General features: G+C 38.7%; 1 protein-coding gene and 1 long non-coding RNA gene across 2 annotated transcripts; one reads left to right on the forward strand and one right to left on the reverse strand.

The window, feature by feature from the left end:
* The first annotated feature begins 17,650 nt into the window (after positions 1-17,650).
* On the forward strand, positions 17,651-102,315 carry vstm2a (V-set and transmembrane domain containing 2A). The gene is made up of 5 exons (XM_044339847.1): positions 17,651-20,138; positions 21,453-21,619; positions 81,420-81,470; positions 83,721-84,054; positions 101,534-102,315. The coding sequence occupies exons 1-5, from the start codon at positions 20,060-20,062 to the stop codon at positions 101,608-101,610; spliced, it is 708 nt and encodes a 235-aa protein (XP_044195782.1). The 5' UTR covers positions 17,651-20,059; the 3' UTR covers positions 101,611-102,315.
* LOC122972611 lies at positions 86,943-114,981 on the reverse strand. The gene is made up of 3 exons (XR_006399786.1): positions 114,542-114,981; positions 89,351-89,515; positions 86,943-87,956 (listed from the first exon to the last, which is right to left on the reverse strand). It is a non-coding gene; the product is annotated as an uncharacterized LOC122972611 (long non-coding RNA).
* Between the last annotated feature and the right edge of the window lie 29,198 nt (positions 114,982-144,179).

Raw genomic sequence — 144,179 nt, forward strand, 5'->3', positions numbered from 1 at the left:
ATGACAAAATATGTCCTTTCACTCCAGAATGACATACAGGCATTTTCTTATCTGATGTACCATCTGCAGTAATCAGCAGGACAACATCATTTGTCTGTGCCTTCCAAACCGTTACAAATCACAGAGGCTTATTACCTCTGCTAAACAATCTCTAAGGGAAATGCCCTCATAATACAAACAGAGGGGGGTGTTAAGGGCGCACATCTCCTTTTTTTGCCCTCAGAGCCTCCTAATTTATTATTCCAACACCGACAGACAAAAGTCATAAAGCACACGGCTGTTTGGAGTCACCTGGTAATTTTTAGGCATTCATTTAACTCTTGTGTGGTGTTCGGGTCTGTGGGACCCGTTTTCAATGTTTAGGTGGAAGTGATGTGGTAAAAATGCCGGTTTCCATATATGGTATGCAACCATAAAACATTAAAACCAAATGGAAAGAAACAACTATGGACAGTTTTGATAGAAAATGTAAATAGTTCTGTTTTTCTGTGTAATAGAGACTTTAGGACTTTTCGTCTGAGGCCTTGGGCTACAAATGTGGAGTAAATATTAGCACATTAGCACACAGCTGTTTGTTGCAAAAAACAAAAACAAAACAAACAAACAAAAAACCCAGAAATGAATGTGGACAGTTGTGATAAAAATGTAAAATAGTTCTGTTTAATAGAGACTTTTTTTTTTGTTTGTTTGCTTTTCACCTGAGGCCTCATGCTACAAATGTGAAGACAGTAATCACTTGCACATTATTTTTTGTGGAAAATGGATAAAGTGTTGAAAAATTCATATTCCATTTTATCAAATTCTTGGTCTTACATGATATCACTGCAGCATACATATTCAAATTGCTCATGTTGAGCTGAAACAAAAATGTTACTTGCTTGTAACTCATGAAGCAGGGGGGCCATGGTGTGGGCAACTTTTCGAATGATTCAGGTAAACAGCGGCATTAGAGAAACTAACACACATGCATGATTACACGTCATAAAAATGCAGAGGCGGAATCAGAAACCTATATCTGAGTTTTTTTTTAAAATAAGCAGACTAAAAGTGATGAGCATGCCACTAATTCAGAATCTGCGTGTACCTCCACTGTGGTGGAGCTTCGATCTCAAAGTGTTGCTAGTCCACCACCAGTCATGTGCCAAGCTGTGGCTAGCTGTTCTCCTCCCCCTTCAAGTCACATTACTGAGTCTGAGAGCCAATGTTCAAGTGAGTGCTGCAGGGATCTAACAAAGCCTCATCAACCAAAAAACCCTGCTGTGCTGAAGGAAACCAAAAAGATACAGTGGACTGGGTCCTCACAATGAGCAATATCAGTGCAATATCAGTGGTTTAAAGGTTTTAACTGACTAACATTGTGTGAAACAAGGGGAAACTTTACTGCACGCAATATCTCTGCTGCACAAACAAAGGCCTGGGGATTAGTAAAAAACTGGAACTTGCTTTCACAGTTTTCAAAACTGGAAACCTGCTTTACTGACATTAAAGGAGCATACAAGTAGCAAACATCACAGGGTGTGTGGCTCAGTTTCAGATGTTTGTGTCACAGCAACCTACTTTGGCTACCCAGGTGGACGCGCAGTTACAAGCGAACCAGAGGGTTAGTAGATGCTAATAAGACAGCTATCCTCTCTTAGTTTTCTGATGGGCCAAGGTGTTGCAATAGATGGTAACGACTCCCAGTGCAGTAACCTTTGTATGCTGATGCATATAATGGACTGTCCCCTGAGGACTGTCCCGATATCAAACGGTGGCTCAACAAGAAGAATTACATGTCTCATGACATAGTTAATGAGATGATTCGCCTGATTTCACTTGACGTTTTACGAAAGGTTCTGTCACCTATTCAAGATGGATATTATGCAATACTTGTGGAAAGAACAAAGAGCAGCTTGTTACTGTGCTTCACTGGGTGGATGACACATACGCTATTCATGGAGATTTTATTGGTCTTTTTGATTTGCCTAAAAAAGATGCTCACACAATTTTCACTGTGCTAAATGACATTTTGACACAGTGCTTGGTTGTGCAGAGGGTAGGCATCTGAATGTGCTGCCAACATGTTAGGCCACTTGAAGCGAGTTGCTGCAAGCTTTAAAGTGCACAATCATGCAGCTATATTTGTGCATCGTTTGGTACATTTATGCCTTCAAGACGCTGGGAAAAAATGCAAAGTGATTCAAGATGCACTGGACATTGTGCAAGAGGTAACACACCTGATCAAGCAATCCCCCAAACAAAACAATGCATTTCAGTCACTAAAAAATGAAACTAAATTTGAAACACAAAACCTGCGAACCTTCTGTCCAACACGATGGACAGTGAGAACTGACGCTTTAAAGTCAGTCACTGACAACTCCTCTATGCTTGCCACTGTGATAGAAGAATTTTTGGAAGAATCCCTTGATGAACGCTGTCAAGAAAGCTGGGGGCATTCTAGCCATGCTTGAAAAATTCAACACCTATTTTGATCTGCACCTTGCCTATGTGATTTTCTCTCCAACTGAACAGTTGTCCAAGACATTACAAACCACTGACACAACGCTACAAGACGCCCAGAGTGCCAACGCTGTAATGCAAACTTTTATTCAGCAGCAGAGGTCAGATGATGCATTTGACAACTTTTTCAATTCAGTAATTGAGGCCTCCAAGGATTTGACAGAAAGGGTTAGGGTTACCCAAATGCTTAGAAGTGGAGATACTGAGCATGCATTTCAGAACCAATCAGAGTATGGCAGGAAACAATACTTTGAGGTGTTGGACTTGCTGAGTAGTGAACTGAGTCATTGTTTTGATCAGAATGACTTTGGGGTGGTGGTGGACACGGAAAAGCTGCTGGTCACAGCTGCCTCCAGGAAAGAGGTGACCCCCCCGTCTTCTATAATGTCCTTATACTCAGAGGATTTTGACTTTGACAATCTGCGTGCACAGTTGAGCATGTTGCCAGACACCATTAAGACATCAGCAATTCAAGCCAAGCCTGAAAAAAACATCAGTAAGGCTCATAAGTGAAGCAACGATGCAATACTGTCCCTGTGGCCACAGAACTGCAGTCAGAGGTGCACAAATTCTAGAAACTATTTTTCACGATCCCAGTCGCTACAGCATCAGCTGTAAGATCTTCCTCAACACTGTTAAAACATACCTACATTCAACTATGACACAGAGAAGAGTTAATGACTTGATGTGCAGCCATATACGCGGGGAACTTCCTGTCCACAAGTGGACATGACTGCTCTCGTAAAAGAATTAGTCCAGCAAAATGAGCGGTGCAGACTGGTCTTTGGGAGGTTCAAGGAACACTAGTAAGTAAGTCAGTTGTTTTTTTTTTTTTTTTTTTTTTTTTTCGCACATCCAAATCAAAGTGGGCAGGTGCTGAGCCGAACAGCAACAAGTCTAAAAACAAAAAAATAGCTTGCACACTGCAGGGCTCCAATGTCCACTACAATTTATTGTACCAAAGTGACATTTCGAGTACGCCTGTTCTTCATCAGACTCAAGTGACAGTAGCAAAACGCCATCTTACATATACATGAATACAAGTCACATGATGTGGTCATGTGACCCTTAACCCCAATGTGACCCAAATACATCCAAGTGGTAACAATATATACATACAAAAATACACACAAGAATATACAGAAAAATAAATAGTCAATATGTATATGATGATACACATAATACTGGTAGTGTACATAGTACTGTATACACAAAGTTCAGGATTCAACGATGTGTGATAACACAGTAAATAGTACTGTATACAAAAAGTTCAGAAATCAATGGTGTTTGACAACACTCAATTCATCTCAAGGAAAAAACTTGTCTTATACAATAATATATACACAGATATAAATATAAGAATCCTCTGGTAGGGTAAGGTAACAATAAATAGACCACTGCCAGAAAACACTATGTGCAAATATATACAAAAATATGTGTACACAGGAAAACCTAAAGTAGGATATCCTAGTCCAACATCGGGCTTGCAAGCCGTCATCAAGTAAGGAAACTACTAGAGAGGTGCCTCTATTTGTCCTATGATCGGTGCAATATGGTTAACCAGGGAGCAACAGCGTCAAGATTAAAAAAGAAAAGGGAACCGATAAAGACAAAATATAATGAGACAGAACTGAGATAAATCACACTACAGAGGATATGATATAACACAATGAAAAGTTTCAGGATTCACAAGAAGGGGCGAATGTCTGTTTTCTTATTGACACCCTTGGGTGGCATAGTGTCAAGAGTCTAAATCCAAAATAGTTCACATTGTAGAAGAAGGGTGTTAACACAGCACTCCTAGGACTCCAGCCACAGCAGACACAACAACAGATACAACATGGCAGCAGAGGCAACAGAAGACTTATCTAAAACGTTTGAATTCACAGAGGAAGACTTTTCCTGTATGCTTAAAGACTCTTTGCTCCAAGATATCACGACAAGGTCTACCAACAACACGACCATCAACACTCTTTATAAAGTACAAGAAAAAGAGCTACGTTAATATCTACATTTGGTAACACTCGGTGAATACTTGAGAGTCAAAAAAATCCCCCGTGGACTACGACTTGTTGAAAGTCAAATTATTGACAGAGACAATGAAACTTTAGTCAACCGCTGGTGTGAGATACTGAATAAATGCTCATTTGACCATTTGTCATTGACGATAGAGGAGATATCCTTCCAACTGGAAAGGACAAAAGACGAAGTGAACAAACTAAAACAACTCCTCATGGACTCTCCGAATACAGACGAGATGACCATGCAGCTTAATGAGTGCGAACAAAAAAAAGCGGAACTACAACACGAAATAACATTGTCGAAAAAGAAAAAAGTCACAAGAGACTATGAACAAGGAATGGTCTATAAGTGGAAAGTTAACCCACACAAACAGACACAGAACAACAAAGACAACAGAGGAGGACACAATGCTACAGACACTTCAGGCAGTCTGCATAAACTTTTTCACATGGATTCGAGATCTAGCACCTCTCAATGGGCATCTTTTTTAGAGAAAACCCACCACAAATCAGAGTACTCTCTCCCTATCCAAGCCCACCGAGGAGGATAAAATGCAGGAAAACACAACAAGAGAGCCATACAACACCCGCAAACTGTGGAGGGAGTGAATGTAATCAATCTGTAAAGTAAACCTATCTTCAGTACTTGCATCTCTGCTCTCAATAAAGGACTGTCATTTTGTCCTACCACTCACTGCAAAGATTTCAACGTGTATGTTGATTTACAAAAGCTTTTTTTTTTTTTTGCAACTTACGCCTCAAGCAGTTCTTTAAAGATAACCTCTGATCTCACAATATCTCCAACAGAGCTATTGCTCAGGAGACCCAGAGGACTGCCTCCAGGAACACAGGGACCGACATACACCAAGACACTCCCCTGGACACCTCTATGAGACCTATAACTATAACTCCTTATAGAGATAAATCCACCTTCATTACCCCCAAACACAGAAATTCATCCACTGACACATATTGCAGATTGGTGGAAAGAGACATTTCTAATTTACTTGGCAATAAGAGACAAAATAACACATAACTTGACAAAGCCTCAACAATCTGAACTGGAAACCCTCAAAAGTGACAACTCCATTGTCTTTCAGAGTGCAGATAAAGGAAGGACACTGGTGATCCTGGACAGAGATGCCTATAACCAAGAAGCCATTCTTCTGGATATGACTTCCAGAAGTCTTTATGTTAAGACACTTTGAGTTAACTTTTCTTTTTTACCTTTTTATTGTTTTTTTGATGTTGATATACCTACTTTTGGGATTAGTCTGTGAATCTCCGGTGAGTTGACATACTAAGTTAGCATGGTAAGCTAGCGATTAACCAAGTGTAAATGTCAATATTGTGCTACCTTTTTAGACCACTGCATTATTTTGTGTTACGTTTCTTTACCTTATGCATACCATAAACCAATTGGAGATATCTACATGACAGAGTAGAAATGGTTTTCTGAGTTTTAATTTCTGCTTCACTATACAGAAGGATGTAAACATGAGCAGTCTTTGTAACACTGCAAACTCCAATTTGTTTTCTCCCTTGTGCAGCTTTCTGACATTTTAGTGAGAAACAAGTTTTACTGTGGCTAGTGTTCACCAAAGTTGAACAGTCTGAATTTAAGATGTGAATGCATTTAAATTCATACATGATTATGCATGTGTTTAAACACAGTTGATTCAATGTACTAATTATTTGAATTAAATCAATTTTACAGACATAGAGTAAGAGAAATATGGCTTCTAATGGTGACAAAATTATTGTACAGTAGTAATGAGAGATATTTCCCCTGCTGTGTGCAGGTTTTTTTTCTTTCTTTTTTTTTTTTTTTTTTTTAAGTCTTTAAGTGTTTCTGAGACAAGTTTTGGTGAGCCAGGATCCACAATGGGCACAGGAGTACCCGGCCTACTTTGTCAACATACCTGGAGTGACAACAACCTTACTTCTAGACAGATAAGCATATGAGATCTCAACAAACACTCTTCCTGGGTAGCAACAATAATATTAACACACCTGAACTGAGGAGAACTGATAAGAACTGTGAACCGTGGAGGACTGAGCTGTTTCTACGGACTGACAAACAAAGAAAAGAAAACTAAGAAAACAGCATCTTTGCTGTAGAAGACAATTGGGTTTAAATGTGTATTTTCATGTTTTGTAATAAATCAAGTTGTTTTCTTTAACCCCTTATTAGCTGTGTAAGTCACTCCTGAGTGTAAACCTAGAGGAGAAAGGGCCACATATCATAAAAGATCTTAGCTCACTGACTACACAGTGTTACACTTGCTTACATGTGTGTGTAGCACTTTAATGTTGTAGCTGGGGGAAGAGGAACACATACTGTTGGTTAGTTTAATCTATAACAATGCATCAGAAAGATACACAATGCAACATCACCTGAAAACTACTTTTGAGTTGTGTGCATTTGTATAAAGGCCCATCTAAGTGCAGTAAGAGGGAAATTCTGAGGGAAAGAAAAATGATAAGCCACTACATTTTGGAAACAATACTGTACAACTTGTCACATGTACATCAGAACAATGTAGTTAAGACTATGCATAACACAAACATGAAAGAAGTCAGGAAAAAAGATCTATTGTACATCCAGTATAGATCTTCATTAGACCAAAATTTTGAGCCGAGTCTGAAACAGACCAATGGAAAATAAACCCAAAAAAACAAAAAGCAAAAGAGGGATTCCTGGGGCATGTACCACTAAGCAAGTTCAACTTAGTCTGGCTTCATTGAGCCTAACATTGTTGATCCTAGATAACTGGTATCTAGTTAACTCTGGGTTTTCCAGCTATGAGCGTGTTCATGTAAAAGAGGCAAAGCAATATCATCAGAACCATGAATGAAGTAATTAATATGTAATGGGATGAAACAGTGGTTTCAGTCACAGCATTAAGTGATATTCAACAAAGTGAAATGTAAACAATATAATCTCATAATTATAATAGAAGCTGTAAGCTCTAGAAGCGCTAGAAATTGTTTTCAAATATTAAAAGTAAGGCTAAGGCTTAAAGTAAGTCTGGGAATTATTATACATGCCTTATATTGTCTTATAGAGTGAATATGTTTTGCTTTTTTGATTAACAAAATATTCTGAATATGTGATGTACATAAAAAGAAGTTAAATGTAATGTCAGACTGTTTCTGCTGCCTGAGCAGAGAGGAAATGAAAATTAATGACTGATGAGGTCTGTCTGACCAAAATATTGCATTCATGGGAGATAATGGGGGGATTATTTCTAACAAAACACAACAGAAGGTTTAGTTTTTATTTTCAATTATTATCACACACTTGTCCCATATTATTCAGAGCTGCAGTTATGGAAGTGTAAAAGCATAAAAACTTTCAGCTATCTCTTTAGGAATGAAAAAAAAAACCTGTCACAATTAAAATGTAACTACAATCATTTCAAACAGGAGTGACAAGTGAATGAAGCAAAGATAATTGTTTATTGTACAGATGATATTGATAATTAGTCAAATGTCTTTGGCACTTAGACTCTACAGGGAGATTTTGTAATCGAGGGACATCAGTCCTGAACAGCAGCAAAATAAATCCCCCCTGGAGTCCAGACACTGGTGGTGGTGGTGGCTGATGACTTCTGCTGAGACTGATAAGGCTGATGAGGTTGATGAACTGATGAATATGTGAATGGGCGGTGATGGGGAGGTGGTGGGGTCCGCATAACAACAGCCTGAAAGCACTAAAGCTAGAGGCAGAACAACATATTTAAAAAGACAGCCACAAGATGATAGGCTGACAAGGGAGGTGTGTCGCCATAGATGTGATCAGCTGATGTGAACAACTGATAGCTCAATTGACAGCCATGGATAAAGACAGCAAAGGGAATTATGAGTGAGCGTCCACACTTACAGATTCACAGACTTTGAGGGCTTGGGGCTGTCCCACTCTCTAATTGTCAAGTGCATGAGGGCTAACCGGCAGACATTTTGAGCCCTTTATGCACACTTTCTGTAAGTCTGCATCTCTGCAGAATTTACCTGAGGGAAATACCCACAGTTCATAGCATTGTGATGTTAAATAAGTGTTAAATACAGGGTTACCAGGGGAAGCCCGCAAGGTTAAAGAAAAAAAAAAAGAAGTGGTAATCAAATTGGCACATGGGTGTTCATCCGGGCATAGTGGGTGTGCAGGTATGCCTAAATTTACAAACACTAACACAATTTACAACACTATATTAACAAGGATTTAAGATGGTGCATAAAAACACGGGCAAGTGCAAACATAAGTTATATTACAACTAGTTTATTCATCAACCATTTCTTTTAATTTTTGCTTAATGATGCTGTTTTGACAAAAAAGAGTAAATTGATTATTCAACAGTTTCCTCCCGTCTACTCTGTCAGGCAACCTGGAGACCTACCCTAACCCTAACCATAACGACTGACCAAAACCAACCAAAAATCAAAGTTTTATCAATTTGGGACACAGCTTTTGTCCCCAATTGGACAGGCTGTCCCCAGTTAACTGGTAACTAGTCTGAAATTTGTTCCTGAAAGTAGCCTACGACATACACACACACAAACACACACACGGCAATAATGTTACATTTCAAGCATAGGAACCTGTCTGCTCCACTGACTGTATATAAATATGGATGACGTGTCTCCTCTTCCTACCGCTATGCAAAAGTGAAGCCAGAATATCTCCTTTCCAGGAGCTGCCATCTTGCTTGTATGATGCCATTTGGAACCAGAGTCTGCACAGTAGAGTTGGGCAGCGGGATGACGGCCCATGGGACACGCCCCCTCAGCTATCCTGCCACCTGACAGAGGTTTGAGAGCGGCCATCACAGCTGTCAATCATGACGTCACACCCCCTTTTTATTTTGTCAAATAACTAATTAAAAACAAGCGTATCAGAAAAATGAGCACAAGCATCATCGTGATAAGAACTACATAAAATGACCTTTGGGAAAAATGTATTTGATGTGTACTTTGATTTTGTAGTTTGGCTCATGTCCCATCCACTAACATGGAGGGGGCGGGAATTATGATCTATACTGCAGCCAGCCACCAGGGGGCGATCGAGACGTGAAGTAAGCCAGTGAGGTGAAAAACATTAGTGAGCTGCTGCCTGATATTTATAAGTGATGTTGATGTGATTGATATTATAAATTTATAGTTACAGAAACATCCAGTACCTAGGTTGTCCCATGATGTTACTACACTGCTGAGTGTTTTTGGTGCATCACACCGAGTCGTCACCATCAGTCCATGGCTGCATGTCAGGATAATAACCAATCCCCTCCATCCCCGTCGTGGAGAAGGTGCGTTCTGTTTCTCCAGCCCGCCCTGAACAGCTCTCCTCTCTCCTCTCATTCCTCTCCTCTGTCTGCCTTCCTGCTCCAGCATATGTCATTCTGCCTGCACAGGGGTGTGTTACACAACCAGCCCACCATGCATCTCTATCCCAGCCTTGCAAACTCTTGGCTAGTTGGTTTGTTTACAACACACAGAGCTGACCGTAAACAGGCAAGAGGCTGTGTGTCGCAAACTGCAGTAAAAACCCAACTGAGATGCATATTCTGAATGCACTGCATACATGTCCAAAGAATGCACCTAAAACTCAAATAGTATCAGCGTATCCCACGTCTTAATCAGAAAATGCTACATTCGGAATAAGGCCTAATTTGGAATATCCAAACAGAATATGCTGTTTACATGACCCATATCCAATTCCGAACATTGTCATATTCGGAATAATGCATGTTGCAACATGCATAGTGCATGTTAACATAGACATTTTCTCACAGGGTACACACAAGAAAGGGACACAACAAATAAATAACCTTGTGTGTTGCTTCTTATCACAATTAATGAGTATGGCAAGATGCACGGCAAAATGATTCAGACAAGCTGGTGACAGGCTACAGATGAAAAACAAGAAGCCTAATTGGCCAGTTGTGATATTCTACATCATCTTGAACATCTTGGTGTACAACGCATTGGTTATGGATGGCACTGAATCCAGATTGGATGAGAGGGAAGCAGCACAAGAGGTGGCCCTTTGGTGAGACCTCAAATCCAGAGGAGAGAACATTCCAAGGACCCCAGCCTCTGCTGCCACTGCAGCCCAATCTCACATCAAAATGTGTAACAGCTATGTTGGTCCACAGTGCAATACATATTAGTTTCACAATAATGGTCTTAATATTAATTATTATTATTATTATTGTTATTGATAATTATTTTTGGGGGTAGTCACGCCGAGCCATGACTGGAGTGGAGCTGGCACACTGTGAGTGTCTTTCCATTACATAGCAGGGCAAAGTAAAATAAGTAGTTTACCTGTTGGAGGTGTGCTGGTCGTCTGCAGCTCTTCATCAAACATCATCATCACTGTGGCTGTTTCTGCTTGTACTATTCCTCCCTGCATTATTTCTAACTGATCTGTTGAACAAAGAGCTCCAAATATCTCCATATGTTGTTGCTTCAACTGGTTTTGAGTGCAGTTAATGAAGCTCTGCTATTTCGGGGAGGGACACATTTCATTTCCTGTAAATTCTTCACAGTAAAAGTCTCCCATTATCTAGTCATTAAAAAGCTTTTAATATGAAGCGGTAAAGCAGGAAATGTTGGGTTTGCATCAGTGGTATCTTAACACAAATCTGATATGGCTGCCCCTGGGCAGGCTTCTAGAAAGCTGGCCAATCAGAACAGAGTGGGCTCATCGGGAGGAGGGCCTTAAAGAGACAGGAGCTTAGAGTGCCTGTTAGAGAGAGAGGCTGAAATGAGGGGCTGCATAAAGGGCCAGTGTAAGGTAAATAAGGAGTTTTTTGAACTGTGAATCATACAAAGCTACTCTAGTGGAGTCCCAGAATAAAAACATAGAGCTGGAAGTGAGCATAGTAGGTCCCCTTTAATGACTGTCCTCCCAAACGACAGCATCTGTCCTTTGACCCTTGTGTGGTGTTCCCAATGTTTGTGGGTCTGATGGACCCTCAACATTATTGGGTCTTGAAAACAATACAACCATAAGAATGTATGTAAAACGCTGAACAGATGTTGACCTTATCTCAGTTACAAGCAATATAGACAGCATCCTGGTTAATATTCACCATTTGCCTGTTTTAGATCACATTTATCAATGAAAGCACCATTTATTTTTTGTGGTAAAATGTAATATTTGTAAATAAAAAAAAAAAATTAAAAATCAAGACATGATGGGGAAAAAAAGCATCTTTTGTACTCAGGTTTAGTTCATTGTCTTGAACAGACAAAAAATGTAAAGCTATGCATATTGACTTATACTTTTTTTTTTACAAAAAACTGTTGAACACAAAAATAATATATCAAATATAAAAAAAAAATACGCTGCTTAACACACAGCATAAGGAACAGAGTATGACAGTATGTGTGTTGGAAGTTTATTTGAAGCAAATGACACAACTATACTGTGTTTTTCTGTCCTTGGGTTCACATAGTTCACAGTGCTTCCTCTTGTTGCCTACAACCTAGAATGATGAAAATAGTTCAGGAATTTTGATAACAACTCACTCACACACACATATAGTTATATCCAAGGCAAGACAGAATCACAGCATCCTCCTGGTGCTTTTTGCTCACACTGCTTACTTCTATATATGTTTATCCCATTATTTGACACTTTGACCATGAATAATATGAACATCCAACATTTTAACATAACATATATATATATATATATATATATATATATATATATATATATATATATATGTGTGTGTGTGTGTGTGTGTGTGTGTAGGACCGAAAATAAGGAAAAGCGTAATATGTCTCCTTTAAAAAAGAGAGAGAAACAAGATTGAAACAGCACAATCAATATCAGGAACAGTAACAAAATCCTGTTCTTTATCTGGAGCACAGTGGCATTAATCTGGTGTAATGGTTTGTTTGCTCATAACCCAACACTGAGCCAATCCTTTATTCAAACAAGTACAACATGATATATCAGAGTAGTGGGTTACAAAACCAGATATACATGTGTTGGTTCAGAGGAGCAGCAGTCACTGCACTGCCCCCAGATTGTTATTCATTAAGAATTTCTCAGATGTTTCTCAAATCATAATATTTTTCATATTACATCATAGTAAACAATTTTCCTAAAGGACTTTTATAGCTAATGAAATGAAATGAATAAAGTGTTTGTACTGATGTAATTTAATTTCTCTTCAGAAATCCTGATACTTCTACAATATGTCTTCTAAATAAATAAAGACTCGGAGAAACAAAATCAGCCACACTGTTGATTATCAGGCATTGTTGGCCAGACCATAAATAATAATTAAATAATGAAAGATATATTTTATGTGCTATGCAGTTTCATTGGTTCAACATATCCTCTCACTAATAGGGTGATCAAATAATCTGTTGATTGTTCTGAACCATATTGTTTATAAGGTAAACAAGGGATCATATACAAAAGTCACATAGACTCAAATAGCTTGTTTTAGTAGCCAAAATTCAAATGAAATATTGTTAACAGTATTTTTTTCACCAAACACTGTGGACCTCAGCTTGAACATGTCAGTATTATTGTGCATTTCCTGCCCAACTGTTGAGGAATCACTTGACTCCAAGGTGACTCTTCAAAGTAGCCTCATTAGACTTTGTTGCTCCAGGCTTCCACACACAAGGAACCACTGGCTATCAGATGTCAACACCTGATTTCTCAGCTCGGATGACTTGCAGCAGCATCCTTCAGTGGGAGCTGGGTCATTGTTTCCTAATGAGGGGGGTGTCAGTGCTCAGCTGACCACAGCACTGACTTCACTGACACACGCAGCTCACAACTTGACAAAGATAATTTAGGAGGAAATGAAAGGATAAATTAATGGATTGTGATGTATTAGGCTATTTTAATGGGTTATCTACACTGTTTAAAAATCCATCCCTTAATTTATACCTTAATTTGGCCTTAATTTGTCAATTGAAAACTCCAGGGTAGCTTTAATGCTATTTGGTCAGTTGCTTAATAAAACCTTAAACTGATAATTAGCAGGCTATGGGCCCTATTTAACCATGCAAGCAATGAGAAATTCGAGGCAGTAGGTCTCTTGGCGCATGGACTATGTGGGAATCTACCTGCTATTTTGACAAACCCTCCAAGCCAACCCTCCATTTGCACATTCACGTGGAGGTTCGCCATATTAAGGGCCCTTGAAACTCTTAAATAGTGAGTCTGCATCGGTGCAGGCTTACAATCATGACAGGAAGTGCACGTGCAACAGGAGAATGGAGGAAACAACATACAAATGTAAGAGTTCCATCTTTCTACATTGTTATGTATTTTAGATCAAGCACATGCACCTTTGCTTTCCTCAAGTTAACTTTACAGTCTCAAACAAAATCTCAGAATGGTGTGGTGTGAAAAGATAAGACAAAAATGAGGAGAATATCACTTTGTCCCTAAGGTCACCTTACTTGTAGCAAACCGGCAAATACCTGTATGCATGCATAGCTTACATAATAATAAATTAACTCATATCTCATTCTTATTCTTTTAAACTGTGAAACAGCATAACAGCCGTGCAAGCACAGTGTCTATCCATTGCCACAGTGACGGCTGCTTCCTTGTTCCGGTAGAGCGGCAAGGGCATCTCATAATTTGGGTATTCATTGATTACTCCCCCTTCATTAGAAGTGCCCTCTACAGCTGCGAGTGTAACTTGATGTGGAGTGACACATGGTGGTGAAGTGGTACTGGGTAGGGACTGGTTTGGGATTGCGCCTCATTTTCATCGCACATCCCACTTAAAGCAGGTATGGATACTGTCACATGTTTCTCCAAGTTGTTTAAGTGAGTTATAAAGTTGTGAAAAAGATAAGGAGGATATGATGCACGTAAGAAATACAATGAAATTAAGGATGTTTACTCCCTTCTGCAACAAGTAGCCAATGAGGTGCATTCAGTGTCAGCTAAATTAATCTGAGTTTCGAGCGTCAAATTAATCTGCATGAACTACAGTCAGCAGTGATGTTGTCGTTGTGTTTGTTTTTAATGTCAGACATTAAAGTCACGTCTAATGTAAGATTACTACAGTAAGCATACATATTTCCTTTCTTTGTATCTTATGTGTTATGTTTGCTCAACAGGTGAATATGTGTATAAGGACAGTGAATGCAGCTACATTTATATGAATGTTGAATGTCAACTGTTTACTAAATGTCATTATATATTTAGGCAAACAGTTAAGTTCAATCACTTCTTTCTGTATTTTTTTGATGTTAACTGTTAAAATCTTTTATAAATCAGTGTCTTATACACCTTATCTAAAGTGTTGCTTTTTAGTATTGTGGCTTAAATGCATGATGTCTTCCAAATCTCAGTATTATGATATGATATATTAATTATATTAAAGTAATTTCTTGGCACATAGTAATAGTATCTTAGCCATACAATATCAGCATCTTCTTATTGCCTGTAATTACTGAAGCAATTATGTTTTCTATGAAGAGGTGCTAAGAGAGGAATATGGAGGCGAGAGAGGCGGCCATGCAGCCAGAGGAAGTGCATCTTTGTCAGCAGTATTAAGCTGAGTGATCCAAGCTGATCCAAGTGAGGATGCTTTGATTATATCGGACCAACGCTATTTCAGCAATAATTCTCACCTCGTACATGGTCACATAGTTTAGTAATTAATGTTATACAACAGCGTTTGCACCTCAGTGTGTTTCAAGGACAAAACACAAGGCGCTACTTTTGCTAAAAAGAAAGTTGGAAAAGAGGCTGATGAGCTCTGCTAACCCTACGTCTCCTTCATAAAAAAGCAGAATATGGTGTTATAAGCGACCAGTCTGATGTGTGTAGAGGCGTGTGTGGTTATACTGTAGCAGCCTGGTGTCGTTTTCAAGTGATTTAATGAAGGTAAACAAAGTGAACAGCTGTGCGTAACAGCACTGCGCTCTGGCGCAGCACTTCTCAGAGAATGTGGGTTTATCAACATATCAGTCCTGCTGCCTTCAGATGCTGCAGGGATTTAATGAACTATGGGAAGCTTTTCGTACAGTATAAACAGCTGTGGACAACAGACACTGTACGAATCACCCACATTCATTTACAAATCGATACAGATGCTTTATCCACATTAAATGTTATTTTCTGTGCCGATTTTGGTTGGGGAGTGTTTAATTGTAATATTTTAAGCATTAATCCATTGTTGCAGCACATCTGCAGCGAGTATTTAGTTTGACCATGATGATAAATAACCAGAGCAGCAGCAGATTGATGTTGCGGCAGAAGCAGATGTGGTTCTGAGACGACAATGAACCTCCCACCTGTCTGCACTTCTCCTCCCACCTGTGTACCGTGCGCATTGCTCTGGTCACCAAAATACCACACAGATGCACAAAGAGAGTTTCAAGGTCAAATAATAAAAAATACCAAACAGTGCTGCTTGTGTTGGTTATTATACCTTCATGAAAATATGGTCCTATATTTCAAGTTAATGAAAAATTGACATAATTTGTAGGGATTTTGGTATTAGAGTGTTTAAAGAGATTATTTTTGAGAACTATATACCTCAATTAACTTTAAATCGACAGTTAATGTTTTTTCATATCTTTTAAACTCATGTGTATATTAAACAGAAAATGAAGTGCTTGTTCAAATCTTCATAATTTATTTTAAAAAAGGCTTGTATTAACATCAATAGTAATATTAACGTTATATGTTTTTTTTTTTTCAAACAAATGGACAAATGAAGGTATCTCTGGTAGGGTATACATTAAGGGTATTTTAAGGGACAGTTTTTTTCAATGTGCGTCCATGGGATAATGTTTTGTGAACACACATATAATGTATTATCTAGTTCTATGAACATATCTGTATATTGTCTTTTTTGGTAAAATACGATTTCTTGACATGCTTAACATTTTTGTTTGTTTGTTTTTTTTGTGTTGTCCGCAGCTGCATAGCAACTCCTATTGTCTCTTCCACAGTGCACCACTGCAACAAATGAGAGGCAATATGGTGCTGATGGCTGTTTGGGAAACCATAATGTTTATGTGTCACTGCTTCATTCAGTGACCCCCACCAAACAGGAGCACACACATCTCCAAGTCAGAACAGATGGGAGGAAACATGTTTCTGCCAGAGACATGCTTCATATCAGAGCAAAATGTTTTCATACTGAACAACTCAAGCTGTAGTTCGTAAATGGCAGCTTGCTAATCAAGTGTTGTTTCTACCTGAGGGTGGACGAGACAGGTCACAGGAGATGTGTCCCAGTTCACTATTGTAGTCATGACAAGTTATTAATGGCCAACCCAGCAGTTTCTTATTCCCACTGCGTATGTTCCCAAAGGAATATGTGTAATGGATTACAATAGGTAGATTATAAAAATTATTTTAAAAATCTACATAAACAATATTGGACACAGCTGTCCCACAACACGAAATTGAAGAGTAACTCAAAGTAGGAAAGAGAAAAATGTTAGACACAAGGCTCAACAACTTTGCCAACAGCTCAGAAATAGAAAATATACTGAAAATACAATAAATTCTCAGAATATTATATTTTTCTGAGATTTAATTGTTATCAATTTTTAAAGTATTGATAGTTTATGTGTGCTTTTGGTGCATCATGTCTTCCTTTCCTGTTTCTTACAAAAGCAACACACCATCAACACAATGTCTAATTTCCACGCATGAGCCCATTATACTTGAAGTCATTTTCAGGTGTACCTATAAAATGTAAAAAGTACAGAAATATAGGTTGATCACTGATGAAACAATGATATAGAGTCTGCAAAAAAAAAAAAGTCTTACATCAGCCAATTTGGAAGGGGGCAGATTTCAGCACCATGGACAGCTGCTATGGTCTGTTTGCTCTGCTTCATATGACTGAGATCACCTCTCTCTCTTCCTTCATATAAAAATCTGAAAAATATAGTAATGTGTCCATGAAAAATATATGAAAGTGCCCAGCATGGGCTTTAAAGACTTACATACATTATATACAGTACAGTGGCAAGAGAAAACATAGCAGAGCAAACAGATAGTTGGTATTGCATCCATATGTGTCAAAATATCAGTATATCATTTTTTTGTTTGTATGTTTTTTTTATTTTCAATTGTTTTTATTTTTCAGTTTAAAATTGGTGATAGTGTTCTGAAATCCTAGCTTAGTTTGTGGAGTTGCTGCATTATCCTCTGACCATTCAAAACATATTACATTAAATACTGAAAAAAATATAACAATGCTGTTGTTCATTCAGTGTACATTTTGTGTTTGTATATGAAAAGAGAAATACAGCACACTGTCCTTTTACTTGTAATAAAATGTATTAGGTAAAACTGATGTTTTAACTAATGAAGGTCTAAGGACTGAAACATTGTATTTCTAATAAAGTTTATTGCAAGTAAAAGGACAGTGTGCAGGAATTCCTTCTTCTCTTGCCTATAGACATTTATTCCTATGCACGTCTACAAGAAACTGAAGGTGTTTTAGAGCATTGAATTAGATTAAATTGCAATTCTTATTGGAGTCTATCTAAAATTACTCATGAGTTTATATTGTAGCACCTTGAGGAAGGTAGAAAGGAAACCTCTTAGCATGTACTTGTGTTCTACAACCACTGTTTCCACAGTACCACTCTAGTTATAAAGTTACTTGTTTAGACTGAATACTCCCCAATGTGAGTGCATCTAGTAGAGTGACCTTAAGGTTGTATAAGGCCATCATTACCAGAGTTAGGGGCAGAAAAATCCCTTTAGTCTTCAGTTAGGAAACTCTGGCTGTTGGACTTGCAAATTTATCCGCAAATTGTGAGTGACAATTATTTGTGAAACTGGACGCTGGCACTATTGCAATGTGCATGTAAGCAGTGATTGCAAATTGCTTTCATAAAAAAGGCCTCAGATCAGATAATGTGAGACACAATATGTGATCACATCTAGAATAAGGAAGTGGTCTGTTACAGTTTAAATAAATGACCCAACTCTGGTAAAAAGGTTGGCTTTGACTTAAAAAAAAAATGAGATGAGTGGAATTATGTTGATGAAACCTTTAGTGTAATTCATTCCTTTAATTTTTTAACATTTAGTTTTTTATTTCTATAACATCAGCATGAATTACTGTGTCTGATTTAGATTAATAAATGCATTTTCCTTGTAGCTGAAGGTCAGAGTTGCCATTTGTTGCTTATTTTTTAAGATCTTTTTTTTTCATATTTCAGAAAATAGGCTGATTATTAAAGAAGCAATGTCAAAATCTTTTAAAAGGCTCCTCCAATGAAAAGTGACCAATGACCCATTATTGGAATGTCTGTGGACAGCAGCTGTCCATGGTCCTGAAAGTCAGTTTCTTCTTCCTAAACACCTCAACCTCCAGCATAAAAATTAAATGTAGCCGTTCATTTTGACCAATAAACTCACTGTATTATTTACAGTAAGTGTTACCAAGTGTACTGTAAAGTACAGCTTTGGGTCTGCTGTGAACCACATGACAACAGGGAGCAGTGATTATCCAGCTGACTTTACACCTGTCACTTTAATACCTCTGCCAACAGACACTTTTGTTGAAGGGAGAGAAAAGTGCTTGTCCCAAAAGGATGATCTCTGAATGGTCTCAGAATCAATTAAGAGCAAATATTAGGAGTGGTACAATTTGTGCCTATTGCAACAAAGGGCAGAGTGTTCTCAGTCTGCCCATGAGACTAATAATATTCCAGCAGGATCTCTTCTATCTTAATGACTCAGGACAGCTGTGCTTGCCCTGTACTTGCAGGGTCACTGGTTCAACCTCTATCCCCCTCCCTGTTTGCTCCTATCTAATGTTACAATATGGCTTTATAGCCTCTTAGACTGGCTGTCAGACTATCTCGTGACTGCATAAGCACTCAACAGGGTTGGACACACCCACACCAAACACACACGCTTCTTTATGATATAGAATTGCTCGATTATTGTATTGCTTTCAGGGAGGGAAGTTTTCTATTCTACTCGTTTCCGATTTGTTAATAAACAGGTTCGGTGAAGGCCCTATAAAGCATCTGTCATTTAAAAAGTACAGCACAAGAGACAGAAAACTCTACATCATTTGGCGCTCAATATACAAAAAAAATGTAAAATAAAAATCCCTCATAAAGATGCAGCTATTTGCGTTCGATGTCGAAGTGTGCGGCGCGTTTTTAAATCAAGCGGTCAAGGTGACAGTAAGGGGCCGGATGAGGACTAGATTTGCAGAGGTGTAGAGTGTGTGGATGCCACAGTGATCCACTAGACTGACGTCTCTCCGGTAGCGCAGACGAAGACCGCAGCCCGGTTATTTTACAGACTTCAGTACAGCCAAGCAGTCGACATTCTCTTCTGCAGAGACACAGAGGAGGAGGAAGAAAAAAAAGAACTTCAGCAACGACAAGCTGTAGTTTTGCAGCATGTTCCACCTTCTACAATCTCCGTTTAAACACACTCGCCCAGCAACTGTTTGATTTTGCTGGTGTGTAGGCTATTTTTTTTTTGGAAAGATTCGTCTTTTTCCTCCCTTCGGCTGATGTAAAAAAATCTCCCCTTCTATACTGGAATGATGTGGACCTCTCATGATACTATTGGATTTGTTTTCTTAGCTAGTTTTTGTGTGCAATTCGGATTCTCTTTTGAAGGTAAGACTTGGATTGTATATTTTCTCACCAAACAGTCGATCTCAGTGTGTGTCATCGTGTCGGGCTCGCTGCCCTGCATGGTGGAAGCTGTACGGTCGGAGAAAGTGTTAAAAGTGCGCAGCCCTTCCGAAAAGGCAAAGGGCTCTTGGAGGAAAACAGGAAATGTTTTAAGTGAGATGGATTGTGAATAAGCCTCAGAAAAGGAAAAGTAACATCACGATGAAATATGAGGAGGTTGCGGGGTTTTTTTTTTCGCCCGTGATGACGAAAAAAAAAATGCAACTGGTGATTGTTTGAAATGAAGTCCTTTCACATAGCGTGGATGATATAGGGCGGCTGTTTTCTATTTTCTGTTCATGCCAGGAAATTGGCTGACGGTTAAAGAAACCAAACTTCTTTTTAAGAGCCGCTTTGTAGGAAAAGTCAGCGATCCGCTGGTGATTTCAGCACCACGGACAGCTGCTGTATGCGGCTGTCCATGGTCCTAAAAGCGACGGTCCACAGCCTGTCTGCCCTGCTTCATGTGACTGAGATTCCCACTTTCCAAAAGCCTCTGTGCTCTTCTTCTGCAAATTACTGATTGACGACGGAAAAAACGCGCAAAAGCCTTTGAATAGTCTAAAGTCAGCGGTAGTTTCTTAAAAAAAAAAATCTAAATTAAGGTTTGGTTTGAAAGTTTGCATGCACATCGAATATCCTGACTCTTTTTTTTTTTTTTTTGTTCTATTGTCCCCACCACTCTCCTTTAGGCTGTATTCCTCTGTAAGCCTCCCTCAAACCAAACTCCTTTATCATTTCTTGTGTTTATTTCCCATAAGATCTCTTATATATTGTCCACTATAGTCAAGTTTATGCAGTATTTAATCACGACTACAAATAACACATTACCGGACACCTAGTGATACGAAATATGGAGTAGAAATTTTAAAAGAAAAAAAACCCTCACTCTGCGTGTAATTAACTGTCTGAATAATGTAGCCATGGTGCGACTGTACATTATGTAAATTCCCGATGAAGACGCGTCAGTATGTGACAAGGGGGGGTGGGGGGGGGCATCTCCTTCAATTAAAACAAGAACGCACATTTTTCAATTCGCTCGGTTCCAATAACACAGCTGCTGTGACCGCGTCACATTCATCCCCGCAGCCAAAAGCAGACCAAACACTGCGCGATGGATTCATGGGTATTTATTCGCATGCACAATTCACACAAATGTCCCCACTTCTTTCTCTCTCTCTCTCTCTCTCTCTCTCTCCCTCTCCCTCTCTCTATCATTATCACCCCCCCTCCGCCTCCTCCTTCTCTCATCTGCAGGTCGCTTCACGGATCTGCCCTCCAACATGACGGTTAAAGAGGGACAAAACATAGAAATGGCGTGTGCGTTCCAGAGCGTAACCGCGTCGGTGTATTTGGAGATCCAGTGGTGGTTCGTGAAAGCACCGGAACCCACTGACAGCGAGGAGGACATCGATGCTGAAGAGGTACAAGTGACCTTTTCCCCCTCTTTTTAAGCTGTGCGAGTTATGTTTTAAGCACACCCACTCATAAAGGGAATAAGGGCATCCAACATGTTTCCGCGCTATTACGCACACGCACCTTATGTCATCAGCGTGCTTCAGGTGTAGCAGCCATGGTAGAACTTTTTTTTTTTTGTTACTGACCTATTTTTTTTTTTTTTTTCTGGACAAGGAACGACGTGTCATGACCTTCAAATGACTTAAGCTGCTGCCTCGAAGTGATTAAAAAGTTCTTTTCCTTCATCTTAAACTGATCTGAACGTTAAAATAATCACATATGATGTTCATCTACACGCAGAGACAGACACATTCCAACAACAACAACAACAATCACTATTTAGGCATTTAATATCCACAGACCCTCTTTTAAATTTTGTATACATCCTAAATTTTTGCACATTTGATTTGATGTTTTGGGCTTAAATGTCCTTTCTTTCCCTCAAACAGCTAAAATAATCCCTCCACACACTGAGCAGGGAGCAGTGGTTAAACCCATTAAGAAAGCAAAAAAGAACATTTATCAAGGAGTACTGTGGCAAAAAAAAGAGAAAAGAATGAGCTCTTTCTGGATATTAATTACATGATAATGAAGTAAATGTGTCTGAGTATTCATGAATGGTTACAGCAAAAGCATATTCTTGTAGACTGCCTCATTAAACAGTGCATTTGAAACCGCTTTGGCATTTTGTTATGTATTGCTGTTGCATTACTGCTGGTTATGACAGCTTCCATCGTCCAAATAATGATCCGCTGCTTAGTGGATGAGAGTGTCTAAATATGTTTACTGCATTTAAATGGATGGGAATAACTGCTTACATATTGTATGGCAGGTAGCTGCATGTCAAGATTTGGAAGGGTTGATGTATTGTCATGACAAACATCAAACGCCACTCTTTCTATTTCTGTGACAAAGAGGGAGAGAGATACAGTATGTGTGTGACAGTGGGGTGGTTGGATATCCATGTGGCTTTAATTATTGTTCCATTGTTGCTCGGCTCTCATAGTGGCATCGGCCAGGCTTTGATGTGGGTTTGATCCCACGTGACTCTTGGATGTTGGGCTGAAGTGGCCTATTGATGCAGACATCACATTGTTACCCATTTCTTATCATGGATGGCTGTTTGAAATGAAAGCCGCTCTGTGTTTGTCCTGCAGTGTTGCAGTTTAAATGGGAACAGAGTCAAGGCTGTGTGAGAGATGCTGCTTGGGAACTAGCTGGTCTCTAGGAAATTTAACGGAATGACAGCAATGTCTCAGAATGCAAATGTGTATGAAAATATAAGACCCATGCATGGGAAGCAAGAGTCCTTGGATCAGACATATGCTCATATACATTCACATATCCCCTCATGTACTTATTTCATTTATTTATTCATAAGGACAGTGCACATTAATCAACACTGCTGTGCCAGCGATAGCCAATACTGGCAAGTTTTCTCTGTAGTCCTTTGACAAGATATTGCAACCCAAAAAAAAAAAAAAAAAAACAATCAAGAGACGAGTTAAAGAATACAAACACTGGAAAAAACTCAGTGCAACAGGAGGCAGCAAAGCACTGAAGCAATGATATAATAACATTCACTGTTCACTATATATCACCATGCAAAGCAACAAATCACAAACGATCAATATTGTTTGCATATTCTCCTCAGATATTAATATTCTAATAACTATAATATGACTAAAATAAACTATAAAATAAATAAATGGGAACAAAATGCCTCTCTTTGCTTGACCCAGGCCACGTCTCCCATGAACCTTTTCTAAGAGCGATTCAACTAAAGCTCTTAATATTTTACACACATTTTTCAAAGCAGCGCATGAAAGCGGGTGTATGTGCATGCTATTAAGAGTTACTTAAAGGGAAACTGGTATTTTTCAACCTGGACCCTATTTTCCCATCATTTTGTGTCTAAGTGAATAATGGGAACAGTAGTTTTTGAAATTGGTCAAGTATTGAGCGAGAGCGCTTCAGCCTGCAGCTGTGAAATAGGCTGTAATGTAATCCAATGGGGCAATACAGCCCCGTCAATGTAAGTCCACTAAAAGTGCTTGTTTTTGCAACTGACAGGCTCAGATTGTTATTATTAAGTGTCTGACAACATTATGAAAAGGATCATACGGAGAAATAAAACTTTTTTCTTTGCTTGATCTGGTCTGTTTGTTATTGTGTCTAACATAGTCTCGCTCAATGAGAAATCTTGCTCAGCTAAATAAATCATCAGCTAAATATTCAGCCATGACAGAGTTGGAGAGAGGAGTGCCGGGAGGAGGTTGTTATGCTGGAATATAGAAAGCGTAGCTTAGTGTTATCTAAAAGATTTTCAAAGTCATGGCTGAATATTTAGCTGATTTCAACAACAACTTAACTCCCGCAAGATTTTAGAGCTAGACTTCTCCTTGAACGAGACTTGATTAGACACATTAAAAACCAGACTGGATAAAGCGAAGGATAAAGCAAAAAGTTTTATTTCTCTGTAAGGCCTTTTCCAGAATCTTGTCAGACACTTAAAATAACAACAAACACGCACTTTTAGTGGACATATATTGACGGGAAGCAATTGCTCCAAAGGATTACATTGCAGCCTGTTTCGCGGCTGGCGGCTGAAGTGCTCTCGCTCAATACTGGACCAATGTCAAAAATCATTGTCCCCATTAGTCACTTATATGGAAATAAGTTGAAAAATGTTGAAGTTTCCCTTCGACTGTCTGTGGTGTTGAGCAGAATGCTGAATACATTTGAAAGTACAGTAACTCAGCATGTTTAAACCGTGCTATATTTTACAAGCACATGGATTGCAAAGTGTAAATGTCGCAAACAACACAAAGAAATGATTTATACTTAAAATCGTTCAGAATCTTTTATTGCTGCCCTTTATGATTCATGTTATTGGGTGGAAGTAAGTTTAAGAAAATACGCTTTGAACGATTTAACTGCTGCTGGATGCGTATGTTACCCTTAAACCTAAAATGAAGCAGTGACGGTTTCATGAATACGGACGTCATCTGTTGTGGTTGTCATTCTGATGTTATGTAGCTTATCTGTTCTTGATTTCTAATTTAAACGTCATTTCATATCAAATGTCACTTAAGAGAGAATCAGTGAGGTCATGAAAGAAGTATGAACTTAAAATGAGTAATAACAATAAAAAAACTGCAGTAATACAAGTTTCCAGTTCCTCCTGCAGTTCCTCTTCTACAGCGGGTCAGAGGTTCTTCTTCATTTTAGAACATTTCCAAGAGCGTCTTAACATTACAATGCTTTGGGAAAAGCTGATGAAAATAGATTCTTTTAGAAAACAGAGCCCGGGTCATTCCCCATATCCAGGCAGAGAATGCCATTAGGAATTATATTAATGTGATTTATAGAAAATAGACTGAAACAAACAAAAAACTGTGTGTTATGTAATGTAACCATGGCCACAGTGTTTGTGCTCATCTCATAAAATTCTGTGAGACTACACCGGACATGGTTTAGAGAAAGAAAAAAACAAACAAACATGTCAATAGAGGATGCTGTTGTTTGGCTTCGGCTTCCACAACAAGTGGTAAATGATTCTCCTCTCAGATTATAAGTGACACGCTGCCAGTTCATAATTATGCATAAAGAGACAGGCAGAAACAAAAATATTCACACCTCTACGACAAAAAGAAGTTATGTTGCTGATGGGATTTGCTACACTTGTGATGTTGTTGATTCAAGTTAAAGAGTAAAAGATACACGAGAGAGGAGAGTGATGCACGAGCAGGAGTGTGAGCGAAACATTTGCTGTTACAGAACATGAGCAGATTGCAGTGGAAGCGCCGGGTCATCACTCTGTATGGTATGTTGGCTGCAGCTTTAAATACAAGCTGAACCAGTGTGGGCTGTGATTACACATAAATACATGCTGATGTCTAATATCCTGCTGCATGCCCTCGATCTGTTTTTGGCATATTGAATTATTACCTATGAAGGTAAAAGGTACAAAATTATACTCACTCTGTCACACAATTATTGTATGGATCTGAGATGGATTAACAGGGGAAGTAGTTTGGTGGAAGGCTGTGGCAACATCTGCCATTTAAAAAGTCATGTTCAACTCTACATATTGGCTGCTTGTTATTGAACTGTCACAACTAAGCCATATTTGTTTAATTCTGGTCAATATTTAAATCAATTGTCCTTGATGACTTCATTTGTTCTGCCAATTATGTTTTCAGGGAGACTTAAATGCTGCCTGGATTATGTTCTAATGCTTTTTTTTTATAATTTTGAGTGAAGGAAGTGCTTCATGTCTGTACTGCATGGAAGTCGTGGGGAGGTGGTTGGGTGCACGGATTTGAAATTGGAGGCTGGGGTTTGCATCATGCATCCCATGTGGTTAGGTTCAGGAAACAAATGCATTTGTTCAAGGTAAAGATTGCGGTTTCGGTTCAATTTTGATTATGTAAATAAGTAAATAAAACATAACCGTGAATAGATAAATCCTGCTTTAGTTACTACAAGCAGATATTGTATGAAAACTAGTTGAAATATCTCATCAGTGAACATGTTTCTCATACATTCAGTATCAGCATTTTACCGCTTGCCAGATTTGAGCATTTTAAATGGTGTGACTACAAGGCTAACAGCGGGGGGTAACCGTACGGGAATGATGAATGAACATTCCCAAGTCAGAAGAACAGGAGGTTTTCTCATTCTGCCAAATGTACAAAACATTACAATTATCTTTTAAAAAATGCTATTCACTATTAGCAGATATATAAAATTACAAGATTCCAAAGGTAAATTCATATAAATGGCCATAATAGATATCACACAGTGTCACAATCAAACTAAACTAAATACAATATTTCATCTTAACCCATCAATGCATAAAAAAGTGGAATCTCTTTTTTCCATACAAAGCTGCAAATTCTATACTCATTCATCCCCATTTTTCAAAACACAGAATACTCTAATGCCATCATCTCTTATATACTTATTATTATTATTACCTATTCAATACAGTTGACCTCAACAAATCTCCACTTCAAAATTAAATGTTTGCATGAATAGCATTGATGTTCGCCACCTCATCACTCCCCTAAAGGAAATACCAAGCTCAGCACAGCTGGGAATGGGGAGTGATGGTTATAACTTCTCCCCTATGGAATGCAGATTTAGAGCCTACAGGTGGATGCCGGGGTGAAGTAGGGGCTTATGAAATGCAGCAGTAGCAGCATGTGACAGCCCGATGATGTGTTTGGTTATAATTTGACTTCCGGGTTTGATTTTCTGTCCAAATAGCACATGAGAGCAGTGCTGTTTTGTGGTCATCTTGAAAGCCGGCGATGATAAACTGAATAGTAATGACCAAAAATGATGTAATGATGGAGATCGTAGATCCAGATCACACCCTGTTCAGTCCATCCTCAGGCTACTGGCTACTCCGGTGATATCATACATAAAAGTCAGAGGTGAAAACATAATGCACTTTCACTGGTGGACGTAATAAATATACCAACACAAAATAAGTATATCCTCAGGCTGTGAAATTTTTGCTTTGCTGCCTTGATCTCCATCGTAGAATCAGAAAGCATTGAAAGAACACAAACTCCTGGGTAGTCTACGTCACACATGCTGGACAAAGAGCCTCATTTCCATGTATTTCAATTTAAAACACATTAAAAACCAATAAAACCCTAAATCCCTCTTATTCTGAAGAGGTGGATTCAATTCTTCTCAGGGTTTGATCTCTCTTTTTTATCCAGCTAATCCGGCCTCTGTTGTTTGCCATAAGATCAATTTATTGAGTAAATCTTTACAACCCTGTCCACTGGTAATTCTATTTGGTGTGGGATTATGTTTGGATATAAGGGGGGAAAAAAGGAGAAAAGCTGAGTTATATCTGTGAAGGTAACTATCCTGATCCTTTCAGCCACTGCTTGGTGAGTGTGAACTCCCATATTTATATTCTGGTCTAGTTTGACTAGAAATACATCAAAAATAAAAACAGCTTAGAATCAAATTAATGTTTTTTTGTGCCGGAAAACAATATTTGCATATCTGGAGTATAGAAAGGCTACACCTTGGTGGTATGAATTTCGTTTCTGGATCAAGAAAAGGCACAATGAATCAGAGATGATGCCAGAGACTCGGCACAGATGTGTGCTGTTTAAAAATTCATATTGCATTTTATTCCTCAAATACCGCCTGGAGTGCATGAATGGTGAGGCTGCTGCTGGATTCAAACCTGGATTTACCTGACCTGGGATATGTTAAAAGGCTCTGTGATGTTTCTGTAAAAGTGAGATGAATTAAAAAAAAGCTAAGAGGACATGATGTGAGGCTGCCCAGCAGCCAAACTAGGGATCAGCTGAGGCCTGCAGTCAGAATACAAACGACTATTACATAAAACATCAACCAGCGCACTTTGACCAGAATGCACTCAAACCACAGCAAGCTTTACCTCTCTTAACAAGTGAGTTTATAAATCCAGTGGGTGTAACAGCAAGGAAGCATAAAATCCATTGGCTACCGTGCTCTCAGAGTGACCTTAGTGTCTGCTTCTCCGCCTCTCCATCACTGCCTGACTGCAGCATGTGCAGCCCCCACCGACACTCTCACTGAGATAACTGCACTGGGAGTCAATATGATGCGCCAGGCGTCGTCCCGGTAACTGCTCTCATCAGCCCCGTTGCCCCACTAAGCACACACACGTCTGTAATGATTGTAATGGTTTCCAAATGCTTTGCGGTGAACATGAGTTCTCCACAGGAGAGCTGCTGTTCTGTTTGAGCATGCACAGACACAAAGAGCCTGCTGCTTTCATTTTAGACTAGCGGGCTGACTGTCAGGCTCCAGTACAGTCATCAGTCATTGAGGGAATGCATCCTTCTGAAATCACTGAAAGCTGCTGCATTATTGCATTGTGCTGCTGATGCACTGGCCTTGTGTCTCCAGGATGGATAATGTTGATATGGGTGGTGTAATGACTATATATATATATATAGTGATTTAATAATGGACTTCCATGAAGTTTGGGGACTCACAAATTTGGGGACTCGAAATTGAAGGACAAGAGGCCAAGATATTCTGACGTTTAGTCCTTAGTATGGCTCGAGATGCAAAACCACTGGATCCTACACTTCCCACAATGCAAATCTCTTTTGATAAGACCCTTCCTGCTTGTTCAAAATCACTCCCTTGTTCACTCATTCATTGCTCCCTATATAATAGACACTCAATAGTTTAGTCAGTAGTGAGTATGAAATCATTAATTATCATTTTGCATCATTACCTTCATCTGTAGAGTCACACATCTCTAATTTTTGCATCTACAAAAAAATGGGACACATTGCATTGTAGGACCATGCAATGAACACTACTTTTTTCATTCCATTGTGTAATTTTTGAGGACACTATACAGCAGATAAATTTACACACTCCTACGCTCAGTAAATATAGTGCACTATACTGAATAGGGAATGATTTGGGACACAGCCCATGTATTTCAAACTCCCTACCACCAGTTTGTAACACAAGCTCTCCGTTAGAAATGTCTCCAAACCCAAGCCAAGATCATTGGGGTTGTTTTCTTCAGGTTTTATAAGCTGCTCCAGAGGCACAGCATACATTACACAACTGTTTTCATATGCCAAATACTACTAATCAGTGAACTGATCTTCAATGTAAAATCATAGACATTATTCTATTTTTCTCCTTGATGTCATTAAATCCTGTGAAAGATATATTTGTCTTTCCATACTCTCTGACTTCCCTCCCCTGTCTTTGGCACTGTAAGTGTCAAGCCAATTAGTTCCTCTTGAGAATATTAAGCTTCAAAAGACAAGTGAAAAATTTGAAGTTTCATTAAAAAAAAAAAAAAAAAAAAAAAAAAAAGGTTTAGTAAATTACTAAAACAGCTGGTTACTGTAGTTTTTAGCAAACGTTACTCAAACAGGAGGAAATAGCGCATTTGTTGGAGACTATTTCCAGCGGCAGAATAATCCACCTTTGGTGCTCTAGTGAACATTTCTGGCAGCAGGACGGTGTGTGTGGGATTGAGTCAAAATAAATTTCATTGTGTGTGTTCATGGTAATGAGTGAACATGTCAGCGGTGCAACTGTGGCTAATTGTTTGGCAAAGTGTTTTTAATAGTATTTGGACAACAATGGCGCTCTATGGCACAGAGAGATTCCAGGTTTTGGACAATATTTGTTAGTTTAACGGTTAGTTAGTCAGTAATCAGTTAGTTTGTTTATTTTCATAGTCAATAATTGATGAATTGCTTTATGAATGGTGAACAGTGAATAATGGAGAAAGGCATCACTGGAGAAAGGTTATGCCAAGGATTTCTAGTTAGAGGGCATTTATCCTCTCATGATGACAGTGGAGTGAGCGTTATGGAATATGATCGACTGTTCTGATGCCTGAAACAATGACAGACAGAGCGCTGTCAGCTGACTGCGATATATTGACGCCACGGCTGTAGTTCTCCATATTGATAAATTGGATCCAGATGCCTTAGGCCGTATTCAGACCAAAACAGGCGTCGTGGTGCACCGCCGCAGGGTTGAGCAGAGGTGTGGAGGGGGGTGTGGGAGTGTTTGTGCTCTACAATGTTACCGCGGTGCAACAATCAGAAAATAACATTTTATTGATCTGATTCACCAGCTGTCTCGCTACCACCACTCCCTCTCTTCATTCACTCTCTAGCTTGCTCGACCACAGCTGCTTTCTCTCTCGCTCACTGGTGCTCTCAGCTCTCTCTCTCTCTCTTTTTTACCAAACAAAGAGAAATGTCCTCCCCTCCTCCTAATAACGTCTTTGTACTCTCTAATGGAATGGCAGGGTTTTACAGCTCTGATCAGTCTGATTGCCAGCTGTAATTGGCCACCGCAGTGTGACGTCCAGTTGTGTTTCTCTAGAAGTTGACTCTGGGTCAACTTTCTCGCCGCAGGCGGGTGTGTCACCGCTGCGGCCAAAACCCCTGCAGCCTAAACACACTACCTCCATTCAAATGAACGGGAGGGCTGGCGTTTTCGCCGCACCACCTGATTTGATCTGAATACGACCTTACTGCTTTTCTGCTCTTTGAAAGTCAAAGCAGCGGGATGTCTCATTGGGCTGTCATGCAATACAAACATAATGCTTTTTGAGTTTTGAAGGTTACAAAGATTTTTACCCTTTAAAGCATGTTAACTGTGTTTGAATTTTTAATTTGATATCCTTTTGAAGCACTCTGTCAGCCCTGAAATTCTGGGATTTCTGGTCTGCAACATTGCCAGATTTAAATGTTGTTAAATGTTATATAAATACAGCTTCTTAAGAAAAACATATGCACACATTGAGATAATGAATGAGGTTAATAAGTACGCCTTCTATTAGTTATTTTGCACACCATACCTCCTCTGAATCCTCCTTTCCAACATGCCAGCAAACCCTGATGTGGAACTTTAAATGGCTTGGTTGTTGGAGCCAGGCCTTCAGCCATGTCGAGTCCATTCATCTCCTGTGGAGGAATGAGATGATAGAGAGAGGAGGGGTTGGATGAAGGGACGGGCAGATGGAAAAAACATATGGGAGGTGTGATGCAATAAGGATACGGGAAGCCTCTGGGGAAATATCTGGAAAAGATTCATACATGCATGCAAAACAAATTCTCATTTACTGTCCCATGTGAATCTTCACAGCTCTGTATATCGGCCAGACTCTATGACATGAACACAGTAGACTCGCAAAGCAAGGACTTGATGTTTCATTGAAGCAAGCTGTCAGTGCTTCCTTCCCATGATGAGAGAAAGAGAGCTAACGGTGGCTAGTTAGCTTGGTGACTCATTTCAAACTACCATTTTGGGGGCTCACATGAGTGTACAAAGATCTGTTCTGGCAAAATGATTCATCGTAACACTAAACTCAAATCCACTGAGCTTTTTAGGCCATGAACAGACATTTTTAAATGCTGGACTACTGCTTTGTTGGTATGATAGTAGTGTCCTTATGTTTCAGGAAAAAAAAAAACATGATTACAAGTATCATTTGCTCAAATCTGCAATAAGAGATTATATGCTTTAACTGACACAGCAAATGTTGCAATGCACCATCACCACTGCTGTTTACACTTCTGCTGTGAGCATCCAGCTCAATTTGATCAGCCTCCAAAGCACTGACAGGACTGTCCACTTTGTGCTCAACATATTTCTATTATATTTTTCCTCCTCTGGTCCAAAATTGCATCTCGCTATGTAATATACCGTATCTCATGTGGCCTGTTTGGCTGCCATGATTTAATCTATCTATGCCAAATAGATTTTTCAGCTAAATGATTTTTTTTAATTTAGAGTAAGACATGTTCAGCCTGCATGTTTAGCTTATATATATGTATATATAGGGCAGTCTTAGGTGTAAGGCAGTGACCTCATTTAGAAGCTAGTGGCCTGAGGGTAGAAGCTGAGCCTCTCCCTGTATCCAGTACCTTCTTCCCGACCGCAGCAGGGAGAAAAGGCCGTTATCCAGGTGGTTGGGATCCTTAATGATTCTCCTAGCCTCATGGTAATAATGGTGAATGGACTGCATTTATACTGTGCTTTTATCCAAAGTGCTTTACAATTTGCCTCTCATTCACCCATTCACACACACACTCAAAAACCAATGGTAGTGAGTTACCATGCTGACCATTTGGAGCAATTGGGATTCAGTGTCTTGCTCCAGGACACTTGAGCAATTAATGGATGACCAGCTCTACCTCTGCCGCCAGGCCTGTGTGTAACAGTGCTCACTGAATAACTGCACTATAAGGCTCCTGTGGGGTATGCCACCATATCTGCTTTTTATCATCTCAAAAATATTGCTTAAGCGCGACCATTTCTCACTCTGAGCAACACTGTAATACTCTCCTATTGAAAGTCCTTACACTGGTTGCCTGTCTGTTTCAGTATTGATTTTAAAATTCTTTTACTTGTTTTTAAAGCACTTCATGGTCTTGCACCAGCCTACTCATCTGACATGCTTGTAATGTATGAATCAGTATGGTCTCTCAGGTCCTCTGGCACAAGTCTTTTAGTTGTTCCAAAATTCAGGACAAAACGTTTGGTGAAGCAGCTTTTAGCGTCTATGCTCCAGGCAGTTGGAACAGTTTGCCTGAAGAACTGTGAGCAGTTTGAAGTGTTGATATCTTTAAACAAAAACTTGAATCCCACCTCTTTAGCCTGGCTGCTGACTTTTAAAATACTTTCAATTACTCCCTCTTATTTTTTAAATTTGTTATTGTTTGTTATCTATTTTACTGTTTTTATCTGACATTTTCATTATGTTTATATTTTCTCATGTGCATTTGTCTCAAATGATTTTACTGCTTACATTTATTGTCTTATAATCAATTTGTTGGGGATTTGCAAAACTTTTTGAATTGCACTAATCTTTATGAAAGGTACTATACAAATATAATTAGACTTGTAACAGTAGCACAACTAGTATGTATTACATACTGTACACAGTATTTAGTGTAGAATTGGGACAGCTTTGGTTTATGTGGTATCGATGGTGAATTGTGAACTGGTTTATGTTGAATCAAATACTAATGTCATTGCAGAAGATAAGTTTACATTTGAACTCTAAATGAAACTGTTTTTGGGTGATATATTTCCTGGAAACAAGCTAGAATCAGTAAAATAATCCTGATTTGACCACTAACCTCCCTCTTTTATCTATTAGTATTTTTAAGTAGGTTATGACCACTGACCTACTGAGACTGAACCTATAGCAACCACATCCATCAATAAAATATATCATTTAACCAGGCCTGCATCAGGCCTCTAAGACAGTAGTCACCAAATATTGTTGCCTGTGGCTCTTTCAAATGAAGCAGTTTATGCTCACAACCCCCCAATATGTCTATGAGATACAAACCTTCCAACCAAAGAGTGATTTTCATCTCTAAACTGCTCTGATTGTTTCATCTTTATAAGTGTTAGAGGCCTGAAGAGGTAAAACATTTTAGTATTTTTAGAAATAAACAAAGAGAAAAGTCTGAGAAAAAAAAGATTCTAAATTTGAGAAGCTGAACAATATTTTTCTTCTTTCCTGTTACACTGATCATCTTGTGACTCCTTGGAGGTGTTCTGACTCCCAGGTTACCAAACACTGCCTTTAGATCATCTAGTTTTGTGACATGTCCTCCAAATTAAATGGTTTTCTGATTTGACACCCTATCAGCGTGACATCATTGTATCTATGTCTTCCAAATCTGTTACCAAATCACAGAAAAAATGATGTCACAACACTATGGTCAAGGTTTAAGGAAATATCATTTTTTGGGTTTGTTACTTACAAAGTTACTACTTTGTTAAGCTTAGAGAACTTTCTTTATGGTTACAATAATAAACACTGTTAAGGTTAGGGGACAATTGTAGTCATGGTTATGGTTTCCTCTTCTTTTTATTTCACACACTCAAAATTAAAAAATGAATAATGTCATGTATTTTCACTAGGGAAAACCTGCCAAACACCAGTTTAAAACATCAAATATAAAAGCTTTTCTGAGTACAGGCAAAGCTGTAACATCAACCAGTGACAATATGAACCAATATGGGCATTTATTTGGGTGAAAATATTACAAATGATTACTTTAAACACACATAAACTCATGCCCATCAATCACTGCTGCTCTCACATGTCTATACATTAACCTCAGTCAATATATTTACCAACAGCTTCTCCGTAATCCATCATATTCCTTTTGGTGCTTTAATCAGCAGCAGATAATGACCAGCGATGGCAGAAAAAGGGCTTATATATATCACAGTGGGGCAGGAAATTAAACATGGATTAGGGAGATGGTTTATCCTTGTTGTTTGATAGCAGAGGCAGATTATAATACATGTGTAATGATGGAGGTGTGAAGGTTGGCTGTGACTTTAACACCATGGAAATGAGCACTGTTTTATTTCATGTTGATCGGAGTACACAAGCTCTATCTTATATATTTTATTGCTGATATTGCAGTGAAAATATGACCTGCTGCCGCCTGATCTGATGCTTGTATTCATTCAGAATATCAGAGCTTCACTTTTACACTGGTGCTTTCAGCCTCCACCCAGGCTCAAAAGCTAACCATGGACCTCCATCATATTCATTAATAGAAAAATTAATAATTTAAAAATGCTCTTTCTCTCTTGCTAGTGGGAAATCTGAACATCCTGAGCTACACACACACACTCACATATCTATTCTTGTAAATTGGTCACAGACTCGTTTTGAAGCCAAAGCACAGCATTATATTTGTTCCTCTTGCACGCAAGGGTGGAGAATCCACTGTCACAGATACGTGGTCGTAAACACAGCGCTTTATTGCTTTTGATGTCAGCCCTGGTAACTGCCCAGCAGCCGATCTACCACTAGACAAGGAGGGCCGGATCTCATATCTGCCTTTTTCCAACAGCGGCAGCAGATAATTCAATCAACGGATCCTTTGCTGTCACTGTTAGTCTTGACCCCTCTGTTACACTGTCACCAAAAGGAAACTGAATCCATTTGGTGTCACAACAGCAGTTGTCAGACTCAGAGAGGCACTTTTCAAATTGAATAAGAGGCTTCTTGAAATGCCTACAGATGATGCCTTTGATGTCGGCTCCCTTGAGTTATGCCTCCATGCTTGTAAATGTTGCCAAGTTGAAGCCCTTCACATGCTCTGTCATTCTGTACTGTCTTTTATAACACTGGGATGTATTTTTTTGTTTATTCATAGTTGAATAATCGATTAGTTGATGGAGAGAAAAATAACTATTGAAGCAACTATTTTGATCATCATTTAAGCCGTTTTTTAAATCAGTTACAGCTTGTCATTTGTGATGATTTGGTGCTATTCCTTTTTTGGCAGATTGAATCAAAAATTTCTGTTAGTTGCAGCACTAATTTATGCAATTTTTATTGGTTATGCTTTTGCACATGTCCATTGGGTCTGGAATAAGGCCATTAATTATGTATCTGGATACGTAATAGATACTATCTGGCACAAAAACAAAACAGTAAATTTGCCATTCAGATGGGATTTACAGTAATATTGATTCAGCTTAGATTCAATAGGATTTGGTATTTTTATGTTTTCAAAAGAAATCCTTGAGTTCGGCATTTCATAATTTTATTTTCATTCATTCGTTCATTATTTATTTGTTTGGCTCATGGTGATGCACAGATCCAAAAAAGAAATACAAAGCAAGCATGCTCAAAGCACAACTCAATTTACACATCCCTTGGCTGAAAGGGAGCAGAGAGAAGAAAATTTTATTTTGCCTGCCCTTCACCTAAAACATAAATAAACAATAGAAATAGATGCTTTAGTTCACCATCAACTAAGGAAACCCATTAAATGACAACTTCATACAGTCTAATTATTCTTTCTTTATACATTTTCTTGAATTGAAAGATACAGACAGGTGACAAATTAAAGGAAAAACTGGTACACGCCTGAATGCTTGACCCCTACAGTGAGGTGATCTGGTGGCTCTGTTATGCTGTGGGGGGCATTTTGCTGGCATGGTTTGGGTCCACTTGTCCCCTTAGAGGGAAGGGTCACTGCAAATCAATACAAAGCTGTTCTGAGTCATCACCTTTATCCTATGATGAAACATTTCTATCCTGATGGGAGTGGTCTCTTCTAGGATGACAATGCCCCAATTCACAGGGCACGAGGGGTCACTGAATACTTTGATGAATAAGAAAATGATGTGAATCATATGTTATTGCCTTCGCAATCACCAGATCTCAACTAAACTGAACACTTATGGCTGTTCAATCTTTTGGACTGACGTGTAAGACATAGCTCTCCACCACCATCATCAAAACACCAAATAAGGGAATATCTTTTTGAACATATTCCCATAGGTGTTGAATTGGGTTGAGATCTGGTGACTGTGAAGGCCATAGCATGTGATTCACATCATTTTCTTATTCATCAAAGCATTCAGTGACCCCTCGTGTCCTGTGAATTATCGCATTGTCATCCTTGAACTCTTTGAGTTTCATTAATCCTGACTTAATAAACAGTCTGTTGGTGTGATCTCTTGACTGCGCTTATGAATAATTTTTACTGCTCTTTTCTGTAATGTAAATAATGACTTTATTTTGCTCATGTACATGTTGCCCCACACTTCCACACAGTAACTAAAATATGGCAAAATAAGTGAACAGTACAGAATTAATATTGTCTTGTAGTCTAACACATATTTTGCTTTATTCAAAACAAAAATATTCTAAGACACTTTTGTTTTTGCATGTGCTATGTGAGGTTTACATGTCAGTTTCTCATCTATTATTACACCCAAAAATCTAAATTCATACTCTTTGAATATCAACTCCATCTACAGACAGTGAAACTTTTTCATCCTTTTTTTTGATTAGCAAAAACCATAAACTCAGTTTTGTTCAAATTCAATGATAACTTATTTTCATCAAACCGTCTTTTAATTTTAACCATTTAATGTACAATGCTTTCTGCTAAAGCTTTTAATTCATTTCCTGAATTAATAAAAAAATGAGTGTCATCTGCAAACAAAACAAATCGCAATATCTTTGACATGTCATTGATGTACAAAATAAAAAGTTTAGGTCCCAAGACCGAGCCTTGTGGGACTCCACATTCAATCTTCATACACTCAGATGTTTTACCAGCAAACTGTACATATTGTTGTCAGTTATCTGAATAGCTTCTTAACCACTTTAACCAGAACTACTCCTCTCACACCATATGTATGTAATTTAGAAATTAAAATTATATGATTTAAAGTATGAAATGCTTTTATAATCAATAAATACCCTTATTGTGTACTTACTGATTTAAATTGTAAGTGCTAAATCAGAATTATCACTGAAAGTAACATCTGCAGTCATACCAACCAATAACAGTAAATATAGACAGCAATACTTTAAGTAACTTTTTTAGCCAGTACCCAAGGAATTTTCACTAAAATGCTGCACACTGATTTTTTTTTTTTTTTTTTTACTTTGGCCTTAGGTCAGTGTCATTCATCTAAAACAACTTAGAGTATGACTTCAATTATTGCCTTCAACAAGGTGGAGTTCTGGGCAAGTTTGCTTTGAAAGTTACATTAGATGCCAACATCAGCATTACTTGCTGTGGGTGACTGCTCCAGCAGGTAACTTTACAGGCAGCGCACATGTTTTCTTCATAAATTAATAAAGACGTTTGTTGTGCCACTGGCATATTTTATGATAGTGCTTCATGTTTCTCAGACTGCAAGAACTATGTAAATATTTCAAGCAGCACTGAAAATGTTGAGTCTAACATTTTTCTCTGTGTCAAAATAGTTTCAGAAAGCATATTGCTCGAAGACGGTATGTGATTGGAGAATGTGGCTCCTAACCAGAACGGAAGGGGGCAGGTTGCACACAGAGAGAAAGGGTAACTTGGAAACATTTATCATTTTTATAGAATTTTACACAGAATTCAGGTGGGTGTATCTGCATAGCTGTATCTTTGGCTGTGTCAGTTTTCAGATATAGATCGGCTAATCTTCACCCCCCTTAGCTCCATGCCATGTTGTGTCAAAGATATCATACACAGCACTGACTCTTCTGCATAATCTGTGGTAAATATAAATTCACATACACCACACTTGGTATTCTTCAAAGGCTCCATCAACTAGGACTAATCAGGTCTAAATGTGTGTAAGCCAGTACAATATCAATTTTGAGGGAGGTTAGATTGTACAAATGTAGCACTACATTGAAAAAAGACAAAAAAAAAAACCCAAAAAAACAACAGAATGCAAGCAGAGATACATCATCAACTGCATCTGCATCACTCTCATGTTTTAAAAAATCCAGTTGTCTGGCTCTGCCCACAATCATACAGTGGATGGGGGCCTTTAGAAAGTTGAGGGTATTTGGTCTATTGTTCTGAGGATCCATTAGTCTGCATTCCATTCATATTGAGCTTTTAAAGTCCATTTTTAGATGGTTTTCCATCTTCATGGAATCATTAATAACAGCTCTTGAAACTTGAAACTCATTAAAGGATAGGTTTATATTTTTTTCAAGTCCCCATATGTACATTGACAGGGTTATTGGTTGCTCTAAATGATCCTCCTGTTCATACTGGCCACAAACAGATCCCTTTCTAACGTGAATTTAATATAAGTGATGGGGAACAAAGACCGCTCTTCTCATTCTGTGCAAAGATGTATTTCAAAGTACAACTGAAACCAATGTGGGACATCACCAGTCTGAGTTAAATAAATCATCCTCAAAGCTTTTTATGATGAAATTCTGTCGTTGTGTTTCTGTCCTTGCTGAGCCTTGACAGAGGGACAGTAACACAATGTGGTAATTTGGTACTAAATAGACTGTAACTATGACCCCCACTTGATTTGTCTAACTAAGACTGCTGCGGCCTCATATTAACTTCCACTGGACTTTAGGATACACACATAAAAACCTACACAACATTAAATTTCAACAAAGAGAGCCAAATTGATGAAATTGAAAAAGGCAAAGTGTATATGATATGTAGTTACAAAGCTATAACTGCTTAAAAGAAAGAAAAAAAACATGTTTATATTTTCTGATGGTGACAAATGTGCTTCCTGCCACTTGCAGTCATACAGAATATTATGCTTGAAATAAGTAACAACCAGATCCTACATGCAGCATAGCAGCTTCGGTTAATTCAAATCAGTGGGGTTACATGAGCTCAGTTATGGTTTCTTCACAAAAAATGAGTAAAGCAACAATATAAGAACAAACAAAATGAAATGAAAAGTAGCCAGTATTACAGAAAAGTCTTCTATATATTCCACACATGATCCTTTTTGTCCAAGATCCTGTTGGCTCTCTATTTTTTTTAAGATGAATAATGGATAAACCTACGGCATAAATTGTGCGGAAAATTATCATATAGGAGAATTATGTGGAAATTAAAAGAATAACTTCATGAATTACTTACAAAGATTGTTTGTTCTTGAGGTTATGAAACTCTGAGTGTGAGTTGGAGGGCAGGACAGCTGTACCATATACAAGGAGGAGAGTATTGCTTTCTAGTTCTACTCTAAATCATAATGGTAGTGGGCTATTGCCAGAGGAAGAGCGGTGGATGATTTGTTTCAGCTTACAAGACTCATGGCCCATAATGCTTTCCCTGAGGAGCTTAGATCTAATGTAGTGGACTTTTATTGGCTATCATGATTAATTCCTCTAATGGCCTGCAGTCCCCTTATTCACCTTCATCTTCACTGAGGTATAGATAATTATAAGCCCACTGCCAGATTTTAAAAATGTACTGTATTGTTTCTTATTCAGTAGAAATAATTACTTTTAACTATTTCCACTCCACCCACCCATATGTTTAAACAAAAATGATATAGCTGAAATAAAATGGCTATGGCTGCCATATCAATAATAATATCGCACATTTGTAGTGAGTAGCATAAAGTATGATTATTGTACTCTCCAGGAATATGTCTAGTTGGCTCTCCAAAAACCAATTACAAGTCCTTTACACTAACTGGACCAAATGAATGCACTACGGGGGCCAGAAGTAAGTTTTGGGCCCCAGTTGAGCCCCCCACATAATTCCTCCTACTCTTTGTGCATTGTGTTTGTCTTAGTTAGTAATGAATCATTAGTTTGCTGTGAAACAGTATTAATTATGAAATGAAACAATATATATCGAAATAATAAAGGCATCAGAAGCATGTTAAATGAGGGTCTCTCTACAAAATAAGGATCTCAGTACTTTCTGACTGCACTCTTACTGTGGCACTCCCATTGCCCCAAGCTGATTGGTTCTGACAGAAGGCATAAATCTTTAAAAAGAGCTGAGATTTTTTTCTTTTTTTTCATTCTGAAAAAGAAAGGTCTCTAATTTCCTAAACAACTGGTAACTGTAATTTTCAGCAAGTCCTATTCAAACAGGAGGAAATAGTGCATTTGTTGGGGACTATTTTCAGTGGCGGATTAATCCACATTTGGTGCTCTAGTGAGTATTTCTGTCAGCAGGAAGGTGTGTGTGGGATTGAGTCAAAATAAACTACAGTGTGTGTGTTCATGGTAATGAAGGATCATGTCACCCAGTGCATTAGTGTGGCTCACTGATGTGTTTGGACAACAATGGGGCTCTATAGCACAGAGGAATAAGATATATCAGGCTCCTTGTTATTAGATCAGTTAATCGTTGGTTTGAGTCTTTTAATTGGATTCTTTAACAGAAAGAAAAATGTAGACTTATTCTTTGAAGCCCCTATCATTTTAGTTTAGTGAGATTTAGTGGTGCGCACAATATTGACAAACAAATTATCAACTAATTAAGATTCCACAAATTAATTGCCATACAATGAGCCTGGATATTTGGTACCTAGGGGCACTTTGCTTGGTTGCTGACCCAGCTTTAACAGCAGAGTAGTTTTTTTTTTTTCAACCTACTGCATTAGTTACAGCTGCTTTTACAACAGTAGAGTGTTGTTGTTTTAATTCCAATAGGTGCAGCACATTTCAGTTTCATTTTGATGAAGTAACAAGCTGCCCAATGACTTTACAGATTGCTGTGAAGGACTGTAAGTAACATGTGAAGAGCATGAATCATAGTTTTTGGGTTGACAACAGAACAAAAGTACAAAATATTCAGCTAATTATTTTCTGTGTGTAGAGTTTACACATGTGGCAGAAGTAGTCCAGAGAATAAAAGTGCTTGTAAGATAAAGGCTGCTAAAAAAATATGAAAGTCTGTAAAAAGTGAATGTAATCTATTGAGTCGTTTTATTCCATGAAAAGTCTGAATGAAAGCTCCATCAGAGTAAAAAAGGCCCTGTGAAACACCTCAATCAGAATGTTACATAATAATACATAATTATATGTTACATAATTATGTTTAAACCTTTGAGAAATGGTCCAAAAGTTTGAAAATTTGAAAGTTTGTAATTAGTTTTGGAAAATCTGTACTCTTTCTGCACATGATGGCTCATCCACATGATGGCTAATTTTCAAGAGTTAACAAACTCTGGTGCATCTCAGCTTCTCCTGCAGCGGGAGGAATAAAATAAATTGGTCATTAGAGAACACTTGAAAAAAACACAGCTGTGTATTTGTCAAAGGTTTTCTAGAGGTGAGGTGCTAGATCTACTCTTGCATGGAGACAGGATACCATAGGCCATCATTTTACCATTGTGAATGTACGGAATGTTACGAATGTCAAGCAGCTGAGCTTGGTTTACAGTACATTCCCAAGATAAATAAAGCACCAGATTCACTACAGATGCTTGTCAAGTAACAATGCTAACATGAGCCTGTGATGCCAGCAGGCTTCAGGATCTGCTACAGTTCATTAAGACAACCTACTGACAGTGAAGTGACAAAAAACATGTAGGTACTCTGCATGAAGTGTGACTTCCTCAGGCAGTGTCCTCATCAGTCAGCACTGTCTGTCTGCAAGCATTAAACTTACTAACCACCATGCTGCCTGGGAGGGCTGATGGACTGTTTAGACAAAGCAGCACAGGTGAACAGGAAGGATATATGGTAGGTGTTTATTCTTTCAAACTGAAATGTTACATTACTCGTATCTTGTTATTGGACATATGTGAAATCACTAGTTTTTCATTGAGAAACATGAATGTATGTACATTTTTTTCAGTGGCTGCAGAGTGGATTTTCCCTTCATTTTCATAAATAAATAGCAGAGAACTTACAGAGGGATTTGTATGGATTTTCTTATATCATTCATGTAAAAGACCTTATAAAATAGATATGTCAAAAGATATTAAAGACTCAGTAAAGTAACTACAGAAAAATTACCAAGACTCAACATGTCAAATTGGACCGTTTTTACAAGATAATATCAGACTCTGACACATAAACCGACATAAAATGACTGGGCTATTGCTGAGTGTGCGTAGCTTTTGCAGCGGGTTCTATGTTGGCTGCTGGCTGTAGTCAGACCTTATCAGTGGTTGTCTGGCCAACTGAACATGTTGAATCAGTAGCCCATGAGAGAGAATTGTCTGACTGGCTGTTTAGCCTGGAGAATTTCTGCCCAGTGTCCCTAGGAATGATATTTATACTGGATGACTCTGCAGCACATATTAACATCCGATGCCAACTTCAGTAACAATGCAGGAAATAGAGTGCTGTTTAAGTAGAAAGAGTGTGGAAGTTGGGGTGTTGGATGGGACTGTAGCACATCATGTCCTGTCACTGTCCAACAGTTATTGGCAGCTTTTTTTTATACCATAATCTATGTAAAATGTTAAAAAAGATGTTGCATGAACAGACAAACCCTATTTAAATAAATGGAAAAACATAATAATCATTTGATATGAGTAGGCAAATGATGTAAATAATATGCTATGGCCTTCACAGCCACCAGATCTCAACCCAGCTGAATACCAATGAGAGATTATGGAGTGATGTGTTAGACAGCCTTTTCCTTTCATTAGTTACCCACCTAAATTTTCACTGCCGTCACCAACTTTTTCTTATCTTCTTCCATAAGCAACACCCCATGAGCTCACGGTGTCAGTGTGAAGCTGAGCACAAATTCACAGTGCCAGTTGCAACTTTTTATCAGACATATTCTAAATTAATATTCCAAGAACATGACAAGAGTGCCAACAGATTTAGAGTAGTAGGTGTTTGCTAAATTATGCTGCATTCATGCCATATCAGAGTTACTGTAGTGATCAATTTCCTATTTTTAAATACTGTTCAAGTCATTACTTAAGTCATAATTATGGTTGTTATGATACATGTATATCTAGCTTGGCGCTTAATTGTATGGAAGTGCCTGAAAACCAAACATGCATATCTCATAATATCCAATTCATGGATATACTGGTATATATGCACAGTATTTTTAACCCTCACACAACCAACTCTGCAATAATATAACCATCTTGAGTTGTTTGCATGCTATTTGTAATCATGGAAACCTTTCCATCTCTACCATCCATTCCATATGACGTGAATGTGGCATTTGGAGCACAGAGGAGTTACTTCAGATTTGTCTGTAGCTTCTGCAGCTTTTTTGTCTTTAGCTAATTCAGGGTTAAAGACATCAGTCATCACTTGTTCAATTCCAGAGCTAAACTCAGGATTTTAGAAATACTGAGGTCATGAGTCAATCCAGGAAACATCCAAGAAAATTACTCCAAATGCTGTTTCAAAGCCTTCATGCTGCCAGGATTAACATTCTGATGGAGAAATACTGAATCCTGATGGAACATTTCTGGATTTGAAAATACTGTAATTAGTCTAAAAATATATATCTTTTTAACAGCAGATTGTAAACTCCTTCCAGGTTGGTAAAACCTCAGAATTCCCACAAAATATACCAAGGATATGACCTTGCTGTCTTCAGTTATAGCTACGGCTTTGGCTGGTTTGTTAAGCACACCAAGGTAAGCGTTAAGCTTCAAAAGAATGGGAGAAATGTAATTTTGAAAGATTTATCTTAGATAATTTAAGCCTGTAGCTACAGTGGTCAATGAAGCAAAGTATTATATGTCAAAATGAACAAATGCAGGCAAAAATCATTTTCACCTGTGGTTCCTCGGAGGACTAGAAGAGTCTGAGCACATTAAAGAGATTAGATGAAAGTGCTGTCAGTGCTGATGTGCGGCTGACATTGATGGGGTGGATTTCAGCAGCAGAAGACTGATGCTGACAGACAGTGAGACAGAACAGGGAGAGGCAGGTAATGAAGGAAAAAGTAAGAAAATACCAGAAGGGATTATTTTAGAATGAAAGACGGCGAGAATGTTCCTGTGAAAAAAAAAAAAAAAAAGACAGAAAATGGCTGAAAATGTGAAAGGTCGGTGTATTATGTGTGTGATAGTGCGGTGGTGTATCTACTCCACTGCAGATAGTTAAAGACGGATGAGAGAGAGAGAGAGAGAGAGAGAGAGAGAGAGAGAGAGAGAGAGAGAGAGTATATGTGTGGGCGAGCACCAGACAACAGGAAGAGAGAGAAGCAGAGAAATGGGACTCCACTAGGCCTCCTATATCCAGGGATAATAGAGCTGTCACAGTGTTTTGACTCAGGGCATTGATTCTGCCTTTAATTGCTTTAGGCCTCCGCTGGCTGGATAGCAGTCCGAGGATATTAAATGTAATGTATTGTTGCACTGGAACAGTTATGACACTGATCACACACTGATATGTACTCATGTGTTGTCAGTGCCAATAATCCTTTTATCGATTGGGTCCGCTTCCAAACAATTACCATGATTGTTTAGGGGCACAACTTAGAGCAAGAGCAAGACTGCGTTTCCATCCAGCATGGATATTTTATTGAGCCAAACTAATGATTTCTTGTATCCCTGCCCTCCTCTCTTTTCAATGTGTTTCTTTGTCCTCAATGTTTTTCAGAGAAATTAATCATAGGACAAGATCAAATACCAGTGCTGCATTAAACCAAGGTGTTCTCATTTGATCAAAAGACTTTTCGACTTTTTTCCCCAGGCAGCTCTTACTATACTACTGTTTTACAAGGATCCATTTGTACATTTCCTGTATAATGTTTTGTCCGACCACGTCGAAAGGCAAAAAGTGTTTCTACCTGTTCCAAACCTCCATGCATGAAAGCAATTCCTAAAGCCCACACAGCTCGAATAACTGTATTAGACACAAATCCATCTAAAAGGTCTCCTAACCAATTTTCCCAAGCACTTGAAAAGAACCAAAACACTAACTAATCAACATTAACAAGTGGCAATATCAATACTCACGCGTTGCAACTCAATTCATCTCACCACATCAGACCAAGGACTAAAGTTACACAATCTGATGAAGGAAACCCTGCTCACAACCCTAACACTAACATTACCAGGAAATTCACACAGCTCTTATTATTGGAGCCACCACACCACTTGGAGATCCTTCCACACAAACAACTGTTTTAGCAAGAGCTCCGGTACAGTGCAACTATTTTGCACCAAGGCCATAGCCCCTTTGACAAAGTGAATACAACTCCAGTAGAACCCCTATTCAGCGAACTAGACCCTTTAATTAAATTAGCTTGTCTAGGTGAGATTATGGTAGTATTCAGTGTATGGGATTTTGACTGGACTAAATGGAGAAGCTGGGATGCATCTCTTTATGTCCAGTCTGAGTAAGTTTCACCTGCCATTATAAACAGGTGCAAGATGCAGTAATTGCTAAAAAAAAAAAAAAAAAAAAAAAAAAAAAAAAAAAAAGGAAGAACCATGCACATTTTCATAAAGTCTCTCCTCAAAAGCTGCGTGTAGAATTTTAAAAAAGGGGGAGTTGAGAGAGAAATTCAAATCCTGCCTACAATACAGTGAACAGTTATATGAATAATGTGTACACTTGGTAACTCAATATGAGGTTTTTTAAAATGTTGCATGCAGTCACTGCAGCCAAAAATACAATGTATTGATTTCACATTTATATTTCTACATGTCAATAAAAGGTGCAAAAAGGACAACTTAAGACTTGCAGGAGATGCATTTTTTTTATGTTTCCCTTTTGCTGCAGCTATGATAACATTTCCCCTCTGCTTACAGTCATTGTGATAAACTAGGTTAAAAAGAAAAAAAGAAAAAAAAAATTATATTGATCTTCTCATCTGACTCTGGGTAAGATGGCAATCAATGCGAGTTTCCCAAAATGTCAGACTGTTTATTTTAAAGCTGTGCCAGGCCATGTCTCACTTTAGCAGCCCTAAATGACAGCAAGGGATAGCAGCTGGTGTTTTAACAGTTTGATGGATTTTATTACCTGGGACTTCTGTCGGGTTATTAAATGTTGTATTTAACAATATTCACTCCCTCCTTAACTGTTTGCTCTGCACCAACCACAGAGAAAAAATACCTTGCTCTAGCTTGAGGTAGCATAAGGCAACGTACGTTCAAGCTTATTTGCTGGAAATAGCTGCCTATGATATTAACGCAGCTTGTCTTTTGCAGCGTTTGGTTGAAGTGCCCTTCTGGACTAACATAAATAAATAATTATCATTACAAGCTTTAAATGGATCTCATTAATCAATTATTGAAGGTGCAGTGTACACTTTCATTAGTGTTTGGTTATGTGGTCTATGTGCTGTCACTCTTTGCCTTGAATCCTTGTGTAGGAACTGGGGATTTTAGAGTTTTAATAATGTCAGTAGAAGTGTTCCTTCCTTTTCTAAATTGTTCAGTACTGTTTTCATCATGCTGCATTGGATATACTGGAGCTCATAATCGCTTATTGCTGTTATAGGCTAATTGTTGACTGTAGTCAGCTAAGGTTAATGTAGCTTTCTAAATGAAGCTTCATATTGGTTGTTGCACATTGCTTACAGTGACAGTGGCTTCTTCAGAGAGGACGCAGAGAGGAGCTGAGGGAAGCAAGTGAAGGAAGGTTTTGAGCATGAATAGTGTTTACATTGGAAAATTGATGAGATTAAGTATACTAAAAATTATGGACATTATATTCTAATGCACAACAGAATTTGATAAGATGCGACAGCTAGAAAAAATTAAACCAAATTGTGGAGGAGGGCGATGGCTGGAGAAAGCTTTTCCGGGCTCCTCGTTGGTCAAAAATTGAGTTACATGTTCATGTTCATACATGAATTATTTATTTCATGTGTTTTCCTGTATTTTCTCTGCATACATCCATAGAGATATTTATATGTATCTTCAACTAACTATAATTCCAACCTGAAATGGTTTAGGAAATATGTAAGGGAACAGCACAAAAAAGAGGATTAAATCTTTTGGAATTCATGCACATGGGTTAGGCAGAGGTGAAGTTCACGTCCACCATTACGAGCACCCTGAGTTCAATGGCTGTGCTTTCCAACAAGCACGATTGTCCATGTTTGCATTTGGCAAAGGTTCTTGTCCTTGTTGCTGCACGCTTTCGACTCCTGCTGGTTGGTTGGCAGCACAAAGGGAACAACTGGACATTCCAAAAATAGGGACAAAAGTACTAAGAGTTATAGAAAGTAGGGCACTTTTTCAAATAGACTGAGTTAGAATGAATTAAAACTAACATATAAGTCATTTGAAGGAATGCAAAAGCAACACACATAGCTCAGTACTTAACCATACGTTATGGAACTGAACTGTTCAGCACCTCTGCTGCCTCACTTGAGTGACAAGCTAACATTCATGTAAGGCTGTTGCATTTTAAAAAGTCAACGGTTCTTCTAAAAAGCTTACTTTTAGTACTTTTCAGATGGTGTAATGTTTATCTGCTCAGCATGGCTTGCTAGTGTTCTTCGTTTTGTGATATCTAAGACAACAACAGTTATCTAGTGTAATGATGGGGCTTGTAGGGCAGGATAGAGAGCTCAGAATGACAGATCATTTTAGGAATGTTTGAATGGCAGCTGTAATTTCAGTTCAAGAAGTGACAACCTTAACAGATAGAATTAAAAAATGTCAGCAATGTCATGGTTCACTCTCTGTGAATACATTAACTTATTGTATACCAAAGCACACAACTATACATATGTGTGTGTTGGTGAGGGTTGATTGCGTATTATTTGAAACAGATTGTAGGACCTTCTTACTTTCTACTTTTTTTTAGCCATATTTGCTCTTACCTGAGCCATTTCCCCTCACAATGTCTGTGCAGACGGTCTGTACGGGCCCGAAACCGACAAACAATGAGATTAAATTGGCTAAAAGCTGCATAGAGCTGCAGAGTTGGGTGGTTATTTCCCAGTGGGTTAGAAGTACTAGCTGCCCTTTCATATTACACAGTCATTTGTAGGGTTGGGTATCATTTGAATTTTATCGATTCCAATTCCAATTCTGCTTATCGATTCCCAGTTTCAGTTCCAATATGATCCAATGTTTAGATAACAAAATATCTTTATTCTTTAGGCATTTACTTTGACTTTTATTATTTCATTAAAATAGGGTTAGGGTTAGGGTTAGGGTTAAATTCAAATTCTTTTTAACTGAACATTCTGCTATTTTTTGAGTACTTTTCATCTCATCTTTCCCTCAATGACATAGCATGCTGTCACTGTAAAAGCCATTTCATGGTTTCTGCATTTTGTGGATTTGCACATGAACCAATGACGCGCACGCCATTCCACTGATACTTTTTTTGGACGTCCGCTGACATAGACACATTCCACATGTATGCACTAGTAAACAATGTTGCAGTGTGAGTATTACAAACCGCTGTGCAGTGTTTTTCTGATCAGCCTTTAAAAGCAATAATCTGTTACTTCAACCGGACTTGTTGGATGGTATTTCATTGTCTCACCGACACTTAAAACAACACGCCCACACTGACACAGATCCTTGCATTATTTTACACAGAACTGTTTTTACTCTGAATGCAGCTGAGGAGTTGCTGTATGTTGCTGAACAACAAGAAAAAGTCAAATAAGAAAAGCTATAGCTTCATGATAACAGGAAAACAGTACATGCATACACAGTGTGTGGTGGTTAGGTATCCCTGGCTCTACCAGAGATGCTAACGAGGTTAGATTGATGCCGTGCTCCCTTAAATGTTTGGTCAAATTTGATGTGCAACCTGACTTACAGCTTATTAGCTTCCCACATGCATTGCACTTTGCCTTGTCCTTTTCTTTAACAAAGTGCAGCTGCACTTTTGAGTGTTTACCGTGGTCCATCTTTCATTCACTACTCATGTGATGTTAGCGATGCATGCTCGTATATAAACGAATCGACAAGCTGTTGCGTTGATGCATGACATAGACAGGTCCTAGCAGATAGCCACCTCCTTGCAAATATGTAGCATTTTTTTGCAATAATAAAGGGTTATCGTGTTTAGGAATCAATAAGCAGAACTGAAATTCACATTTTTTTAATGGGTACTTGGTTCCTGGCATTTTGGATTCAGTTCTAATTTGGAACTGTTTTTTGCTTCCCAACCCTAGTCATTTGATTTAACATTAATATCAAAAGATTTCACTTAATGATGCTTTAATGTTAACTGAATGAACATTCACCCAACGGGCCAAGGTCACCTCAAACACAGAGCCTGACACAAATCTCTGCTTTTTATATTACGAGTCATTATGTTTGGTCTTCCATTCCAGCAAGCTGGGATGAGCTCATTTAAAACCTGCCTCATCCTTCCTGTGTCATCACTTGAGACTTCACACTCATTCCACTCAAATTCCTCACACCTAATTTAAATGGCCACTTAAATCTTGACTCATCCTGTGGGTTTTTGTTTGAATTACTTTCAGCGTTGGATTTTTCTTTTCTATTTTCCTTTTTTTTTTTTTTGCCTCTCTGTCTGGAACAGTAATATTACCATGGTGAATGGAGTGACTGTCTAGTAAAAACACAGAGAGAAAACAAAAAGAAGAGGATTTCTGCAACAGTTTTGCATTCAGGGCTTGAAATTACCCTCCCAGCTATGCTTTATGTGAGTATTATGTGCGGCCTCCACTTGCGTAACCCCCGAGGAGATGCCACAACACTGACATGTGCTGTCAAGGTGCTAGTGTGGCAGTGAATATGACTGTAAATTAAACAAACTAAATGGCATTGCTCTCTGTGTCTATGCAGGGAAAGCAGAAAATCGAAGGAATATTTCAACACAATGATACAGGATAATACAATCCTGTCCTCCAGACCTGTTTTATTTAACAACACAATCGCGGCGAATGAGTCATGGCTGGGTTAGAGACACTGAATACTCCCACACTGCAGAGATTCTATTTGCCTTATTTTCAATGGAAATACGGACACAGCCAGATTACGATTGTTTGTGCAAGACGTCCGGTCTAACTAACGGCTAACATAACTCTTTAGACAACCATGACTTTGAGGAAAACCAAAGTCATGGTTGTTAGAGGTTGCTATAATAACTTGTACAAACAAAAGGTTTACTTGGAGCAGGAGTGTTTTCATCAACGACCACGCATGAGAGCTAAATGTGGATGCGAGGCACCCTACAAACTTCATCCCCTCCAAAGAATGAGGGATCCCTTAAGCCGTGGTTAAATGTTTTAAATTTGAAGAACCCACCAAAGCGACTGTATCTTTGTTCTTTTCACTTCGTTGACACAAGACCAACAGAAGACCACCTGATACCAGAGAAGTGACTGGACTATGAAACCCCAATTAAAAATCCAAGGCAACGTCTTTTCAAGAGATAAGCAGCCGCAGGTAACGGGCATTTGAATGGCTACCTAAGCTAGCTAATGTTAACTATTGTTAGTAGTCTCAGTTGGTGTCCCTAATAACAGTTAATATATGCTCTCACGTCGCGCTTGTCCAATCAACTGTCCTTTGGTCCTCCCACGTCACTGTATATTGCTTATCACTGCTTGTAGAGGGCATTTGTAGAATTTGGGACAAATATATGCAGTATGATTATTTGAATGACTGCTACACTTGTGAGTAGTCTGGGTATGTTTTATGTTGTATGCTAAACTGGTCGTGGTCTTATGTGGTCTAATGTTTGGCAGATGACAGGCACTGTGATGCAGAGGTTGACCAGACTGTTCCACTGTCAGTTTCACTAAAGCATAAAGATTCTGACACTCAGTGGGTGGTTCACGCATTGATGGATCACAGGTACATATTAGGAGAAAAGAGGAAGCTTGTATTCGACAGAGAAACACAATGTGGTGGTGAAGAACACTTAACCCATGCCATCCTGAAGAATGACACTAGCTCTGTATCGTACACAGGCCTTTCTCTCAGCGTCTTCTTCGATCACATTAAATATCTGCAGCAGTTTTACAAAAGCAAACTTTAAGAAGCATATAATGGATCAAATATTGATGACAACGATGAAGCTTAGGTTGAATCTATTCCAGGGTGATCTTGCAGAATGCTTTGCAATGTCCCAGGGGGTAGTGGGCCTGATCCTCTCCTATTAGATAGACACAGTGGAGGAGCACATAAGGATCTACATTCCTTGGCTGCCATGGCAGACAATCCAGAGCACGATGCCTCAGTGCTTCAGGGAGAAGTCCCCAATACCACCTACATCATTAACTGCACTGAGACCACCCTGCAGAAACCACACACAGTCTTGACTCCAGAGGCGAGTCATACAGCCATTATTAATCCAGCAATACTCTTGAGTATTTAGTTTCTATTACCCCATGTGGGCTTATTACATTCATACCTTGGTCCTGGCTATGAAGTGATGGCAGACAGAGGCTTTACCATCAGAGATCTGCTGTTGGAGAGAAGGGTTAATTATGTCTTGCCAGTGTTCACTCAGAAAGGAGGGCTGTCGTCTGATGAGGATTTTACCGGCATAAGGAGGACTGCGGATGTGTGCATACATGTGGAAAGAATTATCAGGCTCAAGGTGTTCAAAATAATCTCCCAGACCATACCTATCAACCAGGCACACAACATGGACCGAATCTGTGCAGCACTTGTGAACATAAAGGGTGTGATCATCTATGAGGACGCTGATTGATGACGGCGGCTGATTTCCAATGAACCTGAATATTTGTAAATATTTACTTATATTCCCTGCTGAGTGGACCTGATTAGACAGACCGCAGTGCCTTGATTGTACTATAATTTGTACTTATGAATTGCCTCTAACATTATATTTTTCAGGTATCTCAGTGCTGCACTGCTGATTGTGTCTATTTTAAAGAGAGCTATAAACCATTACAATTATAATGCACGAGAAAGAGGGTGTGTCGTGGATGGTCTCTGGTTTTATACTTAACAGTTCTTGTGTTTGGCACCTTGATGTTTTTACTTCTGTAATGACTTCTCAAGTACTGAATGATATCGAATGATTTAACTTGCGTCCAACTAAAATATGTCTGTTTATCATTATTTGATTTTTCACCCTGTTTTCTGTTTTAATTTAAATTGCTAATGTAATTTGTTGTATTTACTCATACAGGTTATGGAGCTAGTGGATGTGCTCATAACCTGAACCACATTTAAGGAAAGAAAAGGAAAGCTTATTAAAAACTGGCAAAAAGATATATTTCACTCATGGAATTTATCAAAATCAAGGAATTTGTTTATATAGAAAGTGATTACAATTATTCACCATTAAAATGGCAAAACATCACTAAATTCAAACATTTAACTCATATGCCATTTATTTAAACCATGGAAGTTATATGTAGAAATTCATTACAATTATTAAATGTCAAACACCACTTAATGCATATATACAACTGAACCACAAGCAATAGAAAAAAAAAACAACAAAAAACAAACAAACATAAAAAAAAAACCCACAAAGGACCTAGCAATACACTGGGTCAGCTAACACTTAGTCAAGTTACCATTACATAGACACAGGAAAGATGGTGTCTGACAATATGCAGTGGTGCACGGTTGACCTAGAGGTGCATTTTACATCAACCACACAATTTCTACTGGAACTGTATAATTTAAATTAATAGCATGGCTACCTTTACCTATTACCTTGCCTGACAATCCCATGACTCTAAGTTGTTGTTTTTTTTTCCATGTCAAGACTGAAAGACTGAAATTCCCCTGTGACCTGGGAGCATATTTTTCAAGTAGCATATGATTTACCACAACAAGAGGGAGACAAAATGTACAAAGGTGGAGAGTTCCATACAGCAGGTTTAAGACTAGAACCTAAGCCTAGTAACACATATGCACATATTTATGGCACAGAGTGAGTCTGCCTGAAAGAAACTCATCTACAATCCTTGGCAGCGTCTCAGTAAAATAGAAAGACTTGAGTTTAGGTAGAAATTGTGAACCAATCAAACAGTACATCAATGATGACTTTCTAAGATGGAGCAAAACATACCTAGTTGGAGGTAGTAACCATGGGATCCATCTGGTTGAAGCTGTGGAATTATGTCCACCAGTTTCACATGTGTGAGCTTGCTGGAAAACAGTTCAGTCAGAGATGTACAATTCTTGCTTGAAACAGGACATTTAATCTCCAGCAGCGCTGTGGAGTTCAACACTCCATCTGGGGCTTGCAGAAAGCCACGGTTCAGTGACATTAACTACTGTGCTTCTCCTCTCAACCTGTAAACCCGCAGCTATAGGCAGCGCTAATAAGAGGCTAGGGAAGGCTAAGCCTCCCTTAAATGGAAATATTACGCTGAAGCTTTTTTGTAAATTACTTGGCTCGCTGATCGTTATTTGGATGCAATAGCTAACAGGTTATTTTGGTGAGAAAGAGAAACAGCTGAGAGACCAAATGGTGGATCAAGTGAGACAGAAGCCTCTAGTTACGGATTATAACCACCAATGCAAGCAGAGCTGCTATGGTTTCCTGAAGTTGTTTTGCCTGTCTGTGTATTTTGGAGCCAAGTGCAGCACACACGGTGCACAGGTGGCTGTGCTGAGAACAGATGTCTCAGAACCACGTCTGTTTCTGAAGCAATGTCACTCCACTGGCGCTTCAGTGATTTTATCAGAAAGAGCGAAATTCTTTCAGAATAATCCTTAAAATATAAATAAACGACATTTGATCAAACACTCCCCAGCCAATAGATGTGTTTGAATCAACATAAAGAAATATAAAGTTTAATATGGTTAAAGCAGTAAAGTAGTCTGCATTGATTTATATATTAATATGATTGATTCTGACAGTATCTGTTGTCCACAGCTGCTTTAAACTGTACGAAAAGCTTCTCCTTCAGGTCATTAAATCCCTGCAGCCATCTGAAGGCAGCAGGACAGATATGTTAATTAATCTTCAGCCTCTATACACTTCAGACTGGTCAGTTAGAACTCAGCATTCTGGCTGATATGCGAGAGACATGGGATTATCCAAGCTCTTTAATCCTGTGCATCATGAAACTTCTTTCCAACTTTGTTTGCAGTTTTTCAGCAGTTCATGTTTTATTGTTGAAATATATCTCAATGCTAATACTGTTGCATCACATTTTGTAATATGATGTGACTATTTACAACATGAGATAGTGTCATCAAAGTATTTTTTTTTTCATTATTTTTTTCTTTAATTAATTCTTTACATTTATTCTCATTTAATTTGAATGAATATTGTATTGTATATTGAATATTGTAAAATGACAATGCCATGTTCACTATGTGGCTGTTGGGGATGTGTGGGGGCTGCTGGAATTGGGTTTGGTTCAGCAGAGATGCATTTGTGCAGAAGGCTGCCCACTGGAACATTGGCCACTACTAAGCTCATCTTCAATGCTTCATGTGAGCTGTAGGCAGGGGTTGGCAGTAGAGATGGAAAAATGGGCAGTATGTTCTCAGATATGTCAGCACTTGCTTTGTGGTGCTTGAAATATATATCGCTCAACCTTTTTGGGACTTAATTGCGCTGCGTCTGTGAGTTCCAGTAGCGCTGCTTGTCCATGTAGGACAATCCAGTTAGACCTTTAGACACCGCAAACTGCATCTTTACAAAACTTAAATAGAACAGATATGCATTTTTAAGGTATTACCATCATTGGCTTTACAATACTTAGATAGAAAAGATGGACAGCTCCATTTATATTGATAATTTTCTTTTTAAACTTACTTTGATGATGTCCTTAACCAAATTGTCATTTGAAATTAGACCGGTATACTTATACATAACAAGGAGGCAACAGCTGTTCTGTTATGGCTCTGAATAGACCATTCATTGACCCACCTTCCATAGGATTGCCACAGCATGGCTGCAGGACTTCCCCTGCCCCACCACACTGGAGCACCCAGCCGTCTCAATAGTGTCAGTTGGTGTGGTAAGAACCCAGGCAAAGTGAACATCAGCTTTGTTTTGACTGGGTTGGACAACAGCCTTCATAAATACCAGGTCCACGATGTTGTGCATTAATTGATAAGCCTCTGTGCTCTAGTAGTTGTGCATTGTGGACTCATCCACTCTAAGAGACAACACAAAAATGTGTCCTCGTATGTTATGAGGCCATATCTTCATGTCATCCTGCCACTTGTTAATAGTTTGAGGGTGGGGCACCAACCTGCTGTTCCCATTTTTTATTGGTTTCTGGAAGTTCTCCCACAACATCGTTAAATAAGCTAATTAAGCCAGGTAGCTCAGGTGAGTGAAGCAATCAAACAGAAGTGTGGCACAAAAACGTAAGTTCAACCAACTGTTTACCTCTGCATTCCAAAATAAGGTGAAGTGACAGGGTTCTATCACTGACAGGCTGAAGGCCAGCATACACTTTACAGGAAGAAAGGAAGAAATTCTTCATATCACACGGTGTGTGTGTGTGTGTTTGAGAAAAGGAAGGGAGGGGGGCAGCAGGAATGATTGATTCAATATCCTCAGGTGGAGGCAGACAGAAAACACTTTGAGTGAGTAAAGAAAGTCATTTCAAACTGTCAATCAAGGAGAATCGCTGATATCTGCTTGAAGACGGAGGTATCAGTCACCCAGAGTGCAGTGGGGTTTATCCTGGTAATGCAGTGACATTAGCCCAAACTGAGGACTGGTAACTGGAGATCACTCCATGTCCATGAATGCAGGCAGGAGTAGTGACCGGCTGAGGTCTGTGTATTAGGGTACTTGATTTAACTCACTCAAAATGAAGAGTTTAACATACAAAAACTCTAAGCTGCTAATCAGGACTGTGTGGGTGTGGTCTGATCGAACTACCAACTGCCATCAAATCCTGATTGGTGCACAGGAGTTCAAGACGTCACTTTGTTCAAACTGAGACATTATTACTCATAATAAGAAACTGATTGAGAAATTATGTTTTCACTCCTTTACTGACATCTATGTAACAAGATCATCATCATGATCCGAAAGCATAAGGTTTGCACGCATAGAAATTAAAAGTGTACATCCTAATAGTAGATCAGTAATTAAATCCTAACACAGTGCTGAGCATCTCTCCTGCATGGCTCCTGACAGAGCTGTCAGTCAAAGAGACGATTACACTGGACGGCAGTAGAGGAAGCGGTGCCAGGTTCTGCTCTGGCTCAGGAGTAAATCAGCCAATCTGGCTAGCATTCAGTATCAAAGAGGCAGAAATGAAGGCAAACATACTGTACCATTAAACGTTTCTCTGTTTGCATTGCATTTAGGTTTTCAGTTACATCATTTTGAGACAAGACTTGGTTTGTAAAACATTACAGCCTACTATGCTGCCACTGAAAAGGGAGCTTACTGTAGTATTGTCTGTCCATTCATTTGCATTTATCTATTTGACATATTCATGGTGATAAAGTAAATATACCTTGATAAAGTTGATTTAATTTTTTTTTTTTTTTTTTTTTTTTTAAACTGGCCAAAAGCTGTATTCAGTTAAAGCAACAAATAGAAAATAAAAGCACATGAAAACACATATCATTGTTATGGTATTTGATCATTTGCATATTACATTTAAAGAATGTCACCAGCACTGTGGTGCCAAAATATTTACTATATTATTTCCTACATTTTCCACTTTTGTTCAACACCACATCAGCAGTCCCAACAGTATCAAACAGACACTGCCTTCAAATACTGGTTGAAATCTTGTAATGAGATGCGTAATTCTGTGTGCATGCACTTGAATAATCCAAAGAAGCGGTAAATACAAATGGGAAAGTTGGATTTTACTGTTCCCAGGATGTCAATGTACAAAATTATAGCCATTGATAGACATAGTGATTAACATAGATGCTAATATTTCAGCACTACATAGGCATCCTATTGTTTTAAACAAAGTCACCATCAAAGGTGCTATTTGCAGACTATTGTATTATTCTGACTCAAAAGTATTTTAGATTGATGATTTCTATTTATGCCTTTCAAACTCAGAAGAAGCAGCCACAACACAGACTGAATGGGCAGTACAAGAAAGGTGTACCATGCAGCTTAGAATCAAATCAAAAATGGCAAGGTTGACTATGAGAGCATGATTAAGAGAAAAAATGTTATTTTGCTGTCAAAGAAGCAAGCCTTACAAGCCTGTATCATGCGTCTGTCTTAGATTACTTGGTTGTCTGTGTTTGAGTAATAGAGGTTTTTATTCTGAATTTTATTCTGAAAAAAAAACAAAAAATCACAGTGTTACCAGAACATATGATGAAGCAAACAAACAGGCATAGTTGGGAGATACAAAACTGCTGTTTCTTATTCTGCTGAAGTGAGTGTTAGTTAATAAGACTGTTTGCTGTTGATTGGCAGTTGAGAGATTAAGGTTCAGTTTTGTTAAGATAAGAGCAGAGAAGCCGATGACTGCTGACAGCATCACCGTGCTGTTTCCCAGGACAGTGTGAGGCAGGCTGAACAACAGCAACAAAAACCACAGAGCATTTCAATAGAGCTTTCTTGTCATTGTCTGCTACATCGAAATTGCATTTGTGTAACACCTTTGTCAAATCATTTCAGTTGCCATTGTTATCCTTTGTTAATTTAGTAAAGGTGAAGGGTAAGAAAAACTATTTGAAATAAAAGGGAAGGTCATATGAAAATATTAGTACATGTACCAGCAAGAGTATAGCTTTTCCAACCTTAATGCCCACTTAGCAGCCAACATGACTTCTTAGGGCTCTACTTTCTTTGCCCCAACCGTTGTACGCAGAACCGTGACCATTACTTTCCAGACCTTGTTTCCCCATGGATGGAGAGGTTCTAACAAGTAGGAGTTTCAATCAAATGTGGCAGCACAAGGCGAGATGTTGGATTTTGGTGGAAGATGGGTTTTAGAAGTGGTACTAAGAATAGCATGACTTGCACAGGTGTTTTGGAAGTATAAGACATGTAATGTGACTGGCTGAGAGGGTAGTAGCTTATCATTTATATTCCACTTTCTATTCTGTTCTACAGTGTGAGTATTTCTTACAGCAGGATGCTGTTTGTGGGGCCGACCTAAAAATAAACTACAGCGTGTGTGTTCATCATAATGAAGGTAGCTGCACCCAGTGCAATAATGTGGCTCGCTAATGTGTTTTTTTTTTAAAGTTTTTGGAAAACAATGGAGCTCTATGGCACAGAGGAAGCAGATATATAAAACTTTGGATACACACACAGTTAATTGTGGGTTTTGGTCTTCACATGGGATTTATTGGCAATTGTTGGCTGTGGGTGGAGCATTAGTAGGAGGATTTTGGCCTTATGGTAGGACTAGAGGCTCACCAAAAAACATCAGAATTCAACCTCTGGGGATCAAGAACATCCACAGCAAATTTCATGGAAATCAGTCATTTTGTTTTCGAGTTACCTTTGCATGGACCAAAGTGTGGAAATCTGGCCTGTAGTTGTTAAGATATCTTGCTCCGGACCTAAGTGTTGTAACAAGCCAACAGGGACTGCTGGTACTTATCAGATAAAATCCTTTCTTTAAAAATTCAAAGAGAGGTACTCAGGCTGCTGCACTGGGATACTACAATTAATCAATACTGCTCACCATCATATCATTAAAGTCAAACCTTTCCTGTCATAACTGCAAACATCTGCAATATAGTTAATTTTTTCACAATTTATTTCCCTCCATCTGCTTCCCCCAACACCCACACCTCCGACATCTCCACCGTGATCGTTTACCTCATAAAATTGATTAAGACACTAATGCCTGCCGGTGAGAGTTGAAGAAGTTGTCCAAGGTTGTGCCTCAAACTGAAACACTATTCATTATCTACCAGCAACATGCAATTAAACTTTACAGATAGAATGGCTGTGTGTCAGGTTGATGGGCACATGATTTGTGGCTTTGGACTGGCGGGGCTCATCCCCTGCGATAGCTGAACTGAATGAAAGCTTTAATACTGTCAGTACAGGAGTGGATGCTCTGATTTATGAAAATGTTTTACACATAATGTCTTAATGATGTAATGCAAGCCTAATATATTATATTCATGGAGTTAATTCTTGCATGAGAAATCAAGCTCGGTTTTTCACAGTTTCACAGTCTCTTTAAAGGAATGTGACATCTAACTGCAATTTCTTCCCTTCCGTGCTTTCATTTCTTCCTTTTAACTTCGGGAAATTTAGTGATAACTATTTCATTACCTTCTGAAGTCAAGCATCTGAACTTCAAAGCTGATATGGATTCATGGCAAAATATTCTGAAGGGAATCTCTCTCTCTCACACTTGCAAACTTTTTATCTGCTTAAAGAGGTCTATTGCTTATAGAATCAAAGCACCACTGAAGCACAGTCTCTCAATAATGCAGCACACACATACCTTCCTTGGGTATGGTTCACTGGAAGAAAAAGTGAAAAGGCTCAACTCCAAACCCCAAAGCAATGGTTAAGGAACATTGATCTGAAGCATCTGTGGTATCATTGTGTCCATTTCCAGTGCGTTTCACAAAACACACCTTTTGACACGTCTCTCCATAACTCCAAGCTTGTCAAGATATTAATATGTGACTCTCCCTGTCACCTTGTGTTAATCTTGTGATAAAATCCACTCTGTTTGGAATCATAATTAAAACTGTGATTGAATATAGCATTTATTAATGCTGCTGACATGGAAACAACAAACTGGAACTCCTGATTTTTTGATTGATGTGCCAATTAATTTCCATCAAGTAAGATAATATCTTAGACTGTTATTATTCTCTGCATAAGCAATAGCTATCGCATAATTATAGCAATTATTCAACATGAATGTGACCGTGTGTCTTAATGAGCACGAGATCCCGACATGATTGATGATGCAAACATCTTCAAGTTTTACAGAACTGTTAGAATTAAGTCCCCCCCATACAAATCTAACGGACAGAGGTTCACTGCAGTCAGAATTCCCTGCTTGTGCCTGCACCCACTGTGAGTCAGCATTAATGTGCAGACTGAATATAAATACACTGTGTTAAATAGCAAGTCATAGATGTTGGCAGATGGATCAAAAAGTCAAGCAATGTAACAGATGTTTCCTTGTCCCTGATAATGATGATAAGTTAAAGGACCAGTGCGTTGGATTTAGTGGCATCTAGCTGTAAGGTTGTAACCAATTGAATACCCCCTCCTTCTCCCCTTCCAAGCATGTAGGAGACCTACGGTGGCCGTGAAACTCACGAAAAACATGAAAGGTCTTCTCTAGAGCCAGTGTTTGGTTTGTCTATTCTGGGCTACGGTAGAAACGGTGCAACATGGCGGAAGAGGACCCACTCCCTCTCCCTATATAGATATAAAGGGCTCATTCTAAGGTCACGAAAACACAACAATACTTATTTTCAGCTGGTTATACACTAATTAAAACATACTTATGAACATTATATTCCATTTCTGGCAAGTCTGTTCTGCTGGATGCCAATAAATTCTACAAACTGCACCTTTAAGTCCTGAAGTAATGCCCTAGCTCCTGTTAGCCAATGCCATCATCATAACATCATCACATAGTAATCTTTTATTAGCTTTTGTTTCAAACATTGAATGAGAACATTTGTTTGAAACTGTCAGAAATTATACTAAATTGTAGGGGTGACTCCGAATAGTCGACTATTCTACGATTTGACCTAAGGAACCTGATTCAACAGCCGATCTCACAGTCGAGTCATTGCAAAATGGTATCAGGCATGCAGTGTATGCAAAATACACATCCACAAGGGCAGTGATTTACAAAGTAATAAAGAAATGTGAGGCAATTGGCCCACGACCCATCATGGGGAAACATGGAAGGAGTCCGTTGCGCAGGTTAGCTACAGCTGTGCATTAACACTGTCCTAAAGCAAGATCCCGTGTGTTGCATTGTTGCTGTGTCAAGGCGCCTCGTTTCTCACTTCAAAAAAGGCTCAAAGGCCACCACAGCGCTTGCAGAAAAACAGTGAGAACATAATGTGGCTGAGCATAAACTAATACAAGATGTTGCAAAAGGGGCCAGTTTGAGCTGTTCTGACAGATTCAAGTGTCAGCAAACGGTCCGACCAAGATCTAGAGCTCACTACATCCCAGTGGAGAACAGCATAGTCAATGTTCTCAAGCTAGTAATCACCCTGACAGAGCTTTTGTCACAGGATATGAACACATCGCTGTCTGCCACTGTTCCAATGCTCATGAACATTAAGAAATGACACTTGGTGGTGTGTGATGATGATAGCACAGTCATTAAAGCCCTTAAGACTACACTGACCGAGGAAATTGACAGACAATGGGAGCTCAAAGAGTGACTCCTGGAGAGAAGCATTTATATCAAAGCTGCTGTTGTTATTTATTAGGTTTATCTCATTCTATTTCATCCAAAATATTGTACATTTTATTTTACTTTGAGTTGACGTTGTTCTGCACTTGACATTAAAATGTTCATTTTATGTTAATGTTTAATACAGGGGACACCCTAGGGACACCCCTATTAAATTGCATTCAAGAGCTGTACATATGTCAGTGGACAAACCATCCATCCACCATCCATCCTCTGTTGTATCATTGCATACCCTGTAAGAAAATAGAAATAGAGCTTAACGTCTCCTGATCCATGAGTCGAAACACTGATCTCAGATCCAGTACATACTGAATACCCATCAGCAGTGCATGAGACTCCACATATGAGAAATGGGACACAATAAAACTCATGTTGTTGGAAATGACAACTGCCAGAGAACTCCTCAGAGAACAGGAAGTATTGAAAGAACGCATTTTATGAGCAGAACAGAAAAATACGAGGTGTAACGTCACCTCAGAGGCAGATATTTCCAGTATTGTGGGAAATGATAGATGTTTTGCCTTTTCTTTTCCCTTCTGGTATCTTTTTGCTATGAAGCACCACACGTCAGGCTGGTTGGTAAACATGAGCTGTGTGTGGTATACTGCAGTTTTAAGTGATCAATAGTGATATATTTACCCCGTTTGGACTTACAGGTTGAAAATGCTTTTTGCAGCTTAAATTGTCAGGCTGTAAAGTGATATAACATGATAGTTTGTGGTGAAAGGTTCAGTTTGATTTTTGAAAAACACAAAAAAATGTTCATATTAAAATGTGCCAGGCGTTTCATTCTCCCTCGTCTCCAGTGACTGTCAGGCAGCAGATGTGTTATCAGGGATGTTGCTATAGGTAACGCTACAGGACCCTGGAGGCACACTATTTTATGACTAGTGGCTTTGAAGGGGCGTTGTAGGGATTGCTTTGCTGAAACAGAAGGGTATGGTTATACTGTTCAAAAGTAGTACAGAAAATAAAATACTTTTTCGACAACAAAAATGCCTGACTAAACCTAAAAAACTATATTGATGTGCCAAAGCAGTTTTTATACAGCTGTCACATCAGTGATTCAAACTTGTGCTTCACTTCTTTAGTCATTTACCATTTCTTCAGTTTTTAAGTTATAGAGTTTTCCCCCTTTTAGTGAGACCCAAACTATTTAGCTACTATTCTCTTTTGCCAGTGCAAGATTAAGTACCTTACTTGCTGAATTAGCATCATTTTATAGACTGATATTGTTCTGCTGGATAATTTTTATCCAAAGGCATAAGACAAATTCTGATCACTGGTTCATAACCATTTCCAGTTACATAAAAGAAATTAATGGATACATTAGCAAGATAGAAAAGCGCTGCACCTAATCATGTGGATGATGCTGATTTCATGGTTTCTTGAACAGCAAAAATTGAGAACTTGTTCACAGTTAAGGTGTGAATGCAAAGCAAGTTTTCTGCTTGCATTATTGCACAAATTTATCCACTGGAGTGTTTTTGCACTTGGTGTTTATTTGCCCCAAACAGCCAATATATAGACAGACATTTGCTGTAGCTAGCTAGTATAACATTGTGTGTAGAGAGTGGCTCTGTGAGTGCATATGTGTCAGCTCAGATCATCGCTGATCTCAGAACTTACCAGGAACTCAAGTTCTTTCAATTATTTTCCTTTCCTATGCCTAATTTTATGAATTGGATAAAGCCTCAGGATTCACATGCATTTTTTGCTCAAGTTGAAATATTTTCAACATGGATGGACCACCCAGGGTTTTTGCACCTATTTGCGTCCATGCACATATTTGCATTGACGGTGTTGCTCTGCCAATAAAAATTGCTTCATGTTCATTCTAAAAACACCATACCAAGTGTATATTGTTACCTAATCTAGTATCAGTGGCAAATTAGTGCTGGCAAATGATGACAGAAGACTTTTTTTGTGTTTGATTCGTATCGGGTCTACACTGGTACATACTGCCTCCAGGAAGTAGTCATATTCTTGCATTCTACTCTGACAAAAATCTTCTGCATAATCTGCTTTTACATGTTATCACATTAACTGCCAGAGATCAAAATAGAAGCATTACAACCGTAAATAGTATTACAAACTCAAAGTTTAGCTTTAAGCACTGCGGATGGTGACTGACTGATTCATGTTTCCCTCTCGGGGCTTATTGTAGCAGTATGTGCTCTACACTGAGATTGTTCAGTACTACAAACCCGTATACTTGACTCGACCTGACTTGACTTGTCTGCTGTTGATACTGATACCAGCTCTTATACATACTTCTGCCCTCAACACTTCCCGTACATGCTGAGCTGGTGCCCGTATGTTTAAGAATACCAAAGAGACTGCTTGGAGGCTTCGGGGCTCGCCACATTTGTTCATGTACCACAGTCAGACAGTAGACTCAGTGCTTGTTAGCCTGTTAGCCTGTGGATACTGTTCCTGCTGCATGCAGAGCTTGGTTGATAGTTACACAACATTTAGTCCCTGTTAGTGTTAATATTGGTTTTTGCATTATGATTTAAATACTTTTATCATCTCCAGGTCTTTTTTTTAATTTCTACTATTGTCATTATACAACATACACACAGCTTAATAGTTGTTTTTTTTATTTACAGTAAAATTTATACTTCATCAAATAGAATCAACACAATTATCACAATAAGTAGAGTAAAATACATCTTGATATTATAACTTATAAGCTTTATGTAGCCCACCATAATGTTTTAGAAGATTAATAAAGCATGTATCTACACATCCTGTCAGTGTTCTCTGCCTTCCATTGAGGTGCGCAATGCCTAATACTTGCCAAATATCGTGAACCAGGTATACTGATGCAACACGCTCAAATTTCCCTGCACAATAGCAAAGTACTATAGGAGAGCCATAGTTCAGTTAACCTCTAATTTGACTATTTGGACAAAAGCTCTTGGTGCTATAAAATCAACGTAGGCCTATTGCTTTGCCTTGTGAAGCTTTAAATATTGCTGTATCCCGAAGTGGTTGTTATGGATGTTGGACGTTTCTTGCTTAGATATGTTACTACAGGTGTGCCCGGATACAAATATGTTATTCAACAAAGCACAAGTAGTGGGTTTTTTTTACGAATATTTTTTTCATACAAATATTTAAAAAATGATTAAATTATTAAAAGAACCATGTCAAATACCAGCTTGCAGGTCGGTTATATCGCCATCTCAGTCTCTCTCCTCTGCTTCACTGTTACGTCTATCAGCAGGTCTCAACGTGGGGAGTCACATCCACCTGCTACATGACGCACATTTCTTTATTTGGACATGACTCCCGGAGTTGGGGGTGTTCCCTAAAGACATTGCACTTTTCACAAATAAATGAAAAGTGCAAAGCAGAAGTTATTCCCTACATGTTACATGGTGTGCTGCCTCTGTGTTATGGGTGTATAAATAGGTAGAGGTCTGTCTGCAGTGAGGCGATGATTAAAGTTTTTGCTCAGTAGTCAGCCTAGTCCTTAACCCTAACCCGGTGTGGGGACCTCCTTTGTAAGGTGGTTTATTCATGAACACTTATTGTAACACTTTAATTTTCTAAAATTAAAAGTGTAATAAAAACAAAAACTGGATTTTTAAGCCTCTTTCCACTTTGATTCACATACAATACAAATACAAATCAACAAATACAGATACAAATACAAATACTGGGCCCTCTGCACATCCCTGTATGTTACTTCGGGATGCTATTTTAGACTTTGTCCTGTTGTTCAAGAAGCTACTCTGCATTTAGCATAATGATAATGGAGGTACTGTCAGGAACATGGTTTCAGTGCAGCTCTTTCCAGTGACCAGTGCCAAGGTTAAACATCCATATATCCATAGCAAACACAGCCAGCCCTGTGTATGCTATGTTCAAAGGCTTAAGAAAATGTGTTGTTTTTGTGACCATTTCTCTTCCGGATAATTTGTGGTTTAGGCAACTATTAATTTATTCATATGGCTTTAAAATCACATTTTGCTCACTATAACAGTGGTGACTGCCAAACATCTTCTGCACTCTCTCTGCTGACACATATACTGCTAATTGTCATTCAACTTGATATGACTGGCTTGTGTGGCGTCATTTGTAATTGTGATCTAGTTATTTCAAAGACCTTTTTCATGTGCTGCTCCCATTATTAGGCCACCCCTGCGGGTCTTTTTTAACAGTCTAACACCATTACTGTAAGCATACCACAGCCATATGTAGCGCTTTGAAAGGAGGAGGAGGACTCTACTTCTTCTCCCAAAGTCTTGTGGGGTAGGCTTTGAATCTTTATAAGTTTTGTGAACTCATTAGGAGTTTATCCTGTACATTGAAATGTGGTTGGACCATATTGTGCTGTGTTTTGTTTTTTTGTTTTACTGTTGTTTTTTTTTTACCAAGATTGCTGACATATTATAATGTACCTCGAGAAAAGAAGAAAAGAGAAGAGATTTCCCACACAAAGAGGACAGAGTTCATTTCGAAGTTGAATGGCTTGACGCAAAGCTGCAGACAGCTAAACATTGATGTAAAAGTGACAAAGTGGGGCTTGAAGAGAAAGGGGCTTCCTATTAATTAAGCTGCTGCAGTTTCACCCTTTTGTCTAGACTGAATGCTGTCCTCTTCGTTGTCACAAGAAGACAGAAATCTAAATTTATCCAAAGGTGTCTTTTACACAGCAATGAGCAATGCACAGTCCAGGTAAAGCTGACTAGAGCAATGGCTGATGTCACCTTTGAGGATTTCCGTTCAGCTTTTTTTCAAACAGTTGTCAGTTAGAGCTGCCAATGTTCAAAATTGCCCAGTTGAGCTTTAAAAACCGGACTAAAGCTGTCACAATTCAGTGTTATCCTCAAATGTCACCTCTCGGCTCTCATTAGGCATTCCGATTGCAAGGAGTGAGCACTTTGTCATTCTGGTAGCCGTCGACTTGAATTGACATTTCACTCAGTGTCTCTCATTTCATTCGGTATTCTTCTGAGACTGCCTTTGCCTTTGTCCCCTCATTTCCAGCCATGCCATTTCACCTTTTTTGTCTCCCTGGAAATGGATTAGCCAACCAGGACAAAAATTAAACTGCCAAATCAATTGGGGCTTCTCAAAGGTGTAGATTCATTTTCATGCTTGTTCATCACGCCCTTTTCTAAGCTTGTCGCTTTCCATCCTTTGATTATTGGTTGCTCTTTTGCTATGCGCCAACCCTCCTAGGTAGAAGTTTAAAAGAAGGAGAGGCACAGCATGTATGAAGAGAAGATTTGCATGCAGGAATGGAAAGAGCATTAAAGAACCCTACTGAAGTTAGGCACAGTTAACTTGGGAATTATTTTATTCATGCAGAAGTGAAATTATTTGAGGAAAAATTAGGTGTAAGCCAAGCAAAAAGTAGCTAATTTACAATCTACTCATTGTAAAAAGAGAACACAGACATGGATTTACTTATTTTTTGTGTTTTACTATGAAGAGATAAAGAGATTAAGAGTTTTAAATAGAAAACAACCAACCAACCATCAATCATCACTACGATCTGGACAGACATTGATCATTGAAGAGACTTTCCTCAAAAACCTCTGTATTTATCTGTATTTTGATGTTTGTTCAAATGACTAAACTGAGCTGCTATGTTCACCTCAGAAAGATTTCAGGTGATTATGACTCATCTGTCCAGAACAAAGATGAAAGTAATGTGATGCTACCATGCCACAAAATCTCTTACAGAGGTATTGTAGAGGTGGATGGATGAGTCAACCAAGCGTGTGACTTTGGTGCAGGAGACTTGTCTGTTTTATATTTCCTACCAACAGTCGACATAGTTTTTTTTTGCCTATTCCCATCAGAAAACTGTCAAATTATTAATTTTTGTAAGTCACTTTTAATGGTTTTGAAAAGCACTGACGAACGCAGATGTAGACGTCAGATAAGAAACTGTTCATGTGTTGTTTTGTAAGACAATGACAAGCACCATATTTTGTCACTGAGACTGGAGCACTTGATGTCATTAAGATCTAGTGTGTTTGTGCGTGTAAAAGGTCTTTAGGAATTCCTGTGTTATTTATTACTTTTCCTCTCATGACACTTGTTCATGACACTTTTATGACTGATTGCTAATATGGGCTGTCAAGTAGGCTTCTTTCTTCTGGATCCAGACAATTCTGCTCCCCTGCATTATTTCATTATTTTTACATTTTTGCCTCTATGTGACAGTTGACAGCAAAGAGAAACAGGACATGTGGGACCAAACATTGCAATTACAAGTGGCAAACCACCAGACCACAATGATGTGACATCCCTGCACTTTATAATAACAACATAGTCTTCTTCTTCCTTCTCCTCCTCCTCCGTTACAGCCAGGATTATGTATATTTTGCGATACAAAATCCACAACCATTGAAATAAAACAGGAAAGTGAAACACTTTTGTGTGTATTGGCGTGTATCTGCATAGTCACTCCCACTCTGAATGCCCCCTTCTTGGCTGGTGAGCCAGTCCTTTTCAAAGCAGGAGATGTTTTTTTTTTTTTTTTTTCTAATTGGCTGGGGTTGCTGTGTTGTCCAACAGCCATATTTATAGGTTGTTTATCTCAAAGCATGACAGATTATTGTTGAGGTATCTCACACACATTCTTGGAGGCTGTTTCTGGCTTTGCTGAAGCACATCATTTGTTTAAACAGTGGTGAACTCGTTTAAACAAGTGATCTGACAAGTGGATGATGAAAGAATGCAATGCAACTCTCATCACAGCATATTGATTACAATTTCCAACTGAGGCAAAAGACAAGCACACCAAAATAGCTGCTTAATTACAGTAATGAGTAATTACAGCTGCAGCCAACAATACAGTGTTCAGGCTTTGGTCTGGTTATTAAAAAACAAAAAAACAAAACAATAAACAAACAAACAAACAAACAAAAAAAACTAAATATGGTGTTTTGGTGAGTGGATTCTCATTTTTTCCAAGTTTGTTCTCATGATTTGAAAAAAATAAAAGTGTGAAGTTTAAGGTTATACATTTTTCTTGTGAGTAGATATATCTGAAGGTTGCAAAGCTTGTGCATTATAGCACAGAGAGGCGATTTTAAACTAAAAAGAGAAGAAATTAATTTAAAAAGTTCAAATTTGACACAAATCACAATTAAAGGAAATATGACACTGTAAAAGTAAGTAAGTTTTTAACCTTTGATAGTTGTAACTGATTTCCCTTTTTTAAAGAAATAAATGAAAAAATTGCCAGAATTTCATTTTTCTGATAAATGTCACCCACCCACTAGATGGCGTAAATGTAACTACAGGTGGTTTCTACTGGACTGAATTTTTTCGTGTGAGGACGGGCTGTACTATAGGGGTGTGCACTCAATGAAAATGTGTTCCTCCACATGTTCTTCATATAAAATGAGCCAAGGCTAATGAGTCTCAGCTTGATAATGAAAATAAATCATTGCATCATTTTTCTTTTAGTAAACACTGAAAATGGGTCCCACAGACCCGGACACCACACAAGGGTTAAAGATATATTTTTACATGTTTGAGATGCGACAATTATGTGCAGCAATCTTGATGAGCTTCGAACAGATGATAAAGAGCTGAACGTGCTCCAGCATCCCTTCAGGCCCAGGAGACTAATTGTAATTTGTTGAAGCTGACACTGTGGGATTCTGATGCTCGGACACAAAGAGAGTCAAGTGCATGTCTGTGGACGTCCGCATGGCTATTTACAAGAGCGGAAGCTGAAAAGAGGACAAACCTCAGATTTCTGACCTCAGAGTTGCGCACTGGGACTGATGTCCTCATTCCAACACTAATGTGGCTGCCAAAGTGTGTATAGATGTTTTAGATGTCATGAATAAAGCTGAGATGATAATAGTGATGCAGTGCGTATGATTTTTATGGCATTTTTTAGTCAGTCCATAGAGCGACCTTTTACTGTACCTCCTCTTTTAGTTGTGCTTTGAGACCATCCCACAGCTCAATGGGGAGCCTTCCTTTGGTCTTTAATTCCTGTAACACTGGCTTGTCAAAGGATCATTTACCCTTCACTGGATAAAGTAATGGAGTAATTGTACACAATTCAAGCACTTTCATGTTTTCTACACGCACAATTGCAGGCTTTACATGTAATTAACATAGCTCTTGTCATAAACCAATGGGCTGTGAAGGGGATTAGTGTTTGCATGTGAATGGGACCCCTGTCAGCTGTGGGATGTAATTAGGGTTAACAACTAAGCTTAGACCCAAAACATCTTCAAGCGGGAGTCAGTGAGCATTGTAATTAGGGAGCACTTTACAGGGCGCATTACTGTGCTTTATATACTCTAACTTTACACCCACTATGGTCTTACTTTGTTCTTAAGAGGGGGCACACTGCCACTAAGGGCCTCAGCTGGAGATCAGATTTGATATGCAGGCAACATTCATAATTCGATAATATTAATATTCATTATCAGATACGATTAAGTCGTCCTAGCTGTAATTGGAACTCAATGGCACCAAAACAGCAGACACATCCATCATAATTGGAGATGTGTCATTGAGTATCAATACACTGTCAATTTGTTGGTGTCTTAAACATGCAGAACTTACTCCTCTATTGCCGTCTGGATTTGTTGATGTGTATTTCACAATTTGAATGACCTGAAGCAAACTAACTGGTGAGAGTTGTGCTTTGGGCTGTATCACAGGAGTCGTGTATTTTAAGAGAGCTACCACGGTTTTTAGTTGAGCAAAGAGCATATCAAGTCCAACTTTATACAGTTGATAGGATTTTACATGGAAGATTTCCCAGTTGTTCAGAGAAGGTAAGAGAAGTTGAGTCTCACATTGGTAGAGTAAGTGCAGCAGACCGAAACCTTTCTAGATCTAGGAGCAGAAATGTAAAGGTTTCTCTTTGGTATGCTGGTGCTCTGGAATGGAAGAAATTGAGCCATCTGTAGCACTTATGTGCTTAGCGCTTAAGTATGTTAGACCCCTAAACCCCTAGCGATCACTGTGGTTTTTAAAAAAACAGAGCTTTTTAAGTGGCTTCCTTCAAGTTAGAAGCAGACAAATCTCCCCTGGCATGAGGCATGTTTTAGTGAAGTTTCAATGGTAAGCATGTCAAGTAGCTTAGTTTTAAAGGTTTACTGAACAGAATGATGTAACTGCACAACCCAAAAAGTCTGATGAATTTGTAATAATGTTCTAAAAACATGGTAAATGTCTTGCTCAAGAAAATTCCAACATAAATTGCCATGGAACCCAGGGTTTTCTAATAACAAACTGAGTATGATAAATGTATCAAAGTCTAAAAAATATATAACTGAAATATATACAGTCCATTGCATATTTGTTGAAATAATTACACTATTATTATGAGTATTTGCAATATTACCCTGGATTGACATGGTGACCGATGACTTTTCATTAAAAACTAAACAAACATTTACAATCATGTTTGTAAATTCAAGGCAATACTGCAAATACTTGTAATATATATAAATATAGAATATATAAATGATTGACCAAAGCCAAATTTAGAGGGTCTTCCCACTAGGGATGTGCAGATATCCCAGTATTTGTATTTATATCTGTATTTGTTGAGGCAGCAAAACTATTTGTATCTGTATTTGTATTTGAATAAAAGTAGAAAGAGGTTTAAAAATCCTGTTTTTGTTTTTATTACGCTTTTAATTTTAGAAAATTAAAGTGTTATAATAATAATTCATGAATAAACTACCTTACGAAGGAGGTCCCCACACCAGGTATTGAACTGGAGTCACAGTAATCAGCGCAGTCGTCTATGATCTCATAGACAACTGCGCTGATTACTGAGCTAAAACTTTACTCATCGCCTCTTTGCAGACAGACCTCTACCTATTTGTACACCCATAACACAGAGACAGCACACCATGCAACATGTAGGGAGGAACTTCAAAGGCAATTATTGACTATTTTTTACAACCTAACTTTGTGGAAAGGAGAAGGGGAACAACAGGTTATGGAGAGTCCCTTTGGAGCACTTTGCATGTGTCAGTAGCTCAGCTTTATCTCTGGGGAACACCCCCAACAAATATTTTTTAAAATATTTGTATGAAACAAATATTCGTATAAAACCTACTATTTGTGCTTTGCTGAATAATGTATTTGTATTCGGGACACCCCTACTTCCCACAGATTTTACACATTAAGATCAGTTTATTGGTGACATGGAGTTTTACTCAGCCTGTGAAATTAGTGAAATTGTATAATGTGCTCTGTGGCTTGGGAGGAGCTTTCTTAAGTCTGACAAAATGATGATGTCATCAGGGTTATCTCAGCTTGGGCTGACATGTCTCACAAACTAGGCATGTGAAGTTTGAAAGACTTGGGCATTTATAAATCAGGGAGAGTCTAACAAAAAGATGCTATTGGGTTGCATAATAGGGAGTATAAGGATCCAATGTTTTGGGAACAGAGACTAAAAGTCAGGATATTTTGGTTTCTGCTGCTTTGATTTTCACCATTCTTTTTAAAAATCTTTGTCTTGCAAGTCCCCCAATTTTATAGAAGTGAAAAACAAAATTGCTGGAATATCCATTTAAACATAGTAATGATTTAGATCAGGAGAGAAACAGTACTTGACAAAACAATCTCAGCATGAGGCCCATTATGTAGCTGCTCTAGAGTTTTTGATTGTGTCACACTATCATCATCAGCAGATGTTATTTGCAGTAACAATGATAGTATTGATGGTTGGGGCCATCAGCCACTTTACTCTGATTACTGGGGACAGTGCAACCTCTGCCCAAAACTAGGGGTGGGGGGAAAAAATCTATTCTGAGATGCATCCTGACGCGGATGTGGACGATTCTGCATCGATTCACAAAAAAATGATCACACTGCAGAATTAAACAACTTCAACTACCTCTGAGGTGAAGAAAATAAGTCAGTGCTCAGTCTGTTTCACTTCAACAACCTTGCACCCGCTCAGTGCCTTAGACAACGATGTTTTTCCTCGGAGCTAACGGAGCAGCAGAGAGGCTGCTCTCCACTGCTGGAGACATGACGTTCATAACACAGCGGAGTACTCCACCTCCCCCTCACTTTGTTATTCTCATACAGCCAGTAGACTGTAAGATGCTTTAATATTAATTAACAAATTAATTAAGTTAACTTTTTAAAATAAAAAGGCTGTGGAGCATTTATCTGATCTGCCAGTTATGTTTCATATTGTATTTCAGTGGACTAAGGACAATAGTGATAATATGCGATATATATTTAAACATATTACATTGCTTGTAACATTGCTATTGCTATCATCTTGTCTTGCACAGTGTATTTGGGATACATATGTACAAGTTGTGCTTTTATACAAGCTGTTCCTTGATGAAGATGATGACATGTCATGTTTTTAAAATTTGAGGCTGTATATTCTAAAAGATGATGTAAGGAACTGTCTATACTTGGTTTTAATTGCTCTCTGTATCAGTGTATCTAGTTAGCTCAGGAATTCAGCCTGGTTGTCTTCTGTCAGTTGCCATCTCTTTATAGCCATAATAGAACGAGGGAGATTATTCTGTGTTTATCCACAATTATGGCAGCTGTCTTTGTATCATATTAATCAAATCAAACTACCTTTTTTTATATTCTGACTTTAGCTTCTGTGCTGCATTTTTGCGGATGTTTTCTTTCACAGCATCAACATCAGTTGAAGCAAGAAAAAAAAAAAAAAACCTCCCCACCCATACTCTTATATTGTTAACATCATCCATTTGTGATGTTCGATGTGTCAGAGGTTGTCTACCATGACTTCAGCTCACAATGTCCTACATGCCTCATCAACATCCCTCAGAGAGAGAGGCCGTGAACTCATTGCTTTCAATCAAAGAGGGCGTACACATGATTAGCTCTGAAGTGGGAACATGCAGTTGTGGGTTATATTTGTCTTACGCAAAACATATCATCATATTGCTACATTGGATGCTGGTCTATTTTCTGCTGCCGTGGGTAGAGAAACTGTTATCTCGGCCTCGTCCGTGATGGATTTCTCCTTCTATCATTATTGAGTATCAGAGCAAATGGCGGCTCTACAAAGAGACCCTCGCTCTTTGATTCTGAGAGACTGACACCAAGACATGGTTCTTCAGATCTCTGAAACATTCCCTGTTATCAAACCTCATTGAAGCTGCACTGGAAATATCCTGACATTATGTCACATTGTGCACATTAAGCCAGTTTTACAACAAGAGAGACATATCAGGAAATAACAAAATGGATCCAGGTGTACAGGGAACACAGACAATAGCTGTTATTATGGCTGTGTAGGTACTTTAGAAACTTGATTAAGAGTCATGTTCTCTTCTGTATCTTTACAAAAATAAACGTGGTGTACTGTGTAAGTATATAACATTACACAAAAGCTAAAAATCAAATGCAAATGATTTCAAAGCAACACACAACAAATAAACGTCTTAAGTTGCTATGGCAATAAGCAAACATGACTTAAAGAAAACACAAGAAAGCAGCTTCCCCAAGTTCAACCTAACAAAATGAGAAATTTGTTTGTGCTGAATGCTGACAGTGAGACTGGATTATGTGTCATAAAAATCCATTTGTCCCTTTTCACATTGTATGACACAAGAGTGATTCATTTCGGTATAATGGGATAGCAGGTGACATAGGGTTGACCAGCAGCATGAAGAAAGGCAGCGGCTGAAAGATGGAAAGTGTATTCTACTTTTTGCAAATGAGGGAGAAAATTGTCTGTCAGCTTTGCGGTATATTATGATGTAGCTTCAGAAGAAGAAGTGGTGCGGTGGGTCAGGAAGTTTAGCCTTTAGCAGGTGGAGAAGATGTTTGTGGTTTCTGGGATTCCTCCAAGATTACAGGTACAAACAAAAAAATAAGTTATGCTTGGCACAAAGTCACATAAATTCTTGTATGAAGTCCTAGGTTGCTTATTTTCAAGCGAGCTATCTTGTAAGCGTTGACACTTTGATTGGTGAAAAATGGTGGAGGTGCAATTATTCTACTATATAGGGTGCTTTAGTGTCTGAATTATAAGTGTGAAATTTAGACTAGCCCTCAAAAATATAGTGATGATGCAAAATGGTGATGATTACAAAAGAATGGGAAGAATGGGAAAATTTCATATTCATATTTCAACCTGAGAGTGTTTAGCTCTATTCCAAGATGCTAGCTACTGCTAGCCTTGTAGTCACATCATATAAATAGCCTAAATTAGCTACTTTTGTTCAGTTACGTATTTACATTTATACAGCTCTTTTTGCCAAGTGAGAGATATTGTAGCTGTCAGAAATCCCAGACAACTGACTTTGATGGGTTTTTTTCCCCCTTCTTATAATTACTGTCTGAAGAATATGATGTGAATGCAGCAGAAGAGTCCAAAATCTCAATGCACTGCTCACTGTGGAGTATTATATAGGGAGTGATGAATGAATGAATTCAGATACAGATAAATGGAAGTATCATTAACTATTATTTACACCTTTGCTTTTTCTACTGACTACTAAAATGTCTTCTGTGAGAAAGGTATATTGGTTTGTTTCCAGTGGGTGTTCACTGTAATATATGTAGGTGACAAATGACTATTTATTCGGAAAAACTGTCACTTTGACACTGAGGGTCAAATAAATCAGCCAAAAGAACATTTTTTCCTGTAGTAGGCTACCCCATTCACTAAAACTGGGACGGTGCCCTCTCTTAACACTAATTTAAACTGTGTCTGTCAATCACAAATGTGACACCCAGGTAGAGCAGTGTTCTCTATTTAGACCTTTATCACTTCCAAATTCTTTTGAAATCAAATATCAGAGCCACAAAACATACATGATAAAATTTAAAAACAAGACCAGTTAACAGTGATTGATGATATTTCTAAGAGATAAATGGCAAGACCACCAACATAATCACTGACTATTTAGTTACATGATTGTGAGCTTCCCTTTCCTTTAAAGGTAGACTTTTTTTGTATTGCAACAACATAATGAATGAGTCATAAACATGGTTAATTCTAATATAATTTTCATTATACATTTTATTTTTAATTCTGCATTCACTACCATTCACAGTCTATACAAAAAATATGTTTTAAGGCTGATTTTGGTGAATGTCACATCACAGAAGCATCTGGCACTTAAATATTATTGCTTCCTATCATCATCATGTTTTAATGACAATTTAAAGGTCTTTTTGATGTGTCTTCCTATATTTCAGCTTAGCAGGTGTCATATTATACAAACTGGTGATGATAAGCTTTTCACCACAGCACATAATGACACATTTACACTGCGACCATAGTATAAGATTATAGGGGTATAATGTGTCACATGAAGTCCATGGCCTTAGTTTAACCTCCTCTGAGTGTTTGTGTTGATGACTGCTGGATAAACTGCAGTATCATTTCAATATCTGGTCTCATTAATGTGTTTTCAGTGGGCACTTCATTGCTCATGCATGTCTATCATCCGGGTCAGGGCTCTCACATGAGATCTCATCCCGTCACATTAAGAGCCGTAATACAATCACACCAACACCGGGTGGTCTAGTTTATATTTCATTTTAAATGATGACCATTTCTCTTCGTGTGACGTTAATTTAGTTTCAGGAACTCAATGAAGCCTTTTTTTGACGCGCAATAATTGTGGAGCACATTTTACAAGAAGTCAATTTGAGATTTGCATGAAGAATGGCAGCGTGTCATGGTGGAGGAGTTTTGCAATAAAGAGACAAGCGATTGAAACTGAGATACTTGCAAGCGGCCGCAGCTTTGGCTCAGAAGGCATTCATGCGACAGAAATGAAATATAAATGAAAAATTAATGGAGGTTTACTCTGACAGTGTCATTGAAAACTTTTACATTGCTGTCACAGGCTCGAAACTTACTTCAGGTAACATTTGTCAGGTACACATTTAGATAAGTAAAAGACGGTCTTGGCAATAGTTGAATTAGTTAAATGCGAGTGATTGCTCTCTAAAAAAGCGTTAATACTTTAACATTTTTTATCTGTTCTATTTATGATAAATGGACTGCATTTATACAGCACTTTTCTAGTCTACTGACCACTCAGAGGGCTTTACACTACATGCCAACATTCACCCGTTCACACACACATTCACACACTGATGGCAGAGGCTGCCATGCAAGGTGCCAACCTGCTCATCAGGAGCGATACAGCGCTTTACAATGTGTCTAATGCTCACTCACCCATACACACACACACACACACACACTCACACACTGCTGGCGCATCCATCTGGAGAAATTTGGGGTTCAGTATCTTGCCCAAGGACACTTCAACATGCGGACTGGAGGAGCCGGAGATCAAACCACCAACCTTCAGATTAGTAGATGACTATTACAACTATTACTTCTACTAATTCCTATTAAACTACTACTACTTACTATTAAACTAAAAAATACTATTACTACTATTATTACTATAATATACTATACTATAGGGGTATGCCCGAATGCAAATACATTATTCGACAAAGTACAAATAGTGGTTTTTATACGAATATTTGTTTCATACAAATATTTTAAAAAGTATTTGTTTTTGGGAGGAAAAAAAAAACATGTCAAATACCAGTTTGCAGGTCGATTACATCGTTATCTCAGTCTCTCTCCTCTGCTCCGCTGTTACATCTATCAGGGGTAAGTCCCAAGGAACTCTCCATAACCTGTTGTTCCCCTTTTCCTTTCCACAAAGTGAGATTGTAAAAAATAGGCAATAAATGAAAAGTGCAAAGCAAGAATTACCTTTGAAGTTCTTCTACATGGTGTGCTGTCTCTGTGTTATGGGTGCATTAATAGGTAGTGGTCTGCAATGAGTCGATGAGTAAAGTTTTAGCTCAGTAGTCAGCGCAGTCGTCTATGATCTGGGAGACGCCAGTTTGAGACCTGGTGTGGGGACCTCCTTCATAAGGTAGTTTATTCATGAACACTTATTGTAACACTTTAATTTTCTAAAATTAAAAGTGTGATAAAAACAAAAACAGGATTTTTAAGCCTCTTTCCATTTTCATTTAAATACAAATACAAATAACTTTGCTGCCTCAACAAATACAGATACAAATACAAATACTGAGCTCTCTGCATATCCCTACTCTACTATACAATATTATACCATACTACAATAATACTATATTACTGCTACTACTATACAATATTTAAGGACACATGGGAACAACTTAGTTGCAGATAAATGTATTTAATATTGCATGATAAATGCCAGGATTCTGAATTGATATTGGACATTCATTATATCACAATTACCTTAATTGCATTTGCACAGTGCTGGGTGACTAATGGGTTCACACTCATAAAATAATGCCTCATTTTTTGTCTTATTGCCTGCAAATTCAAAGAGGCAATTTAGATAAAATATTTGAAAAATGCTTGAAAGGTAAAGGTGAACTCAGACATGGATTTATTCTCACTGTGTGAATAAGGAAAGTACAGTCAGCTGGACCTGGAGTCAGAGCACAGATATATCAGCCCTAAAATACTGGTGTGTATGATTAGTCTGTGGGTCGTGATCCTGCTTGTAGGTGTTCGGTGTCTGCATGCAGTTGTGTAAACCTGAGAATTACTTCCGTTTTTTGGGATTTAATATGTTTTTCATTCATTACACTGACAAATTCATGTGAGTCATTTTTAAGCCCTCGCACAAAGTTTGAAGGTATGTTGGCTGATGTAATTAGTCAGGTTTTGCTCATTTACTGGATATCTTTGACTCACTCACTGCAACCTCACTTAAGGTGGAGGAATGCACCTAATCCAAAAAAATGGCTACAGGGGTTAACTAAGCTGCAATCTAGATATTTTTTAAGATGCAAAGTAGCTTTAAAAAAAAAAATAGTTTTAATATTTGACCTTCTGTTTTCATACACCAACTGTGGTGGGAATGAGAAAGTTCCAAATCCTAAAAAAAAAAAAAAAGCCTTAAGCACTGTCCCACTTAGCTAGTGTTGCTATGAGCAGTTCATGTCAGAGAAACCAGAGTAAATGACTGCATCCCTAGCAACCAGTAACCTCCTTAATCCCAGTGGTATAATGTAAATAAGTACATTAACTCAAGTATTGAGTTATGAGGTACATGTATTTTGCATGAATATTTCCATTTTATGCAAATGTATGCTTCTACTTCAGTTCTGCTACACACAGAACTCAAGCAAAGTCCAAATATATATCAATTCAAGAATATGTCCAAAAATGGTTTTTCAAGAGGTATAGTGATGAGGATGAACGTTGAGGTAATCGTCTCATAGGGATGCGCAGAGAGTCCAGTATTTGTATTTGTATCTGTACTTGTTGAGGCAGCAAAATTATTTGTATTTGTATTAAAAGTGGAAAGAGGCTTAAAAATCCTGTTTTTGTTTTTATGACGTTTTTAATTTTACATCCACACTGGGTCTCGAACTGGAGTCTCCCAGATCATCGATGACTGCGCTCACTACTGAGCTAAAGCTTTACTTTTCTTCCCAAAAAGAAATAATTTTTAAACTATTTGCATGAAACAAATATTTGTATAAAACTCATTATTTGTGCTTTGCCGAATAATGTAATTGTATTCGGGCACACCCCTGCTGTCTAAGTTATATCTGATTGACACTGCTTGGATATTTATGTTGCACATTGGGGTAGTTGGTTGTTAGTTGTATATATGATAAATATTGAGTTAATTGTTTGAATTATGAAGAAGGGGTAGGACCATACAAGTGTATATGTCTTCCTATGTCCATTCTGGACATAGTTAATAGTTAAAAATATACATATAATACAAATAATAAAGCTGTGGAGGCGGACTGCTCAGTGGCTGTTAAGGATGTTTGGTGCCAAAGGGGAACTCTACCTTGTATTAAAAACTTTTTTTAACGGCCAAGTTGTTAATAGACTGGATGTGTTACACTGGCTACAAAGGCGTCGGTTTGAAAGTAATCGTGCGCTTGTTAGAGCCAATCATGTCAGATGGCAGCGATTCACAAGGTGATGCAAAATGATGCAGTTTTATATGAAAGTGTGAAACCACTGAGTGGTCAAAACTTAAAGGAGACTGTCAGGAAACCAAGAAAAGAACGGACACAGGTTTAGCTCACAGTTGAAACTCTGCCTTGCCGATTCTCTGCTCTACATTATTCCCCCGATATAAGCTGACAGTATGGTTTCCCTGTGGCTGCTCACACGTATTAATAGCTGACATCACCCTGATGACATCAATCTGGTTATTTTCTCAGACTTAAGCGAGCTAAATAAGAGCTCCAGATAAGCGTGCAAAAACATGTAGTCAATTTTATTATTTTATAAGTCAGTAAAGGATTTCAATTAAAACAAAAAATCAAAACTATTCTCTCTGTACTGCAAAATTATTAATCTATACTGGAAGCCGAAGCTGGAAATAATAGAGTTTTAATAGCCCTAGAGAATTTTCTATAATGAAATGTGTGAGAAGCAATTAAACTGTTTTCCTCCATCTTCTCTATCTTTGTCACTGTGACCATGTTTTCCAAAAAATACAGCAGCAAACTACTGCATGGAGACAAGCAGAGCAGCTGTCCTCCAGTGAAGCACTCTAACTTTATCCTTCTCAGGTGACATATATAGACTGCACAGCCAGCTCGTATAACCACTGTGAAGTTTGTAAAAAAAAAAAAAAAAAGGAGGCTGAAATTGATGACTTGAAACAGTCCGACGCCAAGACCGAGGGCAATTAATCCTGCCTCGCCGTTAAAGACGTCTCTTCGATACAATGGAGGATGCCAGGTCCAACTGTGAAGTCAAGATGTAAGAGTCATGCATACATGCAGACAGAAAAAAAAAGCCATGGCTCCTAATTCTGCTCATTAATCACCTGTCTGCTGAGCATCCTCCAGAGAAAAGTGCTGGTTTCTCCGAGGTAATTACAGCACTTGAAGGAACGCTCTCCCCTGCAAATGCTCATAAGTAGCCATCTTATCCCTCTCCTGCCCTTCCTTTTTTGTCTCGGCCAGGGAGCCAATAGCTACCATGTCCTTCTCCTCCTCCCAAGCCTTTTTCTGCTGCACCACTCTTGCTCCTCTTCAGCTTTGTAGTCAGCAGACTTTTTTTTTTTTTTTTTTCCCGGGCACACATCCATTTGGCATCAGATGTGGTGTAAATAAATTATAGCCTCTAAAATCAATGCCCAGTCCATGATGTAGGCTGTAGGCTTAGTGTTTGCCACCGTGCTTGAATTATGCCACTGGGGCTCAAACATGGACAAATTCTTCAGCCCAGGAGCTACAGAGCTCTTCAGTGTTTTTTTTTTGTGCTTTGAATTTTTCTTTTTTTTTTACCAAGAAGCTATTCCAGGCCTCCTGACATTTTATTATTTGTCATAAGCTTTCATGGGTAATATTATTTTTACTGCAGAGACTGATGGAGGTTTTGAGGCATAATTTGTCTCAGGAAGCTGTTAGTTTGTCACACAGCATCCTGATTTGAACCAGTTTCTCCCCTCAATTCGCTTCAGCGTCTGGGAGCTGCCTTTAATTTCTCTCAACAGAACCTCTCAAAGAATCTAAAAATAAATCAAAAAAACAGTGGCAAGAGTTGAATCTTTGTGCATTTATTTTTAAAGGCAGAACAGTGGCGATGCGGTGGCTCGGTCCGTAAACTGTGTGTTGATGTCGGGATGAAAGATTTATAGCTGTCAGTGGACGATGCCTTTTTTGGGAGTCGACGTAGTAATCTCATAGCTGGATTTAGGGAGTCTGACTTGCATAAAATACACATTTGAACATTTTCTCAGAGTGGCTCTTTGAGAGCTGCACTGTACTCAGCATGCTGTTATCACTTTGCTAAAGCTCTTTCTTTCTGTGTTCCCAGATGGAGATGATACCAGAGCCTGATCCTGATGATGAGGGGACGAAAATAAGTGTAAGTCCCAGAATACGTGATCCCTGGTTGTAGCCCAGTGCTTCTCAAAAACCCAACTTGGCAGCGTTTCATTCCCAGCATACACAACAGCAGCTGATTCCTGGAATAATACACCTTCAACCAGAGAAAGGAGCTAATCAGCGAAATCAGTGGCAGCGTATTATTAGTGTCAGAGTGCTTCCCTTCCTGCGTTCATGCCCCAGCAACTGTTCCACCCCTTTTCTCTACCACTCTGCATGTGTGCTCAGTGCCCAGAGGAGCATTCAACACTACTGCCCACTGAACCACACAGTCCTCTCCAGGATTGCCTGACTGGAGTCTAAATATAGTCCAACAGCCATGATGTGTAGTGCAGAGTGACAGGTCTCAGATCAAGTACAGCAAAATCACTACAATGAACTTCAGTGTGTAAGGTAAATGTTGGTAATAATCCCTCATTGCTGTGTGAACAGTACTGTAAGTATGAAATTAGAATATCCATTTAAAAGCAACAGGAGACACAGATAAAGAAAGCCCTTTTAAACTAGACATAAGTGCGCCTTTGGTTTGCTCAATGGTTTAGTCAGTAAAGTGGATCTAATCTTGAATAAATATGGAATTAAAAAGGTTCTATCAGACGTCGTCATACGTAGCATGCAAGCAAGTTAACAGCCATTCTCCATGTCTACTCATATGGAGCACTGAGCTGTGCTAGACAATATAGAGGTTTCTCTGGGAATTGTTTTGTTATTCGTAAAAGACCGAAAACTATGTTGGGAGGTTCGCAGATATACAATTCTACTGTACATGACATGCAAACAGCATAACAAGCTAACGAAGCACATGTTTCTTCTGTGGTAAATACACACACAATACTTATAAGTATACAGGCCCAATTTTGATATTTACTGTATTACACATTTGAACAGTCCTGCACTGCTCTTTTCATACAGTCACAGCAGCAGTCAGGAGGCAATCACTGCAAAATCTTAACAAGTCATTTAGTTTAATGCTGAGCCATAAATATTTTACCCCATGTCAGGACTACACATGGCTGACACATGACACCTGCTTAAAGGACCCTGAAAATATATTTTTTTCAATTCTCCTACCATATTTCACCTGAGAGATTTCTGTCTGTGCAGTTTTGTCGTCGCAATTGTTTTGAAGCAGGTGGAGTTCATTCACGAAAATGTGATGTCAAGTAGTTTTTGTGCACCAATTAGAATTTAGCAATATTTGAATCTGATGACCTTTAGGGGTTGCATGTTTGTGGGATTTTGACTGTTAAACATTTAATAAATAGTACCTAAATAATGATGTTTTTAGGTAATGAAGGTAATGATGAACCTTAAGTTTGACTGTTGCTTATTTAGTCATGAATTTTTACTGATATTGAGGAATACTTTAACAGTTTTGCTCTAATGTTTTGACCATTTATAGTAGTATAAACTAACCTTTCTAAAAGGCCACAATCCTTTTATGTGACATCACTAAGTTTGGGCAATAGGATCATACACACAGTGAGACAACTGAAATGCGTCAACCATCAGAGATTTTTCTTTATTGTTTCTATTAAAGTAGCTATCACTTGAATATTGCTGGTTGTGTTAGACCATTTCATCCAGTGTTGCAGATCAATGATCAGGACTGCTTTATAATAATACTGGATTTAGAAGATGCAGATTGCAGAAAATTTACTTTATGACAATATATATTTAAATCCTTACATAAATTTACATGCACTGTGATAGATTGTGTCTATATGACCCATCCCAAACTAGATTTTGTGCACAAGCCAGCAAGCAAAATATATGACCTTCTGTACAACTAGTATAAAAAGTTAGTCTGGAGCAGTGAGGGCCATTCACAGGATGGAAGAACAACCTGCAAACACTTCTGGCACACAGTTGAGAACCACTAGTCAGGTTTCCATCCAAATACTACTCACATTTAAACAGAATTTCCAGAAAATCTACAAAAGATGCAATAACAAAAAGCATGCAAAGAATTGTCTCCATTTGAGAATATAAGATGTTGGTTCATCAATATAAAGTTGGTGGTGCTAATTCTCTAGTCCAATGCCATAAAACCATTGCAAAAGAAGAGGACATAATGAGTAATTATATAGTTAAAAGAGCGCTGGTCAAAGAAATACAGTATATTTCTCAACTGTATTAATCAATGCCACCCCTGTATAGGTTAATATGCATGAGTCCGACTTTTACTCCAGTGTTATGACACTATGGTCTCTTATAATCACTCTTACAGACAGTGAAAGTCCAGGGCAACGACATCTCACACAAGCTGCAGATCTCCAGAGTCAGCAAAAGTGACGAAGGCTTGTACGAGTGCCGGGTGACACGAGCTAACTACGGCGAGATTGTGGAGTACAAAGCCCAAGCCTGGCTGAAGGTCAATGTCACGGCCAGGCCACGACGACCACTGCCGCCTCCCAAGAAGAGCTCCCCGCTGCACCTGACAGACAAGAAGCCGAGAAAGTCCAGCTCATCCCTGGGCCAGGACAGCATGAGTTCAGACCAGAGGGTGGCCTCCACCTCCACCTCTCACACATCCAATACAGCTAAACACAACCCCGGCTCAGGTAAGGTCCTAGGGGAGGGAGTTACATAAAGAGGGCACTGTGGAACACAAAATACTCATGTAGCCAGACTTTTTACTGCCAGGATAAAGCCTGGCCCGCAATCATTTTCATGAGTTTGACATGTTTGTGAGTCACCTACCTAGTCACACTAGTACAGCAGTGAATAACCAAACTAGAGGATTGTTTGGTTGACATTGAGAGAAATGAAACACAGACTTTTGCTTTGTCATGATGTCATAGAGCAGTCAAGTGCTCTGTGACCCCCCCTCACCCTCTCCAAAAAAAAAAGAGACAACCCAAGGCCTTTCCTAATCTGTGTTCTTGTCTGTACCTCTGTTCTTGTGGACTTGTGAAACATCATGCCTAAACCTATCAAGGATGCCTTGGGAGCTAATTAAAAGGAGCAAGTTTGAACTTTGCACTCTGCATTGCAAAAGGCTGCCTGTTTCTGTATTATTCAGAATGATACTATGTAGATTGACCCTGCAGGTCTAATGGAAGTCTGACTTTCAGAATCCCGTGGCTCTGAACAGCTAAACAAACTGCGTTTGGGGTATATGAACTTATTTAACTATTAACATAATGCAACAGCTGAAAAATAAGAAAATATGTTTTTCAATAAAGCAAGCCAGACAATGGTTGAGACTTTGGTATTGATTAAAGATCCTATCATCATTTTGTGCAAAGGAACCGTTAAAACCTTCCTTTAATGCAGCCTCACTTAACCCTTGAACCTTATATGCATCCATTAATGTAAGTTACCTGTCTGATATATTCTGATTGGATTTAACCCTAAATACATGATCACGATGAGCTGTGTTGTGCTTAAATCTTTTAAGGTTTTAAGGTGGTGGTATACTTGGTATAAACCAGGGACACGGCATAAACCTTTCATCGGGCACAGGTCACTTTCATCTTATTGGTTGCACATCAAAAGTTCATGACAAACAAGGTCAAAGTTGAATCTGATTGAACTTAAAGTGCGGCTGCGAGGTGTAAAGTCAGAGCAGCACAGAAGTCCAGGGGAGCTGGGTTAGGGTCAGGGCTTGGGTTAGGGTCAATGAATCAAAATCTGAGATCCCCCTAATTCATCTCCACTTGTTTCATACTTACAATATAGCAACTGAAAGGAACTCCACCATAATAATAATAAAAACCAGTCCATGAGGGTTGTGCAATCTGGTTTCCTTCAGCTGAGGATCACAGCCGAGATTAGGTTTTTTTTCAGTCATCACAGATATCGAGGAAGCCTGTGGTTTCGCTTCATCTTGCTGTTGAGTGTTGCAATTCTCAGGGTTCAGCTAGAAGTCAGTCGCTTACTTCCAGCATACCCAAAATGTTGCTTCTTAAATAATTCTAGGAGATAAATACACATTCCACTCATTCTCGCCTCTCCTCAGTGGCTACCCTTAAAATTAAAATTGATTTTAAGAGTTTACCCTTAATGTTTGAGGCTCTACATGGTCAGGCTCCCAGCTATATTTTAGAAATGTTCATCCCTGGTGAGAAGCAGGGCTTCCTCCAGTGCTTCCTAAAACTCACCTTATTACAGAGGGTCTTCAAGCTGCACACTCCTCAGCTCTGGCACTCTCTCTCTCTCTCTCTGAGCTGGCTGGCAGCTTTTTAAATAATATAACAGATTTATTTAGTTTTAATTCCATCACTTCCCAATTATCATCCTGGTTTGCCACATTAGTAGGATCAAAACTACACCTACAGATCAGGGACAACAAGGATGAAGGACTGAAAGCAATACACTGTAGACTCGTTTTCATCAGGACTGTCTCATTTATCTACACACAAGTTACACCGTTACAATAGTTAATCACATAAAAATGCTGCAAGCAGTGGATTAAAGTTAATATTATTTTTATTGAACTTGAACAAATGTAATTCATGAGATTTACCGCAGTATGTCTCTATCATGGGAGTTCCTCCGCATCTTTGACTGTCGGTCGGTTCTAATATTCAGTGTATAATTACATTCAGCAGATTGCAAAGAATATCAATGTTACCTTTGTCCTTCATCAAGCACATTGAGGGTGAAATCCTTTCAAAGATGTATGTGCGGTGTAATGCGTATTGAGTTGTCTTGGTGAGTGCAAACATGATCAGCCTCGGCCAGAAATGGAAAACGTGCGGTCCAAGCTAGCGGAGGATGATTGGACCCTCTCATGAGGTCAGCCGTGTTCCCAGTGGATTACTTTGACAAACATGAGCAAATTCCACCTATTCAAGGAATCTCATCCTTTAAGTATTGTACCAGTCTGTACAAGACAATCGTTCTCTAAAGCTATCACTATCTCACATCAGACTAGTAAGTAATTTAGATGATGTGAGCTTGACTTTAAAGATCCCCTCCAGTCATGTTCTAAGATGTATAGAAAATACTCTTTGTCTATGTTTTGCCACACAAAAAAAGTTCAGTTACCTTGTTAAAATCTATAAAATGACATATACTCCTTCTGAAAAGTTAATTTTTCTACAGAGGTTTCAAGTTTCCATATCACACTTGTGTAAAGTGAACTGGACCACTGAAGATTGGCTCCAAACTAATGTAGTTGTGATGTCACAAATCCTGCTTACGTCTTAGTCTGAGCTTTAAGGTAAGCACTGAGAAACTTTCCCTCTTCAGCAGATGAATGTGGAAATTGTGCACAGTGAAGAGAACATCCAAGTGAAGGAACAAGAACGAAATCACATTTTTGAGTTCAGGGGGATTTTAACATGGAAAAAATCCCACAGTTTAATAACATACTGTAACAACAGAAATGTGTGCAAATCAAATGAGATTGATGAGTAGCCACTTAGTCACTTTTTATGACTAAAATAATATGGAAAATATTTATTTATTCATTTTTTTGAGACAAAGATGTTAACCTGTAAGGAATTATGAGCATTGAGGTCTTTAATATCAATAGTAGTAACAGTAATTAGCTCCAATCTCAACACATTTGTAACTGTTTACTTAATTTTGTCCATCAAGGTGCTTCTCACTAACTTGTAGAATATCAAATGGACTACGTGCTAAATTGTAAGTGATGTAAAAACAATAGATGCCTGTAAAACCTATAATTTCAGTGATAAAAAAGTGATTCATGTTTATTTCATTATTTCACAGATAGAGCAGCATTATCATGTCATTTTAGTCTTTCTGTCTGGTAAGTAATAAAGTCTGTAGACTATATATGCAATGTTTATTTAATAGTCTTACAATAGTCTTATAATTGTCGCCCTTGAAAACATCCTATATGAGTTTTATCTGATCTGGCACCATGAACAGCAGCAGCATTGTTTTTCAAAGCCTTCTAAAATGATGCTTCAAAGGTTACTGGAACAATTCATATCAGTATTTCCTGTTCTGCCGCTTCTATGGTTAAAGTTTTATTGAGTTAAACAACTAAGCGGGATATTCACTACGATGTGCAGCCATTTTTATGCGCTAAACTGATGATTTGCGTTTTTCCTTATTTGCTGCACGGAGGTTTTGCAGCGGTAAAATGGAAAGAAAGCAGCAAAGTTGAAAGTTGCTTGTTTGGGATCGTGCAATATGTATTGTAAGACGTTCCTGTTTAGAAGGGCAAAATATTGGACGATAGAATAGAAATTCATACATATTGCCACTGCACCTGATTTATCACTGCAGACTGAGCAGACTGAGGAAACTGTGTCTGAGAGTTAACACCTGGGAAAAGAAGGCACTATTTTATCAAGCAACCGCCACAACTGATATGTTTTTTTTTTCCTTTTTTCAAGACTAGGCCCTTCTTGTTTTACACTTCGATGGCTGTGTATTGAATGTTCAGTGGCTCCTCTGGTCCTGTCCATCGGCTCCGGTGGATCACGCCCGCCACACACAGGTTCTTGCGCTCTGGGTTCTCGGTTGTGGGGCTCCACCATACCTACCAACATTTAGGTTTCAAAATACGGGAGGTTATGGTTAGAGGCTGAGACAAACCAGCTGCTGGCTCAGACAAACCAGCCCCCTCTCTCTACCAGCAGTACTTGCAGGCAATGAATCACATCAGCAGCTGAGGGAGGAGGACAGAGGACAGGAGGAAAGACCGCCTGTGCAGAGAGCAGCTGTGCACACGCCCCTTGAATCGGGTTGTGGTGACAGATGGGTTGAAATTGTATGTCATGTGTGAACTGGCATCTTGGGTAGCGTCAGACAAACATACAAAACTTGTATATGATGATTACTCATAATAAAGGTTGAAGGCCATGCAAATTACGGGAGTTTCCCAGGAGAAACAACAAAATGAGCAGGAGAGAGGGTGAAAATAAGGGAGAGAGTCAGGAAAAACGGGAGTGTTGGCAGGTCTGGGCTTCACAGAGCCTCGTGTGAGCCTCCCGCAGCTAGCATCCAGGGTAACAAGCTAACCTAACAGAGCCCACGTCGGGGTGAGCTGACCAGGGGACAACATTGTTTCCTGCCACAACATGATTTAAAGCGTTTTCCGTGTTCGTCAGGTACTGCTGCTCCATTCGGCCGACACATAATCAGAGTAACAAACTTTGATTTTTACACGAAACAAAGGGGGGCGCTAATATTGCATACCGCGCTGTTGAGCCACCTTAAATCACCGCAGGGAAATTCCTTCCTGACAGCCTTATGTGGAATCATGTAAATATTGCCACATATAACTTCATCTGAAGTGACTTCCTCCAACTACAAAAGCAGTATGATTATATTCAACTGCCAGTCTGCCACCATCACCCGCACATCATCTCCACTCAGCCAACTGATGTGTCAGTATTCACCACGGCAACTAGAGTCGTTGGGTCCTCCAGCAGGAGTCTATGGAAGAAGGGCGTTTATTTCCTATCTATTTATTATTCTATGGATCATAGGTATTTAAACCCAACAACAAGGCTAAGTGCATATCAGACACACAGCATTATAGGTTAGACAATGTCATACATGCTACAACAATAATAATAATAATGATAATGACACAGATACGGTCATATACCATATATCCCAGTGTAAATGTCAGGAAGGTATGACGGTATGAAACAAGACTAGATCAAAACCTAGTATATAGCTGGACTGTGTATGGTCAATGTGTGAAATTGTGGCCAGTGTGATACAGGGATAGTCAGTGGACGTGTCTATAATGTGAATTCCTGGATATTAAATGTTTATCTGCAATTTTCTGTAGTGGTTCCGGTAATATTTGTTGTTAAAGTGTACTGAAGTAGCATCACATGACATGGTTAAGCAAGACATTTGACTTAAAAAAAAAAAAAAAGGAGAACTTATTGTAATTGTAACTATAACTATTCTAATTACCTGTCTGTTAACTCTCCCTGCTCTGTCTCACTCTGCGGCTGTCTCTCGTTTTTCACTCCGTATTGAGTGTTTTGTCAGAGTTGCTGTCGGATGGTTATTTGGGATGCCTTAACCGTGCACTCTCCCTCATGCCCCGGTCAATGATCATTGATGCTGTGGTGGAAACTGTAAATGAAAGTTTTGACAGCGTTTCAGGTGCAAATTCAGGAGGCTCATCTCTGCACAACTACCACAGTTACAGTCAAATCAAGCGTACCTGCACTACATTGATATAACAGCTACATGAGTCTCATGTTTTACCTGCAGGACTCCTATTTTTTATGCTGTTGTTCATTGTTTGTGATGTAAAAATGTCCCGATATTAGTTCAGGTGTAAAATCCAAATGCACCGTGGAGCGTCTCTCCTGCCGGCTGCTGACAGCGCTGTCAGCTGGAGAGTCGATCACGCCGGACGGTAGAGGAGGAGACGGTAGAGATGCTGGTACGTGTCTGTTTAAACGGGAGTTTAGCCGACTCCGCTGCATTTAACAACGCAGCGGAGAGCATCAGAGCTCAGAGCTGACACACACAGTCACTCTGTGTCGCCCTGCTGTCCTCCAATTCCACTTTTGGAAAGAGCAACAGCCGATGGGGAAACTCCAACACTTGGCCGGCAGTTCAGTGGTGTAAGTCCATCACTCATTCACCGACAACCCCGGTTACAGGGCTGGTCTGTGGCCGGTCCAGACAAAAATAGATACAGCCCAAGCTTACAATGCATCAGATCTTATTTAGCTGCAGATGTACTCATGCACATCTGGTAATTTTTGACAAGTATCACCCTAAAACTACCTTGGTTAGGGAGAGATTTCTGTCACGGTTAAAAGAAACACACTAAAGATTGTTGGTAGGTGATCAAACAGCATTCTATGGTTTCACAGTCAGACGCTTTTCACACCCGTCCATCCAACACAACCACCTCCCGAAGAGGTTTTGAAGCAGTATAACGACATCATGCTACTTCTGCCTTTGCCAGTGACAAAAAAAAAAACCTTAACCTTGCAAAATTAGTTATAAGTCTTAATATTTTCATTAAATCAAATCTCATTTTTGCATGATTAAATTAATGACTATGAAATATGTTTTGAAAGGTTCACATTTCCTCTTATCTCTTTCACTTCAGCACCATCAAACTGATAAAGGAAATCAGTCTTGTATTTTTGCTGTGTTCAACTTGTAGCAGTATAGCTTCCTATCTAATGGCCTACATTTTACCCTCAGGTGACCCATGCGGTTTAAATCCTTTCTCATTAACTCCTTGCGTTTTTTTTTTTTTTTCATTTCTCTGACTATCACACCGTGTTATAATTGTGCCGCTCCTCCTCATCTGTGAATGCCAATCATTTCCCCACTGGTCAGACAGTTCAAACACAAAGTCAGCCCTGCTCTGGGCTCAGACAGTCCTCTGCACCCTGAAGCAAAACACAGAGATATTACTTGCCACTGAATAGAGGTAAAAAGTTGAATAATCCCCAGGGCTGCAGAGTCGGAGATTATGAGGCAGCCAAATTATGCTGACAACTGTGTTGCAGTGAGTCCTCTGTGCAGTGTGTCTGACACTGATAAATGCCTCTCCGTGGCTGCTCAGGCAGCCTTAGCCACCTTCTCTGAGCGGCAGAGAGGTGTTACGGCTGAGGGCGACAGAGTTCTATTACTGCTGCGCTCAGGTTTGAGGCAGATGAGCAACAATAGGTAAATGGGCTGAGATGAAATTAAACCTGGAAGAGTGCAGATATTTTCCTTTTCCGCATTGCTGCATCTGTAAACAATGAGGCACTTTCCAGATGGGGGAGAATGTAACTGTGGTTGGTGGAGTGGCTGCAGCAGCAGCAGCAGCAGCAGCAGCAGCAGCAGCAGAGTGGTTTGTTCACAGCTACTCCCCACCAGTGTGTCAGCTGTTGTTAGATCACAGCTCGGCCTCCATCGTTCCTGGCAGTGTTGTTCTCTCAAAGCTCAGAGGTGACCGTAGCTGAATGCAAAAAAAAAAAAAAAAAAGGAAGAAAAATGTCCCCTAAGCCAGACTTGCCCCCCCCCACCCCCTCCACCACACACACACACACACACACACACACACACCCCTGAGGCCAGCCTGGTTCCTGCATGAAAGAAAAACAAATATGGACTCAGCTTGATTGCATAGGCATTCATCCGAACAAAAAATCACTGACCTTGTTTTTAAGAACCACTATGTTTTTTTTTTTAAACCACCTCAACTGCATATGTCTAAGGAAAGAACACCAGTGAGTCATCACTCCAGTAGGTGGTTAGGAACAGCAGGACCGCTGTTCATTGCTGCATTCATATTGCTCAAGTAGTCGCACGCAATGTCAATGTGTCATTTCAAGTACATGTGAACGCTTCCATGGGTTCTTCCTTAATCACACTAGTCTGTGTGTATTTAAATCTAGTTAATGTCTGTGAGTGCACAGTGGGGAGAAAAAAACAGCACCGCTGAAGCCTCATGGTGGATGTGGCTAAATGTCCTCTTGTCAAATAAGATTGCAACAGTAGCAGTGGATTATAGGGAAGCTACACAGGGATAGCACCAATATGGAGTCAAACAGTAGAACTATATAGCTGGTATGATCAGTTCTTACAAACAATATGTCTGCAAAATAACCTACTGAAAAAAAAGAGTTTCCAAGAATAAGTTCTAGCTGCCATCAGAGTTGAGCTTGTGTCCAACTCAGTTGGTGTAGAGAATCAGATTCTAGTGCTATACATGAGACAGGAGCACATTTACATTTAAAGTAGGTTTATGCTTGTGTTGTTGTATATTTTGGCTTTTGAAAAAATATACAATCCATACTTACTGTATATTTTTACTGCTGAATATTACTGCTGTTGTCAAAGTGTGCCACAGAATTTTAGATGTACATCGCCATGTTTTGCAGCTTATCTCAAAACATTTTGAAAGTTAAGAAGTCAAAAGACATTATGACTGGCAGGTGTCATAGATAATTCATTTACAATTTATTTATTTTTGCTTATTCATGCCCTCAGCTGTTGTCATGTTACTGATATGGTATGAAGGCAAGGCCAGTGTACTTTAGAATATGTGGAATTCCCCAGAGCTCCATCCTAAGACCTCTTCTGTTCAACACCTACATGCTCCAAGTAGCTCAAACTATACGGTATAAAGTGAAGTTACAGGTTGTTGTGTTTGAGTGAGTGCAGCAGGGTAGCAGCTGTGTTTTGGTACTGAGGTTCCTACAATGAATTCATTCCTTTTGCTTTTTGGTTATAGCAATCATCACATTTGTCCTCGTCCTCTCAACATTCTTTTTTATACAATTGAGATGCTGCTGTAAAGTTGTTTCCACTGTGCTTGCCAGCTGTGAATGCAATCAATCCTTGGATCAATACAGTTTTATTATAACATTTTATAAAAAAAAGAATATGTTCCGTTAAAAAACATTAAACAAGAGGTGGCCTGCTGGTGGGCCAGTCAGTACAAACACATACTTTGCAGCCAAACTTTGTTCAAACTCCTTTTCAATTTTTATTTGAAATCACACATTTTTGTAAAAAATATCAAATATGTCAGACTAAATGTTTGCAAAATCAGTATAAATGACAGAGACAAGACAAGAAAATATCTCCATTTAATGGAATAATGCAGCTATAAACAACATTTTCTTATAAATATTTCATTTTGCACAACAGCAAATGTGCACTACATGGACACAGTCACTTCTCTAAAACCTTAGCAAGAACTTGAAATAATGTCTGTATAGCCATCGTGCTGTTGATAGGAAATATGAAATGAAGGCAAACTGACTATCTAGCTAAAGATGAAAGCTAACCATTTAGCTGTAAATTTTGTAAACTAGCAATTTGGCTGTAATTTCATGTGTCAACAAATACAAATGGGATGTTGACACAGGCTGAAACCTTCATAGAATCAGTGTTTTTGTAAGAAGAATGCAACTATGATTCTGGAAACACAACTAACACTAATCAGCTGCTTAGTTTTCTTGTTCCTCATGTCAGTTCAGGTGATACGGTTTAGAAAATTCTTATGGTAATGTGTGCTAAAACACTCAAAACTGCTGTGATCCTTTCAAATGTGGTGGATGGTAATTTTGGAGCTTGACTGTTATCACATGTACCCTCACTCTCAGTTAAACAATCAAGCTGCAAGGTAATGACACCCAGTTGTGTTTAAGCAGTCAGTCAGCCAAAAATTCAGTCGTAACTCAGGCAGCCAGATAGTTAGTTACAGAGCGCATCAGGCGACGAGCAAATCAGACGGCGAGATTTTACAGCGGAGCCACCGTTGCATGTAAGCGAGCAAGTCACAGAGACAGTCAGCAAGCCCATCAGCCAGCCAGCCAGGGATCAGCAGGGATAGATCGAACTGGCACTAAGCCAGTTTGAGCTCCCCGTGGAGGTGCTGTGGTGATTCACCTCCCTGCCTCACTGGCCTAGAATCGATATTCCACATCACCATTTCACCAAGCCAGAACATTTTGGCAAAATAGAGAGTGTTGTGTTAGGTTAAGTGGACAAATGAAGAGTATTCAGCACAGGTCTATTCTATCCCAGCGTGCAGTGAGAAAGCCTGGAAAGGTCTCCGGCTCAGACAGATACACTCGCTCATCGTACCTACAGATATCTGCGGTCCCTCTCGCTGAGGGAGAGAGCGATGGAAATACAGTGCAAAGAGAAAATGCAAACTCAAAGTGGCACCATGCACACTCCTAAATCCTGAAACACTAGAAAAGTCAGACATCTCCAAATCATATCCGTCTCTTCCACCTGGCTTTCACTTTTTCTTTAGCTGAATAACCACGAAAGAATGAAGAAAGAATTCATCTGAAATGACTTATGAAGACGTTGTCAATCAAACTATGACAGGAAGTGGCTGGAGATGCTTTTAACCACAGTGATTAATACATGAAATAACACAGTCCACATGATGGTAATGGTAGATAAAAAAGTAGGGATTTTTATATATTCAGCTGTATTTTTCCTTTGCTCAGCAATTAAAATGCATAAAGTGCACAAAAGCAATAATTCACAAATGTTTTTCCTTTGTTGTTTTCTAAAAATAGCTTTGGCAAACAGAAGGTACTCTTACCTTTGGTATGCTTGCTGGCAAGGTTAGTTTTGAAGTGAAAAACCACACACACACACACACACACGCACACACACACACTCACACCCCCCACACACACACACACACACGCACACACACACACACAGAGAAAGAAAGAGTGTGTGATTTATTTCCACTTGTTCGTGAATGTCTTACATATATTTTCAGTAAAACAAATGGAAACAGTATGACACCAGATGCATGCTAATAGGTTGAGGCAATACTTGCATGTTATGCAAATATCATAAAATCATACTGAATTACTATTTGATTTATATTGGAGGAAAGACTCCAAATGACTGCTGCAGTATAATTAAAGGGGAGTTGTGTTTTTTTTTTCTGTGCAATGAGGAATTATTACCAACATTTCAGGTGCTCTCAGTTTCAGTTTTAGCCCCACGTCTGTTTAGATCAGTGCTTCCCAACGTGGGGTCGGGACTCTTCAAGTTACATCTGAGGGATCTGCAAGATGATTAAGCAGTTTGATAAAATATTTCTAAATACAAAATTATATTTCTTATTTCAGACTTTTCTCAACTTGTTTTCTTGTTCTTGTTTTGTTGGAGAGTTTAACCTCATTGATCTTTAAAGATCATTAAACTGAAACAATATGAAAAGGAAATATTATTTGTTGGTTGAATCTGTGATGAGGGGTTATCTGTACACCTTGCTTGGAACCGGTGGTTTAGATAATCAGACTAAACAGTTGGCTTGTTTCCAACCTGTATGACCATCAGACTGCTTGTGTTTCTTCAGATTCTATTCCAACAATGCTGCCATGTTCTTCCCAGATCTGATCTATTACTTTGGTTTTGTTTCATCTACAATGTTGAAATATATTTATAAAATACAACATAGTTGATTTTATTTGTGTGAAATCTATAATTATCTAAGATTAATTAACATGTGAAATTAACAACAATCTTGAACATTAATAATGCATAAATATATAAACAGGGATGAAATAATTTGGCTGAAATGGAAATAAAAATCTGCTATGAGACATTCTGCTGTTGGTTGATATTGTATGTCTGAGAAATCACATATTAAGGAGAATTTATCACACTGAAAAGTGCAGACAAGATGCTTAGAGAGATGATTGCTAATAAAAATCAATGCCAGATTTATTACTGTTGTTTGTTTGCACCCCTGATAAAAGCCCCCCAAGTAGTGTAACATCCTATCAAATGATCAAATGCAAATAATGGGATAAAACTACTCTATTCTTAATTAATCTTCAGCTGATATATTATTCATCGTGACCGATGATATTTTCTATAATCAGACAGAAAATACTGCAGTCATCTAGGATTGACTCTGATCCAACTTCCTTTGGAGCTGTCTTAAATTAAAGAGCATTTTTAAGCCAAAGAAGTTTGATGAATATTCTTAAGTTTGTGTGTAACAGTAATAACATACAGCAGACTGAATGACAATATTTAAAAGGTACAAACATTCAAGGATTGATCCTTGAAGTCAAACAAAACAATGCATTTAGAGATCAACATCATATTTAGGAATATTATCCAGCAGATTTTGGAGCCTATTGCTATTAAGCTTTTAATCTTATGGTGTGGTGGTCATATGTGTGGCTACTAACATGCACCTTCTTTTGCTGTTTATTCTCAGACAACCAAACTGAGAAATGACTTTGCAAATACCAAGTGAAAGAATAAAAACCATCACAACAGCAAATAACAAATGCATGAATAACAATCACCCTGCTGCTCGGTAAGAAAAGAGTAGCTTGATCGCCAGGTTTTAGAGACACTGCAGGTATCAGGAGTACAATTCAGACTTAGTTATGCAAATTTTAAAAGCGCATCTTGTTGTCAAGTTGTCAGAGTTAATACTAAAGAAATGCTGGGTTAAAGGACAGCTGTGCAGCCTGACTCTGCTATGCTGCTGTGTTTGGTTTTATCTGACAAGAAAACATGCTCAGATTTGTTTTGTTTCATTTAATTTTTGTTAAAATATATTTTCAGTGTTTCAAAGGAAGTCAAATTCACCATTCACAGCTCTGCTGCAGTTGGACCTTTTAGGATTTGAGGCATGATCAGTTTAGTTCTGTTATCAGTTTTGTTCTGTTCTTAGTTTAAAATAGCTATTTACCATGGGTGTGCCTGAATACAAATACGTTATTCAACAAAGCACAAATAGTGGGTTTTTTACAAATATTTGTTTCATACAAAAAAAATGTAAAAGTTATTTGTTTTCGGGAAGAAAAAAAAAACATGTTAAATACCAGCGCACAGGTCGGTTACATCACTATCTCAGTGTCTCTCCTCTGCTCCACTGTTACGTCTATCAGCAGGTCTCAACGAGGGGAGTCACATCCACCTGCTACATGACGCACATTTCCTAATTTGGACATCACTCCCAGAGTTGGGGGTGTTACCCAGAGATAAAGCTGAACTACTGACACAAATGAAGTGCTCCCAAGGGAACACTTCATGAACACTTATTGTAACACTTTAATTTTCTAAGATTAAAAGTGTAATAAACACAAAAACAGGATTTTTAAACCTCTTTCCACTTTAATCGAATACAAATACAAATAATTTTGCTGCCTCAACAAATACAGATACAAATACAAATACGGGGCCCTCTGTAATTACTTTTATCAAGACTTCTTGATAGAGGTGCCATGGTGAGATCAACCAGCAACACAAACTGAAGTGAATTATTTTAATATAAAAGGGGAAAATTAGAATTTTAGGTTCAAATCGAAAGAGTTTTACTTGATTTTAATATTTTAACTATATCACTGAGTATAGTTTATGGATAAGGCAATCCTCATGTACTGGTTTTGGTCTGTCCATGGGATTTGATCACAATTACAAGAAATATAGAATATTTTCAGCCTCATCCTTTAAACATGAACACATGAAATGACTACTGTCCTTTCAAACAGAAAACACTGGAGAGAATACAGTACATAGTAAAGACGTGTGTTTGAAGTGAAACGTATATTGCATCAGTTTATTCCGAGATGAGTAAAAGAAAAAAACAAAAAAAACATTCTACTAAATCAGGTAGAATGCCTGTACAGTTTACACATTCATTATGTTCAATAAACTAGTGGAAATAAATGTCAATTTTGGATCGAAAAAACATATAACATTTACTCGTCTGCAGTTTAGGAAAATAAATATCTGACGAAATCAACCCTAATTCTTAGACTTTGCAGTGCAGAAGGAGTTCATATGGGGGCTGATGCAATCCACACAAACAGGGAGTCAGTGAATTAACATAGCTAAAGTGTGCAGTACAGTCAGTGTTCACACTGTTAAAGGGCCAGAGCTTGTTGAGCTATTAATACACTATTGAAGCCTGAATACATGGTTCTGAAGCAGGACACTCAACACTTAGTAGAGCACATACCTGGCTAATAATATGCCTAATTGTCCAAAAATGACAGTTTGACATGGTAGATTAGAACCAAAATTCAGTAATTACCTCGGTGTCTTAATCAACTTGTTTTACATGAGATCTATGACTTCATGGCTATGTTTCAAACAGTACAGGGTGTTCAGAATGGCAGAGGTGAGCTGTGCAACAGCTTAGGGACTCACACATTCTTGGAGGCCCCCAAGACCTACTTGGTGTTGTGTTTCTGAGGTTTTATCCAGAAAAACAGAAGGAAAGAGACAGACACATCTTTCATGCAGAGATTATGAAGCACCTCATTTATCTTCCATTTTTTCTGTGAAACTGTGTATCTTTAATAATTGTAAAAAGCTTGATATTACTGAATTATTGCATGTTTCTCCTGTACATTTTTTTCCTGTTCTGTCTCTCCCTGTGTCTGTGTCTTGCTCTGACTCCTAGCTGGAGGCTGATTAATTATTCTCTGTGAAGGATGTTTTGGCCCAGAGTGATTGCTGCTCCTCTGTGGCACTCCTGTTCTCTAGATCACCTCAAGCCAAATGATATGTGGTGGGGAGGAATAAAGGGTCAAAGCCCTCCATCTCTGTCCTCCCCTCCCCTACCCAACACCATTCCTCCCTTCATCCCTCAATCCCCAACAGCCTAGACAATCCAGAGCCGGGCTGCAAGGAACAAAGCGTCCCCGTGGACGATTTCCCTCTTAGAACCATCGCCTGGTCTGACACAGGAATCTAGTAAATGTCAATATGATTTAGTGAATATTTCATTTTCTATTTCCCAAGTCTTGCCTTATTTCATAGGATTACAACTTCGTATTCCTCCTGTTTCTGCTGTTTCATTCTTTCTTAGATCATTTCTTTCTCTCCATCTCTGCAGTTTCTGCCAAATAAGAGTAAACTTTTTTTTTTTTTTTTTGTCCACAGCATTCTGCTGCATAGAATTGTTTACATGTCATCTGTTAGTTTGCTCTCATCCATTCAGGTTTGATGTTCCCAAACGAATCAAACGGTGGGCTGAGGAGGGTGTGTTCTAGTTTGCAGTTGTTAGTCATGTCAGATGCTCAGTAAAGTGTGAGAGCAGCCTACTGTGTGATAGCAGCTTGGCAGGCCAAGGCAATGCTAACTGCCCATGTAAATCCAGTTCAAAAGCAGTTGGGGTTACACTTGCACTTTTCTGTGGTTGTTTGTTTAAGATAGTGGCATTCATGTAAGAATATGTACATCTTCATGAGCACAGTGTCAGTCTTAGACCTTTAAAGTGTTTTTGAATGCTCCAGCACTCTACCAATCCCAGCTCTGCAATTGCTTTGAGCAGCAGCTGCATGTCTGTGTTTGAGGAGATGAATATGTAAATAAAAGTCTTTAGGCTACATATGCATATCGGTATACCTCTTTCCTTAAGAGAAAAAGAAAAAACTCACCCGTTTTCAAGACAGTGTAAAACATGATATTAAAGGCCCACTCTCACACTCTCACCAAAACTTGCTGAGTCACAAAGAGGAATGAATCTAAGTGATGAATGGTTAATTCTCCTTAAAGACGACATATTCTGCACATTTCTAGGTCTATCTTTATATTCCTTGGCTCTACTGGAATATCTTTGCATGATTTATAGTTCAAAAAACTCCTTATTTATCTCATACTAGCCCCTTATGCAGCCCCTCAGTTCAGCCTCTATCTGAAACAGGCCATTTTAGCTCCTGTATCTTTAAGGCCCCCCCCAATGAGCCCACTCTGTTTTGATTGGTTAGCTCCCAGTAGCTGCGCCACGGCTGACTTCCAGCTACTCAGGAGGCAACGTCAACAAACAATGAAACAAACTATAGTTGTAGGATTTCACTACTTTTTCTCATTCTTTACTTGAAATGTCAACTTCTCAAATACATCTGTATGTGTTCAACCCAAAATCTGATCCAAAATATAAGAGTGAACAACGTGAACAACACATGGAAAAACCTTAGCAACAAAGGCTACACAATGGACGGCCATTTATGGGCACGTGCAAACAATCTGATGTCAGCTTGTCGGCGAGTAAGAAAAAAATGTTGCAAATGAAGCTTTCAGATCAGGTTGAAGCCCTGACTTTTGACTTGCAGGGAGCATTTCTACATACGCTAACCTCAAGTTTGCAACATCATAATATAAAAACAGAACATTACAAAAAGCATAATATGACCCCTTTCAGTTTGAAATACTATTGAAAACCATTTGATGCTTTCACACACATACACAAAAAAAAAATCAAGAAAAATCAAGACATCTGTTGCCATTTACGTGTTTGAATCCAGGCTTTTAAACCTGCTCTGCAGCCAAGCAGTGTTCCTCGGCTTTATAGGTGACTGCAGCATTACGGACTAAATCTGATGACACCATATGGTGTCAAATTTGGAATGCAGAGTAATTACATTAGTAATAGTAATTACATTCATAGAGGATGGTTCTGATTCTGCAGTGCCAGATTTATGTCCAGTGCCAATTCCTTGTACCAGTGCAGGATGTAGTGTGCCCTTAGTGTAGTGAGGCAGAAAATAAAGAAGTGAATGTTGGGAGTGAGGATGTCTGACTTTCAGAGACTGCATTGTCTATCAACAAACAATTTCTTTTTTACCATTACCATAGTGTTTCCCCTTGATGTTGCACTAATCATGTTTTATGAACAATGGATGTGTAATATGAAAGGAATTACTCATAGTAACCAACCCACAGAGAATTATCTCCCAACTCTCCAGTTCTCCTTTAGCATCTTTCAGCTCCTAGTTTTAGTTTTACAGCCTACAACTTCACTGTTTTGTTTCACTCTCAACCTGGTTTTCAGCAGCAGCAGGCAGATTTTTTCAGCTAAAACCCCACTGTACACTACCTGCCCAGAACCAAAAAGCAGATAAAGAAAATTAGCGACTAGCTGGTGAACATAGAGGAGACTTGAGCAGGTAAAGAGACAGATATTTCCCTCAGGAGTTGGTGGAGACCAAACCAGAGCTAAAAGAGTGACTATTAGGCTACAGTTTGCATGACGGACAGAAACACGACTTCAAATGAATGCTAAAGTTGCTTTGTGTCTGCTGGGTGGGTGAACAGGGTGTTTGCTAACACATTCTCCATAAAAACAACTAAGGTGATAATACATCAATGTCATATTTTCAGCTTGTTGCACTGCCCCAAGTGGCCAAGAAATAATATTAATGTTGCAATTGTTTTAACCGTTCCTTAAATAGTTTACTCTACATAAATAATATTAACCCCAACAATACAGTAACCCTTAACTAAAAGTATAACTAAAAATACTTACACTTGATATCTCAGACTAGTTTTTTTTTTTCATTGGCTGCTGCAGTTCTTAACAGCAGACAGAAAATGCAACAATGAAGAGTCATTGGCTAGACGCTAATGTGCAAGTACAGATTTCATCTTGTTTGTTTTGAAATATCAGTATCCTTTCCAAAGACCACATTCCATCTGTATTCAGTGGTATGTATTACAAACTTCACTATGGGAAATGCACTAACATTTGTATCTCTGTGCTGAGAGGTGTATCATTTCTTACATTCCTAGAGCTCCGCGGGTCTGTCTATTGAACACCTGAGATAAATATATAGTTGGTTATCAGAAAATGTAATGTTTTTTTTTTTAATCCTTTGTTTCTTTTCTCCACAGGTACAAGAATATCATCCAGCTATGGACTGGCTGTCCTCCTTCTGGCTTGTGGTTTGGTGAGGGATGCCTTGTTATAATTTGAGGAACTGACATGGTTTGCACCCAGATCTCGCTCTCTCTCTCTCTCTCTCTGTTTGCTCTCAAGGTGAACAAGAAAATTGCCTGTTTTATCCCCCCCCTTCCCCACCCACTACCACCATGCGGACAGCACAGTTGGCCCTCATTTCCAAGCCACTACTGCTCTTGCACCCAGCACATTGTTCTTAGCCACTGTAAACACCAGTCACCTTTAAACCAGTTGGATTACCTTTTGTACAGACGCCGACTCGACACCTCCTGAGGTGCAACGCTCTGATGTGAAAATGGACTCTGTTGTTGGATAACTCTCATGGAAGAATGACTTTCTTATGGTTTCGCTGTTCCAGTTCATGTGTTCATTGATCAAAAGTGAACAAGAAAAAAGGAGAATCTATATTTGTGTAATATAAATGATTCTAGATATATGTATATCTGTTTTATTTGAAACACATAGACTTACTATATGTGCTGTATACATAGCTGACACTCACCATATTGGCCATGGAACTTCATTGTGAATAGGCCCTCTCAAAGGATAAGAAACAAAAGAAATTAAAGTACATCTTAAAGGACCAGCGTGTAAGATTTAGTGATATCTAGCGGAACTACCTTCGCAGAAATGGAACATAATATTCATAAGTATGTTTTAATTAGTGTATAATCACCTGAAAAGAGGAATTGTTGTGTTTTCATTAGCTTAGAATGAGCCCTTTATATCTACACAGGGAGTGGGTCCTCTTCCATGGGGGCCGCCATGTTTCTACAGTAGCCCAGAACGGACAAACCAAACACTGGCTCTAGAGAGGGCCTTTCACATTTTTCACAAGTTTCGCGGCCACCGTAGGTTCTCCTACACACTTGGAAGGGGAGGGGTCGAGGGGGAGGGGTATTCAGTTGGTTGCAATCTGCAACTTCACCACTAGATGCCACTAAATCCTACACACTGGTCCTTTAATTTAGACTGTTAACATTAGCCATCAGGTGAAAAAGGTTAAATTTTTCATTTTTCTTTAAGCTGTATTGGCCATCCAAATGATCTAATGTGCATAATTTTACATCTTGTTAGTGATACATATTCAGGTGTGCATGCTTATTGGTCTGAAGGCTTAAAGGAGAGGAACATACTACATTATTTGAACTACGTGAGTCAACACTTGGAGTTCAGTGTTACAGTATGTTGAATTTAGCTTTATTTCAATGTGCTAGCTTTGGTGTGAAAAAACAATTTGTCCCTTGTCATTTTAATTTGTATTGCATCTTCAGTAGGAATAAAAAGGATGTCACGATTTATGAGTCATTCAAAATCGTAATATGTGACCATTGGATGATTAATTTTAATTGACATGCACCTTGTTCCATTCGGCATCATTTTTAAATGGCATGCTTCAGTTGCTGTACACCTCCCTGGTATGTCTCATTATTACAAAGGATGAATGAGTATTTACCCACTTTGGTAATTCATGCATTTACAGATAGATGTCTGAGTGGCTGGATGGTGACAGAGCGAGCAGACTTGCTTATCATCAACACTATGTATATTATATGTTTGGGAGAAGCAAGTTAGTTTAGTTGGAATCTTAGATCTCGCAGTAATATATTTTTAGCTTTATTTTCAGATGATATATCATAGAGATTTTTATCCACGCAGAGCATTTATGAACTAAACGCTTTGACAATCTGACACAAACACAGACGAAGGTGTTCTCTGGTTTCTTAGTGAAACAGCTCCTCTATTCAGAACATTACTGTGATGCAGTATAACCTCCAGGATCAATGGGATTCTTTTGTTGCAAAAGTTCTTCTGTGCACCATCCATCATAAATGCAGATTCTACAATTCACATGGAAATATTTATGAATAATAGACTAGTTGATTTATGTCTCAACACTATAAAACACAATATCCACCATGAGTATCATACTGCCCCAATGCGGCAGTTGCCCTGCAATGAGATCAATATTTTGTTTTGCTCGGAATTGACCCTCAAGCACATAAAGTTTTTTTTTTTGCTCAGTTGATGCCCAAACTTTACACCAACTTAAGGTAACATGAAGCATGATTATGTAGTTCTTTGTGTGTTGTATGGTATAATCTAACATTCATACCTAACATACAGAACAAATGTGTGCTGTGTGTTTTCAAAAGCAAAACACTCACCTCCTTCTAAGCTTTTATTCCGCTTTGCAGACAAAGCAAAAATTCCCCCCCTGTATAGTTGAACTGCACTCCCAAAGAACTGTGGATGGATATGAAACTTGTTGATTCAGCGCTGAAGTTCATAGGCTGATGGAGCTCGTCGTGCTTTGGGTTCCAACCAGAGACGTTTACTGATCAGCAGCTTCCAGCCTGGGTACAAGATGTGTGGGCAACAGAGGGCAACCCTCTCTAATCTCTCAAATTCCACATAGCTTGAGGGTGTATTTGGACAGCTAATTTCACATCACTGTCACATATATGCCACTCTCCTGTGACTGGAAATCAATTGCTGTGTTTTGAAATTACATGTTATGTAATGTGATTCTGAATGTTTAGTTTGCAGAAAAAAAAAAAAACTTCAATTTTGAGAGATCTTGCGAACGAGATTTGGATCTCGACAGGATTGAAAGTGTTGCCCAGGCACTTTGAAGAAAGTGTGCACCGTTTGAACGGACAGTTTGTCCAACCCTCATGTAAAAAAGTTACAGATCTGTACAACTTGTAAATGAAATAATCAGCATGTTAACATTTTTTTAATCCATTTAAAAAGGCAGAGGCCAGTGATGTTCTGTACTTGTAATAATGGTGTCATGTACTCATATTCGGGTTTTCATCTCTTCAAAAATGAACTTGGGTAAAATGTATTTGACAAAAAAAAAAAAAAAATTATATCTACAGGTATATATATTTGAAACATCTCCTTTATAAAGCTTTCACCCTTCTTCAGGGACTCACTTGACTGTGGGTCCTTGCAACATATTGAATAGATCAAGGAGAGACAGAAGCAATGAATGATGTGATATTGGGATTGGAGGGACGAAAAATGAAGCTTAGTCAAAAAAAAAAAAAACTGAGTTATGAGTTTGAGATTTTGATGGAGGTCGAATTGCTTTCAAGCAACAAGGTCTCTATTACCAAAGAGGAGAACAGTTCACAATGACGGCAAGAGCAGCAGTTCCTTCAGAAAACAGCACCCACCCATTTTTTTTTCTGTTCTGTTTTATATGCCACACCACTCACCCACTCTAGATGTATTTGTTTCTTCTAATGTATTTCATTTCAATGCGGTCCTGTCTGTTTGTTGAGCTGTCAAAAATTCTGATGAATTATAATTCTCTTTTATTTGGTATTGTGTGAGGCTTCTGTACTGGAACATTGCAACAGTTTGTATTATAATGACGATATCAAAATAATATTTAAATAAAACCATTTTCACAGATGAAATTCAAACACTGAGGGATTCCATCTGTTTGATTAGTAACATACTGCGCTTTATAGTGAGTGAACGGGAGAAAGTGCTGACGACGCCTAAAACTGGCCCACTTTCCAACTCGGAGGAAAGTTACTTTTGTGTGAGCTTAATCATTTTTTATTTGATAGTACTGCTAAATGTTACTCAAAGCCAACCAGCATGGCCTTCATTTACACAACCAGCCAGAGACTGAAAGATGGAAAAACAGAGTGGGATGACAGTAATATTAAACGTCTACAGTACATTTCTAAGACTCCTCACAAATGATTGCTGTAATATTTGAGTTGAGAAGGGGGAAAACAAGCAGCAGTTGCAGGTGATATTGCAAATTGGTCTTACTGCAGGTATCTTGCTTTTTGGCAGTCAGCCTTCGTCAGTGTAAACCTTGGAAACGGGGAAACTACCTCTTTGTTGGCAAAAATGGGCCTGTCAAATCTCATCATCCGTTCATCTGTTTGAAAGACAAGATCGAGGAATGGGGAAATAGATAGAGAAAGAGAGGGAGAGAGAGCCTCTTTGGAATTAAGGAGTGAATTTGGCAGTAGCAGCGCCTCAGCTAATCAGGTTTACTTAATCAGTGAATTCAGAATGCAAAGTAGGCAGAGTAGCGAAAGAGAGCAAAGGCAGGAGAGCTAGATGAGCAACAATACAAAATTAACCCTCAACCCGTGTTTGTTAATTCAGCAAGTGATGACACAGTTATTTATGTGGAGGCGAAGAGCAAACCACCGGCCCTCTTCTGGCATTCTAATCAGGACACTGGTCGTACCGCACAACAACAAAAAAAACACACAAAAAAGAAGGGATGTGGAAATTATCGACTAAATCTTGCATATTGTGGTACTGTCGATGACTCACAGATGGCCGAGATCTGTTGTTGTTTCATGTCCCTCCGTCGAGGAAAAAGTAATACAGCGAGATAACTGAACTATATATTCTCACACGCTCATGAAATATACATACATACATTGTAGGGACAGGATCCATGCTGAGCAAGAGCGAACGCTGTGATTCTAGCCTTAATGCAAAGCACCCCACTGGTAACGCAGCATGGTGTACGGCAATGTGTTCTCAACTGCTTCCTCACACCTCGAGGATGACATTGTACATCAGACGAAATGGGAAAGATCCTACTGTAACAGCTCTGTGGGGATGCGGTGGCCTAAAGGTTAGAGGAGATGATTTGACTGGAAGTGTATAGGCGAGAAAAAACAGGAAACAAGGAGTGATGTCCCTTTCCTGAGCGACTCTGCAAAAAGCAGCAGCTTTATCCGCCTCAAAGTCTAAAGCTTCATAAGTGGCCCCTCGACGCTGCGATGTTGATTACGCCCCTTGTACGTGCTGGCAGGCTTGATTAGGTTTGCTTCAATGTAAAGCTGACTGCAGGATGACATTTATAACAGTGAATGGATTTCCCTAATTCATTAACGACGATTTAAAATATCTTGAGTGCAAGTGTGAGAAAGCTTAGCCAGAGGAAAATGATGGGAGGTAGACTCAGACTTGTTCAATGACTGAAAAAAGTGATTTATTCAGACCAAAAACAAGTATCTCAAAAAATGAAAACGAGGAGATCAAAGATGGCTTAATCTGGTTTAACTCAGAAAAACTGACTCACCCTTTTATCTCTAGAGAAGCATGGAAACTCCCTACTTAACATCAACAAACAACTGAACTTAACAGTACTTGTCTGTCTTGATTAAACCAGAAATCCAGATGTAACTATAACAAAGCAATGCTAAACACAAAAAAGCCAAGGATAGTATGTGAAAGCAATGCTACAAATAGAAGTTCTACTGGCTAAATTAACAAATGACGAGCATGTTAAGAAATACAGCAAAATGTAACAGGGTGTGGTCTCACCCACTTTGTAACAACAAGTGTAGATTTTTGCTGCTGGAGCCATTGGATGACCAAGAATCAATAAACAAGACTTCCAACCTAAATGACAAAATAGAACATTTGGTAATTCCTTATGAGCTTCTTCAGATCTGATGCCCCCATCAACAGGATGAAATACATTTGTCAGTGCCATCACCGGATTAAATTGCCTGAGGGACCCAGGGCAAAAATGAGCCTCTGGACCCTATTAACTCCCACTTTTCTCCCACTCTGAATTGTATTCCTTTGTCAGTATATTACATGACCCTTTGCTGCACGGTAGTATAATTAAACACAAATTAATTTAGGGATATGCATCATGTAAGCATAGTATCGGCAGAAATTATGAAGGTCTTAAAAGATTTTGACACAAGTAGCCTCTTTTCAAAAGAGGGTCTCAAGATCACCCATCTGAAAACCTTTACCATGTCACATTATATTATGCTTTAGTAGCACACATTCCCATATTCCAAATTAAAATGACAATGAATCAAATTACCACAAACCAAACAATTAGCACAGGGCTTTTGAGGCCCTGCTGGTAAACCAGCAATTCCAAACCTGTTACAAATGATCTTTACCAAAAATAAGTCATGTGAACCTCCTCCCTACAAGGCCTTAGAGTACTATAGCAATGATTCTACTTCAGTCTTTGCTTCTAAGAGACAGCGGTCATTATTTGCATGGCGACAAACAGTCCTTATAAAGTAAGACAGCAAAGATGTTTTAAACAATCAATGCTGTCATTTTTCTGGAAGGGACATTCTCTGATCAATAGGGTTCATCCTCTGGGGACTACATGAATCCATAACACATTTTTCAGTCAGAGACACATCCAGCTCTCAAAGAATCTGAGCAGCGATAGCAAACAATGTTGGTGAAGGTATTAGCAGAGCAAGAACATGACTAGACGTTAGTCAGCTGATGGCTGAATGAGCCAGTGATTGTGGGCTAACGTAAGCATGACCTCAGCGCTCTTCCTGAACTAACGCTATGGATTTCAGCCTTTAATTATTAAGATACAGTGGCTGAACTCGCGGACTTAACAGGTGCGTCCCCGGAGAGTCTGCATGTGCTGAGGGTTGTCCAAACCCACAATTCCTCCAGACTTCACTTGAAAAATGATCCACAATCCACAGCAATATAGAAATGAAGATGTAAAAGAAAATAATACTAAATATTATTATTAATAATAAAAAACAATAATTATGATAATAATAGGCTACGTACAATTTTTACTTTGATGACATGCTTATTTTCAGTTTTGTTGTCCTATTAATGACTTTATGTAGTGAGGTATAATGTATACACAGAATAACAGAGCTAAAGGCTTAATAACATGGATTTATGATAATCTGCTAAAGTAAATGATGTCCATCTACAATATGAAATTCTTCAGTTGAGGATTGAATGTGAATATAATATCAGTCAGTGTTTAGCAGTTTATGTAAAGGGAAAATGTCACTGAGGATTCTGTCCAGATTTGTTGAGTGTGAAGCAGCAGACCTGCCGATATCAAAACCATTAAGAAAAACACTTTAAAAAGGTGTAGGTACTAAATAATACCACTAAATAATACTAAACCCTCTTCTCTTCACCATGAATATCCATAACAGATTCCATGGGAATCTAACCAGTGGCTGTTGAGATATATTGCCCTGGACCAAAGTGTGGTAGAGATGAATTTTACAGCCAAATGACAAATCTGTAGTGAGGCAAAAATTCTACTAGTAAACAAACAGGTGTGAATGTGTCTCTATTGTAGTTTTGTAGCACTTTTCCTGAAAGAGAAGCAAGAACAAACCTACTCTGCAAACAGATAAAATAAAATCCATGATCTGCTCTTGACAATGCATGGAAAAGTTGTACTATTTGGGTTAAATTGGATATCCTAGAAATTAATACAAATCCCATGTGCTTTTACAAATGCTGACCGGCATCTCTGACTTAGCAAGATGAAGGGTCCTCTGACACCATCTTATCGGTGCTTTTGGGATCTGGTGGCGGGCAAAGTGCTAACAAGCAATTCTGCTCAAAGACATTTTAACAAAGGCAAAGCAACTGAAGGGCATTCAACATAACTAAAGTTTCTCTTGCTTGCCAGTGTGTGCGTGCGTCGGCGTGTGTGTGTGTGTGTGTGTGTGTGTGTGAACGCCCTGCATTATTTATTTGCACTCATTAAAAGTAATCAATTGAAACTGGCATTGATGTAAGGGTCTTTATTGGGCTTTCAAGAAGCTGTCACTGTAATGTACCGTGTGACTTTCCAACCCCGCTTGATTGTTTTGTTCAACGAAAACGCCCAAAGGAATGGGAATGTGTTTGTGCGGACCCATCATTGCTAAGCATCCCTCAATGCTTTGGGATTTAAGAACCCCAAAGGCTTTGGAAGAAAATCATATTGGCATATCAGCCAAAAATATACTGCAGCAGGCTTAGGATGGCTGTCAATGACTGAGTATGGCAACAATGGCCATGTCACCTCAAAGTGTGTAAATACAAAGCTCTGAGTTAACCCAGCGTGAGAGACAGATGAAACAGTATGAAAGCAGTTATAGAAAATACGCTGCATGCTATAAGTGAGTGGGTGTGTTGATTAAAAAAGAGAGCCCAGGAGAATTGAGTGTTGACGGAATGTGAAGCCTTCCTCATTAAAATATAGAAGCGGGGACAGGAATGTATTGTTCTCCAGAGCACTTCTCTTACATGTAAACAAACAAATTAGTTCCAACTCACTGTTAATCATACCTGCTAAAAGATATGTGTGTGTTTGTTGGGGTCTGCAGTCCTCGTATCTAGCATGCAGAGGCAATGCTGTTGCTGCAGCTCTGAAACAAAGTGCCATGCAATATGGAAGACCCTTCCAGCAACATCCTCCTTTCTCCTTCAAAAGGGGGCCAGAGGGGCCTGAGTGAAGGAAGTCAAGTGCATACACAGGAAAACATGAGAGTGACAGCCTGCAGTCTAATCAATTCAAGGTTGTTTTATAGCATCTCAAAGCAAATCGGTGACATGAATATGAAAATACAAGACAGGTCATTTACCTGCAGACAGTGTGATTCCTTAGTGAACATAAATGTATTGTTTCAGTTGGATTTACATGACTGCATTGACTGTCTGAGATTTTATGACAAATGTTAACATACATTTCTGTCACTAAGGACATCCCAATTAAGGTAATAGGCTACTCATTTTGGAATATATGTTGTTTACTGTTGTATCAGGGGAATGTAGTCCATTAAGGGCGCTGGGGCACTGTCTTTCCTGCAGTTCCTATTGTAAAATACATATTTTAATGAAAAAAACATTTTTGTTATTGTTGTGTTGTAAGTGTGTATACATTTCAGTTTTTAGTCTGACATAAATCATACATAATTAAAGAAATGTGCGATGACTGAATGACAAAAACGCTGCCTGCAATGTCGTCTGTGTGCCAAAGGGCATACTATTCTCTGCCAGACGGTGGGATGTGTGTAATTCCTTCAGTTTTTCCTGGTGGCTCCTGATTGGTTGACACGGCACGCTGAAAATAACTGGATCTGGTGTAGAAAATTTTATGCATAAGAAATGTTGCCAATGCACGATTTTCCGCTTCCTTCTCTCGCTTTAATAGATTTTTTTTTTTTTTTTCAATATTCATATTCCTTTCTGGCTAATAATGACGTTTTTGAACCGATCTGGCAACACTGCTCAAGTTGACCTGGCTGGTCAACCAGACACGCCTGCCTGCTTCTAGCTGGTCAGACCAGCTAGTAGCAACGATGGCTAATATAGACAAACAATATGCTGAAAATAGTATTAATTCATTGCTTAAAAATCCATTCTACCAGAGGACATTATCAGAAAAGCTCACAGTAAAAAATCTGGGACCAGTCCGGCCAAAGAATTTAAATATTTAACAGCCTTCTGGATGTTATTAAGGGAAGTGCTACATTCGCAGTTTTGCTAGCGAGTAGTATAAATGGCTTCCTGGATGTACTGAAAGTCATGCTCTTTTTTGTTTCCCATGCCTGCTGTTTCAGGCAACCACATCTGATGGGAGTGACAAATATGAAACATCCTTCCAAAAAAAAGTAGAATGAAAAAAGCATGAAAAAAGCAAAACTCATATGGATAACTCAGAGAAACTCGCCATATTTGGAAGAGCAAACATTGCTAGCCAGCTTAGCGACAGCTATAGGGTTGGTATTGCTAAGCACAATGAAGAGGTTGATAGGAACAGAGCTGTTCTTTCAAAGATTATTAACCGTGTCATATTGTGGTGCATATGAACTTGCATTACGTGGCCACCATGAGAGTTGTGACATGGCGAACCATGGGATTTTTAATGGACTGGCGGAATTTGCAGCTGTATTGGACAGGTGTGTTGAAACACCATTTGGAAACGGCCACTGTGTTTAATAGTGCGGCCAATATAAAATTCAGAATGAGTTACTGGATTGTATGCAGTAGATTATGTGTGAGTACATAGTAGAGGAGCTCAAAAACATTGACTTTCTAGCCATTCAGGCCAATGAAACTACCAGTGTGTCGAAAACAAAGTCCATCAGGTTCTACTCCCGTATACTCTCCTAACACAGAGACTGTTCTTGAGAAGTTAAAAAGAAATCCTGCCAGCAGAGGAGCAGAGAGATAAACTAACAGCCCAGACACACGATTGCGCAAGTGTGATGTGGAGAGAATCCAGTGGTGAGCGTAAGAGGATACAAGACATGTATGAATTTGCCCACTATGTACGTTGTTACACGCACCGACTAAATCTATTCATGCGTCGAAGAGCGTGCCTTTTCTTCTCCAACTTGAGTGGGTTCTCTGCCTTTTTCTCTCACTCCACGAAGAAGACAACTGTGCTGGATGATGTGGCACGCCACAGACTTCCACCAGCAGCTCCAACTCACTGGAACTTCCAGTCGCAGGCTGTCAACGTTGTTCAAGAGCACAAACAAGATTTGATCAAGCGCTTTCAACGAATCCTGGGCAGCAGCGAGTTCGATTCGACTACTGAGCGGGAGGCAAATGGATAACTGTGACTCTTAGAAGACTGAGAGTTTAACTTCTTGGCTTTGTTTCACTCTGTTGATGTGCTGTTCAGCCAGCTGCAGAAAAGAGACATTGACACAGTTTACACCCAAGATGCGCTAAAATACACAGGGTGCGTGAGGAATCTATTCCTGCCCTGTGCCAAAAGCGTTCAGCATCTCTTCGAGTGGCGTCCTCGTCGCACAGATGGCTTGACCTGGAAACCTACCCCTAAATAGCCACTGAGGTGTGCTACATTGTTACAGCCCATGTGAAGGAGCAATTTGGGATCATGGGACGTCTTCAAAGTGCCACATTGTCGCAGAGTGAGTTTTTCAGCACAGCACTTCCCCCACGCAGCCCTCAACCGCACAGCCGATGCATACCCCATGATAAACAAGGTGAAACTGCACACTGAGCTGTCTCTTATCTATTAGAGAGAGGGAGTTCAGTGCCTGCAGTGGCGCTGTGGCCCTACTCAACCTCATAGTGGAAAGCAAACCTCCAGCTAACCCTCTCAGAGACAGTCAAGCTCCTTCACATTCAGATCACAATCCCCATGACAACATCAGAGGCTGAGAGATGTTTCTCTACCTTGGAACGGATAAAAACATTTCTTTTTGAAACTCTTATGTCCAACAAACGTCTTGATGCGCTCGCCATGCTGTCAATTGAAAAGAAAGACATAGTTTTAACGCCAAGGTCATAGACAGATTCACATCCTTGAAGCAAGTTCGGCTATAAGTGAGCCATATCCTTAATATAAAGAAACCTGCTAAAATTTATCAAAGAAAATGAACCTCTCATTAAAAAAAATCCAATTGTTGAATATTGATTATTATTGGTTTATGTTGTTTTGTATGTGATAACACTGCACTGCAATTTGTTTTTATTGCCAAAGTTGTATTGCAGTATTGAATGATGTATTGTTGCATGTGTTCTAGACTAAGCCTTTGTTGACTAAACATGTGTCTCAAAAACAAACAAAACAAACATGGCTTAATCTGGTTTAACTCAGGAAAAATTCAACAAACTTGCACACGTGCACACAGCTACACAGTCATCCTTTTTCCTTTCTGCTCTCCTTCTAAACCAAAAGCTCTTCTCTTAAACAAACCCTCCAACCATATTTCTCACAGGGGTGTTTGAATCTTCCCACCTATAATAGGTTAACATGTTGCTGGTATCAATTAACATTGTTTACACACACACACACACACACATTGCATCAACAATGTCATTGATATGGGGAGATGTATTGTATGTATGGTATGTTATGGGGGGGGGGGTACAGTAGTGACTGAAGGCAGGCAAAACATACATGGATCGTTGTAGTCTGTGTTGACGATTGTAAAGTGAAAGCAGTTGCAATTGGCTACCAAAAGATGCTTTTTTAAACTTTTAGAAACTACTAGCCTAGCCGCTGGTATTACTATTGTTAGACCAGGGGGAAAATGTGGACCAGTAGCAAAGGTTACACAGGCAAGGATGCACTGTGTAGCCCATAAAAACATAGACTGTGGATTAATAGGGGAGAGAGCCAAAGTTAGCCTCTCGCTCTAGCCGATGCTCATTTAATATTTAACACAACAGTATAACACTGTACATATTTCTAAGATACGTCAGTTTTCTGAAACCTGCTGCTTCAAAGTTCATGTTTCACATTCACACCAAAACATATCTTACAGAAATAAAATAAATGTTGAAACCAAATTGACAATAAATAATAAAAAACATTCTGTCTAAAGAAAAATAACAACATGAATTATAAAATGTGACTTACATTCCTAAATAAATAAGAACAGGCTTAACTAAAATATAATATACTATGTATATAAAATATAATCTAAGATATATATATGTGTATGTGTATATATATATATATATATATATATATATATATATATATATATATATATATATATAAAACAATTTGCTTTCAAAAACAAAAACCCCTGAGTGGTGAAAAGGGGCCTTCTGGATTTAGGCTAGTATGTACATATTGTTTCTAAACAATGTATTTTCTTAGTATACAGAAATATATAAAGTACCACAAAGCTTATAATTTGATACAGGTTCAGATCAGTGCTGAACACTAGAAAGACTGAACACTAAAAACATTCACAGATCTAAAAAAGTATTAGTGCATGTATCAAATACATGGCTTACACACTCTTATCTATGTAAAAAAATATAGTCTACAAAGCTGACATGTTAACACTTGTTATTCTTGTTACTTTAAGCTTATTACTCAATATACGACTCAGCTTAAAAACCAACTGAAGAAACCGTCACAACAAGCAGCCAGACCTCCTGCACACTCATTCATTAATCACACAACATCAACAGGTGACTGAACAACCACTCAATTAAAAACGGGATCAATTCCAAATGAATGAGTGAGTCCAGACAGCTCACTGTAACTTCAACAAGCAAACTACCCACAACACATTATATATATATATCTCTGCTGCATTCTTGTTAAGGAGATAAATTCACACAACAACCACAGAGACATTTAACCATCAGAGATAAAATTAGCGACCAAAGAGACAGAGAGAGAGAAGCTGTATATGACTCACGTTATCCGACGTCTTCTTCTTTCCTTCATGGAGATGAAATATTCATGTAATGACGTCTCACTGCATTTGTGGCTGTTGGTCCTCTTGTTTGTTAGTTAGCAGAACTTTGTGGCTGCTGCTTAACCAGTCCAATATCATTAGCAACAATGACAAACAAGCTTACTCTCCTGGTTGTTTCTCCGGTTGCTTCTCTCTCCAGTTAGCTTAAAAACAGTCCTCAGTCCTTCCATGGATGCATAAAGAGTACTTCAGGGCTGCTACAAGAAGCTAACTGTTGGCTAATGCAAGCAGCTATCTACTGCTCGTTATCATAGACTGTAGATAAATGTGAACGACGCGTCTCCACTTCCTACCGCGATGCAAAAGTGACGCCAAAATATCCCCTTTCCGGGAGCCGCCATCTTGCTTTTGTGGCGTCATTCGGAGCCAGAGTCTGCGCAGTAGAGTCGAGCGGCGGGATGACTGCCCGTGGAACACGCCCCCTCAGCCGTTCCGCGGCCTGACGGAGGTTTGTGAGTGGCTGTCACAGCTGTCAATCATGATGTCAGGACTCAAAAAATAGAGGAGCAACCTCCTCTGCCTCTATGGCCCAGCCTCCACTGCTGTGGATTAATAGGGGAGAGAGCCAAAGTTAGCGTCTTGCTCTAGCCAAAGCTCATTTAATATTGAGCTGCGTGAGCAGGGCAGGTACGAGTGATCTCCCTCATGTATCCACATTGGCTTTAGAGCACCGTCTACTGACATCGTAGTAGTACTGACCGTAGTCCCACCTAGTGGAGAACTCACGCCACACCGCTGGGAATTATATTAGTTTCATCTGACAGAATCCTAAGTATATTTGAATGTAAAAATCTGTTCGCTGACAACATTTTGAAGATATATTCAATATGAACATCTATTATGTTTCAGTGATATAAAAATAAAAATATGACTTTTCACAAACGTACTTTGTTTATGCAAAATAGTTTCACAGAAACATAATTTTAATGAGAAGTTGGATAAACACAGAGAAAATGGAAATTCTGAAACTCTGAACTGAACTGAAGTGATCACTGCATTTTTTTTTTAATCAGTTAAAAAATTTTCAGAATTTCAGTATTATTGAGGTCTAGGTTTAGAACGATTAAGTCCTGAACTTATTTCACAGTCCTTCAACCATTTAACAAGATGGAGACAGATATTAACTGTCTGGCAAGAGGAAATATTACAAAATAAGCACTAAAAGTAGATAACTGAAAAAAAGACAGCAGGTATGTGACACAAGTTTAAGATGCAAATATCAGTGAATAAAAGGTTAAACACAAAAGAAATATCAAGATACCATCATTCTATTCAAGAACAGGATAGTGTTTGCTTCATCCTTAATACACTGAGGAAACTTATTTCATTTCATAGCCCCCGAATAATATTCTTTATCTTCTTCTTCTTATTATTATTATTACAGAGTTGGTTGCTGGTTGGTCCCCACTGACAACCAAATGATCCATGTATCCTCACTGACACACAACATGAATATGACATTGAACTTTCCTCTTTGGAGTTTTAAATATGGGCTTTAAGGCCTTTTAATGGAAGACTAAGTTAAACTGAGGACAAATCCAAAATAGTGCCTGAGAAACCAGATTTAAAAAGGACCATTTCAGTTTAGAACTATGCATAATCCTTGTCTGTGTAACTATCCCAAATGTTACACTTCCTTTGACTGAATATCAGCATTTAAAAAACAACAACAACAAAAAGAAACTATTGTTCAAATGTTTCTCTGTAATGTAAAAGGGTTTATTGTAGTGCAAATCCCACTGACAATCAACAGACAAGTATGGAGCTTTTTGCAGCTCTCAGCTCGCTCACTTATGGACGGGGCAGCTGATGGAGAGTGAATCATCTTGCAAGCCAAAGAGAACCACCAATGTATTTCTCTAATCCAAATTGATCAACGGCACTAAAAACATGATAGGAGAGCCCACATCCACTGTTTTAGGCCCTTCTTACACTAGCTTCTGAGATAACTCATATTTTCATACGTTATTTATCACCTAAAAATCAGTCAACAGTCTGATTCAGCGTACATTTTTGAACTATTAATACCTCTTTTGCCCTCACATCAGTCACTCAATCTCGTTTCTTAGCACCCTGTCAAATGTCATCTGAAGCAACTGGATCACCTGCCAATGGGCCTTGACTGCTCTGATGCAGCTTATTGCTGTAGAGTATACTGGCCAAACAGTAAGGGTAAAATACCAGCTTGCTCATATTGTTCCTTAAGATCAACAGTTTGACGAGCAGTTTTCCCAGATATTCACACATAAACAAACCTCTTTTTATAGCATTGAAAGATGAGTTAAACCATAATAACTCAATTTCTGAGTACATTTCACACGCTCACATCACTGTGATGTTTCACTCCGGGTGCTAGCCATTCATCAACAATCTGCCTATTTGAATGCATTAAAGTGTGACATTTGTGGGTACAGCTCATTGATGCAGTTTCAAATGATAAATAGGAGGAAAAATACAAAAAAGTTAAAAAAAAAAAAAAAATTTGCTCAGATGAAAAAAAAATGATGTGCAGAATTATGTCTCTAGTGACAACAAAGGTAGTACAAATCATTTCCTTACAATTGTTAAAGGGAAATTCATCAACAATTTGCCTATTTGAATGCATTAAATTGTTACTGACATTTGCTGGTACAGCTCATTGCTGCAGGTTAAGATGATAATTGGAGAAAAAATACAAAAAAAACATGGGAAAAATTATATGACTATAAAATCTGTATAGGCTATAAATTGGAGAATGATGTCTCTAGTGACAACAAAGGTAGCGAAAATAATTTCCTGACAACTGTTAATTATTAGTCCTTTAGCTTTTACAGCCCTACATACTGTGATTAATTGCTTTACATCTGCCAGAATGAAGTATGGCACAGATACACCAAATGTATTATTCATCAATCAAATGTGTTTATTGCTTAAGTACCTGACATGACTGAGCATAGAGAACATATAAAATATTCTAAATATCATACCCAGGCTAATTAGTTTGTTATAAAGGTGAACTTTTTACTACGATAAGCATTCAAAAGAAAAATAGCCCAAAATAAAAATTAAACCCAACACCCCAGCCTGCGGGAAGAAGAAATGTATCACTTCTCTTCCTCCTGTAGCTGACTGACTGTGAGCCAAGATGCATGTTAAAAAGGAAAATAAGAGATAAGAGAAAGAAAAGAAGTTTCTTTTTTTTTTCCTGAAGGAATACTAAGAGTGTGGGAAACAGGGGGATTTATGGTTCTGTGGAACCAAACATGGTGGTTCTACAGTCACTCAGACCTGCATTTAGCACAGATCCAATCATTTTAATTAGACAAAGAATAAGAGCGCAAATAACATTTAAAAATGATATTACACCTAAGTTGATGTTGTTGTCTGTCCAGGTTGGTATTTGCTCTAACTGCATTGTTTATGCTGCAGTTTCAATGCAGCCTGAAAATCAGCTGCAATATCCAATCAACAGATTTACAATAAAGTGGTAGGTGTGTCCAATAAAGAGATGCTTTTATGTATCCTCAGCTCAGTGAACGCCATGTCCAAATTTCTAATGTGAAGTCATATAAAATACTGTATGTAGATTTGTTTTCTCTTTTTCTCAGGAATGTCCCAGGAGCAGGGGGACACATTTAAGTCAAAGGGGTTATTGTGCTTTTCAATCACATAAAAAGCCAAAGCAAAAAAAAATACAGTATAAATCATTAATGTACTAAACGTAAAACTTTAGTAAATTGTACTTCCCTTCCCTAGTTTCATTGATAGAGACAATACTGCAATATTCCGTCTCATCTTTACTACAAAGATTGCTGTCCTATTTTGTTTTTGGGTTCTTTTTTTTACCCCCAAGAACATATAAATGGGTTAAAGTTTCTTTTTCAGTCCTGAGTGTTACCTTGGGTCTTCCTCTCAACCCCAAAAACCTCCACCAATAAGCTAGGACAGGCTGTATGTAGCCTGAGGGGCGAGATCCAGGGAACACAGGGCAGATTGCTGCGAGTTCATAACTGAAGGGTACTCAGATGAACTTAACATTTTTACCAGCTCCTCTGTTTGTTCTGTTTGGATCATGATGGCTTGACAGTAAGAGGATACTGTTTAAAGGGATTTTAGTGAGTAACTGGCCAGCTCCGAGAGGAGCCACTTGAAGACTTGGTGGGCAAAAAAAATCTGTATTTTTTTTCCCCACACAGTAAATATTAATTACATTCACTTTGAGATACAATGCTTTAGATTTTATTCCTGGAGAACATTTCTCTTTCTTTCTCCTTCAATAATGAACCCTTCATCATGCTAAAAGCTACAAGCAAATTAAAAAGCCAATTTCTATGCTTCAGTTATGAAGTCTTGCTAGAAAGATAAATGGAGATTTTAAAGCAAAACAAAACAAAACAAAAAACTAGGGGAAAAATCGAAATGGGGGGCCTTATGAAATCATCTCACAGACTGGATATAGCCCCTCCACATTCAGTTCTGCTGAATTTAACACACTGCTTCCATTATGACAGAAAAATAATCAATCTGTAACAAAATCCACACCTTGTTATCAAAGCATAAGGAAATAGACTTCTTTAATAACCCACTTTGAATTAGAAGTATTCAAAGTTTTGAAGACTGATTTCCTTCAGTCCAGAGCTTTATGGATAAATGTGATTCATCTGTCTGGTGGCTGATGAGATCAATGGTGAACTGAAAAAAAAAAAAAACATTTATGTGAAACTGTAATATCAGTCACTGATATTCAGCTTGTACATACATCTCATCATAAACTCCACCTTTTTCAGTCTCTTATCATTGACCCTTGATCTCACCATCAACAGCTGTCTGCATTGCTGATGATGCCTGAAACGTCCGACACTCCTTTCTGATGGTGGAATCAAGGTGCTGGTTCAATTTTTTGTTTTTTTTAACTTTACAAATACACCCTTACGCTGCAACTGTGCAACTCAATGAATCCTTTTGAGGCGAGACAGCTGAAAATTATCCCAGCGTTGTCTTGGCAGTGGGATGGATAAGGCTATTGACCATTCAGGACAAGTGAAAACACTTCTGCTCTAGACGTGGTTTGACGAATATGGTACGACCTACTTCATCTGACACACGCTAAGGCCTCAAACTATAAGCATGCCTTTTAAAGCTTTTACAAACTACAGATTCCACTGTGAATAAACTGGATTTGAAAAGACAAAAAGCCAATGTTTTCAAGTGGAAATAAGGGCTGTGTCATTATTTAAAAGCGAACACAGATGAGCAGCAGCCTTTTACAGATTTATCTAGTAATGCATGTGAGAGCTATTCAAAGATCTCATACTTTGTTTGTAATACTTAATTACAACAGAGTGAGTCGGGTTCATTTTTCTCCTGCTTTGCTCAGCTGCCTCTGCACACACAGACAGTAAAGATATAATTGGGACTGTCATTTTGTAGCTGTACAGCAAATGGCTACTTGAAGAACTCCCTCTCACTTTCTGGCTGCCTGTCTATTTCCTTGAGTACAGCCTATTGCTCCCTGTCTTTATTCCTTCTAATCATTGACTTCATTTCAAAGATAGAAGGGCTGACATTGGGAGAACCTTTCATTGCCATTCTGTGAATCTCATTGACTAGCATTGTAATAGATGTCATATACCAGGATGGAAGACAGGCTGAATAGCTCTAGCTGAAAAGAACAGTAATATGTTTCTGTCCCTGTGCAGAGGCTGAGTTACAGTGTATATTATGAGGCTATTTAGCCTGACGCCCTCCACAGTTAACTTTGAGTGCGGCTTTGAAATACCGCACATAACAACATCCATGACAGATATTAGCAATCCGCACATGACTGGAGTGGGCCGGTTCAAGCTCATAAGTAATAATGATGAAAGTAACAGTTTCTTTACATCTAGTAAATTAATAAGTATGTGTATTTCTGTGTGAGTGTGAGCAGATGTGTGTCGCTGTGTCTGACTATGATTGACTGTGTTGATGTTACATGTTGATATCACCAGGGACTTGAGGCAGACTGGTAATTTAGCAAAACAGAAGGTTGATACCATGGGAACATAAGTGGGGATAATTCCAGCGTTCAAGTGTTTGCTCATTGTTTACATTTTCCATCAATTTAGTTTACAGCATTTGTCACAAAGTAAACACTGTGATTTTTTAAAATGTTGTTGCTATATTCATGCCTGTTCAATTCTAAACTGCCCCACAAATGTCAAACTTAGATAATATCAGATCTCTAATATTAGGTTATGAACTTGAACTGAAAAAAACTTTCAAGCTAGTATGATCAGACAGTGTGCAAATTTTAGTGGCAGAGCAATGACATAAAGTCAATGTAAAAAGGTCAGTAAACTCGAACAGTCGTGAGTTTTCCCGCGGCAGTACAAACTGAACGGAAAAGGTGCCAACTTGAGCAAAAAAAGCTGTGCTTATTCTGAGGCTTTATAACCATAGTTCTTTAAATGTACAGACGAGAAGAAACAAGCAAAGAACTTGATGAAAAGTGTGCAATCGATGATGATATCCCTAATCAGAACAGAGACTGACAATATGTACATTTATTTTTATGAAGACACATCACTCTGCCCCACCCATATCACTCATCAAATGATGGTGAAAATTATTTCAGCCATACACTCCCATGTTTCTGTTTAACTACTCAAATTTGAGATGTATGAAGATTTCAAAGATGCCTCCCTGCTGTTGCATGACATTTGTGGTGTCCAAGGGAGGTTAGATGGAGTGACCTGAAAAAACAGAACACTGCGAGTCTGGGTCTGGCTACAGGGATAGTCTAATTAACATTTTAATTAACACAAAATATTGTTAATTCGGGGCCATCCTCAGAGCCATGTCTGGGACAGACTCATTACATTCGGTGTCAGCCTCTCTACTGCTGCCCCCTTCGACGTGCTACCTGCAAAAATGTCATCTTCCAGAATAATGAAGAGATCGTGATGGATTAAATTTGGTGTGTTGCTGCTTTAAACAGAAATATTTCAGATAGTAACAGTCAACACAAGTTTTTGAGTTGTTATCAATACAAAATGATGATTTAAGCCACCTGCAGTAAATATGAGACATGTCAAGCGCAGCCATATGAGCAATATAAGAGAGTTCTATATGAAAATATCTGCTGTTGTGTAACAGTCTGACATGGAGACTGACGAAAGGTGACAGCAGCCCAGGAGAGTGACAGGCTTCAGAAATGACTCTATGGAGCTTATGACTGTTATTTTTTTGTTCTCAGAAAAAAGACTGAATTTGATGATAACATTTTGTAGCTGAAACATAGATTACATTATTTATTCTGAAAGTGCAGAAGATGGAGTCAGTGTATGCTTTACAAACAGCCTTGCTGCCACTGTTTGATATATGATGCTTAATCCTTAAATCCTTAACATTTGCTGTAATTATCATTAAAGGCACAGTTCACCCGTGAACACAATAAAACTCATTTTCTCTCTATCCATCCTTATAGATAGTGATGCTGTGGATTACCGAGGCTTTGAGATATTAGCTCAGCCTGATACACTAAAATCAGTACATGAACATTTACATAGTCATGTTAAAAGCACATTTGAAATGCAGGGTACGCTTTACAAGCAGACTGATGATCAGTTTACAAGTGACTTTATTATTAAAGGTTAATAAATCATTTATCACAGATTGATCCACCCATCTACACTTGCTTATCCTGTGCCTGACCCTGCAAAGATCACCGGTCTATCACTGGGATAACATATTTAGACAGAGAACCATTCACACAGGCAGTTTCCAATATAACTGACACATTCAGACACATGCAAAATCCATACAGAGAGAACCCAGCCAGATTCTAACCCAAGATCGTTGTGCAGTAATATGACAGTGCTGAGCCACTGTGCCAACCAGATTGATAAGACTACTGTATCTCTAAATTTAGAGAGATGAAAACATACAGGTTGCAAGGTGAGCTCAAATTCAGTGTCAGTCAGTGAAACCAAGCTGAAGGTTTTTGGGTTTTTTGTGGTTATGGTTTTGCAATATTTTATTTATTTTTATTCCTTTTGTAGCCAGACCATATTTGTGTGTCTACCATGTTTTTGAGTATCTATTATATTTTGTATGGTTGGCATGATGCATAATTCAGTTAAGTAGCTTTTTTCACGACCCCCCCATCTCTTTTTTTCCCACTTTTCCTACAGTATTTGCTACAGCCTCTTCAGTGCCATTTTGTTGGGCAAAAAGAAACAATGGAATATTTTTGTTTAACAAAATTTAATCTAAATTTTTAACTCATCGAAGTAGCCGTAAACAGCCAAACACACTCTTGGCATTCTTTCTACAATGGAAATCAAATATTGTTCAGAAGGTTCTTCCCAAGTGGCAACTACCACAGCTCGAAGCCAAAGCCAGTCCAGAAGTACCTTAAAATGCGATGTCACCAATGGCTGCTAGATGCTAGGCCCAAAAAGTCCCTGATCCCAATAGACTCCCATTCAAATAGTCTCAACTTCTCTTTAGAAATACCAAATCAATATTTTTTAACAAGTCATTATGGTCTCAATCTCTAAATTTGGGCCCTCTAATAAGTGTGCTGGTGGTCATTTTGTAAATTATTGCTCCATTAATAGGATTTGAACACCTATAGTAGTTTTGATGTCTGCTGTGTGGGCATTGATTAAAAGCTGTGGTTGACAGTTGGCTCACCTGCTGCTCTCCCTGACTCCGGGACTGAGTCGGACTATCGCAATATTTCACTAAGTTTAATGTTACTTGATTACAATACCTGTCCTGTAAGCACAATTTAGCTAAAATACCTAACGTTAGCACAGTAAGCTAGCGTTAGCTTGAGTCAGAAGAAGTGGGGCGTGTTCCCAGAGTGTGAAAGACAACACCCCAAACTCCTTATTTGGAAGGTCCTGGCTCCAAACAGAAAAGATCGTGCCAACCATAAACTGCCACTCTGGGCTTCCAACTGGTTCCAGTGCAAACCAGTAGAGGATGTCACACCTTTCTATGTCCTTCTTTATATACAGGCCATGGTTCTTCCCAACACTGAGGTGGAAGTCTCCACAAATGTGTTGCACTTGCAGGTTGCTTTGCTCTCACCCCTTCTGTCCAGTTTATCCTAAATCAACGTGGTGACTGTGCTGGTTCAATGATTTGAAGCCTACCGTCTTGTTCTTTTCTTCTAAAATAGTTCATGCTGTAGGATGAAACCCTGACAAACTAGGTGTAGAGAGGGTATTGCATGGCTCTGCAAAATGCTGTGGTCCAGGGTGCCGGTTACTCTGTGCAAGTTACTAACTCTGGATCCAGCAAAACAGCCCCAGACCATCACGCTTCCTCCTCCATGCTTTTATACAGACAGAGGGTTTGTAAGTAATTTGCAAATGCTGCAAAAAAACTGTTGTTAGAGAAAAGCCTTTGTTAGGGATCAAGAGTTGTTAACTCTTGATCCCTAACAAAGGCTTTTTATAACCATGAAATTTACTTTTTGTTTGATTTTGTTTTGTTTTTTTACCTCTGGCAGTTTACCACTAACAATTGTACCATGTAAAGTTATTTGCTGGACTTGAACTGCTTAAATTTCAATACAAACTGGGAAAATGGGGGTGTTCGAAAACTTTTGACCAATAGTGTATGTAATCTCTTAAGTTTTTTCTCCCAGCTCCATCTCACCTTCTGGAGATGACACTCAAGCATGACAATTAAAACCAAACCCTGCTCACAACACTGGGCGATGTTAGAAAATACTGCCGGGAGTGTCCTAGAGAACATCTGTCAACCTGAAGCTATTGCTCCTTCAACTGTACTAAACTCAGGATGGCAAACTGAAAGTTCTTCTTTAGTCTTCTTTATCAGTGCTAAACATGCTTTACACATCAGCATCTCAGCATTCACATAAATAGAAGCTTGCATCAGTAAAGAAAGATCTCATAACAATTATTCAATTCTGCATCAAAAGGAGACATCAAGGGTTGTATGTGAGTGGATAAAAAGATGTTTTTTTGGACTTATGTCAAAATAAGGGTTGTACTGATGGTCATTATGTGTCCTTGAAATGGAGAGATTCTATCAGTGTTATTGTGTGTGAAAGATAAAAAAGATTAATTTTGTGGGTTTCAAGTTACTTAACAACAATAAAGTTCCCATTTATAAGACCTGCTTTTCAAGTTTCAAAATGAAATTTTATATTTGAATCAGTTTTGCTTTTCTAGGAGTGCCGATGTGCGAGAGGAAGCACACCCTTTTTAGTTTCAAATGCATTCCAAAATACTCATTTACAGATATTATATAACCAGTTTCATTAAAACAAGAGCTAGGCAAAACCATTTGATTCTGTGCTCATCTAAACCCTGAGCTTAAATACCATACTGCTTGAAATATACCATTAACCTCAGCTACATGGAAGATTCAGTCAACAAAAGGGGGGTGTAAATGATCATTTCAAGAACAGCCTAACTTAATTACTCCTGTCTCTGATTACATTTCTTCTAGAAACTTCACAGACCATTACCTAACAAACTCTAACACTAATGGCAGGAGAGACCACAATGAAAAGAAAACATTTACACAAACACCCAGTTCAGCCCACCTGAGTCCAATGCGCAGCAGCTGCCTCACATTGTAGGTTAAGGTACGGTCACGTTACGCTTCTGTCCTACAAATATTCACTCTGTCTCCCATTCACTTTGCTAATGGACATATTAAAGCATGCATATTCAAGCTGGCTCAGGTGGACTTCACCTTTGTTCAACTCTGACTGAGCAGATGTGGTATCATCATCACGTTTCACGCTACCCCATTACAAATGCTAGCATCACTCTCATACTCTTAACAGTTTGTGATTGGTCTGCTCAATTTATAATTGTATTATCTGCACATCAGAGACGTGACATCATGACATCATCATGTTTTCAAGGCTGTGTATGGGGCAGTTTGATTGGATGCGAGTGTAATGTGACTGTACTTTTCGGCTGATGACACTGCCACACCCTTTGACTCAATAAGGAAAGAAAAACATGCAAGCCATACACCAGAGGAATCAACGTACTTCAAATCTGACAAACAAAACAGGTTACTCGACATAAATGGCCCGTTTCTAGCACAATGCAGGAGTTGCATTTTATCTTATAGTGTAGCAACTCATCACATTTACATTGAAATGCTTTAAAACCAAAAACTCTATTAAACTATTTATTTTCTATTTTTTGCTTACTGCTATTGGAGCAGAGGATGCCTTTTTTCCATCAACATGATCCATATCACAATGGTGAGCAGGGGCGTCATGTGGTCAGTCTTTTTTTTAGGTTTCAATGTATTTGTTAATGTTCACTCCAAGTCAAGTTGTTAACAGTAATTATCTGTTTGACTTATATGCTTATCAAACCAATACCCTATCAGTAACCATCAATAACTATAATTGAATTACACTCATTAACACCATTTTGCATTTAATAGTAATATTGATCCAGAAAATGTTAGCAAAAAGGCTTTAAACTCAGGTCTATCATTAGTTGGTTAGCTAGCACTGTTGATTATTTAACGTGAGGTAAAGAAAGCTCACAAACATGTAGTTGCTGTTTTAATTGACACTATTTAGCCCTAGATTCTTTGTAAAAAATCTCACTATGTCCATTCCATGTTTTGTAGGAAACATTTCAGTGCTACAAATTTGAAAAAAAATAATTTAGCTGCTAATGATAACAAAGAACAACAAGCTAATGTTAAAAGTCACATTGTTTCACGGCATGAGCTGAGATTCGTTATTCATACATCACACTATGGTAAACACAATCACAATTTGTGACAATTCTGTGTGCCCCCTCAAGGTGAATGGCCACAATACCAATGACAACTAACAACCTGAACATAAATAATATCTGCTTAGTACCTCAGTTTGTTGCCACTGAAAAACATTGACTGATTAAGGTTGCAGATTTGGGTGAGAATTCAGAAAAGTAAACTGGACAAATGCATATAGGCCTACAGTATGTGTTGAAGCAACCATACTGTATTTGCAAATGTTAGTTTTTAGAAATGCTAGCAGCATTGCTCTAGGGATGTGTTGTGTGTTGGTCTGTCGGCCAGTCCATCACTTTCTATCACTGAAATATCTTAACAACTACTTGCTGGATTGATATGGTGTGTTGGACAGACATTCATGGTCCCCAGAGGATGGACCATACTGACTTGAGTGATTCTCTGACTTATCCTCTAGCTGATAAAGAAAACAGCAGTGCTGATATGGCTTGCTTTGAACTAACTGGCAACTCCATGTATTCTGCAGAGTGTTGGTTGTGTGTGTTCTCAGAAATTAGTAATCCTCCAGGTCTGTAGAAAGTATGCAGTCAAGTATATGAACAATGCATCACATGGCAGCCCATTGTTTGATGTATGCAATGATAAAAAGCAAATATGTCACAAGCCTATTATCTTCAGTAGAAGATGCTTTTATTTCTGTATTTGGCCTTTATATAACCAGCAAAGACTCTTTGAAATCTCTTTGTACAGAGAGTCTTTGACAAACTGGCAGCACCATTACTATATGATACACAAATTAACATCAACATACACAGCAGGATGATGAAGTAAAGTGCTAAAAAAAACAACATAAAAGATATTAGTGCAGAGATTTCCGTAAATAGCTTTAAACTAAAAGCCAGAACATTTGCCCAGGAGGTCCCTGACATGCGTTTCAAAACATTTACTGCGAAGAAAATGCTGACCCTTTTTTTCTTTTTTTCTTTCTGTTTTTTCCCCAGTTCATATAATGTTTTTTTCTCATTGGTGTTTTGCTTTTTATTCTTCTTTGTATGATGTGTTTTTAATGTTCTTATGTATTTTTTCACCACTAATGCTGTGTTTTTTAAAATATTTTTATTGTATGTACTTCTACATCTCTTCCTTGTTATCTGCTCTATGTGCTCAACTTCTATGACAGTGTTTAATTTGTTTTTAATTATGTTAAGAAATGTACATGCACCTGACACTACTTACTAGTTTAAAAGAGATTGGGCTGTGTCAATCACTGAGGAAAGCATTGGTTGGCATGTTTGTGCTTGTTAATGCTCCAGCAATACAAAAGGTGGAACAGCAAATGCAAACTTCAAAAGACCAATTATTACCAGTGTGAACCAGTTTGCCTTCAGTTGGTCAGTGAAAAAGCACTGATGACTGTTTGCTCACATCCTCAAAATAAAGAAACAGCTTCTGGCACAAGAAACTTGCACATGACTGTTTCCAGCCCCTGAAGATATTGGCTCATCATTTATTCTTAGAAATTAAAAGACCAAGAAAAAAAAAAACCAACAACTATCGAGCAAATTAAATAACAGACCGGTTTCAGTGACATTCTTGAGCTGATATTAAATGAACTGAACAAAAACAGAAGCTGCCAGTGTCCAAACACAGGAAAAGTACAATATAAAAGATGAGTATCACATTGCTGGGGTCACAAACGACATCTGTAGGTAAATACAGCAGTGCTGTGTGTAAATAGAGCGCTGCCATGTGTGGAAACATCATCACCACTTGTGGAAATGTCAATTCTGTGGATATAGAATCTGGTAGAAATGTCACTGCCATGGTTAGAAACATTTTCGCTGCCCATCACTAGTACTATTTATTCAGGTCAGTTGGGACACTTGAGTTGAAAAGACGACCCCTCATGTGTCTCACCATAGTGCCAGGCTTTCAGCAGCAGCAGTCGGGCACTGCAGTGATGGTCTGAGGGAGCAGAGAGGGCAGCTGGAAGATGAATAATTCCTGATCTTGGCTTTGGTTCAAGGAGCGGTCAGTCATACTTGCTCAAACTGCACAGCTGAGAGCAGGTTCATGGCAGAGACAGCAGTGGTAGATAACAGAGAACAAACCGCAAAAGTACAGTCAAAGACCTGAATAACAATACAAGAGTGTGAGCTTGTATAAAGAAATAGAAAAGGCTTCTAAGGTTCAAGTTTCTGGATGGGCATTTCCAATGTCAGCAGTTGACTGAAATTTGACAACGTACAACATCTGTGGTGCGCTACTGACTGGAGAATATTTGACAAGCTGAGAATGATAACTAGGTAATGTGGTGTTGGCTATCAAACATAAGTGATATTTAAGATATCCATCCCTTTACAATATTCAACATCTGGAGCCTCCATGAAATAGGACCCTCTCTCTATGTAGATATAAAGGGCTCATTCTAAGGTAACAAAAACATAGTGATTATTATTTTCAGGTGATTATACACTACTTTCTCTTTATGAATATTATATTCTATTTCTGCCAAGTCCGTTCCACTTGATGCCACTAAATTAACCTTGCTGTAACTTAAGACAAATACAATGCAGTCTGCTGTGTATCTGTTTGCTTGCAACAAACATTTGTACCCTGTGATTGAAATCTCAATACAGAGTAAAGTATGGAGTGCTCAAATCCCAGATGGGACCAATGGGTAACAATGTTGGTCCCATGCTGGTTAACTGTGCGTGTGGTCGTTGGAATTGATGTGATAATGAGCTATTCTCCATGCGCACCCACACAAATACTGCATCAATGAAATTATAGTACCAACATTGTCAGCCGGTACCAAAAAAAGAAAAAAAAAACCCACTTATATGGGGGGTGCAGTCAATGCAGTAAAATTAATTTCAAAATAAAAGGCAAGGATATACAGTATATACAGATTTCTTGGGGAAAAAATCAATTTCACTTTAAAATAAGTGAGAGGAATTAGTACACTGACTGTGTTTTAATCTTCAAACACCAGTCATGAGTTGCATTCCTCACCATGATTTCCAGATTTTAATAGAGAGCATTTTCATTGCCACTTGAAAAATTAAATTAATTACATGCCCATCCCATGATGTTCTAAAAGGAAGCTTTAAATAACACAAAAAGCAACATGCAGAAAATGACTGCACAGTTTGAAGTCACAGTTTCCATTCTGTGCTATTAAAAAAAGCCTCCAAAAATCACCACAGCCCTCTGGTGGGGTAATTGTTTAAAAAAACAGATTTTGTTATCTGTTTCTTTCCACTTTCATGAGATGTCAATTACATATACTCAGATATGAGGCCACAGTGAAAAGTGATGATGATACATAGCTCCTAAACAAAGTCCTCCAACTCCAGCCGCCTCTTCTGACACGCACAATGAACGGATCACCTCCTCGTGCCGACAAAAAGAATGTAATCCGCCCAATAAAGATGTGTTTACAATGGCAGAGTGAGACAACGTGCTATTTTCTCTTCTTCATACGCCTCTTATTCATTCTGTCCTACATTCTTAAACTGTGACGAGAAGTGCTGAAAACAAGCCAGTGTCATTTCCCCATACAGAACGCCCGAGGCAGTGATTTCAGGGATGCTATGCAACTACTATTATGTGCAAAATTTGATACACATTCAACACATGTTGTAACTGCTCATTAGTATCCTCTGCAGTTGTTGGAAAAATTCAGCACTCAAATGTTCATTTCCTGTTGTTAATAGACAAAACTCAAGCATTGTATTTTATGTTTTTTACATTTGTATTCAATTATTTATTTTCACGTCTGCATCATAGTTCAGCTGGGTTTCTTCCTCTATACCAAACACATTTAGTTATATAAAAGAAGAAGAAGGCTGAGGTCTCTAAGGACATAAAGAAAAGGGTCATAAGCAAACTCAGGACCACATTAAAAAGGCTCAGTAAGGCCTTGATACGTATGCGCAGGGATCCCAGGGGGCGGTGGCAGCCATTCCACTGGGGAAGTGTCCTGTACTCTGCTACAGTTATGAAATAGAAAGAAAGAAAGCACTCACAGCCAAGGAGACTGGGTGGATTTTTTTTTCTCTTCAGACATGTAATAGGTATTCAAACAGCAAAAACCACAAGATATCCTCTAGGCATGGTTGCCTAAAAGCTGCTGAAGCACTTTGCTGTTCATTTGGAATCATTGTGTTTGTTCCCATTTCAAACATATTTAGGCTTTTGAATTTGCACATGTAAAGAATCAGCATGGCAATCTATTGCCAACCCACTGTGTGTGATAATGTCTGCACACAGACACATACAGCATGTAGCCCAGTGCAAGGTTTCAGCTGTACACAGAAAAAAAAGAACTGAATAAATACGAATAAGTAAATCATTTTCTGTTTTATGTTTTTTAAAATGTTAAGTTCATTTTAGTCATTTCAGCAATTCTACAGACTTTAAAACAAGAAATGTTTAAAAAATCTGCAGGATTGATGTCTTATGTTGTTTAGACAAATTCATAGAAATGCTAATTGGTGGCAAAAGCACAACAATGGTCTGTGGTTATCTTTCAGTCTAACTCTAGAAAACTTAACATTGTCTATCTTGACAATTCTTTAAGTGGTTGTCACAAACTTCCAGCCCTATCAGCCGTCATTGTTAAGATAGAGGGTTGGGGTGTACAGGTAATGCTGCAGGGTGGAGCGTTAAAATAATTAATTAATTATAATTAACAAAAAAGAAATTGCAGATTTATAATATTCAAGGACCATACATTTATATATTCACAACATCAGAGTGCTTGCGCCTACGGAGTGTTGCATTATAGGCAGTGGTTGAAGAAGTATTCAGATTCTTTACTTAAGTAAAAGTACCAATACAGCAATGTAAACATACTCCATTACAAGTAAAAGTCCTGCATGAAAAATCCTACAGTAAAAGTACAGAGGTATTATGAGCTTGATGTAGCTAAAGTATTGCAATAAAAAAAGTGGTTTGGTCCCTCTGACTGATATATTATTATATATGACATCATGTGAGGAGAAGAAAGAAGAATGTTTTCACATTTTGGACTTTTTCTCTAATCTTTGATTTTTACGATTGAAAGTATCCAGGACCCTGCTCATAGCACTATAGCACCTTTAAGACAGTAAAGCCCATCTAGCTACATGGGTTGGGTCCACATGGGTCCAAGTATATATATATATATATATATATATATATATATATATATATATATATATATATATATATATATATACTTGGTACTGTTTTCCTTCTTTATCTGTATTCTCCAGCAAATAGTCCAATCCATCCTGTAGGACTACAGCCTTGTTTTTCTTTTTTTTTTCAGTTCCGCTGGACAAAGCCTTTCTTGAATTCCACAGAGACACGGAGGCGAGTGTCTCACAGAATCAGCCCTTTCATCATCCCAGTGGGGGTGACGAGCGACACTCAACAGACTGAACGCTAGTGCTCTCAAAACTTTTGAAAAACAGATGGCTGGCAAGATAAAGAAAGTGACAGCAAAATGTGAAGACAATGAAATGACTCCTTTGATTATTTTAGCTGGAGATCAAGAGAAGAGACGGAATAAACACACATCTCTTCCCTCCTTCCCCCTTGCCTCTTTCTCTCCTCTCTCTCTCTTATACAAACAAACACACACACACACACACACACACACAAATGGCCTGGACCTCCTGCCGGTGCAGCCACATCGAAGCGAACAGAGAATCTGAACTCTGAAATGGAGTTTAGATTTGTTGATATTGTCTGAAAACGACCAATATTGTATTTTAAAAATATGTGGTGTAAGACTGCAACTTTTCTTTTCTTTTTATTGTGTAATCAATTTACTGTTGTCTAACTCTGTGCATCTATGAGAGCAGCATTGGAGATCATCTCAACAATTAATTAGTCACCAAATTCATGAATTTCATGTGAATGATTGAATTATGCTAAAATAAGAAATGCTGCTAAACTATGTGTTTCTGAATGTTCTATATGATCACTATACAAATTTTATCACGATTAATTGACAATAGTGATGTTTAAAGCTTTGACTTTCCTTTTTCTTTTTGCACATAAAACTTATGTTAAAATTTTAAGCACAGAGGAGATGAGTCACCATTTCAGACACAGAGAAGAAACCGCCATCTTTGCTTCAAACCACGTTGCACCTTTTGGAACAAAAGAATTAATATGCATTACAGGTTGTGACACGAAACGCCTTCCCCACGCCCAAAACTCTGCCTGCTCTGGCTAAGTTGATTAAAGAGTCTGACCGACTGTGGTTTAAGTTTCTCTTTTTCTCTAGATGTCTTCCTTTTTCTTCTTGTTTCCTGGCCTAGAGAACACTTGCAATTTAAACCTTTTTCTGAAACAAACCTCAAACTACCTCAGTATCAACTGAAAAAATGTCTTATTTTGTCTTTTTATATTTTTGTACCACTTTGGACCACTAAGCCTCGTGTTTTCCTTTTTTTTTACTGTATTTTTTACTGTATTTTCTTGAAGTTGCCATCTGGCCAATGTAATTACTCAAGCCTAACTAAAGAAGTAGTGCAGTCAGATTAATTTGATTTGACACTCACAGAATCACGAGGACTCACCAGTCACGTCTGACTGACTCCAAGAACCAGGACAGCCTGATAGACCTGGACATCTGCTCCATTGACCCAATAGTGGGACCGCTGGACCAGCTGGTAGACCCCGCAGTTGGGCCCTCTTCGCTCAGCAACTAGCCACATTCTGCGGAGTCACCTGGGAGCATAGCTGGCACGGTGTAGCCCCACACAAGTCTGCAAACCAACTTCCGAACCAGCTGAAACAGATTCATCTCTTCACCTTGCTGTTGACTCAACACTGAAACCACTTTGGGAAGTCAGCTGAAACTGTCTCCTCTCTGCAACGTTTCAACAGGTAGACAAAAGCCACAGCTTTCTGTGAATAAGCGTTGATGTAGAACTTGATTATTTTCTCTAGCATCTCACCATTTTCTTTGACAATTCTGAGACAAATACTCCACTTCACTATCAGCCACTGAGTTGAGGTTCATTTATCATTTAAATATCTTTTAGTCCTTTGTATGATTATTTTATTCATCATGTATTCTTTAGGCATTTAGCTATTAATAAATGTCCTCATTTATCAGTAAGTAGTTGTCTTTGGAAGCAGAAGACAGAGGTCAATGTATCGTGAAGAATTCCAATTCTTGGTTGTGTGACTGATTAAAACTGATTAATTAAACATATTTCCCCTCAGTGGAAGGGCGGTGCCTCTATCTTAACGTCTGCAAGATTTTAATACAAAAAGTAGCACAATACATATTTAGTGTTACATACTGAAACCAAGACTGCTCACTCTATTCATGGCTTCAATTCACAGTCATTCTCACAGATGCTAGTTGATAGGTGACTCTGGCAGACTCAGACTAGAATTTTTAAGTTCTCCAGAGAGCCTGTTTCAAAATTGCTTTCTGTTGGCATCTGTTCATGACATCTACCTGTGAGGACAAAATAAAGAGACAAATTAGCTAAAATATAGGGAGATATTGATTGTTATTGATCTCTTGTATAATCTGGTGTCTTAAATCTTAGGATATTTATTAAGCCATAGGGTTTTTAACTGTTTTCTGTCTAAGCTTATAGTTCATAATCTGATGTTATGTGCAGATGACTGAGAGGACGCAGCAGCTCCTCTGCAGATATTTGATCATCAGTCATGCTGTGGTGTTTACCACTTTTCACAGAATGATGAAATAAAGAAATATGGCAAAGCCCCACTAGGAAAGAAAAAAAAATGTTTGCATGAGCAAGATGAGAACAGATGCACACCTGCAAGTAGATGGAAGCAAAGCAAGACAAGACAAGACACTACTGCTGTCAAAAACAACAAGGTTAATTACTGTTGCAGAGAATAGCTAATTATCCTTCATTCCAGGACCCAACCTTTTCCCTCTTATTTTATACTTCCTTTGAAAAGCAAGGTCTCTTATGTCTTAAAATAACCTGAACCTGAGAACTAAGCTTTAGCTCTCCTTCTAACTTGGACTCCTGCTGTGTTACTGAAAGGATTAGCATAGTGTTAATATAATGCTCAGTCACTGGCTGTGTGTCTGAGTACTCCACCTCCTGCCTTCACTTTGTTTCAAATCAAAGGTTTGCTTAGCATTTATGCTGAGATGTTAAAATTCTGCACACAACTGAAAGCAGCATTATCTATCCACGATGTATCAAGATATTAACCTAAAACGAATGTTAGTAAGGGCTCTATTGCTGCTTGAGACTTGTGGACTTCCACTATCCTTTGGGATTGTAAGGATAGAAAATGATGAGATAATCAAGATGAAGAGGCAGGACCAGCAACTTCAAAGCCATCTGCACTTTTAAGCCATACGTGTCATTGATTAGTCTGATTTACCCTCCACATACTGTACATTATCATAGCTGCTTGTAGCTGCCTATGGTAAACAAGTCATTAATGTGTAAATTTTGCAACATAGGAGATATACATTGAAGTGTGTATGCTCAACGCTATCACAGAACAGAAAGTTGATATTGGGCAGTTCTGGGTGCCTTCAGTAATAGTATCAGCTTGCCATGTTTGATGTTGGATATTTCAATTTTATTGATTAACTAACTATATTTCAATGTGAAAATACTTTTGTCATACTTTTGTATTTGCCTACATTTGCTTATTTAGAGTGTTTATCATCTAGCATTAGCTTTTTGCTTCTTTATCTAATCAGGTGGAGGAGGAGTGTCTTAAAATTACTCTTAACCTGTACGTTGGCCAATTTGGTATACAATCAGAATAATTAACAGCACGCCATAATCACATGCAAATCTAATTGACAGTGGATTCAAGTGTTTTTGCAATATCAGTACACAACAATAGTATAGTCAAGTTAGAAAATTATCATCTTTAGCTGCCTGTCCTTTGGACGATTGCGTGGGGGCTAGAGCTTATCCCAGCTGACATGATGAATTTAAATATTATTTTGAACTAATGGTGATGCTACATGAAAATTCAGTTAGTCCCCAAAGTTATTACAGTTCATCCTGAGGGAAACATAAATGTCTGGACAGAATTCTATGTCAATTCATCCAGTAATTGTGGAATTTGCCCAAAACCACAAATGTCAACCTCAGAAGAATACATAGTCTGGGAACCATGGATATCTGTACCATGTTATGTCAATCCATACAGTAGTTGTTGAGATATTTCAAAGGATAAGTGAAAACTTTGAAATGCTGGCGGCGCTAGATGAAGAGTCAGGGATTACCCAAGTCAGTAGGATTCATCCTACTGGAAGCATGAGTATATGTACAAAATTTTACAACAATCCATCCAATAGTTGTTGAGATATTTCAGTCTATACTAAAGTGGTGGACCAACAAAAAGATTGACAATGCCATCCCTGGAGTTAGCATAGCTGAAACTGTTTCTAAAAACAATGTACCTGTTACTCAGGATAATCTGCTACCGACTGTTTGCTTGGTAGAAAGTAGTTCAAATGTTTTGGTGTTCCTCAGCCTAGGCATTGATTCTACAAGTCTCTGAATTCTACTGGAGGGATGAACACCATTCTTCAAAAAGATATTCCCTCATTTGGTATTTTGATGATGGTGGTGGAGAGTGCTGTCTAACATGTCAGTCCAAAATCTACCATAGGTGTTGAATTGGGTTGAGATTTGGTGACAGTGAAGGCCATAGCATATGATTCACATCATTTTCATACTCATCAAACCATCAGTGACCCCTCATGCCCTGTGAATTGGGGTATTGTCATCCTGGAAGAGACCACTACCATCAGGATAGAAATGTTTCATCATAGGATAAAGGTGATGACTCAGAACAACTTTGTATTGATTTGCAGTGACCCTTCCCTCTAAGGGGTCAAGTGGACCCAAAGCATGCCAGAAAAATTCCTGGTCTTTAACACATTGTAATAAAGGCCTTTAAATGCTGCTGAAAAAAGAGTTTTATGAAAATATATGTCTAAACAACTGTCTGAACATCTGGAAGTTTCACCCCAATTCATAAGCCCATACACTGCATTTGAACATCACAATTTCCTATTTTGCGTCGTCGGGGAAGCAGCAGTGTAACTGATTCACTTTTACCACATTTTTCCAGTTAGAACAGAGACCACTCTAGCCTGCCCCTTATAACCTCTAACCCCCCAACTATCACAACATCACTGTTCAGCTGGCAGGGAAACAAGGTAAGGCATGAGCGAGAGCAGAAGGCAGTGTAATTGCATCTCAACAGACACAATGCTCTCATTCATGCTGAAAGCCATATTCACAAGGTCTGAGTATCAGGTAATTCGTCTCTTTTTATCTCTTTCCTTCGAACAGGCGGAGGAGGAAATGTAGAGCGGAGTGGATGGGAAGAAATTGGTGCAAACAAGTATGACCCTGTTGACTGTGAACTGTGTTGTGTGACTGTCATTTCATAACAAAAGTGGATAATTGCAAATGATGACTTTATGGAAAGTCTAATAGTTATTCATAGTAAATGAATGGAATTTGATAAATCTGAGAGCATAAGGCAAAGACGGGAGGCATACACACCCTCTCACTCACATTTACACACACACACATTGTATTCATAGTGGGCACAGTTATTGCAGAGGCCTGTCAAGCTCGAGGACTGTGGAATATCCATCCTGCGCTTTGTTTCAGCGAGATCCGTCTGAGGTAATAGTACCATGTGTTCCGTCTTTCCCCCCACACACATCTGTCTGAAGAGGGGCGTTGATATGATGTATGAAGCTGTTTGCCGAGGCTGAGCTAAGAAGAATGGAGCCCTGCATCACTTAGCATCCCATTGCCAGACACAGCTCCGCCATTACACCTCCCAGAAGTATCAGGCACACCTCGCTTGAGTAATTTTGCCATCTGTTGACAATGTTTACACGGCGGGCGATTTGTCATCACAAACAGCAGGGCAAAAATTAACAAGCATATTTATGATCCGAGCAACATTTGCACAATGAAAATGCCATTTGTCATGTAAAACAGTCAGAGTAACATTACAGGTCTGGGTGAGGCGGCAGCAGAGATACATTATATCGCTCCAAACCTTATGTTGTGTAGGCAAGTATCTAATACCTGTAAATAATGGCTATATTCCCAGGTCATCAAAAAATATTACACTATTGATAGGATATATTAGTTTGAAGAATTGAGATGGACCTTTCCTTCAGCGAAGCTCAGTGCCCACTGTTATAGTCCTGGGAGCACAATGCTATTTGCACTTTCCAAATAATGTAGCTGAGAAAAGGTCAAACAACAAATTGAAATCTTGGCCCAATATTAGATGTAGAGTGAGAGCTGAAGTCTGGAATGACTATGAAAAAACAGTGAGGCAGAAGAATAGGGGGGGAAAAAAAGAAAGAAATCATGCACAGTATATCTCAATGGGCATTTGAAAATCCTGGCAGTGCTGGAAAGTGTCTTCTAAGTTATGGGATTGCTCTCAAATGGTACATTCCTGAAGGGAAAGAATCTCATTTAAACTCATTTTGTATGTATAACTTTGAAAAGGTCACAAGAAGAGCAGACAGGCATGAGAGAACTTGTGAACCATCAAGAGACAGGAGGTCTGAAGAGAAGATCAGAAAGAGAAGAGGGAGAGCGTGCTGTTCTGATGCTCTGATATTCTCTAACACCTAAAGCGCCTGGAGACAATGTTATATCCTGTGTTTCAGTGTGTGCATATGGATTTGCTTGTGTGCTTGCACGTACACATACAGTGTTTATCTGTCAATGCACAAGGACGAAAAGCACAATGGGATATAGATGAACAGAGTGAAAAATTAATCTGCTGCCTTTTAATGTCTAGCTTTCTCACCGACTTTTCTTTTTATGTGACAACAGAATGGGATAAATAGTGTGCAATATACGGCTTCAGACTTTATCATTTTTTGAGGTCTCAAAAATTGAAATAATATTCTGTATTTATCTGTATTGTAAAATTTATTTGCAACCGTAGACACTTTTCTCCTCCATCATTTTCAAAATAACATAATGAAAAATAATAATGCCATTTTCAGCTTTTAAATGCAATGAGAAGTATTTAAATGGGCAAGATCACAGAAATAGTTGAGAAAAATAAGTTATTCTTAGTTTTCCATTCATTTGGCTCATAAAACCAGGAGCTCATACATACATTGTTATTATTGATTATAGAATTTCTTGACTTTTTTTGTCTTTTACTTTTAATTTTACACTTTTTATTTCTGGGATATGTTGTCCTGTTTTGGTGTGCTCCATCCTTCCTCTGAGTCGTTATTAGAGCCAGTGAGCCATCTAGGATATGGAAATACATGGTGTGAAATTAAGTATTTGCAACAACTTTTTAAATGAAGGGCTGGTCTCAAACCCCCATTTAAACATTCATGTTGAGAAGAACAGTTGAACAGAAAATTATAACATTGTTGTTATAATTAAGTTATAACTTTATAACATAATAATTTGGCCATAAATTGTGGAAGCGATCAGGGCTATACCAACATCTCCATTGGAAGGTTTAGGATAGCAGTTGTGAGCATATTGTCCACTGACAATTCCAAGACTAACTTTACATTTACACATTTACTCTATCCATTAAAGCACATTCTGCACTGACCTTTGACTGGATTGTCAGTCTCTCTTTGTGTGACTGTAGCCTTTGGTCAGGAGCTGCCAGACAGTGCCAAATTTTCTTTGGATGTTTTGGCCCTTACCTGTAACACTCTCCAGTTGGCAAGTTTGGAGTGGTGGACAAATCACTGCCCACCAGCTCCTGGCTCCAACTCATCTCCTCCCTTCTATAACATAGCCTGCTCCCTCCCATTGACTGTGAGCTGCCATCTTCCCCTCCCTTCCTCATAATCCCAATGCTGTGAAAATCTTCCATATTGACTGTGCTGGAAATCCTCTGCATCTAACCATGACTGGGAATAGCCAGGCCTGCCACCCTTTGTCCCTGCACTCATGGACCAGTTTCTCGTATTTGGTGGCTTCATCACAGCCTTCCTCCCATTGGACAGTTAATTCAATGAGGATGATCTCCCTTGCCTGCTCTGACCAGGAGATCATGTCCTGCTTGTAGTCTGTAAAAAATGCCACTGTGATGTCACCCATTAATTGGTGGACTCCGTTTTGGATCCTCAAGTTTGTGTTTTGACTATAATGGAGCCAGAAGTGATCATATTTGGACAAAATGATGGAGCTGACCCTAATGCTAGCTGCAGACTTGGTTAGCACGGTGCATTTACAGTCTATGGTTAACTGTGATAATGCTAATGCTAATGCTAATTTTCGCTAGCGAAAAACAGGCTTAAAACCATTAAAACAAAATGTACTTACCGGAAAAATTGAACATTTGACTCTTTAGAGGGTCTTTTAGTACAACCAAATGCTGAACAAGACATTTTTAGGTGACTAAAATGTTAAAATGAAATTTCATGAACTGAAAACACACTGAAATAGTGACGACTAAGGCTACACGTGTACTCTGTGAATTTGGGGTTACGCCATGGTTACATTACCTAACCAACATTGTTGCCGTGGTGGTGACTTGCCTGTGATGGCACCCACCTGTCACTCAAAGTGGCCACGCCCTTAACAATGCATAATTTTAAGCCTTGGACTTGGTGTCCGATGGGTCTACTGTTTCTTACTGTCCTGTGCAAAGATATTCGCTAGAGCCAGGAGCACTTTGTCATGCCACCACCTGGGTGAGTGCAGTGTTGCAACCTGACAAGATGTGGGCCATGGTGCTTTTCTTTCCACAGAGCTTGCATGGTGGGTCAGTTGGTTGACTCTCAACCCCCACCTGTGCAGGTTTGCTGCTGATGGGAGGGTGTCGTACACCAATTTGAGCAGAAAAGAAATGCGGAAGGGCTCCAGCTTCCAAAGTTAAGCCCATGAGACTCTCCAAGCTCCCCTGGATGCCAGTCACACTGCTGTTGCCCTCTGGCTTTCTTCCCCCAGATAAACCTTGATCAGTTCACAGGGTCCAGCATAACTTCATAGAACAAATGATCCTCAAAAAATGCACTTTGTTCATACTAACTACCTTATATTACTCATGCTTACTGCATACACCTATAGTTATCCTGTTTTAGTGTTCCCCATCCATCCTTTGCCTCAGTATCAGAGCCAGTGGTGGCTCCACTAATGCTCCTGCTGTGACTGCCGTCCCCACTGTTGTCCGCTGTATAAAGCCCACTCTCTCCATCTTCTTCTCTTAAACTTCCTTCTTTTAACCCCCAGTCTGTCAACATGTCCTCAGGGATGTAGACATTTCAATTCAAATTGCTAAAACTATGTTAATGTAATTCTGAAGTTTTTAATATCAACATAAAGCATTTGTTGTCAAAGCAAAATCTCTTCAAAACATTATAAACTACAAAAATGTCAACACAGGAAAAATATAACACATAGGATGTGTGACATTTCGACTTTAAGCACCCAGGTTGAAAAAAAAAGCTATAGATGTAGAGATGTGTGTATAGATACATTCTGGTCACATGACTACAGTACTACACCCAATCATTGGGACTCATGCTAGAACATTTTCATATTCTTATCCTGCATCTCTCTGACTTTTTTTCTGTGAGGGTTGTTCATACAAGTGTTTCAAGTCAGATTCACCAATCTCTCGGAACTGCACAAACTTGTCAAACATTGCTCATTTCAGCTTGATGAATGACACCTGTTCTTGGTGAACATTAATGAGATTTGATCATTTGCATAATTGACGCCTCTAAAATTGCCATATAAGGCGACCTGTTCTGCTCCCTTTGTGAGCAAGTTTCACTGAAAAATGTTATCAAAGAGCAAAAACACTGTGGAGCTTCCTGCTGTGAGAAATCAACAAAGAAAAGCATAACAAATCTGGCTGTGTCAGTAATGATGGTGGACAATTACCAACAATTAGCAAATAATAATAGAGCAGTCGAACAACTTGTGACAGGAATAAAGAAGGAATGGTTTGACAAGTTAGATGCTAACAGATCTCCTTCTAAAGGCATTCTGCATCTCCCAGGATACAAAAAGCATTTTAGGATTAAGAGGCGAGTGTAATTTACAGTGTATCCACAATGGTCATCAATGGTCAATGGTCAAAGTCATTCCTGCTAGTTTATATTCCAGCAATAGGAAGTGCTACAAATTGCTCTCCAGTGTTCATCTCTCCAGAAGAGTTCTAGAGACTGGAACACCATTCTTCAAAAAGATATTCCCTCCTTTGGTGTTTTGATGATGGTGGTGGAGAGCGCTGTCCAACATGTCAGTCCAAAATCTCCTATAGGTGTTCAATTGGATTGAGATCTGTTGACTGTGAAGGGCATAGCATATGATTCACATCATTTTTATACTCATCAAACCATTCAGTGATCCCTCGTGTCCTGTGAATCGGGGCATTGTCATCCTGGAAGAGACCACTCCCATCAGGATAGAAATGTTTAATCATCGTATAAAGACTGCACCTGTAAAGGTGCTGTCTAAAAAATTACGTACCTGGGTCATTCTGTCATATCTGTGTCCCCTACTACCTACATCACTACTCAGGAGGGATTCCCCCAATAACTCCTGCAAGTTGCTCATAAGGTGGCTGAGCTCCAGTGTCCCTTTTCCCTTCCATTGGCACAAACACTCTCATGTCGGGCCACTTCCACTTCTTTTTTATTTCATTGAAGATCCAATATTCTGAGACGGCAGCATTCCCTGTGTCCACCACATGTTGCCACTCTAAAGCCTGTTTGGCATTTGTAATGCCCACACTGTGTCCACTAAACAATATATTTTTTCTTGCCTTAACCTCCCCAACAAGAACATTGATTTCACACCGTGTTAAATTTCTTTATTTAACCTTTCTGTTAGTGTTTGCCATGGTTAGCCATGGTTGTCTTCATGCAGTTGGCATGAATGACTATTAATTTGGTGTGTTTCACTGACTACTTATAGGCAACTATGGGTGTTATAAGACGCTCTCTCATGTGTCTCATGTGTCATGTGAGTTGATTTCGTCTATACGCCATCTTTTGACGTGAATCCTCCATGCAGTTTTATAAACGAGGCCCCTGGTTTAACTTAAATTTGCTTGCTTAAATAAGTGTTCATACTTAAGTGCTCAGTTCAAACTACTGTTTTCACAGAGCCGAGTGGGACATTTTCGACAGCTGGCATATCTGGACAAACAAGAATTGGAAATGGGTTGAGGTTTCCAAAGCCAATACTGATCTATAAAAACACCTGATTCAAAAACCAAAATCTCAATCCTGCAGATTGGGTTGGTATGGCCCTATTAGGAATCATTTACTGCCCTCAATCCTTTTTAATTAAAAAGTTCAATCTGTGATACATATATGTCATGGTCTACACTCCATTGTAGACTGTGCTATATTGGTGGATTGCAAGCCATGTGGTTTCTATGTTGTGGTGACTGGGGCAACACAGGTGCCATGTATATATCAAAGACTGGGTCTGTAAAAATGCAGTAATTTCTACTGGAGCTTACCCTTTCACTTTTTTCCTGCGTTGAGTCACTGGGTGCTGGATCTGAATTTAAGATCTCTCTGTGTGATCCACTTGATGATCAGTTCCAGTCTCCCAGTGATGATATCTCCTGATTGTGTTCCTTAAAGATCGTCTCTGCATTTTCCTGGGATCCTATAAAGAAATTAGCAGATCAGCAGATTGTCAGCTGTACAGCCATGAGAGCTAGTCTGACTGATCCAATCAAGTTTTTCTGAACTTACTGTAATTGAACATGCACAGAAGTGGAGACAAAAGTGGGGCAAGTATTCAGAAATTGTATTTACATTTCTTGAGCTCTTGCAACTCAAATATCACCCTTAATTGAGCATATAAATATTTTTCACAGGCTTCATGTTTCAAATAGATTGCATATTGAGTTTAAACAATAGATTTATCTGCAAACATCACTGAGGACAGCAGTGATGTACAGTACATACTCTAAATAAGACCACAGGTTGGAAAGCTAAGGTGGACCTTATCAAATGGGCTACACTTTGAAAACAATACAAATTAACCAAATGCATTCTTTTTTACATCACATATCATATACTCAGTGCATATGAGACAGGTGTGATAGACAAAACTAATCTCATCACCCATAGAGGGAGAGATTAATTCTAGTTATTGAATTGTTACTAAGAGTAAGACAGAGAAACAACATATGCTTACATCTGGTTGGAAGACTTTTGCATGAACTAATAACTTGATAATTTTCATATTCTTAGCATATTCAACAATAACATGGGGGTAAAAAAACATTTAATCTGCCAACAGTGCTAAATCTGTCCCTGTATTGTGAGCATATTGGTCTAAACAGTGCAGCCATGAAGGAAAATTGCAAAGACTCTTTTATAAATGCATCCAAACAAAGGTGGTCATCTGTTTTGTTAAGTTATGTCAAATGATTTCCACAACAATATGTTTTGATAACACAAATGTGGCAGTGGAGAAATTACCTTCATTGGCCTGTTTTCTGGGGGCTTGAAGTCTGAAGATGTATCAGAAAGAAATATTGAGTATCCTTTAGGGGAAACTTCTTTATCTTTTTCCTGGGAGCAAGTGTAGATGTGCAGCATTTGTAGTTAAGTCTGCTTGTACTGCTGGTTCACTGTGCTTTCAAGGGGTACTGTCTTGTGGCTAAAATCCTGAATATCAAACTTCTGCCAGTCCTTTGGCAGAATATCCATTTGGAAAAAAGTCTTTACTAATCTCCAGCAGCTCCTCCATAGTAACTATTTTCTGGGCAGTCAGGTGCTGTGTTACACCTCCATGTCTTGTTGAGACCTGGTGATAATCGCCCTTATTAAAGCGTAGCCATCCCATTTCAACCCGGTGACTGTCTTTGGCTGCATGTC

The sequence above is a fragment of the Thunnus albacares genome, chromosome 21 (assembly GCF_914725855.1).
Source record: "Thunnus albacares chromosome 21, fThuAlb1.1, whole genome shotgun sequence".
Taxonomy (NCBI): Eukaryota; Metazoa; Chordata; class Actinopteri; order Scombriformes; family Scombridae; genus Thunnus; species Thunnus albacares.

Coding starts and splice junctions, on each gene's coding strand:
- vstm2a (XM_044339847.1), top strand. CDS start 20,060: ATGATGTGGACCTCTCATGATACTATTGGATTTGTTTTCTTAGCTAGT. Junction 20,139..21,452: donor ATTCGGATTCTCTTTTGAAG/GTAAGACTTGGA, acceptor TCTCATCTGCAG/GTCGCTTCACGGATCTGCCC. Junction 21,620..81,419: donor AGGACATCGATGCTGAAGAG/GTACAAGTGACC, acceptor CTGTGTTCCCAG/ATGGAGATGATACCAGAGCC.